Below are 141,251 nucleotides of genomic sequence, written 5' to 3'. Positions count from 1 at the left end.
TAACAACTGCTCATTTGTCAGCAGCAAAGTTCAGGAAAAATAACTAGACATTTGGTGCCAACTCAAGGGAGAAAGCACTTGAAAGAAACAGAACTGTTGTTTGCTTTTCTGGGCTGGCCACTTCATTAAACTTTGTCTATTAAACTTTATATAGGAGTAAGTGAATAATCGCTTAAATGGACTTTGTGTCAAGATAATTTTAACATGCTGTAGATGAAAATCAATCAGATAATTCAAGAAAAAGCCAAATGCAAACTGCAATTAGACATTATGTCTATACAATTCTCTTAAGCTAGAGCAATACGTGCCTTTGTGGCACCCTAGAAAAGAATGAAGTAAGAAAGGCTTTATTATGTGCATCAGAACCCTTTTGTGCTTTGCTTTGTTACAGCACGGATGTAAAATGAGCCAAATATTTCTGGAAAAGTTCTCCAACTATGCTGAAAGCAAGGGGTTTTTTAAAGTTTGCTAGACATTAACAAGTTTATCCTCAATTAAAAGGCAAATTTTCTCTAGCACAGCTTTATTTAGATGGGTTTTAGCTCCTGGGTTTTCAAAGAAATGGGAAGTTTAATTGTTGCATCCTTAACCTCATCTTTACTAGCACCATCACAAAACTCGTGTTGCTGTTTCCACAACTGCGTTTCTACAAAATGGAAAACATCTACATTTTGTCATGATTTTGTTTTTACTACCCCCACTTCAAAAGGGTGTGCAGAGAATTTGCAACATTTTTGCTATCCAGGATTAAAAAAAACCCACAGGAAAACCCATGGGCTAGATTCATTCTGAGAAGATAATCCATCTCTTATGTAAAACCACTAATCAGCCACAACAAAACTCGTAGACTGTCCCCCAGCAAGCACTCCTAACCAAATCCCCAGCAGCAGCAGGTACATTAACACAAAATGTGCAAGAAAAATAAAAAACATCCTATGATCACTGTAGCTCTCTACCCTGGAAAGAAGGATAGGCCATTGCTTCAGGCAATATCCTAGAGACTTGATTTCAATTCCTAGCTCCGTCCTAGAGTATCATTTTGGGCAAGCTACTCAGGACAGCTTTTCATGAGTGAAGAATTAACTCAGAGAGCTACACAGGATTTTTAGACACCTGAGTACTTTTAAATTGTGTTTTTCATTGCTCTCCACCTCAGTCCATAGACCACGACACGGGAATAACAGACCCCAGAGATAAACGCTGTTATGCTTCAATGCTACAAGCACCCAAATGGAAAAATCCAGAATAAATATTCCTGCCTCAGCAGCTCCATTACCTCTTTTGCCACAGTGTGCCAGTGCTGATGGCTTTTACACACATCCATCCGCTCCTTGTGGAAGAACCGGCACTTCTCTGGAACCAGCAGGACATCGCTTACAAACTCACCCACTGAAAAACAAGAAACATCCACTGTTCACACGTGTCCAACTTCCAACACACGACAAAGCCAGTATCAGAACTCCCCCAAAGCATAGGTCGTCGCAAGTGCCTTAAAGGGTTGATACATTCTTAGCAGAGACAGGCCGGATCAACAGCTACCTCTGCAAATTCACAGAAAAAGAGACACTCGGAGGCTCCAAGAGGAAAACAGAAATAGACGCTGATCGCTGAAACATTATGTGAACCCTAAGGCTGCAGCAAAGGCAAAGTTTACAATGCAAGTTAATAAATAGTTGTTCATGGAACGGACAGGATTAACTGAAGAGATTTCACAGGAATCTTTGGAAAGATTGCATCTGCACACAGAAGTTTTCAAACCACTTAATCACCAATTTCTACATGAGCTGCATCATACCAAAGCTAGTTCATGCTGTCTGGTGCTCTAACAGCCTGGAATTTTTTATATGCCACGAGTGTTATCTATGTTTTCAGTATCTGGGTATATGAGCAAGTCTTGTTTGTTTTTGTTTTGTTTTGTTTCCAGATGGTTTAATTCAGGATCAACTGCAGCACATTCCCTGACTCGGACAGTCCTAACCAAAACACAGAGGGCTGAAAAAATAAAAACTATACAACCCAAAAAACCAGAGCAGGACCAGAGTCAGCAAAAACACTGCATTCCAACATTTAGATAACCACAACCTCACCAGCATGATGAAATTTTGGCACAACATTAAAAACAGACTTTTGCTTTTGAGGAAGGCAGGAGGGAGAGACATAATCAAGTCTGCTCTACAAACTCTGTATTAGCTGGACTTAAAAGCTATTTAGCCTGAATTTCCACCACAACTCAGTTTGGCACCAACAATACATTAAATAAGTATCAGAACTACACAAACATTACTTTCTGTTCTCAGCCCAGAAGTCCTAAAAAGCACTGCCACTGGAATCCAAATGTGAAATTTCCTCAACATTGAGATTTTTCTTCCTTTCCTGCAGATTTAAATGCCACATCCAGTAATTTTAAAATAAGGAGATATCTAGAGAATCTGAGAAAACCAGAAATAGACCTTCAGCTCAAGTGTTTCAAAGCAACATGCCTCCCACACCTGACTAGCAGCTTTAGGAATCCTTTGTTAAAATTGGAGAAAAGTTCTTTTAAGCCAAAGGCCTTTTCTCATGGAGTCTCCAGGGACCAGCTGTCCAAACAACCTTCAACATTGTGATTTGAAAGTAAATTCTAATATTTCGCACGACTAATTTTTTTTGCAGCCCCTTAGTACTGATACTCAAGGCTCATGGACACTTCTCCAATGTGCTATGCACAAGTCAAGTAGAATTTAGGGACAGATTATCTGATGACAACTGCCAGGTAACGAAATCAGCTAGCATTCATAAAACCTTTTAAGTGAGTTAAATTTTCAAATAAAAGACACAACAGAGAAATGCTATTTTCCCCATTTTCTTCTCTCAAAACAGACCAGTCACAATTTTGAGTTAATAATCCTTCCTCCTTCGCTCTCAGGAGAGGTTTGTGTTCAAAAGTATCTGATAAGAAAGCTAAAACTGACCAAAAATTAAATCAAGAGACTGATTCCAGGGCCTGAAGGCAGAAGACTCAAACTGATCCAATAGAGTAATCAGTAACAAAACCCAGCCATTAAACAGCTACTCTGAAAACCACTGAATCCTAGCACCTTCACGCAGTGCAAGGTTCTCTCAATGCACCTAGGAACTGGAAAACCCCTACATCCTACAAATTAACGGGCACCTTCCCCATTCATGGCCACTGCTATCAAAAAAGAAAAATCCCCTTTTTTTCCAATCAGAGCAGGCCTAAGAGGTGTTTCCATGCCACCTAACAGCCTCGCCAGAACTGTCAGCAGGTCGTCTTTTCGCACCTCAGCCAGGCTCAGCCCTGCTCCCATCATCCTACTGTTCCCTTCATTCTGCAGTTCAGTGAGAGTGCTAATGGATTCTCCTCTTCTCCCCTCTCCACCTTTGAAATACAAAAGAACTTGCATTGGTGGGGGGAGGCAGGAGAAGGTTAAACAGGTATGACAGCAAGATCCTACCTCAAGATAGCCGGTGCATTAATGTACCAAGGAAGACAGAAGCACCAATAGGAAGAAAAAAACCCCATAGTTCGACTGTAAACAAAAAGTCATAGGCAACCCCAGAGAAACATATCACCCATTTACAACAAGCAATTTGTGGACTGCTAAAGACAACGACAACATTTTATACTCATATGGACTACTGACTTGCAACTCGGATCTGAAACCCAAAGCTGCTTTGCAGGCTGGGCTGTACAAGTCAGCAACACTGTGAAAGACACTAATTAAAAACCTCAACAGATACTTTAATGCTTACCAAATTTTATGGCACTATCACTAAAATCAGTTTATTTTTCATCTGGAGAACAGGCCTGGGGGAGGATTATTTCTAAAAAGAGATGACTCTGTATAAATCCAGAGATCACACTTTCATCCTTATTTCCATGAGAAATCCTCAGTATAATCAGCTGGGGTTGGTTACTTCTCAAACTTACACTTCCACATCTACAAAAAGATGCATCTTTCTCCCAGGATGTATCCACAGCAAATTTCATTTTTTGTACAGTGCTTGATGATCGTCTAGCGGGAGGAATTACATACAGAACAGCACCCACAGAGTGCTGCAGATTTGCTGGTGTTCTCCTATGTCAAACCACAGATACTGCTGCAGATTATGAAAACTGGTTCCCACCGAATGCTCCCCGCAATCAGACTCTTCAAGATCTCACAGGACTCCTTTCAAAACAAGTCTCTTCTAGTGGGTAACTGCAAAGAGATTCAGCCAGCTGAGACTAAGCTTAACACTAAGAACACACGCAGTGCAGCACAGCGTCAGGCACAACGCACAGGTCAAAAGTCACAAGGTAAACAAAATAAAGACATTGCCTGATTCAAGTGGGCGGATAGATTCTGGAAAGCACCATGAAATCCATCACAGCTTCTCTCATACTCTTTCACACTTCAAACTGGGGACATGGGATACAGCTGCAAGAAGCAGGGCCTCTTTGAAACAGCAAAGTTTAAATATAGTCATTGAAACAGAATAGAGATCTCTTGCCAAGACCAAAGCAGGAAGTCTGAGCACACTGAGCATTTAAGTCTCCAAGGCAACAAAATATTAAAGCTCCACAAAAATAGGATCAGAGTATTAAATCCCAATGTCTTTGTGATACTCAAATACAATAGCCTTCAGGTTTTATGGCAGTTGCAGAGAGAATGGGGATTTCTTTTTCACGCCAGGCACCATTATTCCACCACAGCTGTTATCAAGCTGTCGATCTGCTTGAGAAAGGCAGAGTTCCATCTTGTGGAAATAAAAACATTCAAGTGCAAGTTGGATGTGGAAACGGCAAGCTGGTATGAGAGAAGCCTTAGAAACTCAGTTGCTCTCTCTGTAAGAAGCCACAAGAACGCACCAAAACCCATCACACCATGCACTCACCCAGGCACTTGTAGGGCACGACAATGTGAGTGTGGTCCTTGCACTGCTTCTTCCCCCTCTTGCACCAGCTGTCGATGCTGACAGGTTGATTGGCTTCCACAACATTTGTGATCTGAAGCTCTGGATACATCTGTTTAACGAGACAGAGAGAGGTTTCTCTCCAGAAAGGCCAAAGGACATGCAAAGCGGCTCCTCAACAGAAGTAGCGAGGCTGATTCTCTACACAAAACCAAGTTCAAATTTGCAAGTGGACGCACATTCTCTTCTGGATCAAGCTTACGACAGCTGAAGACATAAAAAAGCCCCCAGCTGTCTGTCACACAAGGCTTGGGAGATGGAACGTGCCATCACTTCTTTGTGGCAGGAGAAAGGCACGTCAGGGGCAAGAGCCTTCATCGGTGCTAAGCTGAGGTGTGTGGTTTTGCGTGGTAGCAGAGAACAATTTATTTGTTCTACTCTGTCTGGTGCAGGATGATACCCCCTGGAAGAGGGCAAGCATAGGCTTTAGTAATATCTTCAGACTCTCTCATCATTTGTCAAGCTAATATGCACCTAGCTCCTCAGGTTTCCTGATGCCTGTGACATTTATGATGTATTAATATGATGCCTACATCCTGCTCAAGTTCTCAAGTCCAGACACTGACTTATATTTAGGCTTCTACTACATGAATGCAAATGTAGTCCCAGTTATATCAGCTTTGTAAAATAGTTTTTTAAAGTTTCCCAGTCCAGACACGGTGCATTCTATCACTTTCCCATTAAAAAAAAATTAGAAAATACATTCCCTGCAGTATTTTATGTGCCTGTCATCTCAGAGAAGCAATTAAAGACACTTATCAAGGCCAACACACTGCAGTATATCTGGAGCACACTGAAACACTACATCTTTTACAATGAAGCACAAAGAATCTAAAAATACTGTCAACATTTTGATGAAAATATTTTTCTAATATTCTGGCCAATTAGAACATGTCACTGAGAACATACAGCCACATTCTAACGACAATAGGTGACAGATTGCAGTTTGCACAACGTGGAGCAGATGCTGGTTAACCAGTCCAGAGGCAGAACATATGGTGAAACCCCTGCAAACACTGGCAGCAATACCTCTCTGATATACACACCGAGGACCCTCTGTGGCAGCGTAAACTGATCGAAATCAGAGGTAGCTCCTCAATCCCACTGCAGTGTGCTCCCTGCTCTTCCCGGGCAGTAACTCAGCAAGACAGTTCAGGGAACTGAGCTAGTCAAAAGCAAGTTAGTCTCCCACAGCGTTAATTTGCTACTGACCAGCTAAACTGGAATCCAATTCTTTAGCAGCAGCGAAGACTCGGGATCACAGAGAAAAACTCACCTCTTGGCAGTACTGCAGAATCTCTTCCTTTCTTCCAAAGCAGCTCTTGGTCCCCGAAGTGTCAGGTTCCCATTTCCCAGTCTGGATATTCACATGCATATTTAGCTTCCCACAGAACATGGCAATTTGAGGCTCTGCCACTGCAAACCCTGTCCCAGCATTGGCTGCGAGCGCCTGTGAAGACAAACAAAAACAAAACACGTTGATTGCATTATCTGATTTAAAGCAGAACAACTCAAGAGAGCCAGAAACCCTCTGGCATCTTCTCAGAGAGCTCCTGCTTAATCCAGAATATCAGTGGAGTCTTGTAAACTATTTCATAACGATGTTTCTTAAAGCTGGTGAGCCCACAGCAAGTTTTCACCAGCAACGTGTCTTGATTTTCCAAATGGTTTTTATTATTGCAACAACAGCTTACCAAAACCAAGAGTAATTCACACTTAAAGGCTGTGTCCACGAAGGCTAAAACACATGTCTGAAAGTTAAACTGGTATTTGAAGAGAATTAATTAGTTCTAATAACTTCTGGCAGAAATACCTCTGTGAAGTTATGGACAAAGCAGGTATAATAACTGCTTCTCCCTGCAAGAATCCTGCTCCAACTTTGAAGCTGCGTGTTTCTCCCAAAATCTTCAAATAATTGGGATAGGAATCCCTAAGCTTCTTGACCATAGAAGTAAAGACGACTTCTGCTGGATCAGAAAAGCATAGCTGTTGGAACCAGCTCCTGAAAGCCTGTCGTCTCTCCTTCAGTGCACGCGGGTTTGTAGGGCCTGGTTCCTGATGTGTATTCCGTGCACTTCCCACCCTGCACCAGCAGACAAAAACCCGACAGCCCAGACCCACATTTGGGTCAAACTGCAGACTGATCAATGAAAACAAGGTCAGGTTCCCTTTCTGAAATCTTGCCGGCCGACCAAAAGAAGAAAAAGGGGATTAAATTAAATTGTAGACTTAGTATTTTTTTCCTGAAAAGAATGGATGCTGGGAGCTGAACATCCTCTCCCTACATAACTACTAGCTGCTAAAAAAAAAAAGAAAAGGCATGAACTCGTAAATCAAAAGCTCTTTAAGGTGCTGAGGGGAATGAAATCCATTTCAACTTCTTCAGACAAGGCACATTAGAAACAGCAATACACAGAGGCTTCAGGGCACCACCGCCACTAAATTTCTTTTTTCCTGGCCGACAGCGCTACCCTCGGCCACCAGTCCTGCCTTCATATTTAGCTTTTCACGCACTCAAAAATGCATACATTACTGTAGGCACTGTTCACTCCCTACCGCCTGCAGATCCCCATCAACTGCTATCGATATGTGTATGCTTAAAGCAAATAACGGAGCAAAGAGAAGAATTCAACTGGACAACCCCTGTGTGCAGCTCCTAGTTGCTGGATATTAGGAAAAAATTAACTCCATGATAATTAGCTCATTTCTCCCCCTCCCCATTTACACACAGAATCACTGCCTGGAGGTAAGACATTTCAACACTCAGCATCAAGGACTGTTTAGTGCCAAACACAGGGCTAGTGCTTGGGGGATAAGGCCAACTTGAGGGGCAAATGCATAAATTCACGTCTTAACTTCAGGAAAGTTACATCTTGAATTTTAAGAACTATTCAACTGCACATTAATTGAGAGAAAGAGTCTTATACAAGTGGCCTCTGTTTACTCTAACCCCTTCACCCAACAGATGCTCATGAGAGCATGTTCTAGCACAGATCACAAAATCATGAAATACTGAACTATATAAATGAGAACAGATACCAGCATCGATGTCCCAGTAATAAAATGCTTCCAAATTCACATGTACTGTCAAGTTTAGTATAGGTACATTTGTTGTACTCTCTGTCCTAATGAAAATATGTACACTTCAGGTGTCAGAGGACTTGTGATGAATACACCGAGGCTGAATAACAGGGTGCAGTAACTTTGTTCCTTCAGAAATCAAACATTTAAACAACACGTGCTTTGTTCTACCAAGTGCCAACTCATACTGGTCACTCTGGTGACTGCAAAACCTCAGCTCTTGCACTGCCTTCCTCCCAGAGATATCATTTTTGAAGAAAAAGGCAAATGTAGAATGATCTTTCATAACTCTATAAACACCCAGAAACTTTTTAAGAGGGCCCTTTCATCTCTCTACAAACAACCACCACCTTGGTACCAACAAGCACTTTCCAGAGAGCACAAGACTTGACATGTTCAGAAAACAATCCACAACACAATTTTGTTTTATGACAACGCTACAACTACATCCAAGATTCAAGCTGAACTCTGAAAAGAACAAAAAGAAATGCAAGATCAAGGATGCATAAAGCATTAACCCTTGTAAGAAGAATACAGTACATCAAAAGAATAAAATGTGCGTGTTAGGAACGGTGTGGAGATCATTAGCACTGCCTATGCTGGAAATCTGTTTTCTTCAAAGCAAACTTAACACATATGCAGCAAGATAAGGTAACTGCATAAGCAGGAGAGCTGCAGGCTCCATCCCAGAGGCAGAAAGATCCATCAGTAATCCATTCATAATGGCTCTTGCACGAGCAAAACTCCTGTTCAAACACATACCAACCTCCTGAAATCATGACCACCCCCTAGTTACATACTGATGCGAGCTCCTGTTTATTTTTGCCTCTCTCCAGCCTGACACCTCGGCACTGTGGCAAAGGTATCATTCCTCCTCCGTGGATTGCTCAAATAGTTTGCATATCAGTCGAGTGCTGTTGCCGTAGCTACCAGAACATGCTAAGCCCCAATTCACAGCGGAACAAAGAGACTAATTACTTGCTTGATTTCATCACTTTTAATCAAATGGAAGAAATCTTTTCTTGAATTGCACTGTTGAGTAAGTTAATGAACTTTGATATACACAAGTTGAATCTTTAACCCCATGACCTGCAAGATAAGATTTTTGAATAATGGGCTTCAATTTTTCACCGCTGACAATCCACTCCAGACACCAAACACATCAGGTTTTTAGCATTTTTGTATCATTCTATCCATACTGAGAGAATACAGCACAGCAAAATTCATCTGTGCTGGTGGCGGCCGCACCTCTGGCAAAGAAAGTCACCTCCAAGAGTTTTTTGGACATTTTCTGTTGCTCCCCACAATTGCCTTCAGCGTACCAAAAAGAAAAGCCGATCATTCGGGCTGAGGTTAGCTAGTCTACATTCAAGCATTGCTCTGCAAAAGGAGGGTTGGGGAACATGTGAACCAGCACGAAGCTTGGGATAAAGCCATATCCTCAGTTAAGCTCTTCAGTTCTTCAGAGATTTTACCCGTTCCACATTGCAGAGGGATGAACAAACTGACAGCACATTTTTCTTCGGGAATTTCCCAGCCATAAATGGAAGCAGCCGCCTCTCCTAGTGCTGGGGAGCAACTATTCAATCTCTTAAATAAGCAGACTGACAGCTCGGGAGGGGCGACATACACGTAATGGCAGAGAGTTCATCCAGTTGTGTAAGTCCTGGGTGAACATTATTTTAGCAGCTATTATCCTGTTAATATTTATCCATAACACGAGAGCAAGATGAATGTTATTTGGGAGAAGATTGTTACATAAACCATTACTTCCCTCACCGGCACTTGCATTTAACAAGATGTTTCATGATAAATTCTACTCCGCCTTTTGGTATAATTCTGTAAACCAGTTTGCTTTCCAAGACCAAAGAAGTATTCGATTTCATAAACACATAAATCTCTGGCCAGTTAATGTCAGTTAAATTCCTCATCCTGTCATGCAGTGCCTGATTTACGGTCCCAAAACACTGGAATTCAAACCTCTAAATCTTCTTCTTCTCTGATGGAAATGTCTCTGCCCAAGTATCCTGTCTTTTATTTACTACTAGTCTCTTTAACTCGTGACAACAGGTTTTGATGGGTGAGCTTTACCCATCCAGAGGCCTTGGGCTCTATGCTCTAAAAAGGGTCATGCCTTTTCTTCCTATAAGTGCTTTCTCCTCCTTTCTCAAAAGAGGGGTACAAGGTTAGTGAGATGGTGGGCATGGCACAGCACGACAATGTTCTTTATGGCGGAATTTTTGTGAATTTAAACTGCTTCTGCTCTCTGCTGTGCCTCCACTTCAATGCTGGGAACAACAATGCACAGGAATTCCTACCAACTTACGTAAAATAAGGAATGTCTCACATCTACCCCTGAAATGCATGCATTGCATTGCAGTTCAGGTTCAAAAAGGCATGAACATGAAAAATATACCCATTTTCCTTGCCTTGGATTTCTAGGCTCTGTTAAACCTCATCACCACAGAGCTTATCGAGCATGCTGGGTTTTCAGCTCCCCTATCGAATGCTATTCAGGAAAGCCTTCTGGCATGCTGCTGGGGACTTGAGAAGGGTGATCAGAGCTTCTCTTTTGTCACGAGCTGTCGTTCATTATACTTCACAGAAATGAGTTCCTGAGAGCTTTTCTTTATTGCAGAAAGGTATCTGGCAAAACGTCAAATTTAACTACAAGCTGAATTTACAGCGAGGTCAAACATTACTGTAACCTTGCCTATTTGATCAGATAACCCAGAATATCACAGAATCATAAAATACCAGGCTGAAAGGGACCTCAAGGTGCACAAGCACGGCAAGAGATGCTGGCCCTGGTTGCAGGGCAGAAGAGCTGCAAGGCTTGAGAAGCATCGAGAGCCTGCTAAGAAAACTCCTACTGTCTGCACTTCCCATCAGGAATCCTCTGCAGCAATACATGGGCAGCCCCAGCCACATAAAACCACGGAAGATTAAGTTGCTTTAAAACTGAAACTCCAGCCTCTAGAATTTATAAACTGCTGAAAAAGGCCAGAAAACACAGATTAATAGCTGCTGAGGGCATTCGCTGCCTCAAAAGAAAATGCACAGCCTCTTGCAGGATTGTCTGCAGGTTGGATCAGATTTCCTGCTCTGAAGAGTTACAAGTATCCCACAACTATTTGCTGCTACACTGACAAAAAATGCCAGGCAGTACTTTGAAAGATTACTTGCGCTGTTTGTTTTTAATTAAGCAAAGCCCCTCGAAAGTAATACTGCTTATTAAATCAGAGCGCACATGAACCGCAACCTGAGGGACTTCAGAACATGCTGTTCAGCACAGTCCCTATCCAGATAAATTATGCTTCCCGCTTTTACTTAATTAAAGAAAAAAAGAAAAAAACAAAGAAGCTTCTCTATTTAAAAAAAAAATAAAAAATTTCTTACTCTATCTCTAGGGCAACACAGGGGTGTCAGCGCTGCAACTCCTTCTATGTCAGTGTAATATCCACAGACATGGAGAATATAAATTGAACTCTTTCAAGACCATTGAGGAATTCAAACAGTTCCTTTCATACAAAAATGAGCCTTGTTACCTTATCAGCTTTCCTGTGAGCATAACCCTTGATGGCTGCCACTTTTAAATGCATGAAGTTTCTAACTTTTCACCCTTTCCTTGGCTGAAAAATTGATACGCACATTTGTGTGGGGACTTGACTGCTTCCAAGCCCAGCTGCACATCCCGCATTACCGCTGTCTGCAGAGTTAATGTTCACGGGCATTGCTCCTTCCATAAATGAGGCCAGTCCTTGGCAAAATAACACCAAAAACCAAGGAGAGGTGTTGCAGTCACAAACTCTACCGCTGCCATCTGATGTGAAGCGTTCAGCTGAAGCTTTAGGAAGGAGAACAGCTGGGTTGGCATTGTAGAGCTGGGCCTTTCCAGGTCTCGACGTGCCGCACAGCCCTTAAACCCAGCGTTCATTGCCGTGAATCTCACCTGTGAAGTAACGGTTTATAGCAAACTAGTGTTCAGGAAACTTCATTTTTCAACACTTCATTTAAAAAATGAGGGAAGTTGGCAGAGAGGCTTTACCCAGAAGAACTTCTGAACAGAATACTTAAAATTCTCCTGTTCTTGGGTTTGTAACTTGTAAACATGAGCAGAGCTTTCAATTCGTGCTTCAAATTGTGTTTCACGCTTTGTTTTCCTTCGCTTCTCTTCCTGCTTTTATTCAGCAGATAGGTGGCTTGAACCCAGGAAGGCTAATGAATGCCTGACACAGCAGGCAGTAAATCTACAGACTAGCAGCTCATCCTAGCTTTATTGCTTTATTTTTTTTTAAATTGCTGATAATTACAATAATGCACATGGGCAGGGGTCCAAGACAGGAAGAATTATTGTCTGCAGGCAGATCTGGTGTGAGCTGATAATACCAGCCTGTGTTTGCTTTTGAATTTAAATGGCAGAAATCTCAGTAAAGCAGTCTTTGGCTTACTTTAACTTGCTGGAAGGGGTGGAGTTCTCATCTGCTTGTCCTTTATTGACTTCTGTGGTAGAGGATTCTGCACCAGCAGAAAACTGGAAACCAATGCAGGAGCTGCAGTGCTAGCTTGGGTGCGGTTTATATTTAGATCGCTGCTGTTTATGGCTAACATGCAGCCTCCAACGCTCAGAAGTTCGGTGACAATAATCTGTGTACTTTCATAAGGGCCAACAGCAACCATAGCATTACAAAGACCAAAACGCTGCTGAAGCCTGAAGCACTCCTTACTGCTTTTGCCTTTTCTTCTGCCTTTCTACAGAGAAAAAGGGAGATTTCCACGTACCTGTGACTCACGGGCAGCCTTTTTGCCCTTGGAATTTGTACTAATGAGGCAGCAGATTACTTCCCCCTCCTCCTCTAGTTTATCATGCTCCATAAACCAAGCCTACATGAGTCACTGGGCAGATAATCTGCCGGTCAGACATTCGCACTGGGGAACTGCCACACTCCGATAGGGAACGCAACACTGCGGGCAGCGCTGGGGCATCGCTACTCTCAGGGCGCAGAGATCAGATTCAGTAAAGCCACGATTCAGCGTGGTCTTGGCTTCCCGAAGTTAGTTGTGTAACATGGTTGCCTTTGGCATCCTCTTCTCTACCCCCAGAGAGACAAAGTTCAGAACAACTCAGTTGGAACATTCCCTGAACAAATGTTACTGTACCCAGAACAGTGTCCTTTAAAAAAAAGATTAATTAATAGGCCTCAAGCCTCCAAAACTTGGCTGGATCTGGAACAGTTTACCACAAAAGCCACCCTAAAAATATAAAGGCGAGAGAAGAGGTAGGCAGCACTATTATGCCATTAATAATCCTTACACAGTGCACAGGTAGGTCCAAACATGCTTAATCAGCCAGGCTGCCTTCCCCTCGTCACAAGGGCCTTGGGAACACTTGTCAGGCGAAGTATCAGACAGCTGCACTTATGGCCACTTCTTTCCCCTTTTCAGCAAAACACAGCAAGGCTGCTATTTAAAGTACCTTTTTCTATGGAGCGATTCTAAGTCATATTACAGCACATGGAGGCTAGACCTATTTATTATGGGGCTAAACTAAGGCACAAAGTCAAGTGACTTGCCTAAGGTCACCTGTCACTGGGCTCAGCCCAGTTTAATCCTCAACCCCTCATCGTTCCAATCTGTGTCATCATTGTTTTGCACAGCAAGACTAATTACTGCTTTCCCACATGAATTATTTGGGCATGTGAACCACAGAGACTCAAGATGTCTTGTTAGCTAGCCAGCATGTGAAAAATTTAGTGCAATTTAATGTTTTCATGTACACTAAAAAATCTACTGAAGAAAATGGCCACGGGGCAGTTCTGCCTTCCTGGACAACCAGGAGGGAGATCCAAAACACAAGGCAGGAAGAGCAGCTATGATCAGTAGTATTTCACTCCACGTAGGAAAAACATTTTAATCTCCTTTCAGATCTAACTTTCATTACTGAGCTGTTAATATGAACTATCACTGCTCACAGCATAAAGGCTTCACTTTCAGCACATGTATGGAGACGTACAGAGACATGCTATTTTGTAAGGAACTTCTCCACATGGTTCGATAACAAGTCCCTTCCATCTTAAGGCACTTTAGCTACACACGAGTTAGTGAATATAATCCCTGTGGTTACCAGGATACAGAGATTCCATAATACACAGGAAAGTACATTTACAAAATCTTTCATCACTTCAAAACAATTTGTTCGAAGCAAAAATAATTTCTGGACTAAAACTCATCACAACTCACATACATGCACAACTTGTTCACTAGCTCTGCTCGTGGACACAACTGGCAGAAAGAAGACCAAGAGAAGAATCTATTAATATCAGACAGGCAAACCCCAAACCTCTGCTATTGATTTAAAGTGATTTCACTTTTTTTTTTTTTTTGGGGGGGGGGGGGGGGGGATGACACACGACGGGGACCGACACAACACCAAAACAAAATAAACTGAAAAAACCTCCCCCCAAAAAGCATAAATATTTGTTTCAGAGAGCTTGTGATGTTCACTGGGAGCTGCACAAAAAAGCCTGCAATGGAGAGGCCAGGGTAGGAACCTGTGGTTACTCAGTCTAACCATGCATCTAACCACTCGAATGACTGGAGATAAAGGCTGCACAGATTGTGGTGTTATCTAACACACAACGACCCAAAAGGCAAGCAGGAAACCGAAGGGCAGATTTTAACAAAGCATGGAGAATTTGAAGCGTCACAGCAAAATACCTGGAAAAAAATTTGAGATAAATGAAAGATAAGAAGCAGGAATGCAGTTTGCAATGCAGTTTGGTTTTGGTTTCAACCATTCACAGGCTCAAGTCTCCCTCCCTTTGCAGATGCTGTTCAATATTAGATTGGGCATTTACGTGCACAGACTGCAATTGTTTCGGAACATGATAAAATACTCAGCTGGTATCTTAAAGTCCCGCAATTAGGCTACACACACACTTCCCCATAGCATACAGGAATTGAGTCAACAGGCTCTAACCCTGCTGAAGCTCTGCAGGTCATGCTAAGATTGTTTTCCACCTCCAAATTCACAATCTTCTGATAAAAAACCAAAAAAGGTAATTCTGCCCTCCAAATAGTCCAGATGAAACTTCAAATCTGGAAGAGGAAACCATGAGGTTTTTAAGTCCAGGCTTTCCAAACCATGCTAATGACTACTGTCTTTTGGAAATAGGAAACCCACAGCTAAAACGCAGGGCTTGCTTTCATCTCTGCTGCCACTCCCTGAGCTTTGCCAAGTGGATGCTGATCCAAACCAAAATTAACAAGTTACCAAAAAAAAAAAAAAAAAAAATGGAATCGCCTTGCTGTTTTCAGCATCCAAACTGAGGATCTATTTATGCTTAAAACTTTTAAAGCTCTGTAAAAAGCACAGGTTAATTCTATAAATTACAGGTCTATGAATAGTCAGCAGATATTACCAAGAATGAGTAACTTAACTCAAGCTTATATTAAATATATTTAGGAAGTAAGGCAAATTGGGATTTTAAACCAAAACCATCTCCCCACACACCTTCCCACACACCTCCTCCTGTTATTTATTCTGAGAATTGCTCATGGCTTGTTATGGAGTATCTTTCAGGCAGCACCTTGCATGACTACTCGCATACAAAACATCATCTTTAAGAACCTTTTAAAGCTGATTAAAGATTCCCATACTGATACTGTAAGTTTATTCAGCTATAGTAAATGATACTTTATTTCTTACATGGAAAACTTCAACACGACTATCACACCAAGAAAGTTTATTTTCAGTTAGCTGCTCGTTAGGATAAGCTCCTACCACTTATGACTAAAAAGTAGATGCAAGACAAATAACTTAGCAAAACCATCTCTAATCCTCACCAAAAAAAAAAAGTCGTTCATTTTCCTGACTGCAGCTATTTTTGATCCCAGTAAACAGCAATAAAAAAACGGATGAAAGGCTGCCAGTTTCCTTCCACTAACGCTGGCAATCTGGAGGTGGGCAAGCAAGCAAACAGGAGCAGGATAAGGAATGCCAAGCACTATTTTACTTCAGAAGCAACGAGGCTAAGTGCAGGAAGATAGCTTGGGGTTACGCTGTTTACTTCCAAGAATCGGAGAGCAAAAGGCTTGCTTGCTTATTTTTAAGCTTGTCACCCAACAGCCAGATGTCCCTCAGAAGGATCCCAGTATTAAGAGCAGAATTTAGGCTCAGATCTCACAGCTTGCTTCCTTCTTCCAAAGCAGAGAATAAAAGGTGGACTTCTATCTATTCCCTAGAGCTGAAACACCTAGATTTAGCAATCTGACACAAGAGAGAGGTCAAATGACAAAATGCCTTTTGAAGTACCCCTAAAGTTTTGTCAGCAGCAGGGTCACAGCCAGTGAAGAAAGGACTTCAGTAATGGCTTAATGGATTGCAAATTTTTTACTATTTAAAAGCAATCCTGACTAATTTAGTAGCATTTTATTTCTGAAGCATTAATTTATCAGCTGGGGTTTAATAGTCACAGCATCGTATCATAGCTCGGGTAGCATACTGAAACTCTTAATGGATGTATTAAACAGTTTCTTTAAGGGAAGCAACAGATATCTACTTAGAATAACTGCTTAATGCTATTAGAAAATTAAGTGGTAATTTATAGCACGGACTAAAGCTGGCTAGGTACTGATTTTGCTGATCCAGAAAGTAAAAACAATTCAAAAGAAGCTAGCCTAGAACCCCAAATATTTCAGGGCTATCATTGCATAACATTTGACTGGCTTTGGATGCTGTACAAACACAGCTGATCTTCATATGCTGCGTTTTATAGCTCCTCGGTCTATTGAGCTGTATCAGATCGTGCAGCATTGCATGGAAATAAAACAAAATGGGAGGACGGATTTTTATCTTTGATAACATGAGATTTCAACTTGTTAGCAATTTCTTCCGGGTTTCAGTGAGAAAAATGAACTCTGTGTACACCAATAACCTGTTTCCTTAAGCATTTTCTAGAATTTTCAAGGGAGAGGATAAAAAGCAGCGCTTTCTTCTTTTCTGTCTACTTAGTTGAACCGAACATTAAATTGGTGGAAGAAGTTATACACTGCAGCTGTATGCACCTGATGGTCAGTTCTTTGATGAGTTTTAAGAGATGTGACACTTCAGCAAGGGTTTCCAAGCACAAAACCATCATGAGCTGAAAGCTTTATTACAAATGTGGAAGCAAAACCTGCCTGTTCTGCAACAGTGAAGGAAAATGCTCTTTGAAAAAGAGCAGACAGAACAGATTTAGACAATCTAGTTATGCCTTAAAGAGGCAGCATACACTGAGAACTTCCATCACTTCAACAGAAATTCCCCTTCAAGGTCTCTTAAAGGTACTACTATTTTTCTTTTTATTTTTCTTTTTTTTTTTTTTTAAACCCTTTGTCCAGGCTGTCTACCTTAACAGCAGAACTGTTTTTCTTCCCCCCCTAAAGACTTAGAAATCTCCAGCTGGAGGAACAGTCAAGAAAAACTTCAAAATGTGTTATTGTTAACACAAGGATTCCAAACAATTCTTTATTTTCCTGTTTGGAAAAGTCTATCAGACATGAGAAGAGGGTGACTATTTATACTTTCTTTCTCAGAAAAGTTTTTTTTGCCTGTTCAGATGCTCATGTCCAATGTGATACAAGCTTGAGTGAGAAAGAAATAAATGGTCAGCCATAACAAACAAGCTTTCCTTTCCTTCACCCTCCAAGCAGATATGGACAGCAATGGAAATGCTGACTTAACATGTAAAACCCAGCGCTAGGACAGTGATGGGGGGGTTAGATTGATTTGTGTATTGATGCAATAGGCCACTCACCATTTTCCTAGCCATAGGCTGAGTAGTTTCAGTAGAGCTTTCTCAAAGTCAAAGGATGAATATGTTGCATAAAGTTCAAACCCCAGGGACTGGTGGTTTTGTTTTTCACTAGTTGACTTCAGATAGAGCCCACTAAGGGATTTTTTTAAATTCAGAAACACGGCTGTGTATGCATCTCAGCTGCAAACATTAACCTCACCAGAATCTGGCAAATCACTGTTATGGATTAGCCCTGTGGAATATATTCAGATGTCTCACAACATAACAAATCAGCGGCCAAGAAAGACATGTTGAAATTACAGCTTGATGATGCAATAGCACGAGACAGCTAGAAACGTACCTCATTCTCATAGCCTTATTTTGGACAACTTAAAAAAAAAAAAAAAAAATCATTGAGAGCTCAAACTAGCTCCTTAACAGATGATGTCTTAATTATCTTTGAGGCTGCCTCTCCCTGCACAATCCCCCAATTAGCCTAGACAGTAGCGATACCCGCACTAGATGAATTTGTGTTATAAGGCTTGGAACATTTAGCAGACTCCAAGAAAATTGCACTGAGAATTTCTGTATCTGATTGTAATACCAGTTCAAGGAGGAAGACAGGTTAGGTAACTGGCACAAAATGAATTTGTGTGTGTCAAGGCTGTGTGGTAATTCCCAAGCCTAGACAGCAAAGACAAATGGACTAACTATCCAGTCGCACGATTCCATTAGAGGTTGTGTGTATTTTCATAGTTATACCTATCAATAAAAGGGATGTGAATATTAGCCCAGAGAGGCAGGAATAATAGGAGTTCTCTGCTTCGGGGCTGATATTTGTTCCCCAAAGTTAATTCTCACCATTATGGGAGGTATCCTAACAAATATCACTAAGCATGTGATTTTAAGTTTCACTCAGGAGCCGAGGTGCTGCAGAGGGGACCAACTATCCATTCATACAGAGAGAATTTGAAAGGAAAAAAATGTGCCTGCAGACAACCACAGAGCAAGTGCTTCCATACGCAAACTCAGCCCCAGTTTCATCTTTCTGCAATATGAGCATTTGAAATTTGGCAGGAGTTAAAGATGTCCACATCCTGACGCATTCCAACAGACTGTACCACTCCAGCATGTTCAGCCTGTCTGGATCTTTATTTTGTACTTTACATGACATGTGGTGTATTTTGCAGCTTAATGACTATTTTAATCCTCTTCATCACCACAGAACGTCATGCTAGATGTGATGCAGATACACACTGGTAGATGGGTGCTGCTCAGAGATATTCCAAATCACGGAAGCCATTCCAAGGCAAATATTACAGAACAAAAACCTCTGCTTTACTTGATGTTGAGTATTTTAAGCTAGCTGCTATCAACAGTAAAAATCTACCAGCCCCCTGCTATGGCACGAGAGCAGCTTACAGGCAGGTCAGAAGCATCCTCTTAAAAACCCATAAATGAGTAACTGTAAGTCAACACCAGGGGAATCACTGCTGAAGGTTTAGCTACAAACAGCTGCACACATTAAGCCCATCTTAGACAGTTAACTTTGCTGCCAGCTGCGGCTAAATGTTTGTTATGCCCTCAGTTATGTGATCAAAATAAATTTAATAATCACAGACTATTAAATAAAATAACAGAACAGTATGAGTAAAGCTAGGAGCCACTTGCATAATGGGGAATAACGATTTAACTTTTCACAAAAATCTTTACAGATAGTGACAGGAAACATGAAAAGCCGAACTGAAACCAAGTACAGAAAAGCAGATGAAGTGATCTTTGCTTTCGCCTGAAGCAAAAGGCCATTTAGAGTCTTAGAAAACAGCACTCCTCACTTGTACAGTACGGATGAAGCTTCCAGCCCAAAGTTTCGTGGCTGTCTTCATAACATTCTCCTCTGGAGCAACCAGTTTAGCTGTTTGCATACACACGATAAAAAGTATGACACTGGCCGTTTCAGAACAGTAATGCTCTTGAAATACATCAGCAGCTATTACAAAAGGACTACAATGATGCATTCTAGTCAGTGCCCTGCAATGAAAGAGGGAATTAACATGCTATAGATGCTGTGTGGAAAACCTCCCATAGGGTTATACTTAGAAAAGTATTCTTCTCATCACGCTAATTCCCATGTGAAGCAAGTTGCAAAAGCTTGCTCAATATAATTGAGTGCAACAAATCCATCCAAACCTAGGAATTTTCAGCCTCAACCTCAAAACGCCTTTTGTCCGTATTGCAGATTTTACATTCAAGCAAATTTAAAAGATTTCTTGCCATCTTAACAGCCCTGCTACATTAGGAATCCAGCTCTTCTTGTTAGTCTTCCGTGGAGCCCCACTGCTGAGAGAAGGACCTGGTGAACAGGGAGAGAAGGCAAAAGGACTTCAAGGCCATCAGCTGGTTGATGTTTATTTCTTTGTCACTTAATCTGAGAAACAAAAGCATTCTGAAGCAAGATGCAAACCTTTAAAATGAAGTATTAATTTATATAGAACACTGTGCATAAGACACAGTATTACAGATTCAAACAGAGGCAAGAGACCTCAGGTCTTGTGATTAGCACAAGTTGTTGTTCACAAACACCAATGTATCTTGTACATGCATACAAGGAAAAGCACCGATAAAAACAAAAGCACAAACACATAGCCAGAAGGTGAGGGACCTAAGCAAATGACAAGCTGCGATTCAGACCATAAAGCCAGCTGCAAACAACGCAGGGATAGAGGCAGTGCAAAATATTACATTGCATCAAGCCTGGGCTCTGGCAGGCCATTCATCTCCTGCCTTTGTTATTGGTAAATTGCTTCCGAGAAAGCGGCTGTTGCCCTAAACAGAATATCCACATACTGACTAGCTTTGTTGCAGAGCAAGTATTGATGCAATTTGAACAAGAGAGCATTTATCAGGAGTGACAGGGGCAAGAACACTTAATTTTTTTCCTCCTGTTTTCAAAACCTCCAGCGAGTCTCTTCTGCTGTGACATGATGCTCTGTCCCAGGCCTAAGCTTCACACGCCCACAGGAGCACCCTAACTTCATCCTGTGACCCCGCTGAGAAGTCACTTGGCCTCTTCTGTGCTCTGGCTCTTGCCCAGGTAATTCCACAACACCATGTACATTTGTGTCCGAAGGCTGAGCTCTAACACACCAACATGTAGCAAACACAAAATCCCAACTTTCTTGGCTGGCTACCAAGAAAAAAAAACAACAACCAAACAACAAAACAATAACCTCCTCCACTGCTTGACGATTGCAGCGCTGAGGCTTCGAGGCTCTACTTAAAGACTGTGGAAATGAAGCAGTTAACTCGAAACCCTGCAACTCAAACTACTTGGAGGCACTTAATCTCATTCCAACAGTCCAAATGGGAGCTGTGAGCATCCTGCTCTATTCCAGAGTAATAGCTGGTTTCCAAGATGACGTGTACCCTCAACAATTTCTCAGTTTCCCTTTTTCCTGACAGGCAGCAGCATTTACGTACGTGCATGAGCACTGCCATACCCTACACTTGAGAATTAATTTTTGACCGAGACTGTTCCATAGGATAACGTGCTTAGCTTGGATCCTGACACTGCTTCATTCTTTAGGGTTTCTAAATGCGTATGTGATCTTGCTGTGTAAAATGAAACAGACATCAAATTCCATTTCTTTAGCAAGAGCTTTGATAAATTATGCAGAGACAGACTCACGTTCAAGTGCCGATATACTCGCTGGGAACGCAAACCACAGGTTTGAATCAACATTTTGCATTTAATCTTTTGAGAGGAACACACAGCAGATTAAAGCAGATCTGCCCCTCTCTATTTCAGGCCACCATTATTGTAAGACTACCAGCGTACAAAGTCAACCGGCGCTTGGTATTAGCGAATTACACTAATTCACACAGATTCCTCTAGGACTGTTTTTGGCAAGCTGCTAGTCCCAATATGAATGAGAAAAGATTAAACATCGATAAAAACCCCCACTACTTAACTTGGGCCTGGCACTGCGGCAGGCCAAGTCCAAAACCATACAGAGAATTTGGTGATTAAAAGCTTTACGCTGGAGGTTACCATACGTCTGAGCAGACCAGCTTCTGTTGTAAATATGTAATCTAGATCCACTTGAAATCTAACATGAGCACATAATGTTTCTTGTAACAGATGGTATCGGCAAGATTTTTCTTTTTGTTGCTGTCACTTCACGCCACGCAATGACATCACAGCTAGTGGGATTCATCAACCCAAAATCCAAAGGGAAAGGGACAAAGCTTTTGGCAAGGACCTGGAGCTAAAAATACTATAAGAGCCTTTAAAGAAAAGCCCAAAGATTAAAAATGCAAATGTTTGGCTTTTGAATTAAGCATCTCAGTACTGAAGTTAGCATAGGGCAACTCCTGGAAAATACCAAGTAGATTACCAAGCTTCTGTTTCATCTTTGCAACAACATCATCAGAAGATGATTTTTGAGGCCTCCTCACTGACTATTTTAGTGCTTTGAGGTGGCAGATTAAAGAACCCAAGCACAGCAGCCCTGTGAGAAAATGCAAGCTCCTGTTATAGTGGAGAGTTAACAGAATAATCAAACTCTAATGCAGGAATCCAAAAAAACCAAAACACTGACCAACACAGCAGAACATATCAGACATTTGGAAATATAACCCATGCAGAAAATGCTTGTTGGAGGAAAAAAGAGCTAAGTTATTAAGGGAATTTTCAAGGTTAGACACTACTTCTATTTAAACATGAAGTCATCAGTAAGGAGATGGTAATTAGCTATTCTTAAATGGAAACTTCCCTAAGTATCCACCTACTGTTACAGTAAGGAAGAACCACGGCCCAGACATCTCTGTGTGTGCCTGTCTCTGCCCTTGACCTGAATCAAAATACACTTTTGACTGTTGTAATTTTGTTAGAGAAGCTTATTGTATGGAATTACTTAAATGCATCCCTGTCACTGAGCCAAAGCCTGGAATCCTAGTGCTGAAGCATAGTTATCATCCACGCCACACCTCTGCATGATACCACCTATTAGTCACACTGACAAGAGTCGAGGTGAACCGTATCACTACCGATGACTCAGTGCCTTGCCCCGGAGCTAAGACACACTTTATCGAGACAACCTGGAAAGAAGAGTCAGCTCCCACTTTCTGTGGTTTTGTTTTGTTTTTTTCAGGTTGCATCTAAATTATGCTGGTAATTTCCAAGCCCTTCATATCTGGAACTCAAAGTCATCATTTCATAATGATTTGCAGTTAGTCTCAAAACACAGAAAAGCCATCAGAGCCAAACAATTATCGATTTTGTCTCCTCTGTAAACTTCTCTGCAGCTCACACACTACATGGAATAACAACTTCAGAGCCCGCTTCATCAACCGAAGGGCTTGTTTAGCCACAGCAACCTGCCCTACTGCTCACCTGGGCAGGAAATCCCACTAGTTGAAATAAACAGTGAAACTTTCAAAGGTTCACATGAGGAATCCCCCAGACAGGCACCCACAAAGATTAAACTCTGTAGCCACACACCATTCAGCAGACTCGAGAGCTAGGACTTCCCCCAAACTATTGCTGCAAGGCCTAACATAGTCATCTTGAGAAAAAATCTGCAAGGAAAAAAAAAAAAATCTCATTGCAGTCCGCACATCAACATCGTGGCAGCCCAAAAAGAGCAGCAACAGCCCTCACAGACTGCTGAGCCAGGTTGGCCAGGAGAGATCAAGTCTTGATCTCTAAAAGAGATGAAGAAATACGTATGTACACGGTCAGGAACCAGGTCTGCCTGCAGCAGAAAACAAAAGACTTTCTGGACCATGCCTCATCCATCAGTTCTCTCCCTTACGAAACACAGAGAAGCGACACGTGACCCGACTTTCCACTGTCACCGATGAAAATGGAAAGTGAAATAAAACATCAAATGCCACCAGAGAGCAACAACAGTTGTCTCTGCACACTAGTTAAGAGTGGCTAGCACACCGCTAAAGACAGAAATCAAAACTAAGGTCTGCGACATATAAATCTGTACAGTAACGTCATCATGGCTGACAGCACGAAATATGACAACAAAACGTTATAACTAAATTTAATGCATATATGGGTCAATCTCTCAAAAATAACGAATGCGTTCTTTTCCCCACTGGCTATATACAAAGAGTCCACTGTAATACTTTAAAATGAAGTGCTGGTAAGCAGCTTAGCCGCATGCATTTCTGATCAGGTGGACACCTGATTACATAAAGCCAAGCAGGCTATTTTTTGCTGCTAGAAAGATTAGTTTAGCACCACTTTCAGAACATCAGTATTTTGATCATTCACCTCAAGCCACAACTTAAACTTTTATATATGCACATAAAGACAAAATTTTGCATTTCAAACACCAACCCAATCAGGCTGTGGAGCAAGCATTAGAACTTAACAACCATTTAAAAGCCACGTTAGAAGGCAAATTTGACTTGCATCTTTTTTTTTGTATGTGGATTTTCCATGTTTTCATGTGAGGTAGTACAGTCAGAAATATATATTTAATTCCAACTGAGGAGGCAGATGGGGGTGAAGGTAGTAAATCTAGTACTGAACAAGTTAAAAAAAAGCGTTATCCATGTGCAAGATCTACATGCGGAGTATATCCCTGCTTACAGTTGCAGGGATTCATAAATTAAAAGTAGTGCAGATCTAACATTAAGAAATTACTCTCAAAAAAAGAAAACGAACTAAAACCAACCCAACCAAATGCACATTTCTGTATGTTTCCTTCCCCTATGGCACCCAACCTGAAGTACAACCTGCCCTACTTTCGTAACAGTAGTAACATGCTGAAGTTACCTTTTAGCCTACTGTATGCAAGGAGGAGCCATCAGCCCTCCCGAGCCAGAGGAAAGAAAGAAATATGTTGTTTTGGTCAAACCACGATAAAGAGAAACCTGACAATTTACTCCGCTCACATCTTCCTTCTTACCGCTTTACAATTCACACTAGTAAGTACAGAATAAGTGTGTATATATATATATATGGAAGAGTTACCTTGAAACTTTGCACAACATTGTCAACCCATTATTTCTCCACGTCCCCACAAACCCAAGACTTATTGGCACCTACAGCAAAAAGCTGAAAATGAAAATATCCGAATGGAAAGTATAAAAGTAATATAGTCAAAGTGCCCTAAGGACTCCTACTGTTTAAGGTAAACAGTAAAGGTAAAACCTGTGATAGGAGATGCCATTTGCCCATGACAAACTCGCTGCTAGTACAGAAAGCAGAGCATGCCCATTATGGGTGTAGACAACACTTCTGGAGAAAAAAAAAAAAAAAAAAAAAGGGCAATCCTGCAAGTTCAAGTAGAGTTCCAAGTTAGAAGCCTCACCAGAATGGTTTCTGGGCCATTGCAAGTATTGGAATCACTCCAATTAAAAGCAAGCATCATCTTAAAATTAAGAACATGATTCAGAGGTGCTGACCGCATGAACTAAAAAAATCAATGACACGAAGTTTTACTACACATAAGTAGCATGAGAGCAAGCACCTGAAGGATTACATCAATTTAGAAAACTTAAGTAGTTAAGAAGAAGAGTCTGAAATGTCAAGCTGCAGAAAAGGAGGTATAGGTTTTGTTGTTCTAACAAGATAGTTGGGGATAGTGTTTTTCTTCTATTTTCAACTGAAGAACAAGGTTATGGTTTAAGTATGTTTGTAGAAGCAGATGCTACAGTCAAAATAACTTATGTTTACAAGATTGAGCCCATATGCCTCCAAAAGGCACATACACAGGAAAAAAGCAAAAGCAGAATTTTTACAAGCAACATCCAGGAAGAAAACTAACTGGTATATGGAACACAGACGCTGCATGAATCCTTTCTCACACTATAAGGTGCTGAAGGAGTAGCAGTATGTAATTATAATAAAGCTCACATCCACCTAAAGCCACCTGCAGAATAGGTTTTGAGTAACTCTCTGGCGATGCAACAAACGTAGTAAGAAAAAAAATCATTTAATCCCTAGTAGAGATATTAACGCCTAAGTAACATTTAAGAGAGATCATAAATATTTCACGTGTGAAACAAGGAGAGCTGAAGGCCTTCTCCAAAGAGCAGAGCTTACCTTCATGTGGCATCCTAAAACGCCGCAGAAATTCCAGAGCCTCTCTGCAACATCAGATGTCCACCTGATTTACTTTATTTCCTTACACGTATCTGTGCTTCAGAGAAGCTTTTATTGAGGCTTAGAGGAGGCATCACGTATAATCCTTTTCATATGAAAGTGTATTTCCTAACACTTACTGAGAAGCGAAGTTTTCGGAACTGAAAGCAAACTGAAGGCCACACGCTCAAGACTGGAATTTTACTGAGCTGTTTCTACTCAGCACTACAACATAGAAGTGGAAATTTCCCCTAGGTGGAGTTCTTTGTTCAATGCAGCAGGCAATTAGAAGTCCCCAAGGTCTGCAGAAATGGCACAAGACTGGTATTTTTGTCAGTGAGAATTTAAGCACTCAAGACAAAAATAATGACGTGAAAGGCACAATGCTGCTGTAAAACCCTTGATTTTTTTTCTCACCCCAAATCCTGGTAATTTGAAACAGGCAGGTAACAGACGTAAGCATTCAATATAGCTTTGGAAAAAAAAAAGCCAAACGCGACTAAAAAAAGCATTATCAGGTCTGCATCACTTCAGATTTAATTATATGAAAAGGTCAAGTGATAAAAAAGAAACTTTGCATCTTTAAAGGCCTTGAGGGCACAGCAGAAGTAATTTATCATTGGAATACAGATCAAATTAGAATAGATTTATTTTATTTTTCCAGTTGGCATCAGCGTCCTAGCTGAAGTTCTCAGGGACTTCACAAGCAAATACAGCAGTCACTGAATTCAGACACAACCCTAGGACACTACTACTATGGAAAGAAAAACATTAATTGCTGGGTATCAATGATTTCTCTAAGCTCTTCTATTCAAATTCATTTGGAAGAGAGATTGTCACAGGTTATCTGCCCTGAACAGAGGATGATCTGAAAGGGAGACTGACTGTCACTAAAGGCAAACCCTTGGGAACGCCCTATTCAAAGGTTCACATACCGATAATTTAAAAAAAATACAAAAACCAAAACCCAACAAAAACTGCCACTCCCCTTCCTCTGTGCAGGAATAAAGAAAAACAATTTGTAGTCGATAAGAAGATTACTGGGTGTTCTAAGGACAGGGACTGGTAGCTAAGATAATCAAGGGAAAGAAAATCCACCTAATGGGACCATGCCAACCCAACTGAACTAATAACTGCAAGACATTTCTATGCATTTCCCTGAACTCCAGCACACGTCCAAACGTCACCTTTATTATTAAAAAAAAAATAGAAATCAATCTCTCGCATATTTTTCATCACGTTACCTGACAGCAACCAGTAAGGATCGCAGTATAAAAACCAAGAACAGTAACCATTTCGCTCCCTAAACTCTGCACCGAGATTCCCATTCCTGAGAAAATCTGGCAGCAACGAGGACTCGAGAGCCGCAATCCCCCCCAGACAAGACAATGGGAGAGGATGCAGCAAAAATATGAATTAAAATGTCACAGTTGACATCTTGTGTCAGCAGATTAAGGCGGCTGTCGTGCCTTCAGCGGACGCGAATTCTGCTGCAGGAATGGCTGAAGAGATTGAGGAGGCACCGAGGACGGGCCGGGGCGCGAACATAACCCCACGCTCGTACCCACGCGTGTCGGCGGAGACGGGGCTGCTGCAGGTTGCGAGTGACCCCACAGCCCGTGAACCAAGCCTGTTACAGGCACCGCAGCCCTCAGAAAATGAATGAGGCGGGCTCGGTTTCATTTTAATCCTTTCCAAAGAGGTTAACACCCCCAGCCTGTGGGGCTGCCAGCTCCTCGGGGGGGCTGAGGTGTGCTGCTGCTGCTCTCCCTGCTGTGCCAATCCCTGTCGTCCCGGTGACCAGCAAAGCCCGGGATCCGCGTCTTCAGATGGACACGAGGTTTCAGAATAAAACGACAGCTAGATTTATTTTCCAGCTTGGCATTTTGTAACCCATGTCCATAAGAAGCAGCAGCTTCCAGAAGGGATGTGCATAGCAGCTGAATTTGTCTCGGATATGACAGAGGAAGTGACCTACAGCTGGAGGAGTTTCCAAACAGGTGCAAGAGATCAGATTTAACCCGGCCACCGCGGAGCAGCCAGGACAGGCCCCCACCACCAAGGCAAGGCCAAGTAACCTGATCTTGGCATGAGCCAGACTCCCTCAGAGCAGCCCTACTCGGCCTTAAGTCATCCTTCCTCCAATATACCCCCCCCCAAGTTTTTCCAAAGACAATTATCGACACGTTCCATGGATTTACAGAAATTTTACAGCAGGAGATTGGTACCAAGTAGGAGGAAAACTATTCCTCAATAGCAGCTGAATAAGCAAAAGTCATTGACTAGACTAATTTCGCACAACGCACATTAAAAATATTGCAGAACCGTGCTTATTGCCAGTTAGTAATTACTGCCAGCTTAGGACTTCAGATTTTTGCATCGCACCAAGGTAGATGTTCTGCTTAACCAAGCTTGTTAAATCTTACTGTAAACTGTCAAATCAAGCTATTCACAAGTAGCCACAAGCCCTTTCTTTATCCATCCTTAAATAACCCAAAATCTATACAAGACAGATGTAGCTGTTTCGCATTTCCAGGCATAGATTATTAAACTCTATTTATGTGCCATGCTTGAAGCTCAGCACGTACTTTGCTCCTTGTTTTGCTGTTTCACTCTAATAGGTTACAGTGTGAAGTTTTTAGACTGACAAGATTTTTTTCCTATCTATCTTGCTATTCAGATAGCTAAATTGCACAAAGTTTTTGGTTTTAGGGATAAAGTTCGACTTTCATATATATACAAATGCAATATATATTCATATGTATATACATCATATAGATGTATGTGTGTGTATATTGAAACGAATAGTGGCACTTAAGCCGTTTCTTTATTAAACGAACACCCTTTACACTTGGCTGAAGCAGCCCCTCCAAAAGATCAGGTAACAGCTCAAAGATTTACTCAAGGTCTATCAAGCAGATAGCGACCAAATGGATTCGTTTAACCGAGGCTTTTCTCAACGAAATTGCCCTCTAATACTCTTCTAAGCTTCTAGACCAATCTGAAGCTCACAGCTCTTGCTACCGTGCCAAGAATGCAGAGGTCACTTCTCGAAAAAAAACCCTCCAAACCCCCCCAAGCATCCCAGTGACACGAAGCTGTTAAACCATGCGATCCCTGGCCAGAGAAGAGGCCTGCGGTACCTGGCGGGAGCGCTGGCCTCGAGACAAGGGGAAATCAGGAACCCACCACCGCCTGCCCCTAGAAGGTCTGGCAGGAGCTGGTCAACCTCCAGGTCCTTCCACGCCAGCAGGGACACCTTGAACACGCCGCTTCTCTTCCGCCTTCACAACCGCAGCCCAGCCGCGGGCTGAGCCCAGGCGATAACGCAGCCCCCACCCCCCCCAGCGCGAACTCGCCGCCCGGAGCGGGGGGAAACACCCCGATAAGATGGCGAGAAAGTTCCCCCCACGGCCGCGCCCCCGCTCTCCCCACGGCCTCTCCTCCACCTTCAGCCGCCGCCAGAAAATGCCCGGCCCCGCCACCGGGTACCCCCCGGGGGGAGCCCGCTCGCAGCGGCGCCGCACCCGCTGCCCCCGCCGCCTCAGGGGAAGGGCAGCGGCGCGGAGCCGCCAGTGACCTAAACCCGGCCGCCACCCCCTCCCCTGCTCCCGGCCCCGCCGCACCTCGATGTAGCCGGCGAGCGTGGCCGCGGGGCCGGCGAGCCCCAGGAGGAGCAGGAGGGGGAAGCGCAGCGCGGAGCCCATCGCCGCCGTCGTCCGCCGCCGCCGCCCAAGCGCTACTGCGGCCTCAGCGCCCCCCGCGGCGGCGCGGCGGGAACCGCCTCGCCAGGCCCCGCCCCCCCCGCCGCCCGGCCCAATGGCGGAGACGCGGGGGAGGGACGTCACGCGGCTCCAGCCTGGCGACCAATCACCGCGCCGCCCGGGAAGACCGCCCCCTCCCGCGGGTGAGGAGAGGACGTCTGGGGGGCCACGCCCCCTTCCCCGCTCCCAGCCAATAGGAGGAGGCGCGGGGGCAGGCTGGCCCGCCCCCGGGGAGCTCCCGCCCCGCCGAAAAATGGCGGCTAACGCTGAGGGCTGAGCCCGCGGGGCGGCCTGGAGGGGAAACACCCCGGGGGGGTTTCACCCCCTTTTTATTTTTAGGCTGCCAGAGAAATTACCCGCCCACGTGAAATTGCTTACGTCGAGGAGCCTAGAAGGCCGTGGGCTTTCTGGGGGTCTGTGGACTAAAAGCTTTCAGAGCGCCATGCTGCTCCCTGCCACAGCGCTGAGGGGGGGTTTCCTGGGGTAATAAAAGGAGAATGAGACGGTTTTCTCATCTAAAAAGAAAACAGTGAGGTTTCTCACTCTGAAAAGAAAGCCATCTCTACATCTACCCCCAATCTCTTAAAACCCACAACTGATGGTGCTACCAGCAAGCTCCAAGTCCTTCTGCAATAAAAAACAACACAGTTGTGCTTTTGCTTTTTCTCTTTTTTTTTTTTTTTTTCCTTAAAATACACCTATTGAATAATAATCATAGGTTGCTTCATCCTGCCACCAACACTGAGGGCAGGTGCTCACCGGGCACCACCTGTGAGAGAAGACATCACACACGCTGCCAACCTCTTCAAGCATAGCAAAGCTCTCCGTGAACTTTAATTAAAACCAGCACACATCATCATCACCACCACCTTCTCCAGTTTGTGCTCTGGTCGGTGTGAAACAGCCGTGCCTCTGATTTCTTTGAACAACTGGAGCATGGCACCAGTTTCTTTCAGTGCTGATGTTCTGCCGCAGCTGGTGCCACTATTTAAAGACACATTTCTGGCTTTAAAATCAATTGCACCAAATTTGCATTGACGCTATTTTAATTTCACCATGTTACTTATAAAAAGAAAGAAAAAAAAAATTCATCTTTGTACAAAACGTTGCATAGTTATAAAACATTTCCGTTCCCAACTTTCATATTCTTTAGTGTCTCTTACAAGCACTATTTTCTGAAGTGGTTGAAGGGAATATTGCTGAAATGTTGCAGATGGGGGTAAATCTGTACGATAGATCAATAAGCAGCCCAGTTTTAATTAAAGCAGCTGACTGGTCCACTAGTCACTTATTATAGTCTCTTTTTTACAGTATTTGAAAATCCCTAAATCTCTTTTACTGCAGTCCTCTAGCATATATAATTTTCTTTTCAACTTGGCCAAATTCAGTTGGAAAATGGAGTTAACAAGTTCTTTTTGAAAACGGATACATTTTTATGTAAATATTTTATTGTGCAATGTGAATACATGAGTAATTAACAGGACATTCTGAGTTAAGCTTTTCCCTTTTCTTAAAATAGGAGGCATTTTTCTTTCTTCCCAGGCCAAAATGTACAAGCTCTTTATAAATCTCTGGATAGGGGCTTTCATTTCAGGTTGAATTTATATAGCATTTAAAGTGCTATATAAATTAATATACTTTTATTACTTAATATTTACATAGTGCTTGGTGAGAATTAATGGTTGCAAGGCCTCTTAGCTAACACATTTTGAGGGTGGTGAAACAGCTGCAAAAAAAGAAGGGCTTGTTAGTTTGGGGGACGTGAAGACCTGATCTTTGGGGCAGAGCAGAAACTGAAGTAATCGGCTGCAGGTTACTGAGCACCACTTGCAATCCAGTCACAAATGGTGTAAGTACAGCGGCATGCAAAGCATGAAGGCCTCATGAGAGTCTGAATTTCCACTGCCACGTGGTGCCTCTGTCAGAGGTCAGAGCAACAGCACAGCCAGAATACACCTACCCCTCTGCCTCATCCTGTGCAGACAAAATAGGTTATGGGAGGACACTGTTAACACAAAAGAAAGCACCATCCCCATACGCAAGCACGGCATACCAGAGACTTGATTCATTTTGGAAGTATTTTTACTGAGACAGCTCCAATTACAACAGTCTTACCCTCATTTTTCCAAAAAGCTGTTTCGATCTGGTTACTTTTGAGGAAACCTCACAGATAAGCACGAGGTACGACCTCAGCTGCATTCTCACCTCCAGTAGCGTAGCCCTGCTCCTAGTACTACACCGCAGACACACCAGCGTGTAAGAGCTGAAGTCCTGCCGCGAGGCTGCAACACAGTATATTCTGCTTCAAAAGCGAGGCAATCAGTGCTCAGGTGCACCACCTAAAAAAAAAGCAGCAAGAAGTCCTAGGATAACAGATTCCCCTTCATATAGAGATCAGTCCTCCCCAGGCAGAACAGTTCTAAATCACCAGATCTTGTTCTTTCCTTGGTGGTCATCGAGAGCTTTATGTGCAATTAATTCATATGACTGTTAGGTGGCAGGGAGGAAGGGAGATTGAGAAAGTCTCCAGCAAAACATAAATGTGATGCTAGCAGCTGAAAAAAACTAAATGCTTTCAGCTGGGAAAGGCTTTGGAAACGGCTGCTCTCAGATGAGTCCTAGTCAACTACTGCAGGTATGTTGACACTCGCAATGGTCATGGTTAATTTACCGTGTAGATATATTCCAGATGAGAACTGGTACTTACCTGCTGTCTGTGACAACAGTACCACTTCGATGAAGGCTGCAAGGCTGCGGCATTCCCTAGAACACCTTTCCTGTTAACCCTGTTAGGTAGGTGGCATCTTACATTTCCTTCCAAGAATCCCATTTTATATGCTTGTTTCCAAGGCTTTTAGTGCCCTTTTCCCAGCCCATCTGTGCTAACAAAGCGCTGAGAATCTCATCCTCACACCTTTGGCTGCTACTGTTTATTCTGTAAAACATGTTTCAGGTGAACATCTCTGCCCATTATCACTTGCAAGACCACAGCTATGTAAACAAGAACATATTTATGCAAAGAAGTGCCCTGAAAGGGCGATGTTAAACTCTTGATAAAAAGGGCAAACAAGTCAAGCACGGAATGTGTCTGGTACCATTAAAATCACTGGGAGCAGCAACTTCAGCAAACCGCTATGCTGAGATCCTGCCAGTACCTGGAGAATGAGTTCACAGAAGTGAGAAAGTCTTTGAATATTCTCTCACCATTCTCTTAAAATCCACAAATTAAAGCAAAAAATTGATCTAGCCTGTGAATGGTAAAGTTATACAGCTTTTCAATTAAAAACCTTGATTGAAGCTTTAAATGGTGGATCATATCATTCGTACTAGCTCTACGTAATAGATATGTGCACGTTAGAGGTTGCAGAGGTAGAGCTGAGTCATCCTTGGTTTTAGGAGCTAGAATACAAACTGAATTTAGAAAGTGACTACAGCATGTGGTGGGCTTGAGTAAAGAGAACACCGTAAGTGCCTTTGGGAAATAATACTTCTCCAAACCCCACAAATAACATTAGAAAGCTGCCAACCTGCTATGGAATTGGACATCTATATTTGGCTACAAAATTTCTCTGTGGAAGTCAAGGGTTCCTGCAGATTTGCAACTCAGTCTTCCACCTGTAACTCAAAAGGACAACACATTTGCAGACAAGGTGTAGAAAGTCCAGCAGCAATGAGATGAAGGAAACCGCTGAAGAAACTGGGCTTAAGATAGAAGGTCTACACAGAGGATGAAGACGTTCCATAGAAAGAGGGTAACAAAAAAGATGCAGAGACCTTCTAAGGCCTTGAAAGATAATGCAAGGCAGACAGGAGTTGGAAAAAAAAAAAAAAAAAAAAAAAAGCAAGCTCATTTCTATGGAAATGCAATGAAGTTTAGAAGAGCGAAAGGATGGAGAATAAGAACAGATGCACTGAAGTGGAGTCATACCTTAAAAACGGGGATAAAGACGGAAATTGCAGGCAAGAGGGAAACCAGCGCAGGAAGCTGTGAAGAGGAGATGACACAGTAGATAGTGCTGGACAACAAGCCCTTCTGTTTCTGCTTGAAGACATTTTTAAAAGGACTTGGCAGGAAAGGTAGGAAAAGTCTACCCTTTATTGAAACCTTATTTCCTGATGGCCATTTTTCTACTGCTCTGTTCTGTGCCTGACACAGTGCCATTAATCTGGCTTTCACACAGGTATTCTGAGATTTTTCTCGGGGCAGATTTAAACAGCAGTTTCTGATATGTTAATCTCAACCAGCACAATCCTGGCCTACAGCATGTAACAGACTGCTAAGGGAACAATCATAACATTAATACTCTCCCATAACTGCAAACTTCAAAATAAGCGCTTCTTCTAGGTTAAGAAATATTACTGCTTTGGTGAAGCACATCAGCACAGAAAAGGTGGCAATGCATTGGAAAATGAAAAATACATCAACTGAGGGTGCTTAAGGCTAACACAAGAGTGTGGCTGCTCAAGGAAGCCGCTGCTCCTTCAATACTCTTGAATCTTAGCATCTGGAAAATGTGCTAAGTCTGTGATCTCCTCTCATTTTCTAGATGGAGGGCAAAACCAATGATTGCGGTGAATTTCAATGGACAATTTGTTTTTCTGAAGAGGAAGATTACCCAAGATGAAAGCAGTGTGTCAAACACACAAGCAATCCTTTTTTGGAATAGATTTGCACAACTGTAGGATTCACTATCCAGGAAAAGAAATTACCTCTGATACATAATTCAATAGAGTAATGAGCCCGCACTCAGATTTAGGATCCCAAATGCAAAAATAGAAGAGAGCCTAACCACCTTTTGAGCTAACAATCAGCTTTCAGAACATACAGACTGGGTATTTATGCTGCTTATTTTCTCTCTCCAGATGGATCCGAGGCTTTGGGCACTGGCAGGATCTCAAAGCAGAATAATGCCTGATGCTTCTTCAAAGAGCTGTAGCAAACGCTTACACCTGAGATAAGGAACTCAAAAGGCAGCGGGGTCTAGAGGTCTATAAATGAAGGCACAGTCAAGACACTGGAGGGGAGAGAGGAAGGAGAGGCTGCACTGCAGAAAACATTGAGTGAACTCTCACCCTCTTGCATTGTAATATCTTCCTTCAGTGGGCTGAAAGTGTCCTGTCATCTTTGACTCTTCTAGTCCACCTGGGAAGACAGAAATGTCGTTTAGTCTCCAAAGATGGCAGGATCAGTCATTCACATATCAAGGCAACCAAACCATTCCAACTTAAATAAGCTGAGTGGTGCAGTTTGTGGCAGAGAAGCCATTTGAGAGCTTAAAGATCAAAAAACCACCCTACAATTAAAAAGAATCCACCAACAACCGATCATATTTTCCACAGATACCGGCTCATTATGATGCTGAGATTTCTCCTGTTGTCCTTGGACAATGTTTCTTTCCCCTTCTCTGCTTGCTGGTCTCAGTCAGTCTCACTGCAATGCTGTGAAAGGTTGTTCATTTTGTAGAGGTCTTACAGGAAAGATGAAAATTCAAATATGTTATAATTAGCTGCAGTTCCACATAACTCAGTATTATTGCAGCTTTTATATTGGATCTGAATTTGTCCCACGAACGTGTGTGTCAAATATTACAGTAGAATGATTAATGATATCACACATAATGGAAGGATTAAGCCTTGATGCAGGAGAGTTGCTCTAGAGGAACAATTTTAACTTCTTTCCACTCATAATTTATTTTTGTCCTGTACTGTAAAAGAAACCTGAAATTTAAAATAAAAATGGCTTGTGTTACTGGCAAGCAAGAGAAGAGATCGGATTCATGACTGAATTCTTCATTCAGTATTCATTGGCGGATTAAAAGCCAAATCATCTTAACAAATGGCACAGCAATGAACAACATCAAATCTAAAAACCTCAGGACTTGTCCTGCTGAATAAACGTAGGATCATTTGCAGCAGCTTTGAAGATAAGTGCAATTCAACAACAAAAAAGTCTACCCCTCCCTCCACAATCAGGTCTGATTCAGTGCCTGTTACATCAGGCACCACGGAATAACCTGTGTTAACAAGCTCTTCCACTGAAGTTGCCTTTTATTCCTGCCCCTCCATCACTTGTTTGTGCAGTTACTCAGTTTGCAAGCAACGGGGTGTGTTAGGAAGTAACTTATGACACAGGAACAGACAATAAGGAATTTTAAAATGTCCAGGAGATGTGTCATGTCCGATAGCGCAACACTTTCTTACTGGGAACTGCTGTTCTCCATCAGTCATGTGATACTTTTAAGTGCTTATTTTTCTGGTGCACTTAAAAGCAAAATAACTCCACCAAAAATTCCCTCCTTACTCACTTTAATTTGATACCAGCGTAGACATCTGCAGTTTGCATCATTCTATTTAAACAAACATTACGATACGTTTCGTGTTACAATCAGCATTAGAAGCTTCACGGCTCCCAACCACCTGGTCATTCTTCTTATGTCAACACAGGAATATTTATTTTAGTTTCTTGAAATGTGCACCCTGGAGACAAGGGAGTAGTGCCCCAGGTTCTGCAGGGAGCTGCAGCTTTGCCCTCCTGTGTCTGTCACTGGACCGGACCACACTTCAGGAAGGAGCTGGAAGGTCTCGTGCCGATTAGCAGCCTAGGCTTCAACTAAGAGTTAGGGGGAAAAACAGTGGGATTTCGGAATTCCCAGGCACAGCAATTCATATTTGCAGACCTTGCTCTGTAACTTTTTTTTTTTTTAAATGCCCCAGATACAGGCCGTGCTCTCTAGTACCACTTATTTATAAACTCATTTAAGAGTGGCTTCATATTCTACACTGGGTTTTTTATAAGCTTTGAAAAGTACAGTTCTTTGGAGGGCCACAAGAAAATAAGCATCAGTACTTTTGCACTTTCAAGCTCCTACGACAGCAAGAAGTTAGAATATAGGTTCTCTTGGCAATAAGAAATAAAGAACTACACGCATTTGAAGTCTGTTTCAGTTGAATAAAGGCATACAGCAAGACAGGGCTGAAAGGAACTGGGACATCTGCGTAGAAGATGAATCCCAATGTCTCCAAGGGAAGGAGTGGACCGCCTACAACTTCCACCCCTAAACCCATGGCCCGAGGGGGAGAACAACCCCCTCGATTCCTCCCCTGAATCACATTTTCTCAGAAGATGAGTCAGCCCCAGCGAGATCTTTGTTTTAACAAAAATCATGTTGCTTCTCCTGTAACTTTCCAATCACCATTTCCCACGTCTTGCAAAGGGCTGAATTAAAAGTTGCTGGTTTTAGTTTACAACTTCTTTCACTATGAACTCCCCTCACTCACAGGAAGAGAGAGTGGCCTGTGCTCTGGCTGTCCCAGTTTGCCCAAGGTTGAAGGTCCTTTTTTCACACCCATTTTGACCCACAGTAATGAAAACACCAGTTCGCAGGAGAGCTTCACACTGATACCAGCCTGTTCTGCATTTCATGAAGCAAATTACAAGGCTTCTTCGAAGTCTAGGTTTTCCTGCCCTGTCTCAGTCGTTTGGTTGACTCCCTAAGGTCTCTACCAAGATGTAGCTCATTGGCTAAGTTATATAAAAGGAGTCTTAAGTAGAGCACTCTATTGAGGTTTGAGTTTTCCCTTTAAAATGCAAATGGATGGTAGTTAATTCCCTTTTGGGATTTAAGAGCTGAATTTAAAATGGGAAATGATGATACGAAAATATACTTCAGAAAGCATTGCAGTATGAGTAATGAAAGACTCGCCATCTGAATACAGATTCTTCTGGTCAGCCAGACATCTTCATTTATCTGCGTTTTAATCGTTTCCCTCAAAACTGCTTTTGGCTAAATTTTTCCTCGACATATTACCTGGTGCAGTCTCAGCGGACTACAACGAGGGCAAAATTTGACCACGTTTTCTATTTTTTTAAATCTCATATATCAGCACAGTTAAATGTATCAATATCCTCTCAGGTATTATAAATATCTCCCTCTTTTTTTTTTTTTTTTAACAGAAAACTCTAATGAGACCTTCTCCATACTTCCTGAAAATATAGCTGGATGACAGATCTGTTTGCCAGCTCCTTTGTTAACTGGAAAGGGTAAAAAGCTATCCAAAAAAGTGTCTACTTAGCAAAGATGTTAAATCAATACTTAAAGGAATATCTTCCATCTTACGTGCTTTTTCATAATTACCAGTTTACTTCTAAGAGGGAAAAAATAAGCATGCATAATTATGTCTTGAGCTCAATTTATGCGTAAATACATCCATATACATGTGTGTACACAGACACACCTCTGCAAGCTTACATGGACCTGGGGGATGCTAACTGCTCCAACCTGCATTTAAAATTCAGAGCACTGCACTGCATGCATGATCAGGCCTTAAGTAACTCAACTGGATCCCTTGTATTTGTTCCATCTTCTGGAAAATATACCTTTATATAATCCTTCAAAAGAATTCAATTCTATGTACCTGGACACTGGCACAAACACATACACCAGTTTTAATAAACCTTGTACTTGCAAAGGATGGAATTGTGTCATCGTGATATGAAACCCACAGATCACATGCCTAAAAGGGAACTGTGGAGTTTCTAGCCTACGTTTAGAAGGGCCTAACCCTGTGAGCTAGTTGAAGAACTAGAAATTATTTGTTTGGATTTGCCTCAGCGCGTGGGTGCGGAGCCAGGGCTGTGGCCAGGGAGCACATGCAGAGGTGTGGAAGAGGAGCCGACCCCAAAGTAGGTTCCCCCCGCCTCATCGAATGCTACCTGCTGATCCAGCATCAGCTGCAGCAGCCCAGCACACGGGTAGATCCCTTGGGAGGGTCAGCAATTAAATACGTACACCATCTCAAAACCTGAAAAACAGTAAGTGAAGTCTTACTTCAAGCTTTTCCTCTGTCTGCACAAGAAGGGATAGCCTATATCAAATATTCAAACTTTTCCTCTTTGCCCTTCTTTTGTTTCCGTGTTTTTCTGCAAATTGCAGACTGTCCAAGTTCTCTGAGCTCTGTTCTTTCTTTTTTGTTACAGACTGACTTCAATCAAACCCTAGATCTAAAAGTCCCCAAACAACCAACAAAGAATGTATTTCAGTACGTTAAATTTGAGAAGTCACAATAAGGGCCGTGGTATAATACTGTGATATCACTCACAAAGGACTATTACTTCATTGTGAATGAAAACAGCATCTGGCACAGGGCAGGAAATAATCTACCAAAAAGCATCTGAGAAGTACAGCAATGGAAAATAATAATCAAATGAGTTTGTGGCTATGTGGCGTTGTTCTCTTCGCTAAAGGTTCTTGCATTGTGAAAACGTTTCTTTAAAGTAAGGGAAGGAAAAATACCACAGACATTAAGTCTTTTTTCTGCCTTTGACTCAAATGCTTGCCAATAGCTTTTCAACAATTGCGTGATTCACTATTGAGTATTTCATCGTGAAAGAAGCCTGCATTCTGTACGGTAGAGGGCTCTTTCATTCATTTTTATTTTGTATTTATATTATCAACCAACATGTCAGCTGTTAAAGAAAACCTGGTGAAAGACTACAAAAGGAGATAAGCTCTCAGCAGGTGTTACAGAAATACCAAATTGTCTTTTAGTCTTAATTATACCTTTAAGGTGTTTTTGCTGTGCTGCAGCTGCTCTAAATTAAATGAAATAGTATTTTGTGAAATATTTTTTCTACAGTTTCTACAATCTCTATAAGTCAATGGGTCAAAACAAAACTAGTTAAGGGCCAAACTGGGGGAAGGAAAAAAATGAAAACAGGCATCACCAGCACGTTTCCTAGAAGTCCTGCAGGGAATTAGTGAGGAGGGTGCAGAGAAGGAGAGCCAGGCTCTGTAATTCATTACAAAGATCAACATAGAAGGAGATGTCTTACTACAACCTCTTGCATTTGCCGAGGACTGTGAGGATGCAAAGTGACTCATTCAAGTTATTAGGGTATTCTTGGATGAAACAGAACTCACTAGGGAGATGAATTCAGCCTTATCAGACTGATCCATGAAGTGTAAAATGACCCAGGCATCTTAGGTGTATTCTTCTCCTTTGCCTTCTGAAACATCTCAGCAACTAAAATCGTAACTTTCAAGACAACGTTACCCCAGTGGCAAAAAAGACATTTCAGTGGAAAAATTGGCTACTGATTGAATGGGCCTGCAGCTGGTAAGTCTTAAAGTGATTCCAAATTTACTTTAAGAAATACCCAAGCTATTACTGTGGTACTCTATTATTCAGACAAATTCATTAAGCAGCAAGTTTCAGTAGATTTTGAAAATCAGAGGTCAAATTCTGGGATCCTTTGATAAAACTTACAGCCCAAATCCTACCTGAGCTCCCACTGTAGTGTATTAAAGACAGTCTTCCCAAGCGAATGGATTTTAGAGCACTGGGAAATACCAATTCTACTCTGGCAGCAGAACTCTTGAAACAAATATCCAGAAGCGTCCCTGCAAAATTAAGGCAGAGCAAACCTAACATGACACAGGACATGCAAGCACTCTCAGCTGGAACTGCAGCAAATATTTTATTGTGAACTGCAGCCTCATGCTCAGGCAAGCAAATCCTGAATTTTTCCACTGTATGCAGGCTGAGGTTACAAGAGTTCAAAGCAACAGTTGAACAATTCTGTAATAACAGAGAAATTAAGTACTGTCATAACTGTGTTTGAAAGAATGCTCTCACCTTACCGTGTAAATCTGCTGGTTTGAAAAAAACCCCAAACAAAACACCTCTGTTGTGAGTCGAGCTGGCCAGGTGCCTGGGCACACCTGGAATACATAACATTTGGGTGCACCTGAATGACATCACATGAACTTTGACAAGAATGATTTCCTGAAAAAAAAAAAAAAAAAAAAAAGAGACTGGCTCAAAATAATGGGTCTACGTTCTGTTCTCTGAAAGATTTTGGAGAAGCAGATTGATGCGTTATTTCTTCATAGCCTACAGTATCTGCATCCCTCCTCCAGCACCGTTTGTCTGAAACACAGAGGAGGATCTGCCAGAATTCCCTGCTCCCGGCAGCTCTGCGCTTTTCCTCTGTGCAGCAAATTTTCACGTTTTTCCTGTCTGGCTGGCAGCAGAAGTTTTTCATTTGCAGCCATCTGCACCAGGGCAGAGGCTGCGGCTTCAATCTTAATGGCTGTCTCGGATGATACCATTTTCTTTTTGTCAGCTTTCAAGATAAGGCAGCATTGAACTCACTGACAAACCTCGGCGTTTGCTATACGTTTGCTCTATGATACCTACTGCTCTCCTAAGACACTTGCTTTCAAAGGCGCTCAGGTATTCTGGCTATAGCGTGGGTGGAATATACTTACCTTTCAAACTCAGTTTAGTTTCAAAACATCCCCTCCTTTAAACTAATCAGTCACTAAAGTAAACATTTCTCATACACTGAGACAACTACCCTCTTGAAGGACACATCCAACTGCAAAGAATCCCTCTGCAAAAATATTTTGAACGCAATCCAAAGTGACATCTAAATCAATACAGCTCCACGCTGCTGCCCGTGTTTGCTCGTACAGCTCCTGCTGCAGGGTCAGGTTCTCAAACAGGACACCGCAGTCCGCTGTGCCAGAGGTGTTGATAGCAGTGCAACACCACCAACATCGCAAAAGTTGTTTTTCTTCCACTTAGCCATAAAATCCCAGAACCCCGTGGGAAAATTTCAACAGTGTTTTTCTTCTCAGAGGTCTAACTCTCAAGTTGTTATGATAGAAAATTGAAGAAAAACTTGAAAATGCAGTAAGCAAAGACTCAAAACCTCAGGGGAGAAAAAAAAAAGTGAAGCATACAACCACCTCCAAAATTGCTTTTTTACACCAAACCCACAAGCTCTTAATAAATAGAGTAACAGTACAAACATTACATTTAAGACAGAATCTAAAGCAAACCTAAGAGACAAAAAAGCCCAAACCACAAATACTTTGACAAAAATCAAGACTGCTGCAGTGACAAAGCCCTACCAAGGTAGCACCCTGCCAGGGGCCTGAGGCCACTAACAAATCTTAGTGATCCTGAGCAGCTTCACCTGGGGCCTCCACCCACAGGCCCAGGAGCTCTATTTAAGCCAAGCCCAGGGACCTCTTTGTTTCCCTGAATGATTCTAGAGAAGTGTTGGGCTTCAGCTTGAAGATAGTTGTGCCTAGATACAGATCTCCAATCTTCAGTTCTAGTTTGATCTTGAATCTGTCTTATTGCTCTGGATTTGGGAAGTACCTCCTGGATTGTATCTAATCCTGATTATCCTCACCACCCTATATCATGACCTATAGGTTTAATTCCTGTCTGGACATCAGACCTGCCTCATTCTCTTGGACTTGCCTGATGACCTGGATTCTTAAATGACCTGACTGCCATCTCCAGATAAGCCTTACTCATCTTGTTCAGGTGCTGAAGGGTGAGACTGTATCTGATGAGTACTTTTACAAGCTTGGAGATCCAGACTTTTGGATAATAGCTCAAAACCTCCCAGGGGAGGGGGTTTTTTTTACTCTTAGAAATCATTAAGGGTTTCTAAAACTGTTTTGGAAAATGTATCATGTGAGATGAAAAATTCTTTTTAAAAGCTCTGTTGCCCCACTATAGCAGAGGGGCTAGCAAGACAGATGGGGGAATGAGGAATGTGTTATACAGGAGAAGATGAAAGAAATGTGGCCTGTGTAGTCTAGCGAAATAAACTTCAGGAGAGGCTATGACTGCTGCCTATAAATACATCAGGAGAGTAAACACAGGGGAAAGAAAAAAGTCCCCTATTTAAACTGCATAAAAATGTTGGCAGAAGAACAAATAAGTAAAAATGGGCCTTGTCTTCAGTGATGTTTTTAGTCTCTTGTTCAAGGCTGCAAGAACAAGAGTCTCGGTTTCTCTCTAAGAGGAAGCCTGCCCAGGCTATATAGTGTTATCACGGAGGGGACTGGGTGGCGTGGAAGCTCCCCTGCCAACTCCTACATCCATGTGAAGGTCAGATTTCTTAATTTCTAAATTCTGGGGAAGGAGGAAGACTTACCATCTGACAGATAAATATCTTCTATCTTTATACATATTGAAAAATAATACCAAGTCTTTCCAGCTAGGGGATTTACTTTTTGCCATTATATAAAAAGCCCAGATAAACAGAGTGTATGATTTGCACATATATTAAATTATATAATAAAATGTGGGTTTTTTTTTTAAAAAAAAGTAGCTGCTGTCTAAACATCTACCATAAGTTATCACTGCACTTTTTTCTGTGTTGCCTCTCTTTATCTACTAAGCATATCCAGAAGCAGGAGGAATATCTCTGAAGATCTCTTCTTCCCCAGCAGAGGCTGGGGAAGACTGACTGTATGATCTCATCATCACTTTTTTGAAAACAGCTACCAAAGGGACATGTATTAACAAGTCCTTTTCCAGTGTGAGAGATGAGGCAACCTTCTAGAAAAGTTAAAAATCCTTTAAGTATTTATGAATTTTTTTTTTAGGCCTAAATACAGGACTAATAGAGAATATTCAACCTTTATTCAACTTCTGAGCAAATTTGGAAATATCAAAAAGCATTGTCAATAGTTTTGAGTCATTCCAGCTTGCTTAATGGAGAGGAAACCCAAACAGCCTCTGTGTTTACTTTGCAGTTGATGCACAAATGATTTCCTACTAATGACAATGCTCCTACATAACCAGAACTGGATAGTGGTGACACCTGAGCTTGAGTTAAAAATCAGCTACTGAAGTTGGGTACTTTCAATTAAGGATTGTAACACTAATTGTGGTTGAAGGTCTTTCCCAGAGAAGAAATGCATGTACTAAATAAACAGTAATCCCAAATGAAGAAGTAGATGACCTGGATTTGAAGTTGAACTACATCTGTCCAGCGCAGATTTCTGGGAAATGTTCCAGTAATTAGGAATTCTCGCAACGCAAAGAACAACTCTGCTGCGTTGGTTCCTGTACTCGCCGTTGCCTGTGAGCTGGGGCATTTACTGGTACCACAACCACCTCGCTGCCTTGCTTAAGGACCAGGACTCCACGGTAGCAGCTGTGCACAAGAATGAAAAGTATTTTTCTCACCCTGTAAAAAGCTTGCAAACAGGCAGTTTACATCAAAACTTTTGAAACACTAAACTCTCTTGGCTGATTTCTATCTTCCCCTAAACCCAGAGATCTCAAGACACCCTCAGAAGCAACAGCCTTAGTAAATATGGGTATAATGGGCAGATATTGGTGTGTGAGTGGCAAAGTATTTTCCCTGCAGGTGTTTTTGCGGCAAGAACTGGCTTTTCCCATCCCTACACCACAGCATGGCTTTGCTAGGTAGGTTTTCACAGTGAACTGAAAAGCTCCTTTTTCCCCAAGACTTGAGGCACCTCTTACCAAATGCACCGCAAAGATATTGGGGGAGGGGGGGCTGTGTGAGTTGTTTCCTCCCTTATTACTGTGCCTGTTGCCTACATTTCTCATGAATATTGGGGGATAAATGCCATTTGGGTGGGTACAGATCAGGCAAAAGGGTGGCCAATAAAGAATGTATGTGATGAAATGCTTTCTCCAATGGTATGTTTATAATTTAAAGTTAAATAATTTTAAAATTTTTGAGATTATTAGGTAGATGCTATTAAAGCACACTTAAACCTCCCAACTTCATTTAGTCAAACCTTTTCTTGCAGTATAAGGGGATTAACTCAGCTTGTTCAAATAAACTAGTTAAACTTTTTTTTTTTTTTCGGGGGGAAATGACCCTGAGAGTTAAAATAGGATAACTTTGTTGTATTTGTGTTTTACATGAGGTCAATTTAATTAAATTTATTGTGGCTTGCTCTAAACCAGTAAACTCATATTTCTACCTTCACCATGGTCTGTATTCTCTGTGCAGGATGTAAAATAATTACATTTCACTTGCATTATAATTTAGCAGGTTTTAAGAGAAACATGGAGAGCCGAAGTTTTTCCATCTTCTAGACTGGTGTTTTAAATCACAGCCAGCTGCTGACTTGCACACGGGAAGTTAGATGGGTACCACAATACGTAGCCCGATCTGTGCACAGTTTAATTTGGAAATCTAGGCACAAGTACCTACTTATCATGCACAGATGTAGTCCGGGAGGTCAACAGGGCCAGCGAGGCATCGTCTGCTGCTCTAATAACTCAAATGAGTTTACAGCATTTTTCTTTGTCATGTTTAAATCTATGTGCTTCTCAAAATGGGATAATGTCATAAAAAAAATATCAGGTAACCTCAACAAAACCAGAAACAAGGAGGTATAGACAGGAAAAGAACAGACAAGCTTTCTAGGAGGGCTGAAAGAGTGCTGGTGAGCAGCTTTAGGGGACTGTGGTCCGGGTGTGGTAGGTTTGTTTTTAAGGCAAAGACCTGTGAAAGTGGTTTTACTAGGTGAAGGGCATAGCTGAAGAGCTTCAAGGGAAAGAGTTGGGTCAAAAAGATATTCAGAAGTAAATGAAATGGGCTTGGGTTAAAGTATGCTCTTCCACCTGGAGCCTGAAATGAAGGAGAAAACGGCCCTTGCTGGGAGGATGTCAGCACACACGCTTCGATGTGGGAGACGGGGCTGTGGCCCAGAAAAATGAGCCTTGTAGTGGCCACAGGCAAGAGACAGAACAGGCAGGACAGGACACATGCAGCAGAGGCCGTGCTGAAACAGCAGTATCCAAATGAGGTGATGCAGAGGCGGAGATACAGATCCGATGACCCAGAAGACAAGGGGGGAAAAGGAGGATCTGGTGAAGGGTTGCAGCACTGTTCCAGACAATATAGGTGGACGTGGAAATGATTTTACATAGCCTATTTAAACTATGAAGATTAGAAATAAAAGAACCTAATGTGATGGCTTCTCTCCCTCCAACAGCATTAAGCTATTGGAAAAACAAAGCCCATGCTGGAGCATCAGAAACAACACATAAAATGTGGGCAACACAATAGGCTTTACATCAGATTCCAGATCCTGCAGATGATGAATTGGACCAGCATGCTTTGGCTTCATCTGGCAGCTTGTTGCAGCCCCTGTGTACTTGCACTGAATCAGCCTTTCCAAGCTAAGAGGGGGTAAAAAAAAAACCAACTGTGGAATAACTTTCAGAATATGACCCACGTACCGGGAAAGGACAGCCCAGAGGTCCCACGCTGTTTTGTGCACGATTGTAGAACTATATGCATGAAAACGTGGCACAATACTGTGTCTTGGAGCCAGTAAATCTTCAAAATGTAAGGGAGACTCTTGGAAATCTCAAATAAAAATGCAACACTGAAAACACTTTGATTTTTCAGAAGTAATACATGTAGTTGTTAAGACTTACGAGGAAATAAAGCAGTTTTGTTGGGTCTTATGTATTTCCTCGTGCTATTTGTTATCCGAGTGTTTCAGCATGGTATATAATGAAATTAGAACTGTTTTTATAGGATAGAGGAATAAATTGACTTCGTGACTCACTTCAGTTTTAAAATCATTTCTTACCTAATATTTTAAGGTCAAGTTCCTAAGTACAAGTTAGAAAATTTGCGTATCTGCTTTTTTTTTTTTTTTTTTTTTCACTCTTGATTGCTCATGGAAGTGATGGGTCAGTACAACAGGGGATGATTTCAATATATACCTGCACTTCTTAATTTAAAAGAGTAGCTCTGGTTTTCAAAAGACAGACCTACTAGAGAAGCATGCTTAACTGCACCAAGGTCTGACCCTCTCACTATTCTCCTGGGCAAAGAATGAGCAGAACCGGTTTTTTAAAAGCAGTGACTCATCTTTAACCAAAATTTACCCATCCTATCTTAGTGGATTTTGGGCCAATTAGCCACAATGGCCCCTTGCAGGATCTGTAGCTGCCCACGCTTCAGTGGAACAGTGTTTATTATGAATGTGCACACACGCAGTTCACGAAACCATTTGGAATAAAGTTAAAAGGTACAAAACACAGAGATTGTCTTATTTAAGAAATATCTACTGAGCTACTAGATCAAATGGCTTTCTGAGCACATGCTAACGTCAAATAAGGAACAAGAAAAGCAGTATTTTTCCATGCCACCATAATACAAACACCTCTCTAAGACAAGCAGAAACAAAACTATGGCGATAACCCCATTGGAATGACCAATTAGTTAAATAGCTGAACAACAGTAATTATTATCCTTCTCTGAGCTGACATTTAGGATTTCAACACATATACCATGAAAAAAAGAAACACCAGCGCCAGCTGGGGTCCTCTTAGGCAGAAGGAGCCCTTTTGGGGGCAGTTCCCTCACTGGCTGACCCTCGACAGATATTAATAGCTCTTGCTTCAGCTTTTAATTTGTAAGTATATAAATAAAATCACAGCGAATCCCTCCAGACCGCTATTTTTTGACACAATTTCAGAGAATTATACCCCGAGGGGCTGCGAGATGAGGCACAAGGGGCTGTGGAGATTTTGTGCTCGTCTCTTCATCTAGCGGGGAGGGGCAGGTGGACCCGGCCCTCCCTCCCGTGTAAAAGGGGGGGGCCGGCCGCCCCCCCCCCATAAATAAATCCCCGCCCGTCACTCGAGAGCGCCCCACCCCCGCCAGCAGGGGGCGCCCCGCCCCGCCCTCCCAGCAGGGGGCGCTGCTCGCGTTCCCCACACCTCCTCCCCCAGCAGGGGGCGGAGCGCCAAGATAAGAGGCGCGCTCTGATTGGTGGCGAGGCTCCCAGCGGAGCGGTGCGGGGATGAGAGCGGCGCTCTGATTGGTCGCGGGCATTCGAGGGGGGGGAGTAAAGGCCCGAGCAGGGGTTCCCCCCCCCTCCCCTCCCCGTGGATCGGGGTCCCCCCCTTGCTCCCCGGCCCCGTGACCTGGCCGCCTCCGAGTCTTTTCTCGAGGACTTTTGTGCCCCATCTTCGCGGGCGGAGGCGTTTCAGCCAATCAGCGTGCGGCGCCGCGGCCTGTTGCCAGGCAGATTATGGTAATGAGGCCTGGGCGGCCGCCCCCCCTCCCGCTCTGCAGCTACCATTGTGAGGTGAGGACAGGTGGGGGGGTTTGGGGCCGCAGCGGGGCCGGCGCCGGCGGCCGGGACGCGGCACCCGCACGGGACCCCCTCAGGTAACGCGATGGGACGGTCCGGGAGGGAAGCCCGATCCGGGGGCGCCGCGGGGACCCGCCGGGGGTTTTGGACTTGTTGTTTTAGTCGCACCCAAGATGGCGCCCGGAGCTGGCGGCTCCTTAGCGCTGGGAACGGGATAAACCGTTGGCTCCCGCGAGTGGGGGGGGGGGAGCAGGGCGCAGTCATTCCCCTTCCCCCCCCGCGGGAGAGGTACAGTCCGCTTCCCCCCCCTCCCCGCTCCAGCCGGGATCCCCCACCCGCCCCGGACAGAGGGAGAAGGGGCTGCCCCCACCCCTGCTTCCCCCCTCCCTGCTTGGTACAGTCCGGACCCCGGCACCTCAGTGGCGGGGGGGTGCCGGAGCCATCTTGTTACCCCCCTCCCCCAGCACTGTAGGCACCTCACACCCCCCCGCCCCCCCCCATTACTCCGGGCTGCTCGCTCCCCTCGCCCCGCAGTCAGACCAGCTCCCCCCCAGTATCGCCTGCCCGGCCGGCCCCTCTCCTCTGCCCGCCCGGCGCAACCTCTCACCGCCAGCTCCCGTCCCCCCCTCCCCGGGCCACAGTGGTTGGGGCTGACTGACCGCCGGGCGCCCTCGCGGGGGGCTGGTGGCGCCTCGCGCGTTCTCGGGGGTGTGGGGGGGCGCGGTGGTTTCTCACACTGGGGAGCGGCGGTGGCGGGAAGCGGGAGGGCGGGCGGGCGGGGGGCACCTGCGCCTCCTGATTGGCCGCGTGCCTCGCGCCCCTGCCTCCCATTGGCCTAGTTAGGGGAGGGGGGCGTCGCACCCCCCTCCCCGGATTGGCTGGCGGTGGTGGGGCGCGGGGGTATATAAAGGGAGGGGGGGGTAGTAGCAATCTGGCCTGAGAGGTGCTGGGGGGCTTGGGGGCTGTTTTGCTCCAGCAGGGAAAAACCTTCGCCTGGGTGGCCTCCTGGTGTGGAGGGCTGGTAGCCCATTCCCCTCCACCCTGAGGTGCCAGGATGGGGCCTGCGTCCATGGTCTCATCCAGGGCAGAGCAGGACCAGGCAGCGGGTTCGGGCCTTCTGCTCCTTCCCGGTGTTTGAGGTGTTTCCATCCACCGAGGGCCCCAGGGAAAGGGCAAGGCCTGTGCGTGAGCAGAAGCGGCTTCTGCGAGTGGTGTTTGCCCCTGCTCTGCTAACGTTGGTCTTTGGGGTGGTGGTTGCCTCTGCCAAATGTGCCAGTTCTTGGCCTGAGAGACGGTTATAGCATGTGGCTGATCTTGTGGAACTCTTGCTACTTAGGTTTTGGTGTTGAGTTGCTGAGTCCCCCCTCCTGTGCCACAGTCTTTCAGACCTGCCACCCTACAGGAGCAGTTCACCTGTTAATAGGGTTATTTTCCCCTGTACAAGACATCTCAAGCTATGCATGGTCATCTCTTGCCTCTCAGCTGCTCATTGCAGGTCCTCAAAAGGGGCCTTGCAGGGCTCTGTAAATCAGAGTTAAAAACCTGATTTAGGCTACTGAGGTTCATAGTCCTGAGAGTGAAATGGTATATGTTATGTGCTTTTTGGTATCTGTGCACCGGCCAATAGTCTATTACTGATGCATTCATGGTTCTTGCAGGCCTTGAATGAACAAGCACAAAGCTGAGTGTAAGATGCAAATCAGTGTTTCAGAGTTTCAGTGGGAATAGAGACTATACTGAACTTTAGCTTCTATTTTTAATAATTCAGTTTCTTTTTTTTCTTTCTGTTGGTTAAGTTAGAAGATGAAATGTGAATGAATCATCAGCTGATTTTACAAGAGGGTTCTTTGCGTCTTTTGCGGAAATATAATAATGGGCAGTCTCAAATCTTCTAATGCCTTCGTTTCTAGAAAAAAAAAATGTAAGGGGGAGTATTTCTTTAGTCCTTAAAGGGAAAACTTCTCTCCTGAATTGTCATGCTTTTTGGTATTTTGCTATATGCGTGCTTCTCTTGTGCGTTAGGCATTTGAAATGAAGACGGCTTTATTACCTTGGTTATAGGATGAGATGTTGTTATCTGATGGAATAATTGATGATTTGTTTTTAGAGAGAAATGGACATGTGATGTTGCTTGGCTCTCCTCTGGCACCCTCACTACTAACCTGCAAAGAAAATCCCTGGATGAGCTCTCTGATGGTAATTTGCTCTGCAGTCAGCAGCTACTTTGAGTGTGTTTCTGACCACCTGCAGCTGCTGTCAGCTGTGCAAACAGAATTTTAAGTGACTTATAAGTGTAGCTAATTACAGGGGCTGTCTTACTATTGTGAATTTTGTTTTGACTTAAACATGAGATCGGGTCTATTTGTCACTTTTATTTCATGCTAGTAAAACACGCAGAAATAGAAGTTGTGTTGCAGCCCATGGCTGGCGTTACATATTAAGTTCCCACCTGTTTTAATGGACAGATAGCCTGATTTGTTCTCTGTGGTACCTGAGCTACTTCAGAGATTCGGCTGTTCTGAAAGAGAGAGGTTTGATTATCTCCTGTGTTTTATGGTAGAAACAGTTTCAGCTATTTATCTGGTACTTTGTGACATAATACTTGCAACAAGTTGTCGCTCTCTCACCTTCAGTGCTTGCTCACTGTCCCTGGGGGAAAAGCACAGTGACATGCGGAGGACTGGCCTTGAAGATCTAAGAGATCGTTCCCAGCTCCCTGTTGCTTTGATGGGCGTGCCATAAGGATACAGATCGATTCATTATGCGCAGTTTGAGTAAAAAGTGATTTTGTGTTTGACTGAGTATACAATTAAATAAATTGAAGGCATTTTTCCTTTCGTGGAAATAATCTGTGCTGCCCCAGCCCTATGTGTGATTTCCGTTTCTAACTCACCAAACATAAATATTGTGGTTATGTATTACCTGATTATTAGCAGTCAGCCAAAATGCGCCAGAGCCAGGGTTCCTTGAAACAATATGTGCTTTTGATGGATGGGAATGCAGAGGAGGAGACGGCAGTCGTGACTCAGTCCTCAATGAGGTTAGAAACCTTCTTGCTGCAATGAAAGCGTATTCCTGCCAAGGGATCTCAGGAAATGCACCGACTCTGCCTTCTAGGCAAGCTGGGGTAATTAACTTAAGTGTGGGATATAGCTTTTTGCAGACACATGTGATGTTCCTTTTGAGCATAATAAATCATTTTCGTATTAAAAGCTGGAGGAAGACCTGTAGTCGTAAAACCCCCTTTCGTAACAATCTTGCTGTCCTTGCATATGGTTGGCGGGGGAGAAGAGTGGTCAGTGAGCTCAGTACTTAAAGGATTAAGCTAATAGCCCCTGCTATTATTGCTGCAGGGAACCCCAATCTATATGCAAGCCTCTCTTACACCAGGGAGTAAATCACATTAGCCGTTTCATGCACCATTATTGCAAAGTGGATTCAGCAGTGGCTTTATGGCTCCCTGAGCAGGGAGGTGGACTTCTCCCCTTGCCCAGCTTTAATATTCCCCCGTTCTTATCCCAGGGAAGGGACAAAAATGAATGTTTGGCAGCTACTGGCTCAGCTGCTTTCTCAGCAGAATGTCCTTAATGAGACTTGGAGATGTTGCTGCAGATGAAGTCCCCAGAGTTTTTGTCTGTCTATCTTCTTGTGTAGTCGCAGCACTGAAAGAAATGGCCATTCCTTAACAGCAGGTGTGCCAAGAAAATATGGCTACTGCTGATCTTTTTAATTTTTTTTCTATGAGTTTCAGAGCTGAGCTTTCCTTTGAAGCACCATAAGAATTCACTGTATTCGACTGGTGTCAAACTTTTACACGGCAAATGCAAAATAACAGTGACTTTGCTGTTAGTGGAGGTTTTCCTCTTAAAGCACCATGGGCTCCCATTCCCTAGGTGTTAGGGGTCAGAGGGGCGCCTACGAGGTGACGTGGCACGGGTGCTGTGGTGGCTGAGGGCGACGTGTCTTCTGCTGAGGACAGCAAGGCTAATGAGGGCTTTGCTGTTGGGTAGAGGTGTTTTTCCCCTGAGCAGTGCTTTCTCATCCTCTGGAGCGGTGTGCAGCGAGTGGGGAAAGCTGCTGATTTAATAATACAACTTCAGAGAAAACAACACACTGCAGGAACAGGAGAGAGGGGTTAGAGAGTATTGCGGTGGTCAAAAGGAGTTTTCAAGTACCATTTCCAAAAAGATGAAGAACTGGTCAGGCAGTGACACAAAGGCACTTTGCAGGCATGAGGAGAAGCTTCACCGTTAATGAGATTTTTTAGATTGGATGTAAAAGGCAAGAACTAAAGAGGAAGGCATAGGTCTCTGACACCAGCAGGTCCCCAGAGAGTGTTGAGAAAAGGAAGGTAAATGTGAATGGCAGACCGAAATGAACCTGTTTTGTTTGGAAGAGGTGGTTGATTTACTTGCACTTACATGATGAGGCAGACAGCTGGATATTATGAGTGCATGGACACGTAGGAGAATGCTTATCCTGCCCTCCAACTCTAAATCCTCCTAGTTGTGGTTAGCACCAGGTTTTCCTAAGCCTCACTGAGAGATAAGCACAGCGGCACGCTCATGTTGCTTCCGAACTCCGAGCGTGCTTCTACCAGTGGAAAACGTGGGCACGTCTGAGGGAGCTGAAGGGCAGCACCTATGGGTGCTGTCTCAGAGCTCCAGTAGACCCGAGTCAGAATGAGTTCTCTTCCGCTGGAGTGGATATTTTAAAGTAACTGGAGCTGCGTGGGTTCTTGATCCGCGTTGTATCTTATATATAGTGACACGCTGCGTCCTGCCACTGACGTACAGGAGTGGTGCTGGGTTATATTTATACCTGTTACTGTTTCAGCTTGTGTCATCACCCAGCATGGACTGGGTGAGGCATGCCTGCTATTTTGGGGGGGAAAAGGCTGTCTTCACAATTACTGTAAATGCTTGAGCATCTCATGCATTGGCATCGCTTCTCGCTCGTGCCCGCGACACTTATCCGGTTGTACACAAACACGGGGGCGGTGACGCAACCGCAGCCGATAGTTTGGGTGATAGGTCTCAGAACGCGTGTGCATCCCCCTTGGGCGTTGAGGTGCTTGCCTCGGCATTTACCTTGTCTGAAAATATCGGATGTGTGTGAGATATGGGGGGGGAAACCAACAATTGCAAGGGATAATCCGTGGGCAAGCAGAGACAAGCAGAGTGTTCCCTTGCATGCCAGCTGTTTGGCAATGCTTATGTCCAGAATTTCACATTTATTTCTGCTAAAGAAAACAACAAAGCTTCCAGCCAGACCCTTTGAGAAAATAAGTATTTTCTTTTACCTGTATCTCCCAAACTGGCTTCACTAACAGGCTTAGTGTGGAGGCCACACACCCTAACATACTCATCATGATTCTTCTGCAGCTAACTTGAAAAAATATTGTGGCTACGTGCTGAGGTGGACATCTGCCTCTTCCTCGTGCAGTGAGAGATCTCTGCTGAGAGAAGAACATAGGGAGATCATTAAAGTCTTGAGGCACCTTGGCTGTCAGCATCACAGCTGTAAAAGATATTGAGGGGGGGATTTAAAGAAAATAAGATCATACAGGATTAATGAGGGAGAGCATCCTATGGAGGACTACTGAGCAAAGTTATTTCAGTCTTCTCTGTCATCAGTGATAGAAAACTTACTCAGGTGTTTGTGTTTCCTGGCAGTTTTGCTGTCAGTGACGCTGGACCAGATCTTGCCTTCCAGCTCCTGACCATAACTGCAGGTTTTGTTTCACTATTGGCTTTTGTACCAGCTGAATTTCGATGCTTGCTCCTGCCTCGGGCCCTCTTCATTGCCTGGCCCTGGGACCTCGCTGGGATGTGGCCCATCTGCTCTTGCACTGCCGTCTCCCTCAGCACATCCCTGTTTCCAGGGAGACGTGCTTTTCTGTGTATTTTGGTGATGATAGAAGTGATGAGAATTCACGGAGCTCTGGTCTTTGATAGGAATGTGTACCAGAGGGGCAGATCCTGGGGTGTATTTTGAAGTACAGAAGTTGAAAGCATCAGCAAATCCTGCAGCTCCTAATATTGTCTGATTGTTATTGCTACACAATTGGCTGGGCTGAGCAGTATATTTTTTTAATTTCCGTGAAGAACAGCAGTAACAGTACCATTTATAGAAACTGCACCACCGAGCCACTGAATTTGGCTCAACCTTGCTTTTTTCCCTGAGGTTTGAGATAAGCGCTAACCTTTAGAACCATGGCAAAACTTAGAATTACTGTCTTCTGCTTTCTTTACAACTTTTTGGTACTATTTTGTTGCAGATATGACCCTTAATGCCCAGTTTTGTCTATTAAAAACCTGTCTGAACCCTTCGGTCTCCTTTCCACTCAAATTCTAAGTTATTCATGCCAAAATGAGTCTGCAGGAGTGAGTCAGCATCTTCCTTCAGACCTTCAGTATCTGCTTGTGGGGAAGGTCAGCCAAAAATTATGCGACTTGTTGCACCACGTGGCATTAGCCGGAGCCGTGCCTTTCTCAATTCAATTACTAGTTAATTTAATTCCATTCTTATTAACAGTATAATTAAAAAACCCAAACCACCCAAATTTGAAACCTCGAGCATTTATATTTATTTTCTAAGCAATTAGGTCATTGATTAAACTACTGGCTATTGTTAGTGCAATTACCTGAATTGGCTCTTGATTAATAGTGACAATCAAAAAGAGCTGTTTGGGATAAACCAGCCAAAGAATACCAACAGGGATAGGCATTTAATTTTACATAAAAGTTGTTGTTCAGATTATGTTACTGACATAAATGCTATCACATTTCACACAAGCAGTTCTAGATGTCTTGGTGATCACATCCTTGATAAAATGAGCGATGGAATTCAGAGAAGGTGGTTGGATTATGTCAGAGAAAAATCCCTCAATTAATCCTTAATAACATGGCAAGTAACTTTGAGATAGCTGGATGAAAGATATTATGGGGGGATGGATGATATTTATTTATCTATCAGCTTGTGTGTGCTGTGATTTATAAATAAATAATATTTGTTCATAAATGGCCCTGGTTTTCAGCACTTGGAGAGTAAGGCTGGTGTTTATCAGTCCCAATTGTTTGCTGCAGTTCATTTTTTCCTACTAATGAGATCCCCTAGCTAAAGCATTGCCTGCAGGTACATGTATTTCTTTTTCCCTTTCCTCCTCAGGGCTTTTTCTGGATGTTTTGTATCAAGTAATACTAATGGAAGTAGGATTTTTATTCCTTTATTCCCATAACCTAACGGTGTATGGGTCTCAGAGGAAGGCAGAACGGCTCCTCAGTCTCTGCTTGTGTGGGGGACCGTGTGGCACACGTGTACTGTGTGGCTCGGTATGAGACAGCAAATGTTAGGCTCTAGTCACCAACAGCGGCGTGAGTTACCGTCTAGCGATGCCCCAAAATATCTTTCCCACAGTTTTTCTTTGTATATGTGGAAGGAATATGATTTTTTTTTTCCCCCACCGCGCAGTTCGGTGATGTTAGCCTGAGACTTCTCAGTAGTATTGATTTATATGTTCTGGCCAGGACCAGCAGTACAGTCAGTGCTCGGGTCTGCAAAGCTTATTCCTCGCTGGCAAAATTGGCAGAAGGCAGAAAGTGCCTGCTGCTTCCCCCCCCCCCCCCCATCTTTTTTTAGTTTGTCAATGACAAGCCAACTGCTAGCATTTATGGGAATAAATTATGACTAAAATAATTTGCATTTAAAATGCAAATGAATGAAAGCGTCAGCAAGGAGCCTTCTGCTTTCTTCCTAGTGCACAGACAGGGTACTGGCTTTGGATCAGCCCAGCGAGGCACTCGGTATAAAATAAAGTTAATTGGACTAGCTGAAAAATGGAATGGGCTCAGCCTCATGCTAATTCCTGGGCCTGTGATTTAATATGGCATTAGAGACGAAGGACTGGGAAGGTGCTGAACCACTGACTAAACCAATCACTGGAACTGTAAATTACGCTTCTGAGATTCCCAATGGCAGATTGAGAGGCCCCAGTAAAATTGCAAGAGGTGAATAAAACCTAGCTTGGAAGCAATTTGTCAGGATCTTTGGGCTCGCATGAATTAGAGTTTTAAGTTTCATTGTTCTTTTTCTAAAAGCTGGCTATTATAACACTGCCTGAATACCAACTGGGACTGCAGTTTTGCACAAGGTAAAAGCTGCCTGTAGATGTAAAGCCAGTTGGTTCTCAAACAAAACCTCGTTTGGAACAACTGAGAAACTGGTGGTGCATCTCTGAAGGTACCATTGGCTTGCTGGAATCTTAAAGCCAATTTTCTGCATCGTTTATTGATTTCTGGGCCTGGAGGTGCTAGAAGGACAATTGGAAGAATATTTTGTGAACTGCCTGTGTCCAGGGAAAGCAGTGCAGGAGGAATTAATTGCTACAATTGCACTGAAAGATGACAATGGTTGACTTGTTTCCCCCTTAATAGGACATGGAAAGTGTTATATAGCAGAACTCGAGTATGGTAAATGAGAATGCACATGTTCATAACGCCAAGCCTGCTTTACGTTGGCAATGTGTTCCTGTAGAGCTGTGTCTGATGATAGTACCTCATACCTCCATTCTACGTGTCACACTTGTTTTAGTATCTCCTCTTTTTTTTTTTTTTTCTTTATAGTCATGTTACTGAAGATCACCTTGTTTCCTGGAAGTAGAAGCACAGTGAACAGATGAATCTATTCAGCCAGACGTTCCTCCAGTAGATCCCTGTCCTCATGGAGCACCACAGCAGGGAGGAGATGGACTCCAAAGAGGAAAGTCCTCAGGTGTGGGCTGACTCTGCTGAGCCGGAGCAGAATAGCACGCAGGTGACTAGTGCCTTCCAGAGCTCTCGGGTTCCGCTCAGACTGACCTGGCTGGGTGCAGTGGCTTAGCAAGCAGGCATTCACATTCGACCCTTTCTTAGAGTCTGGAAACTCAGCTTTCATTTGAGGGGCATACAAACATGTCTGTGGTGATTTCTGATTGAAGCTTCCAAAAGTGAGCCGTGCAAACCGCAGCAGTGAATACGCAGACATCTGAAATGCTAAACGAAACCAGGCAGTGGCTATAGAAATTTCCGTGTCCAAATATATGTATAGCCATGTGGGAAAGTGAAAGGGTATTCAGATTAATGACTATTAACAAAATCTGTGGTCTCTGGAGGCCCGTTTTGATGGCATCAGTCGAATCAGTTGGAACTGTGGGTGGACCTTGGAGAAAGTAATATGAATAATTTTTTCCAGTCCCGACATCTGGGTAGTGGTGAAGGGAGAAATGTTAATCGTTAGTGACTAATACAGTCAGATTCTGATCTACGCAGCCAGTCCCTCTGTCTCTGAGACAATGCAGCTGAGAATTTCTCGAAGACTGTAAACTGATTTACTTTTGACTATGTTACGAAGAGGGTGCTGCATGTCATTTGACCCACAAGCCGAGAAATTCTGATGCTCCTGGTAATTTCCAGCTTTAAAATTTGCAAAGAAAGGCACTTTTCAATGCCCTGTGTTCTGTTATCTGTACAATGGGATAACCATACTCTTGTTTGCGCATGGCAGTTATAAGGCTTAAATAGTGTTTGCAGAGTGCTCTCCAAATGTGAAACACTGCATGTATCCTTACTGTAGTGTTTGCATGAGGATTTATGGTACAGAATCAGCACTTGGCATCCATGGGGGAGTACCAGGTGTCTTCTGAAACATAAGCTAAAAGGTGAAACAAGGTAAATAACATATGTAACTGTGGGATCGCTTATGTGGAAATATTTTATATGAATATGGATCTTAAAACTAGGTTTCCATGGTTTTCCAAATGGTTTTCAGCACATAAAGGGTGTCAGAAGGTGAACGTGTTCCTATTGCCACTGGAATTAAGTATTCTAGCTTGTTGAAGGTAGGCCACCGTTCATCATTTATGATCATAATGTTCTGTCAAAATCAACTTGTTTGGATTTAAACTGTGGCCCTAGACATAGCTTGTTCCAGTAGTTCTTGGAATCATTGCTTAATGTTTTCAGTTACATGTTTCTCTGTTTAAATAGTTGGATTTTCTACTGATACTGCAACTACATACTACAGAGAAGCAATCTAACATACACTATTGCTTCCTTGTGATAGGTGCAATGCTATTACTTGAAGCAGTATCAAAGTTAATAGGTTTTGTTAGTCCCTCATCGAACAGACAAAATTACCCCCAACTACAGAACTAGCTGAATGAAGTAATTACCGTAAATCCAGAAAGGAATATGAGAATAAAGGGAAACAATATACCAATAAATCCCATAGATACACTAGTTCATATCTGAGCTTCCTTTCTGTTACGATTTTTCAAAGGATGATCCAAGAAGGTGCCTTTTATACCGGTTAGGTCTTGAGTTAAAATGCAGAGTAAAACCAGAACCCGATGGTAGTTCTTATGTCCAGATTTCTATGTTGCTGACGTAATTCAGATGCAATTTTAAATGTGTGTTTTCAAAACAATTGGCTAGGTAGTTTGGGCACAAGGTACTCTGCCTGCCAAGGCGCCTCCGCAACCAACAAGTTTTGCGGCGTTTCCCATAGGTGTTATGACTGCAGAAGATCAGTCCAGGATCTGTTCTTTTCTTCCAGGTGCACTTTGTCCCTGAGGGGGGGACGGTGGCACAGATTGTCTACAGTGATGAGCAGGACCGTCCCTCGCAGCAGGTGGTCTACACGGCCGATGGCACCTCCTACACCTCGGTGGACACCTCGGAGCACACGCTCGTTTACATCCATCCCGTGGAAGCTACGCAGGCATGTGTGGTCCTGAGCCCGCCCCTTTTTGGCACCTAGAAAACAAAACAATCTTGTTTGAGATGAAAGCCAGTTACCAGCCAAGTGATATGACTGGAAAATAGCAGGCAGTTGCTCTTAACACTTTTCTCTGCCCGTTGCCCAACAGGGACTTCATGCTGTTCATTTGTCTGATGTGTAAATGTGGTAATCGAAGGATGTCGAGGCTGTGAATTATAAAATGCTGGTTATTTCGCTGAAGGTGGATGAGATTATAATTAAATCAAAGGTGTTTTCCAAAACACAGATAATCTCTCCAGAAAATCTGCCTCTGTTGTATTCAGTAAAAAGCGAAGACTGATCTATATGTCTTGTGGAAGAGTCCTTGTTTTGCATAGTGCAGTTTTCATAATTGATAGTTACAATAACAGTCGTGTCTTTTTGCAGAGGATCTCGGTGTATTCAATCTAATTTGGTAGTCTTCAGAGAAGTTGTTGATTTTATAGACCTAACTTCTTTCTCTTCTTCATAATTATATCAAATAACTTTTATTCCCTGACAGCATGTGTTTATATGGGGTTAATATAGTATGCATCTCTACCTCTGTGTGGACAGATAACAAAAAGGAACAGGCATGCTTTGTTGTGACTGTTTTATGATGTCTTTGCTGACAGGACAGATTAGCAATGCTACAAAGTGCATGTACTTGACACCCGCAGCAACGCTGGCACAGCCTCGTGCAGCGTGGTCTCTCTCTTAGCTGTTATGTAAAAACAATTCCTGTGTGGTGGGATGTTCTGAGAGAATAAGATATTTTGAGAGGATATCTCCCAGGAAGTTACTGGCCAAGTAACTCTACAACTCTGAATACTACCATTTTGTAAAAAAAGAGGTGTAGTATTAAGACACTCTCATGCAACTGAGATGAAATTATCGAAGCACTAGTGGAATTTGTATTACGCCATGCTTTATTTTGTTGGAGCCAGACTGTTACAAGCTCAGATATTTCAAGTTTTGGCTAAGTAAGCAAGGCTGACCTCACTCAGTACTTAGTTTTTATCTGACTCTTGCCTTTCCAAAGGGGAAGCCCTCCCATCAGGGGTGTTCTTGCAGGCTACTGTAAGAATATTGGAGTTGGCATGTCTTCTATGAAATTAAAAAAACAACATCCTTGCCTTATCAAATTTACATGTAGGATATGCCTGATATCTGCATGCTTTCTTTTGAGGAACTCTCCTGTGATTTTGCAGAAATATAAAGTTAATAGTCATCTTCTGTCCTGCCCTCAAGTATTATTTGGCTTTCATCCAGCTACTGAATTTTATTCTGAAGAATTTATTAAATCAGCAATTGACAAAGTAATTTCTGTATTTAAAAAAAAAAATATTCCTATGAAGCACTTTAAGTATGTAGATAAAAAAAGTGCCACATAAATATGATACTATCTTTTTATGGAATACTACCTAATTTTAGTTTAACCTCTCTGCTTGTAGGTTCACATGGGTAAGTTGAATTAGTCTGCTGTGGTAGTAGGCACATTCCAAGTTACCAAAGGATCCAGTATGCATTTCGTGGTGGCAGGGTAATTTTTGTGTGAGTTGGGAATAAACAACCCCAAGGCCGGTTTGATAAGCCTTTTTCACTTTGTCTAGACTCTGTTTACAGATCCGTCCCAAGTGGCTTACGTCCAACAGGATGCCACCACCCAGCAGGTAAGAAAAAGACATTATTTTCCTTGGGCCTGAAACTGTAAGGAAACTGTTACCAAAGGTAAAGGGCCTTTTTTGTGGTGCTAGAGCGTAATAAGCTGTCTCTGAACTTGTCAAACTGCAGTCTTCAGCTATGTACTGTCATCCCAGGGATCAAGGGCAAAACACTTATGATAACAAGCCACTGTTATCTTGGCTAGCTTGTACATGAATGACAATAAGAGAGCTTGAGTTTATTCTTTTTAGTTCACATTCAACAAAAATATTAACTTACTGCCCCAGGTATATTGAAAAATCTTTCAACAGTGTCCCTTCAAGTCAGCAAGCTGATGTGGCTGACTTCATTTTAACATGTCATTCTGGAAAGACTGGGTTTGCAGTTGTCCTCATACAGATTCTGATTCAAATGCCTTTAAGTCCATAAAAGACTCTTGAGAGATACAAACTTTGGATCAAATTCTATGTTTACTAGAAACTTCACAGGAAATTAATTGTAAAACCTAAAGAAATTCAATTACTGGCTCCCTTGTCTTACCAGGGCATCCCAGGTCTGGTGTGCTTGCCAGTGTGAAGTGGGCTAGAAACAGAATAAAATGGGAGCCCGTGTTTATAAACTTCTGATGATTTTTCTTTTTTCCATCTGCCATGGATGAGGTGGTTTTGTTGTTAACTTTTATTAGTATCTTTGGGGACTGCACTGTGGTAGTCGGGTATAGGTGCTTTCAGATCTAGAGCTCTAGTTCAAATTCTCTGCTTGTCATAGAGGCTTAAAATCATTACTGCTTGGTGAGTCTTTAATGGCATGTGTGAATGGACGTGTTAGACCTGAATCGTTACTAATGCCATCATTAAAATGCGTATTTATTGACAGTCTTGGGGCAGAGCGAAGGGTTGAATGTGCACTGAAAATAAATTTTCTTCTTGCTAAAAGCAGACCTAAACTGTTGAGGCACAGGCAGGAAATGATATGACTGACACAGTAAAGGTGTTACCTGTTTTCTTTCAGCTCACTGGAGGTGTTTGGAGTGTCATTCTGGAATTTTTTGCCACATTGGTTTCCTTGTGTTGAGAAACTGAAAAGTCTATTTAACTGCCTTAAAGCTCACTTAACAAATAAATATATCATCTAATTAAAAGTAGAGATCACTTACATGTGCAGTGCAAAAGACACTGACAGCAGAGGTGGCCTGCTGTACTATCCCATGTCAAGTATCAGGGTCATGAGCACTTGTCTGTGTGTCCTCAGCCCATCCTTCCTTCCAGCACTGTCCGACAGCCATCCCAGCAGAGATGTTCATTTGCTCGTGAAGGGTTAGTCCCTCATTGTGGCAGCTCCTGCCTTTGCAGGTGGTTTTATGTCAGCATTTCACGTGGGACATCCCTGAACTGACAACAAATATTAAAATAATAATCAAAACTCCTGTTGTCTTTCAGCAGAAACTTTATTTTAAAAAGAAATTGAAATGTTTTTAAAAATAAGGCCTGTATTCCTTGCAGTGTCTGACGTGGAAGTGAAAGCAAGGATATGTTTGAAGTGTGATTAGTAGTAGGAAATGCTAATATGAGGTACAAATAGACACAAGCTTGTGTGAACCTCTCATTGCTGGCAGACCTGGAGGTGTGCCATTGAATAATGATGCCTTTTCTGTTGCCACTTGGCATCAGAAATGTCAATACCAGACAGCTTGGTTCAGCTGTTGTCTTGGCAGTTTCCTGCTCACTGTCACATGGTCCCCTGAAGTCTTTTTGCTGTAGTTTCAAAGCAGTTTCATAAATTACTCTTAATGCCTCTTTAAACAGCACAGCTAGATTTGAAGTTCTAAGACTATGTGCTTATGTTAGGGATTTTCTTGCCTGCTCCTTCACTGTTGGGACAAGTAGCTGTTCTCAGATTTATCTGATATTTTTCGGCACTCCATAGAGGGGCGGGGGCTTTAATTTTTGCATAAAAGCTGCTTAACAGTCAGAGGCACAAACTAAAGCCACATGATGTCAGCTGTCGAGAAGGATGAAAAATCATGTGGGATAATGGTGCAAATTCCTGTATAGATAAGCAGGAAGCAAAAGACAGGAAAGGTGATTCCTAGGATCTTAATTCTGCTTTGTTTTATTGCTGAATGGATAGGAGTAGTATGGTAATATGCATTCATTTTCCTGTTACTACACAAAAAAAGGAGTACAAAAATGAAAATGTATAGCGTGACCAAATAATGTAAAGAAAAAAATAATAGCTGGAGTCCTCTCATTTGAGTGCTTGATCTTCCAATGAGGTCAATACACCATTTTGTTTTTATAATGGATCTTGGTTTGCTTCAGAAAAAGAAAGATAGGCAAAAAGAGGAGATGCTTCTTCTTCCTTTACCTTTTCCCTAAAAAACCCCACAAATTTGGGCATAGAAGAGAAAAAGACCCCAAATCATTGGTTGTACCAAGAGATAAAGTGCTCCTCACATCTGTTTTTAGTGCAGTTTGAACCCAGGCTGGATAGGACCCTAATTTAAAGCCAAAAGTGGGAGAGACGGGTAAATTCAGAAGTTGCAAAATCTAGACGGAGTTTTGAAGCTTTTTCCTTTGTCCCCGGATCTACAGGTTTTGTCCAAGTCCATCATCCTTACCAAAAAAAAAAGAGTAAAATTAAAATGCTGCAATTTTTGACCTAGCATAGGACTCCAGGGAGCTTTGCATGCAGGGCACTGCCCGTATGTGACTGATGGAAATGCCGCAGTGCTAAAATGAGTGCCTATAATTTTAGGTAACTGTGCTCTTGCCTGCTGCTGCTCAGAGCATGAATCCCACCAACCTGTCCGTGCTCGGCAACGTTGCCGAATCCCCCCAGCAAATGGCTCTGGAGCAGGGTCCGCAAGCAGATAGAGTAAGTTGCCAGGCACCCTTTTCTTTTAACTGTACGAGTACACTGATTTCATTGCTCCATTGTCTCGGGTGATGAAACGCGTCTGAGCGGTACGGGAGGAGATGTGAGAAAGCTGTAGTGCAGATTTGTACCATCTTTCGTAGTCTCGCCATGGAATGTGTGGGTTTTTTAGGAGAGATCGTGTATTTAATATACAGAGAAACCTGTTCTGCAGATAGTTCTGTCTTGAGCAGCCGCCTTAAAATACTCTTCTCAGCTTTGAAAAGCAAAGTTAACAGAAGGTGTAATGCTGACTGTCACGTAGGACCAACATCCACTGGGTCTCTTTGCCAGTCTTCTCAGACAGCTTTACTGTGGGTAATATTTCTTGTTCTCTACCTGAGAAACCTGTGTGGGTGATGCAATATTATGTCAATTATTTTTTTCTTTTTTCTTTTTTTTTTTTTGTAGGGAAAGGGATAAACTTTAAAATTAGCAAAAGAATACAATGTCCTCAACTGTCCTCCGTGTCCCATAGTTTATATCTGGTCCCCGTGTTATCTCATCCCTTATTGATCTCTACATGTGTGCTCTGGGGATTGTGTTTGATTGTATGATAGGAGAGGAAAGATCACGTGCCGAAGTGCCGGATTCTCTCACTTGTATGGAAGTTGTTAAAATACAGCCTTAGGCTCTGGATAATTTCCACAGAGCCTGGATTTTGTTTCAGCCCTTCTGTGACAGTCCAGAACTACTCTGATACCGTTTTTTTCTCCCGAGAAGTCAGCCCTTGAGAGTGACACAGAGCTGTCCTGAGTGAGGCTGTCAGCAGCAGCCATGCAAAACATCCCTCAGCAATCGTTTATCATGTCGCTTCACTTTCCCTTGTCCTTCTTTCCATTACCAAAGGAAGCAGAAAGGGTAGACTAGCACAAACCTTCATTGCTCATCTTTAAGAGTGTTTTTCTTCCTGAATCCATTTTGATTGTTCATTTGTGATTTCTTTCCTCAGGCATCGTTACCGGTGCATAACCAGGTGTTACCTCCTATGGAGGCAGTGGATGGTTCTGACCCTTTAGCACCTCTGCAGAATCAAATGGGAAGGATGGAAACAAAAGAGGAAGATGATGAGGATGAAGATGAGGATGAAGATGGGGAAGACACTGACATGGATGAATGGGATCCAGATCCACCTCGACCCTTTGATCCCAATGATTTGTGTAAGCATACAACATAGCATGTAGTGTAGCTGCCCTGCTCTTTTTTATTCCCCCTCTATCAGCCCTCTAGTAAATGGAGCCAAAAACCATTCAGATTTGAGCAGTAATAAGTAAACCCCTTTACACCCAGGAACATAGACTGATATTGAGCTGCCTTACTGAAAAGACAAACTTCTGTCTTAGGTGGAGTCTCAGAGCTGTTTTGCAGGAGGCTGCCCTGTCTACTGTTTTAAAATGTAGACAGACTATTGGAATAAATGTTCCCACAGCTGAGCCAAAGATGTTTAGAGAGAGATAAGGCTGTCTCTTCCAAGCTGGTGCGTGAGTGTCTGCCTGACAGTCATGTCCTCTCTGACTTTGTGTTGTAGGGTGTGAAGAGTGTAATAACGCACATCCCTCTGTGTGTCCAAAACACGGACCTTTGCATCCAATCCCCAACCGGCCTGTGCTGACCAGGGCGAGAGCCAGCCTCCCCTTGGTGCTCTATATAGACAGGTTTTTGGGAGGTGTGTTCTCCAAAAGGCGTATCCCCAAACGCACACAGTTTGGACCTGTGGAAGGACCCCTGGTTAGACAAACCGAACTCAAAGACTGCTATATCCATTTGAAGGTAAGGATGTGCATGCGAGAGAAGAGGAGGGATCAATTTGTGCTTAAGCTTTGATTTTTCATGAGTGTGTCGCTCTGCCTCAGTCAGTTCACTGGAGATGTTCTTTTGTTACTTCCATCTCTGAATGTAACTCGGAAATACCCAGATTGAAATCTACTGTTATTCAGGGAGACACAATAATGGTGGTGAATATTCTGGCATTATGGTGTGATGTATAGGACTCATAACATGGAATGCTGTGAATCACTCTCACATGGGCTGAAGCAGCATCTGGACATAAATATAGCAGCCTCATCTGAGGATGTTTTGCAACCGTTATTTTGTGTCATGCTGTAACTTAAGTTAAAAAATATTTTTCTTCCCCTTTCCCTCCTCTCCCCCACAAGATGTAGGGGAGAGGAGAGATTTTTTTCTCCCCTTCCGCATGCCAAGTCATTGGCAGGAGGTATACTGGATTTGACTGACCTTTACCCATTTATTTACTGGTTTCATTACAGAAATTGGTCCTTTATTTGCTGGAGATTAGGTCCACAGTCTTAGGAGCACTGGGTTCTGATGGTCAGTGTCTGACAAGGAAGTTGTGACCACAGACAGATTCAGTAACCCAAGAGAAGTTCAGCTAAAGAAGGGCTGCTTCCAGCTTGAGGCAGTGTCATGAGTCAAGAAAGAAAAGAAGTGGGTCTGCCAGTTAGAAACATCTGACAGCTGATGCCCTATAGGTGACTAAAGCTGCAGCTTCTTGGGCCTCATTTATAGTCACATGTCAAGGACTTTGCCTGAGCCTTTTAATGAATGCTTCTTGCCCTTGAAAACCATGGAAGGGTCCATCCTTAAATGGAGTTTAATTTCACTCCATAGTTAAATCTCTGCCTGTTTTTAAATATTTTTTTAAGTGCTGCCTGTTTCTGGATCCCTATTAGCAAAGAGAAAATTAATTATGCCTTTATTGCTTTCCTAATTCATTGGTTTCCTAAAAGTTGTGTGGGCACAGTAGTTGGTTTGGGGTTTTTTTTCAGAAACTCAAATTCTTTTGAACCTGCTGCCAGGCAGTTACAGTCGCATGTAATTGGATTTTTCTACAGGTTTCTCTTGATAAGGGTGACAGAAAAGACAGAGATTTGCAAGAGGACCTGTGGTTTGAGCTTTCTAGTGAGGCTCTTTGTAACTGGATGATGTTTGTGCGTCCAGCTCAAAACCATTTGGAGCAGAACCTGGTAGCGTATCAGTACGGCCACCATATTTATTACACAACCATTAAAAACGTGGAGCCCAAGCAGGAACTCAAGGTATGGCATTGTTTGTGTTTTGTGACTCATTTTTCTGCTGATTAAATCAAATCTTAGAGTTGCTACCTAATAAGTGCATCTCGCCAGAAATGATTGTTGTAAATAATTTTAAGAGGGTTTTTTGTCTGATAAAGCACATGATGGCCTGAATCAAATGTCACTGAAGTCAGTAAGTAGTTAGCCAGCAACTTAGAGATTTTAAATGAGCTTTGGCTCAGGTATAAAATGCGGAAGTTTAGAATAAGAGTGTGTAAATTATTTGTCTGTCACTGTCATGCTTTACACTGCATATATTTTGCTGATGCAATCTAATTTTTATTGCAGCAGTCTTATTCTTTTTAGTTCTGGATGCCCTTTCCAGTTAGTCCTGTGTGCCCTTGACTTGTTTTCTGGTGCCTTAAGTGAATATGGTCTCTCACTTTACCTGGCTTTCCTGGAACTTTTGAAACTTTGCATGTGGAAAATGATAAAGGATATTGTGGCTTCCCTGTGAGTTACTTTTTGTTCCCTCTCAAAATGTGTTGATTACTTTGAGCTCAAAGCAGCATGGCTGGCTGAGATGGCCTTCATTTTTCAACATCCTTTGGGGAACTGGGGGTAACCAAGAAACTTTGCTATCAGGAAATTGTTTGTTCTTCTTCAAATCTTTTCTTGCACATAAACTTCAATGATTTAACCCCCAAAAAAGGGTTTTAAACACACTTAGCTAAACCAGAGCAAAAGCCTGCTGATACTCTTATTGCTGATTTTTAAGAGTCGGATTCTTTTTGGTTTCTTTGATTTGTTTAAGCTGAATCACTAGAAACCTTGTTAATCCATTTTAAGTGTATCCAAACATCATTTTCTCAACAGTTTTTAAATCAATCTGAAATCAGACTTTAATTAAATCTGTACAGACCTGCCTGCAGAAGCACCATTTTTCTGGCTTTATGTATTAGCAGCATCTTTTGGGGTAAAGTTGATTTGATAATTGAAAGCAGATTACCTAGGCTCTGTAATGTGTTTTCCTCCCCGAGTGGATGTAGGGCATTCATATGAGTTTTATCCAAAGTTTGAACTAGGAGGATCAATCAAAGTTGAGAGCTTCATACTGTGTGACAGGTGAGTAGTCTGGGAGCTCCAGGCTTTCTTCTTTGTCCAGCCAGGGAAATTCCTGCAAAGTAACACGTACCTGCTGGGGAGTCTTTGCAGGAAGTAGAAATCCCACTCACCACTGCTACAAAAACGCTTGTGGCCCAGTACAAGTTTAAACTTGCCCAGATTTTTCATGCTGAAAATCTGTTCAGCCTTCTTTGAGAAATCTCTTCTAAAACCGAACCTTTTTAATCAAACAGATAAAATGAGAAATGATACCAGAATTCTCAGCTAAATGTGAGCATCTGATTTTAGGCTCTTATAAATTTTGTCTTTCTTCCTCCTGTGGTTCTCTCTGCTGAAGGCTTCCTAAGTCCTTTGTGTAATGAAAGTGGATCCATCATGCTGCAGCCTAGCAGATCTTTCTTTTGGGAAGCAGGACCATATTGCTTCAATCCTTCAGAAGTTCAGAAACACTTAAAATGAGTCTCTGTGGACAGTGCTGCCTATTGTCTACATAAAGAAATCAGGAAAAAATGGGAAACCCCCCGAGTTAACTACTTTTCCATTCCTCTTGGTACAACCAGTAACAGTACTCTGCTGACACTCATCCTTTACCATCATACAGTCAGGTCTAAAGAGATTAATCTTACTTCCTTCAGAGCTACTGGTAGCCATGTGTGAGATTAACATTCATATTAGGAGGCTGTGCCTTAAAATTAAACGGATATGCTTTCTGAGCAAAGCTCTTTTATTCCTCAGTGGGGGCATATTGATCTCAACAGGCTTTATTATTGAGGATGAAAGGAGCAATAAGAGTTAGTGGTTGAGGCAAGTGAAGTAAATCTATTGCTTAAAACCCATTTTCAAATGAATTCCCTCTAGTTTTGGTTCCATCTCAGTGTTCTGTTAATGTTGTATTCTTGTTGCAGGTGTGGTATGCTGCCTCTTATGCAGAGTTTGTGAACCAGAAGATCCATGACATATCTGAGGAGGAAAGGAAGGGTAACTTGGGGTCTTCTGCTCTCAGTTTTTGCTGCATGATGGTGCTGGGTGTTGTACTTAGTTTCAAGTATATGGCCTGTATAGTGCGCCCAAGTTTCTGCTAGGTTAAGAAAAGTAAAACCAGATCTAGATTTTATTATTGGGACTTACTTCTACTAACTTCTCATGCTAATATCGCACTAATTTAACCTTTTGCCTCAGTTTCTGGGGAAGCATTAAGTTGTTGCTGGAAAGAGGTATGTTTCTGTACTTGATGTCTAATGCCTGTGTCATAAACCAATGTGCTACTGCTTTAGATAGAGAAATTTCTCTTGACCTCCCCTAACTCATGCCAGAGACAGAATCCTGCAAGTGCTCTTCCATAGAAGGGTAAATTTCCCAAACTCCCTGAATTTTAAGCCATGTTTATAGTCCCCAGTGACCTTTTTGTCTTTTTGTGAAGAGCTCTAGTCATGCCACGGTGCAGAGGGGATAAAAGCAAAGCTAAATGGAGCAGTGCTGGGTATTTGCAGTCTGCCTAACCTTCAGGAAAGAAATATGGTCCACAGAGGACAGAAAGGCTTGGGGAAGAAAAATGAGGCATTTAATTGGTGGTGACTGAAATGCTGTTATTGACATTTCCAACTGAACATAGTTCTCAGAGAGCAAGAGAAGAACTGGCCGTGTTACGAGTGTAATCGTCGTTTCATGAGCTCAGAGCAACTCCAGCAGCATCTCAACTCCCACGATGAGAAGCTGGACTTCTTCAGCAGGTACTGAAAGCTTTAGCTGTGTCTGTGTGTCACTGTGGCTCTTCCCCAAACTTGCAGAAAGGAGGGTCTTTGCCCCACAGATCTTATTGACCAACTTGGGTACCCACGAGAGAAAGGCTCAGCACCTCAAGGTAAGAATGTGGCACCAGGAAGCTGCTTGGCCTAAGGGACTTTGCAAAAGAAATAGCTTGAGGGAAATAAAAACCCCATTGAAACTGGTGAGATTTTTTTTTTGGTTTGCGTTTGGTTTTTTGCCCTTGACTTAAAAAATTACGATATTTAGGTACCACGATACTGAAATACTGGTGCTTCTCAGATGTGTGCAGAAACAGAGCTTGGAGAACAAGACTTCCAGTGCTTTGGCTCCTCAGTGGGCTGGCAAGATAGTTTATTCTGACCCATTAAAAGCTGAATCTACAAACATCTATCAGAGAGCAGAAGACATTGGTGCCTTCTTTTTTTCTGAAATTTAGCAAGTGGCTGCATTTTGTTTGTTTTTTGACACAGAAAAATTGTTCCTTTCAGTTTACTGCTGACATCAATGGCTAAGTGCCTTTTTGGGGAGGGATGCTATGGCTTTGGGTTTTAAATTGTTTTCCTTGTGCACTGTTCCATCTAGCTGAAAATGCTTTCCAGCACACCATAGACTGGGGTGTTGGAAGTAGAGTTGCCGTGGCAGAGGGCTTGCTAGAATCCAGTAGTCCTCTTGGTCCCACAGTTACCAAAATAAATATTAATGTGTTGTGGACTTTAATTTTTCATAGAGCACAAAATAAATAGATACTAGCCAGTACCCTATTTTTTTTTGGCCAGAATTTATTCAGGTTTTATTATTTACAGCAGAGCATTGTTACTGAGCTGAATGGGTGAATAGTGGTGCTGAGAAAGAATGCATAAAATCAGTGGAGATTCCAAATCCATTTTTTTTTTTGTCTCTAACCTGGAGCACTATGTATTCTGCAGAGCCAGAGGCCGAGGTCGTGGGCGTGGAAAGAGGAGGTTTGGACCAGGCAGACGCCCGGGGCGCCCTCCCAAATTCATGCGTATGGAAGTAACCAGTGAAAATGGGGAAAAGTGCGAAGAAGGGACACAGGTATATTTTGGGGGATGGAGGAAAGGGGAAAAAAAAAAAAAATCACGTGGGATGTAAACTCTTGCCTAAAAGAATTTTGGGGCATCAGTGCAAATTGTGGGTGTGCTTTGGACTTATACCCAAGTAATTTTTGGTTTTCTAGCTGGGATTCTCTGCCAGGGGAGCACACTACTTTCCTTCTAGGAAAACTCTAAAATCTCTTGCATTTCTACAGCAACTTTCATCCCAAAGCACTTAGCTGTGAGACAGGTTATTGCGGCAGTTTAGCAGCATCACAAAAGTAATATAGACAGTAAAACTGTAATGGGAATTTAGGTTCATATTTGTCCTTTCTGGAATGTGAGGTCAGAGCCTGCTCTTATAACTTGCTGGTAGAATTAAATCAGTTTGAGCTATGATTCTTTATGATGTTTTAATATTAACAAAAGAGCCTCTTGTAGGCATACTCACTGCAAAATGTTCTTTTGCTTGTGGCTGTTGGTTATATTCTACAGGGACCTAATATGATGCATTTAAGTAAAATGCTAAATTCTCTCTGATGCTGACCATGCTTAGGTTACCACCAAATCCTTTTATGAAAGGTGTCAGAAGGGATCAGTGCCTCTGTTTTATGACTTAGCTGAAAGCTGATACCTGGGGTGGTAATTTTCCTCTGCCATCTCCCTGGGTCATGGTTCAGTGCTGACTCAGAGGGAGGAATGTATATGTTGCCTACAAGTGTCTGTGCTTGTTTTCTGAGCCTGCAGGATTGTCCTAAATGTTGCATTAAGCGCAGGCAGTTGCGAGATCACCCTCATTTCAAGCTGACGTGACACAAGTCAGCTCCATTTAGACAAGTAAGCATAATGCTGTTCCCAAACTCTGAACTCCAGAGAGACAGGACTTACTGGGCGCAGTCCCATGCTGATGTGTCTGGTCTCTGATGGGAGGTGGCTCGCATCCTGCCCACCTGGAGCACAGCCCACAGCTAGCTCCCTTGTGTCTCTAATGTTGAGCAGGGCCAGGGTTATGTCCCAGGCCTTTGGAGACCTGCCTGCCTTGCCAAAGGCTAGACGTGAGTTCATTGGCCTGAGAACATGAGACTCCGGGTGCTGTGAGCACAGTTTAGTGTCAGCAAGTGTGGAAACTCACTACTTAGACCAGGATGGGACATTTGGCTGGTAGATGGCTCTGCTAAGTGTCTGTGGTAAACATTCATGGTTTGCACTCCTGTTGGCACCTCAGTTTTTCTTCTCCCACACCTGCTTTTGCACTTTGACAGTACCAGACTGATAAGAGTTTTGGCACTCTGTTTCCTAGCTTGTACTTTACAGAATTCCAGAATCATGTAGGTTGGAAAAGCCCTTGAAGCTCCTCCAGTCCAGCCATTAACCTTACACTGACTGTTCCCAACTCCCCCAGATCCCTCAGCGCTGGCTCAGCCCGACTCTTCAACCCCTCCAGGGATCCCGGGGACTCCCCCCCTGCCCTGGGCAGCCCATTCCAACGCCCAACAGCCCCTTCTGCACAGAAATCCTTCCTCAGAGCCAGCCTGACCCTGCCCTGGGCAGCTTGAGGCCATTCCCTCGGGGCCTGGCGCTGGGGCCTTGGCTCCAGAGACTCATCCCCCCTCTCTGCCCCCTCCTGGCAGGGAGTTGCAGAGGGCCAGGAGGTCTCCCCTCAGCCTCCTCTTCTCCAGACTGAACCCCCCCAGTTCCCCCAGCCGCTCCCCAGCAGACCTGTGCTCCAGACCCTGCCCCAGCTCCGTTGCCCTTCTCTGGACACACCTGAGTAATTAAGTTTCCTTAGCTGTGTTAAGTGATACTAAGTAAGGATCTGTGTGTTGTTTTTTTTGTAATACAAGAGGATTCCATCCCAGAGGAGTTATTGCAACTTTCACAAAAAGAATGTAGCTGTTTGGCACGTGCTTCCTGCTCCCAACACCTTCCCTTTTATGCTAATGCAAAAAAGGAGGAAACCAGCTTTGTGTGAGAAATGTAAGTGATGTATGCAGCTGGGTAGATGAGAGTACACAGAGCTTGGAAACTGGGTAGCAAAACACACAGTGCAGTGTATAATCATCTCGTTTGTCACTCTCCAGTTCAGCACTCCAGCTAGTTTGTCAGAAAGGAGAAGACGCTGCATAACAATACATGATAATGTTTCAAAGTGACAACAATTTCAACGAGACAGGAATTCTCTGCCCCCCCTGGTCTGTGCTAGTCACTTTGGATGTATAATTTCTCACAGGTCACCCTACATCACATTTGGTTAAAGCAGTTGTAGTCATGAGTGCAGAAGAAGTTGCTCGGCTGTTAACAGCTGGGTCACTTGGATTGTCCGTGTCCGATGTGACAATCTGGTGGCCACGAGAGTCGCTCACCTGCAGCGCTTCCTCCCTGGCGCTCTGGATGCTGTTGCTGTAGGTGATCTGCTGTGAGCATCAGTGGAACGCAGCAGGAAAGTGTTAGCGTAGACACATTTTGTTTATAGCTTGTGATTTAAGTATGTAGAAATCTTGTTTTCTGCTGAGTATTATCAAAGCATTTTTCAGTGGGTGGGGGGAATAATCACTGGTTGTATGATTTGCGATTTCAGGACTTGCTGCATTTTTCCAGCAAGGGGCAGTTTGATGAGGCCGGCCAAGCCACACTGAATGGGTTGGAGCAGCAGGAGCAGACTCCAGTGCCATCAGAGACGCAGTCGGCACTGGAGCAGCAGTCAGACAGCCACCCGCTACAGCTCCAGCCGCAGCACGATGAGAGCGCGGTGCCTACGCAGAGCACCATGACAGCAGATGACATGAGGCGAGCCAAGCGTATCAGGGTAAGCAAAGAGGACAGCAGATCACGTCTTCTCTCACCCTCTCCATTTGCTGTAACCCAGAGAACGCCGGACCTGCCTGCCAGGACCAGCTGGTCTCTTTCTCTCACTGTCGTATCCGTTTCCAAATCCTGAATAAAGCATCTCACTCCTAACAATTTTATTTGCACTGAAAGGAAGACAAATCTCGTGTAAAGCACTAGTATCTCGTGAGGTGCTAGTGAGAACTGGTCACCAATTGGAGCAGATTCAATTCCAGAACAGTAATTCTTTCATAGAAACACAGTCCATCCAAGCTGGCAAGCAGGAGTGCTTCAGACAGCCGGCTGAACGTGGTACTGTGGCACAGACTAATGACTTGTTCACAGCACCATCTGTGTCTCTCAGAACTCTTCTCTCGCAAACAGTTGCCAAAGAGGAACCACGACCTCAGTTTAGATCCACTTTGATGATATTTAGTGATAAAATCCTTTCTTGGGGTAGAAAAACCTGCCTGTCTTTGTGAGATTAAAACCTGTGCTAAGAGCTTTGTGTACCGACAGCAAACACTTTGAGCCTGAGCTTTGTGTCAACTGGGTGAGCTGTTTTTTCTCTACTACGTGTGGGAGGGAAATGATTCAAGCAAATAATCCTTCAAGCCGTGTAACCGTGAGATTGGTTTATTTAGTCTAAAATCTTTTTCTTTTTCTTCCATGTGTAAAATTTTGATTACAGAAAGGAACAGCTGCAATTGGGGTAAGACTTCATTTTTAGGGGATGAGAAAGGATTAGAAAAGGGTTGAGTAACTGTTCTGTATAGGGTGATGCTGAGCCAAATTGTGCTCTCAGTTTATAGCAATATATATACAAGACCAGTAGTGGTGTTACCCCATAAATGCAGCGGCATATCTGGAAGGAAGAATTTGTCTCAGGCACATTAAGACTGCAGAATTTTTAACCATATAAAATGCTTGCACTCTGAATGACAAGTAATTTGATTTTTCGTTAAAAGCTTGGGGGATTTTTCCTGGATGTGTTGAAGGGTGGATAACAGAGTCCAAAGACAGATGCTGAGTTTTTGACAGTAAAGAACATGGGTATTTACTGCTTACGATATACCACAGCTTCCTTGCTAGAAAGTTGAGGCCTGAGTGTGATGGGAAGAGGTGGTGTAGCCTGTTTCCTGAACTTTTGAACCCAAGATGTGAACTTAAGATCATCTTAAGGAGTAAATGTGGGAAGAAAGGGACAGAAATTCTGAAGTTACTTCTTCATCTTGCGACTTAGCTTTTGTTCCATGGAAATTCGTCACAAATGGATGACAACTAGGAGGGGTGCAGTGGTGGTTTAGTCCTTGGCGACACGTTTGTCTCTCCAAATCTCCCCAACTTCCTGAACGTCTGGCAGCTCGCGTTCAGCAGAGTCCTGGAGATGTTTCAAGATAGGGGCAGAATGGCAGATGGATGGTTGCACAGCACCTTTCCATACTGCGTCAGACTGTGAGCAATGAGGGCTTGAGATAAGAGTGAACTCGCAAGCGTTAATTTTTTTTTTTTTAAGCACTGAAAATCACAGCAAGCTCTAGCACCCTATGAGCACTCATTCAGTTCAGCTATTCACAGCACCTTCTTAACAATAAGATGCACTTAATATTATAAGCAAGCAAACATTTGGTTTTAAGATGTGCAGTACATCGTTCACTTCCAAAGAACAGGTGGAAAGTCTTGACTTGTGATGATCTGGAGACCTGTGTAGCTCTAGTTCATTATTACTCATGTAGGATTTAATTTTCAAAACTAGTAATTGTGTGTGAGTGGCTTCAACTTTTTCTAAGGTTTAAGGCAGTGATGCTCTGAGTGCTTTCATTCTCGGTGGAAGCACTGATCTCTGGTGACCTGGGGTTCAAGTCCTGATAGGATCAGTTCGTTTTTCAGCCTCTGCTTTAGAGCCTGTGGAGTTTCCTTGGAGATTATACTTTAAATACGGCAGTCATGTCCTTAGTACTGGAAAGAGATACACCCACCCCTCAAGATACTCTTGTAACAAGTTAGAGGACTGTTTGGTCCACAGCCAAAATGAATATTTGTTTTCAGTTCAGTTCTGGGCAGTGTCCAGAGCATCTATGGGCTGATCCCAGAAACATCTACATTTCCAAATTGCTTGTTGTTGGTTTTTTTTTTTTTTTACATACAGACCTGATCCTAAAATGTCCTTTGTGTAGGTGACTGCTTTACTCAGCGGAAGGAACTGGCAGGGACAGGGATATGATTTGGAAAGCAGAGTCGCTTCATGCTGAAAGAAATGCAACTGGCTGTATAACAGAGTACAAACAGTACAATGAGGTTAAAAAAGTCCCTACTCTTTAACTTTTTCACTCTTCTAATCCTTGCCCTGTTGTCATCCTGCCCTAATTATTCCCTTCTGCTAAAAGCATTTCATTCTCACTGTGGCTCTGCAGTACGCATTACATCATTATTAATCAACTCTGAGAAAACATGAAAGGTCGCAAAACACCTTCAAGATTATCTGTGGTTTTTATCTTTGCCCTTTAACTCCCCTTGGGCAGTTATTAACTACAGGGTAAACCTTGAAGATCTGCTTAGTGTTTCCTGAGGCAAAAACCTCAAAGGAGTTTTGCCTAAGTAAAGAGTAAACTCTAGCTAGAAGAGCTGACCCTTGTAGTGACCCGCAGAAGCGTGACTATTGCAGAAGTCAAGGCTTCTGTTTTAAAGTCCATTGCATAACATAAGTATTTTTCTCTCCCTCAATGCTGCCTGCTCAGCTGGAGCTGCAGGTAGGTTTGGTTTGGTTTTTTGTTTCGTTGGGTTTTTGCTGTATCTGATCGAATGGTACGTAACAACATCGCCTTCTGTGTTGTTTTGTCCAACTTCTGTTTAGTGTTTCCTGATTGAGCCCGCCTTGTAAATTGTCACACTTGTTCTTCTTTAAGCAACCAATGTCCAGAATGGAGTGTTATCTGAATAACAATTTGCATTCCTCTAGTTCTTTTCATACTAATTAATTGCAAATTGAATTGAATAGTGAATATTACAGGGGTAATCTGCTTGGATGAAATGTGTAATAACCATCTTAAAGCTTTGGAGGATTTGTTTGTGCAATTGTTTGCACCGGATCGATGTTATCAGTTAACGAGACAACAGTTCTCTTTTTCTGTTTTTATAGTTGATAGCTTATCTAACCAAAGAGTAGTAAAACGTTTCACCCTTCTGTAGCCTTTGAGATAGCAACGGGACTATGTAGATTTACATGGTATAGAAGTCTGGCCTGCTATCCTACCAGTCCTGGTATCTTACCAGTGATCAAATAGCAAAGTACAGCAATAGTGGAGTTAAGAACTTGAAGTGCATCTCTTCAACTATTTGGTTTATTAGTGTATACCTGTAGTTAGGGGGAAAATGATATACTTCTGACTCCAAGCAACACATTAATTTTCATACAGCACATGTCTGTCTTTCCAACCAACAGTGTGACTTAACAGCAGATCCGTGTTATTTCCCATTGTCTCCACTTGAAAATGGGGAATGGAGATGACAATTCATGGGAGGGCTCATTTGGGGCTCCTTTATTAAAGTGTTAGCTTTTTTCCTAGCAAAACAGTTGCTTTCATGTTCCTTTCTCTGGAATGAAAGTATAGGTTTCCCTCTGCAGTTCACACAGTGAAAAGGATCATTCAGGTTCACTAATTTAATCTCTAGCATAGCATTTCACAGTATTCCCAAGCTGTTCCCTCAGTGCAGCAGAAGAGCTCCTAACTTTACTTTCTCAGTGTCAGCTGTTGGCACACACTTAAGGGACACAGCAAATGTCAGCCCAGACATTCCCACAGGAAAAGGAGAGAGGAAACCAGGGAAATCTGTTTGCAGAAGTCTTGAACATATCTCGTGGAGAAGTATGTAATACTGAATGTATGCAAGCATAGGTGCCAGCAATGTTCTAGTGCTATTTTTCTAACTGTCATGATGTAGAATCTGTGTGTAACATCTGAAAAGAGAAGACATCAATAAACGACAGTGCATAGATCTTACTTTGGAGAAGAGTTAGTATTCCTTAGGCTTCTTGTGGAGATACGGTAGTATTGCAGTGTGCTTTCAGCACAGTATGGGTGATAGTGTGCTGTAGAATTTCATGCTTGCAGAGATATGTCTGACTTCCAGCTTTGCAGCTGTCCAACATAAAAGTTCTCATCCACTATTGAAATGCAGGCGCAGGGGACACTTGCCTGTTTCTACAGGCAACACATCCAGCAGCATCTGTTCCTCCAGCAGACAGTGCCGGTATCAGGACTGGGATGGCTCTGTAACACTTATCTGAAGGGGAGAAAGGGAAGAGGTATCAGTCATGAAATGTTACAGAAAAGGTAGACTGAAGGAAAGCACTCATCAAAACAAAGCAGGGGCTGAGAAGAGAAATTGTGCACAGTAGGCATGAAGAAAAATAGAGAAGAGCCCAGTATATTAAATTTTAAAATTAATATTTGCACAACACGTGTTCAATTCACAATATTCTTGGTGCCTTGTAATACCTAGAAAAGCAATTTCAAGTTTGACTGTGTGTAACCAACAACCCTTTGAGCAGACAACAATCTATCAGGGTTCCTCCTGGTTTAGCACTGGTGTGTTTGTCTTCCATCTATCTTCTTCATTTTCAGGCTCTCACGCATGATATATGCTAAATGGCACAGACAGGTGAATTGCTCACAAGTTCTTACCTGCCATTCTGCCCCTGCTGTAATGTTTTGAAAATAATCTTTTTGAAAATAACAAAAAGGTTTAGGCCAGCATCTCCTGAATGTGTGTTCTGCTGGAAGTTTTCCAGGCAATGCTAAACCACCGCTGCACACCTCTGTGGTGATCTTTGGTGCAGAAGCTGATTTTTTTGTAAAGGGCTGTTGAATTTCATAAGCCCTGCTCCTGCGTGAAAGATGTTCCTTTGTATGGTGGTTGAACTGGTGACCCAGTCCCCAAAAATCAGCGGGAATTGCAGCTCTTCTCAGGCCCAGGTCTGTACTTCAGAGAGTAAAAAAAAGTTAGCTAAACTGACAGAAAACGGGGACTGGAAGGGAAACTCCTGCATTGTGTTCTCCTAACTTGGTGTGTAGCTGCAGGTATATCCCTTACTTCAGCCTCCTCTTCTGTAAAATGGAGACATAAGAATCTAGAACGCAAAAGCATTTTTTTGAAGTTTAGCTTCAGGGATCATCTGGTATATTTGATCTTGAAAATATTTGTATGTGGAATCGATACGTCCTAATGAAAGGTAACGGTCTCTTCGATGTTTCTCTCAGAATGCCGCTCTTCAGCACCTGTTCATACGGAAATCCTTCCGCCCGTTCAAATGCCTGCAGTGTGGGAAGGCCTTCCGCGAGAAGGACAAACTGGATCAGCACTTGCGGTTTCACGGACGGGAAGGGAACTGCCCTCTGACTTGTGACATCTGCAACAAGGGCTTCATCAACAGTGGTGCTCTGGAGAGTCACATGAAGTTCCACATGGACCAGAAAACATACTCCTGCATTTTCTGTCCCGAGTCCTTTGACCGCTTGGATCTGCTCAAAGATCATGTGGCCATCCATGTCAATGATGGCTACTTCACCTGCCCTACCTGCAAAAAACGTTTCCCAGATTTTATCCAGGTGAGATGCCATACTGATTTGAAGCACTGCCTTCTGGGTCTCTTGCAAGCACTCTGTGAATTTTTCAGTACTGTTTTCATGTGATGCTGCATGTCAGTTCATTCTCACAAGATAAAGGAGTCCATGGCTGTCAGAAATTAAAAAGGAGGAGTGACCAAGCATTGCTAGATGTTGTCTTATGCCACTGCAGTGCTCTTTCCCCTAAATCATCAGATGTGGTACTTCAATCTGGCGTTAGAAAGCACCATACTGCAGGAGGGGTGGTCCCTTATCCCTAGAAAACGCCTAAAGCAGAGGTCCCTTTTGGTCAGTACAGATCCATGGTGCAAAAAGGAATTGTCTTTTGCTTGTACTTGAATACACCTTGTCCTTTGTCATTAAAACTCTGGAACCAGAGTGGGTTTACATCTTTATTCCCTTGACTGATTTTTGTCAGGGTAATTCATTTAAACACCTTGCAGAAATGCCAGAACAGATCAGGATACTCTGCTTCCTGACTTCCCCCCTGGGCTTCAGCTTCGGAGAGGTTGCACTGGAGTACTGAGTAATGTAACTACTTTGTGTGGTGTGCAGAGCTGTTGGAGAAGATTGTTAATAGAATTTAAGGATGCTATTTCGATCTTCAGTAAGAAAAAACTGAGATGTACCATGCACATACTCATTATCCTTCATTGGGACAAAGAGGTTGATACGTCTTGCTGAGTTGCCTGTCTTAAATTGAAATGTAGAAATCCAGTTTAAGTCAAGTAATAGGAACTGATAGACTATCCAATAGGCTAAAGAGGAAAGGATGGGGAAAAGTGATTTACTAATATAATTCCCCCTGTGCAAAAACCTTTGTCTTCTGTAGATGTTGAACAAGGAAAAATTATGATGATTCAGAAATGCTGTACTGCAGCCTACTTCCCCATAAACTCTCCCGTGAAACCGATCAAGTCAGAAGAAGGTCCCATGGCTTTTTTCTAGCTATTCAGCTCTATTTTGAAATTTAAAGAAGATTTTTTTCATTTGGTGCTATGTGAATAATTAAGTCTAGTCACCATAGATTGCTGCCTACTTAAACATTTTGATGTGGAACAGATAAAGATATCAAGTTGTTCCACATATAATCAGTATTAGAAGATGGTAAAGATTTAGAGATTCATTTCTTGAGCTTGCATTTTAAATGTCAAAGCTCATTAGTTACTTTATTAGGGGGGAAAAAATAACCAAAACACTAGATTCTTGAAGAGGTTAAGGATAGTCCCAAATTATGCAAAAGTATTTGCCCTTCAGGAATGGCTTGCAAATGCTTTTCTGTCACAATTTTTTTTTTTACCAGTTATAATTGCAAGCTTGTTCTCTCTGATTGAAAGGAATTAGTCCCTTGTTTTGATTTCTTATAGATGAAGTAAAGATAATGGACCTCAGATGAACATGTTAACTCAAGGATGATTCAGTAAAGCTGGTATGTTGTGGGCTTTTGCTGCCCATTAAGCACCCAACTGTGCAATAGCTGATGCCTTCAAGAATCAGTCTTTAGGAAACCAAATTGTCCATCCAGATGCATAATAAAGATGTTATGGCTTTATTGTCAAGATAGCAATTGTTCTGATAAAATACTTTTTAAACCAAAGCAGATTAGAGACCTCTTAAAATGTTCTTCCTCTCTTTTTCCTTTTTTGTGACGAATTTCCTAGACTGTTGTACCACACACTCTTCTTTTGAATAAATTCAATTTTTCTATGATCTGCAATTCTAGGTCAAGAAACACGTACGCAGTTTCCATTCAGAAAAGATTTACCAGTGTACAGAATGTGACAAGGCTTTCTGCCGTCCTGACAAGCTGCGACTCCATATGTTGCGACACTCAGACCGCAAAGACTTCCTGTGCTCCACGTGTGGCAAGCAGTTCAAGGTGAGGTGACTCTCGACTGGATCGTTCCCCGTACAGGTAGAGAACACCACTCTTTACCCTCCTTCAAGTCGATAAGCTCACGTTCTCCAAGGTGGAAGAAACTAATGTGTAAACATGCTGGACTTGTCTGCAAGTCGCATGCGCTGCTTTGTATGTGAGCTACAACGTTCATTCCTGAGGGACAAAGGGGAAGATCCGCCCCAGCATGCTCTGCTGTAGCAGGGTGTCTCGTCTATCAGATCTTATTTCTAATAATTTACTATTAAAGGAAGTTTCCATCTTCTCATTAAGAACTGGGTCATTATACGGCTCAATTGCCAGGTTCTTGGGTTGTATTGCTCATATCAGTTAAGAAAACTTCTCGCTGATATCAGCGGATTAATAATATTCCTGGCCAAGGTGCCTGTGTCCGTGGCATCCATCTTGTCAGCACATGACATGCAGATGCCTTTCCAGATCCCACCAGAACAGATGGAGCAGACGGGGAGCCAGGTAGACTGTGGTGGCACAGCCTGCTCCTTGTCGCTTAGCTTCTTACGGGATACTGAGGGACTGGATACTTTGGGGTGAAGAAGCACATTCTAGACAGTGTGTGTCCAGAGAGAGGCTGGATTGCATCTGGGCAGTAGGTTCCTCCTCAGTCAAGAGCATTATTTGATGCAAGTTTCCAGCTGTACAGAGTTGAGCACCAATATTTTAGATAAATTCAAAGAAAAAAAACAGAGTGGCAGGGTTCATTCTCATGGATGCTGCTAAATTAGCATTAGTTAGGCTCCTGCTTTCGTGGCTGAGCAACCTCACCTTGGTCTGAAGGATAAACCTAAGCCCAAAGGGTTCTTGCTGAGCTGTCCAATGCTGAGCATGCAACTGTATCTCACGGCAGCACTGGAGAGGAAAAGCCAAAGAGAGATCTTTGAGCAACTTACATGGTGGTTCTTCCTTGTAACGGGTAGTAAGGCAATAAGTGGTGATGATATTTTTCTCCTCGATTGCTCTTTCCCTAGAGGAAAGACAAACTGCGAGAGCACATGCAGAGGATGCACAACCCGGAGAGAGAGGCCAAGAAAGCTGATCGAATCAGCCGCTCCAAAACGTTCAAGCCTCGGATAGCTTCCACCGACTACGAAAGCTTCATGTTCAAGTGCCGACTCTGTATGATGGGTTTCCGCCGGAGGGGGATGTTGGTGAGTGTCTGTGTGCTCTAGCTTCTCTTGCAACTTCCCTACTCAGTTTTGAAGAGTAGTTGAGGAATAAAGATGGAATCCCAATGGCTGGAACACAAGGATGCTGTGAAACTGGGAGAATTTTACAGCTGACTTATGTGTGGTTTTTTAACCCACGTGTCTTATCTCTTCAGCAGATGTGTGCCTTTACATATTTCACTGCCTGCGTTGTCTGTCTGGTTGTCACGACCATATTTCAATGCTAAGTAATGCTGATTAATGTGTAAAGTATTTAACAGAACATGAGATTAATACATAGCCTAGTTCAGCCTTACTGCCTCAGTTTTCCTGGCTGTGTTTCCTATTTTTTTTCTCTCCCTTCTTGAGGGGCCTCTCCTGGCCATGCCTGGTAACTGCCACCGTGTAAAGGGTGTTATGCGGCAGGAAATCTCCTTTGCAAATATTTCGTGAGGGTTGTGATCTCTGCTAGCGAAGGCCTCCCTGGGCAGAGGCCCTTTACTTCACTCTCAGCTGCAAGAGTGTTCTGGCAAGCTATTTTACCTCTTCCCATCTTATTTTGATTAGAGAAACTCTAAATGAGATCTAGCAAGACCATGTTTACCTTCAGCAGCTGACTGCAAGCACGCACTAACCCTTGCAGCAGCAAATGCTCCCAGTGCTGCTGGCAAGTTTTGGTTTGATTGTTACCCGTCTCTAGGAGAAAAAGCAATTTCTTGGCTTCCAGCTGTAATATGCTCTCTTGTTCTCTGTGTTTCTTTCTCCTAAGGTGAATCATTTATCAAAGAGACATCCAGACATGAAAATAGAAGAGGTGCCAGAGCTCACGTTGCCCATCATCAAACCCAACAGAGATTACTTCTGTCAGTACTGTGATAAGGTATGTAGGGAAGTCACTCCTTGGAGGGTAGCTCAGTCCTAGACCTGTATGCAACCCATTTGTCTCCGCAATGAAATATCTGGCAGCGTTTGTAGCTTTTTTTTATTATGAGGTGCTTGCCAGCAACATTCCTGCAGTCCAAAAAAAATTAAGACAAAATGCACTTAGGTCAAGGCAGATGAATGCTAATTGAAAACTGCAGTTCTCCTTTTCTGCTATTTTTGGAGTTGGGAAACTTAAATACTGTGATCCAGCAAGCAGTCACTCACCCTTAGTCCTGTATCACTTTTTGCAGCCCAGGACTAAGTATCCTATCTGTCTGTAATTCCTGAACACTAATTTCTTTTGGTTTCTGTATCACTTCTAAACATTAGCTTCTAACCCTTTTATTTTAAGCTGCTTGCTTAGTCACATGCCAATAATTCCCAGTGTTCAGTGGAGCCTGAAGCTGCTTCTGCACTGCTTTTGGGTTCCTGTTCTTATTCCCTGGCCTTTGCTTTTTATGCATTTTGGCCTTTATTTACCAGGGAGTGTATTCTGACTGTCCTTATCCTCCATGTATTCTTCTGTGATGTCTCCTTCCTTTTGTTTAAAGGGGAAAAAGGAAATGGATGTTTTTAAATAATATCACAGAATATTCATTTGTTGGTATCCCTAAATAGAATTTAAAAATATGTTGGTCGCTGAAGACCCTTAAAACAGTTTGATGCTCTGTTCAAGAGTGGAGGCATCAACCCTCATGTCAAATTAACACTGGACAAATTACATCTTCGGTGATCAGTAGCTTCTCTGACATTTGGCCTCCAAGGATTAGGCAAAAAAGGTTTTCCTCTTCCTGTCCCGCTTTGATGTTTTGTTGTGGCATACAACATGTTCCCAAATGGCTTCTGCATGCTACACAAGAAGGAATTGCTTTTACAGGTTGATTATAAACACTGGAAGGTGTAGGTATATTCATGCATTGCACTTATTTGGGGATTTAACTAAAGATGTTGTCTAAAGCAACCTGCAGACCTTCCAGATAAAGATAACTGCTAACTGTTTTCTTCACATACTTCAGGATTACTCAGTTTTCCTTTCAAATCTCTACCCTGCAGGTGTACAAGAGTGCCAGTAAACGCAAAGCACACATCCTGAAGAACCATCCTGGTGCTGAGCTACCCCCCAGCATCCGGAAACTGCGCCCTGCGGGCCCCGGAGAGCCAGATCCCATGCTGAGCACCCACACCCAGCTGACAGGCACCATAGCCACCCCTCCGGTCTGCTGCCCTCACTGTTCCAAGCAGTACAGCAGTAAGGTAGGGGGGTTGTCTCCTAGATTCAGAAAACAGCCTCTCCCTGGTAATGCTTTTTCACCACTGTCTCTGTCATCGGTCGGTCTGCAAGCAGAGCTCTTTTATTCTGAGTCAGAGTGCTGGTTCCATGCTGCATGTTGACAGTACAGGCAGAGCCCACTTGTTTTATAGTAAAAAAGTTCCCTAACAGAGAGTGTGAGCTTGAAAGAAGAAATGGAGGTGTTACCCGAGTTTGGTCACAAATGGAAAAGCTTGGAAACTGCTCACTGACAGTTACAAGGGAGAGGAGTAGGGAAACAAAATGCAAAAAAGGTGATCTCTGGAAGAGGTCCCCAAAATATTTGGCTGTGTTGGGGCAAAAAGCTTACAGGCTGTGATGTTCGGGGCAATATTTCGGTATCACATAGCTCTAATCAGCAGCAACTTTGTGGTCCTTGTTACCTTCTTGCTGAGCAGAGCATCCCATAGTGTGAATCTTGATGCCACCTTACTGAGGAAAACATAAAAGCTGCAGTCCAGAGGGCTGCTAGATTTCAGCTTGGGTTACTGACCATGTTTCTAATGCTCTTTTGCATCTCTCTGTAGACAAAGATGGTACAACACATTCGCAAGAAGCACCCGGAGTTTGCTCAGCTCCCTAACACGATACATGCTCCGCTGGCGACGGCTGTCATCAGCTCCACTCCTGCCGTTCTAACCACCGACAGCACCACCGGCGAGACTGTTGTGGTAAGGATTCAAGATGTCTTAGATCAGGCCAATGGAGGGAAACAAACAGAACAGAAGCCCTCTGGTATAGCAGTCTTAGTGTTTATTTGGCAGACATCGCTTTAAAGCGTCTGTTAGGATGTTATTTGAGATCACTTCTGTTCCTGAATCTGTGTTGTAGTTTTGCTTTGCCAGGCATTATGTATTTCTTTCTGGAGTTCTAAGGATTTGTCTCTTTTCCCTGCTCCATTCCCTTCTTTCACTCAGACCCATATGCTACTGACTCCACATGGTACTTTCACACCTGCCTAATTAATACACATCTTGAGGATTTTCACTGGGACTGTTCTCCTGAGGTGCCTGCAGTTCTTGGGATCAAGAGGACACGTCCAACGATGACTGGGGACTGGATCAAATTCTGTTCAGAGAAGACAAGATCTCTCTGTAATCCTTTGGACAGTGCAGCACTGAGTGATACGAACCTCCAGTGGCTGATCTCTCACTGTTATTAATCACTGCTAATACCTCAGCTGCTACAGAAGTGAAAGCTGAGACTAGAAAATCAGTCTTGTGTCCTTTAGCTGTGCTGGGATGGTGCATAGTTTTAAAAATCTTATTAACCACAGTTTAAAACTTGCTATTTGAAGACTGTAACTGGATAGAAGACTGTTTTGCTTGAAAATGGGCAGAGTTGGCCAGGATGCTGACACCGCTTTGTTCGGTGCTAAATGTCTTTACACACTTCAGAAATACAGTTGCTAAGAAAATTATCCCTCTGGCAGATGAGGAGAAAAGGTGGAATACATCCGAGAAGCACTTTTTTGACTTGGAAATTAAGTCAACCCTTCACAAAGGCAGGATTTTTGTTATCTAACAAAATACTGTTAAGTCAGAAGATGAAAATAATTTTTTTATTGTATGTTGTTAGCCCTTAATGGTCCTGACCAGCATTTAGACAGAAGAGAGCAGTCCTAGTGGATGATCCATGTGGTTGCTTATGACCCCATCTTCTGTACACATGAAGCTTTTGTAAATAAATGACTAGGCCAATGGTGTAAGTGTAGATTCAGCATGATGAAAGAACTACAGCCCTGCAAAAGCATTCAATCCAGTAGACAATATGGGATGACAGTCTGTATCTCTCCTTCTCTACCTGCTCAGACAACAGATTTACTGACACAGGCGATGACGGAGATCTCCCAGACCCTCACGACAGACTATCGAACTCCCCAGGGAGACTACCAACGAATCCAGTACATCCCTGTCTCTCAGTCCACAACTGGCTTGCAGCAGCCTCAGCACATACAGTTGCAGGTTGTTCAAGTGGCCCAAGTGAGTAACCTGTTGGGTTTTCACCCCCTCCATATCAAGCCTGTGGTTTCTTGAGGCTGTAAGCACTTGGAAGTTTGTTAAGGAGTAGTGTTGCAGACTATTTTTTGCAGATAAATTGCTAATGCGTAGGGTTGCTGTGGGAAGCATCATTTACTGGACATAAATAGTCCTGCCAGTCTCACCCAGCTTGCTGGAGACATATCAACACAGTCCTAACTTTATTCTACCCATCTGGGCACCTTGGCTCGTCTGCTCTAGGAAGGTTTTGCAGCAACTGGAAAAGTGGGTCAGTGGGTGACCCATTTTTGCAGTTGAAGACTCATTTGTACTTCCTTGTTCTCAGTGAGCCAGAGCCAAAATTTGGAAGTACAGAAAAGTGTTTGCTTTTTCCCTTCATATCATCTAATGGAGTAGTCACTCTCTGTGATGCTCAACAGCCTCCTAAAAATAAAAGCAAAATGTAACTAGAGTAACTGAACTGAGGAAAATAACTCAGGCAGCTGTAAGAAATTGCTGTAGCCTTCAAATCTCTCATCCACAGGGTGAAGCTAAAACTACCACGTGTTTGTATTTGAATCTGAAACTCAGTGTTGTCTGCCCCCTCATTACAAATTAAGTTATGAATTTGGTTAGTAAAGGCCTAAAAAACGGCCCCAGTTAATATTGACTGTGGCTGTTTTAACAATGCAAGAGCATGAAAACTGATTCCTGCAGCTAATATTATCAAGGACTCAGGCTTGTAATTAAACTACTCCAATTGGCATCATAAGCAGGTGTTGCTCAAAAAAACCTCTTTAATCAATAAGACTCTGAGTACTTGTCTTGATACAGAGCTGTGTCAAACTGCAGTATTGGATGTGCAGCTCTCGAGTGTGTACACGTTTTATAGAAAGATGCTTACAAAGGAGGATGGTTCAGTGGTTGACACTAATCCTGTTTTTCAGACCCTTTGATTTGAGTCCAGCTGCTGCCCAGACAGCTTGTATGACCTTAGGGAAGTCCTTTCCACTGAGATCACAGAGATGTAACCATCTCAGTGCCATACATCTGTTAGATGTGCTGCTTTATCTCCCAGGAGTGTGAAAAGGGTAAACAGAGGCTTGAACAAGGCATGCTGCATGGCCTCACTAAGGCTCACATCTTGTTGTTCCAAACCTTGTAACACAGAAGAGGTTTATGTGGCTGCTTCTGCAAAGAATTTGAAGTATACGCCTCTGCTTTGTATTTTTTTTTAAATTATTTTTCCAGGCTACCTCACCTCACCAGTCCCAGCACTCCACGGTGGACGTTGGGCAGCTTCATGACCCCCAGACGTACACCCAGCACGCTATCCAGGTGCAGCACATCCAGGTCACAGAGCCATCGCCAGCAACTCAGTCATCGTCACAGGTATTTCACTCTTCTCTTGCAGGAAATGCTCTCCCTCCCAGCCTGCTCAGGTGCTGATGCAGGAGACAGTCTTTCCTGTGTCATTTAAAGGACCAAGCATGAAATGACTCTCACATGAAATCATCAAGTAGTTCCCAGACGTTCCTGGGGTGTGTGGGGGTGTTCTGTTGGGGTTTTGTTGGGGTTTTTTTGGTTTGGTTTGTCTTTTTCCTAACAGTGTATACAAGGTAGAGATAAATGACTGGGAACAGACAAATTTTCAGCTTAAATAAAATCAGCCAGTTGAAAGATGTAAATGGAAACTGGCATTCCTCAAATATTTGAAGTTCAGCTCCTCATGCTGTTGGGTAGTATTTAGCCTCTAATGTCAGTTCTCTGTCACAGACTCTCTATGTAACCTTTAGCAAGCAACATCTCTATTTCAGTTTCCTGATCACTGCTTCCTAACCATAGAGTGAAGCAACTTGGAGGAGAGGGAGGGGAGCTTTGCAGTTCTTGTGCTCGATATGCTATAGAACCCCGCCCTGTGTTTTCCATTAATAAGAAGGATAAGTTTGTAACAGCACAGAGGTATGCAATCCTTAGTACACTGAGAACACTTACACCTTTTTTTTTTTTTTTTCTTCCTAGGTTGGGGGTCAGCCTTTGAGTCCTTCCTCACAACAGTCTCAGCAGGAACTCAGCCCCTCACAGATGCAGACAACTCCATCGACACCAAACCAAGCCCTCCAGCAGCAGCAAGGATCTTCAGTCCAGCACACGTATCTTCCCAGCACGTGGAACTCATTTCGGAGCTACTGTAAGTGTCAGCAGGAGCTCTCACTAGTAGTCTGGCTAGTCTGTGGGACTAATGTGCTCCATTTCTCCAGTTACCAAATGGGATAGTATTTTCAGAGCTCATTAAGCTTTGTGATTAATATTCATAGAGATCTAAGACAATAAACTGTTTCAGACGAATGAAAATGGTTGTACTAGCTTTTCTGCTGTAGGTCCATAATGATCTGATGTGTGGTTTGGGCAGGTAGACTGGGCTCCTTTACTCCAAGGGACTTGCATTCAGCAAGAATCCATGTGCTGGAGAGCAACTTGTTCAAATTTGGATGGGTGCTTGAAAGAATCACACAGAAGATATGGGTACTACGACAGACATGAAATGACTTCTCATGTTCATGCAACTCTGGATGGTGATTCTATGATTTCTTGGGCAAGAACAGGATGTGTTGTCTGTGCATGAATTACTATATCTGCAGCTGATGTTAGCTGGTATAATTCTGCTGAGGCCTGTAGAGTTTTCCAAGGGTTTACAGTACCTGAATTTCTATTAAACAGCCACTCTTTCAGGCTTGAAATCTGAATGACATAAAATACTCTCTTTCAAGATGGTTTTTGAGTTTGACTGAAGGTCTTGATTCTCCAGTTTCCTTTTTTTTTTTTTTTTTTTTTTTTTAGCATCTGAGATTCAGATGATGACCATTCCCCAAGGCCAGTACGTGATCACAGAGACTGCTGTAGGTACACCAGTCACCACTGTCAACACAGGCCAAGTGAAAGCAGTTACTCAGGTAAGGAAAACGTTAATGGCCTTTTGTTTTTTTGGTTTTTGTTTTTTTTTTTTTCCCATCCAGAACAATGTATCAGGCTTTAAAGCCTTTAGTTTGAATGATGACTGGGGCACAGAGACTTGAGAATAATGGTGCACTTAAAGAGGTCCAGACTGGTAGAGTCCAAAAGGGCGTTGGCTTTCTGTAACCGTGGTGGTGAGATCCATGCTGTGTAGAATCTATAGGCAAACCAGCTAAGAAATTACATGTGTTGTGTCCTAAGCTAAGGAGAAAAGTGCTACTGGTCAAACCTCATAATGTTCTAAGCTTCAGGTTATAAAAGGCAAAAAATAATCCCTAGAGCCTCAAGAAAAAGATGATTTTTTTTTTAAACTGAAATAGCATCAAATTTCTTTGTGTTGATTACAAACAATTTTCTGCATCTTGCCATTTACAAAGCCCACGCTGTCTGGTCCTTATACGTATGACTCCTTCAAATTTAACGTCTTTGCTTAATCACATTTGCAGGACAAGGCATGATTTAGTGGATTGTCTTAAATATTTATGACTAAGCTGTATCCATTAAAACAAATTTCAGAATACTTTCTAGAAATATTTTGATAGCTTTCTGTTATCTGTAGGATGACAAAACAAGAAGTTACCTCTATCTCACCTTGTAAGTGATCCAGCGTAAGGAAGCAGGCTGTTGTACTGTGATACTGCACACTGGAACTGCAACTTCTGCTAGAACATGTGGAAAATGGAAAAAACTTTCAGATTTGTTGTATTTAAAATTGCTGTTTTAATTTGTAGTGATGAGTTAATTGTGTAATTAGCTTGATCGTTTGTAAGTTAACCAAATCCAAAGTAGTCCAACGTGCTTCAAAATAAAGTACAAGGGTTATGTTGCTCTCAAACACGTTTAAATGAAATACAACTTCATTTCAGTTCCTTGTTCATACCAGAATATCTTCCAGCACAGCAACAGGAAAGTTACAGGCTATTAGAGCAGAAAAGTTACAGAAGATGCAATAATTATTACTTATTTTTTATATTTCCCATGCAGACTCACTATGTGATATCTGAAGGCCAGCCTGATCTGGATGGCAAACAGAACTCTTCGCTCTCCAGCGAGGTACAGGTCGGCGTTTCCCAGCCGCCAGCCCACACGGATGCCCTGGAGTCACAAACAAGCAGTCAGCAGCAAACCACCCAGTACATAATCACTACAACCACCAACGGGAACGGCGGCAGTGAAGTGCACATCACTAAGCCAAGAACTTTCTCAGCAGAACATGAATGAAGAAGCCTCAGGGTGTCACTTGCTTGTGCTTGTCACCACCCCCGAAAGCCCAATCTATGGGTATCCTGGGGCTCAGTATGTTTTAAAGTATATGCTCACTTAACTTCAACTAAAATCTTGGAGCTCTTGTTAATGCTTTAAGAGGGTTTAAGTCCCCGGTGATCATGAAGCACCCTCAAAATCCTTCTGGGATGCTATTTTATGCAGCTTTTAACAAAAAGGACAAAAGAAGTGAAACCTCTGCTTGCTCTGGACTTGATTTTTGGCATGTCTGCTGACCCTTATTTTTCTTCTTTGGAAGTGTCTCCAGTAAACAACTTTTTATTTCAATTGTATGGGAAAAAGCTTGCCTAACTGAAGGCTAACTGGCAGGTTGTTGTATGTATATATCTTTTAACAGGAGCCGTTAGAGGAGGACATCATGTAAACTGCCAGACTATGGCAGAACTTCTTCCTCTGTATCAGCAGCCAAGGTGAAAGGGAACGTCCCAGCTCAATGCGAGCAGACTGCCTGGAGAAAAAGAGCAGCAGCAGCAAAGCAGTGGCTCCTTGCGTACATGTGCAGGGATGGATATAACAATGAAGCTGTGAAGATGTGCCGAAGCAGTCCGTTAAATTATTATTTTTCCAGCCCTTGAGAACTGTTTACATGCTGTCTGTCCTGCCCTATTTGACCAAGCAGTTCCAGAAAGAACTTAAACCTGTATCATGTGGAACAAACTGATTGAAATCAGAGTAGCCCATAAGGGTAGTACAGAGCCACTATTATCTCTCTTCCCTTCTGGTATTTGCAGGGAAAATTGCCTTTTGCCTGTAAACAAAAAAGGCTCAGCTTATCCTGCATAGCAGCTTCTGCTGTGACCTGAAGATAGTTGTGCCAGGAAAAAAAAGAGGGTAGAGGAGCACACCTCTGAAGAGGCAGGGTAGCTATCTCTGTTGCCACCTTGAAGAGGACCTACTTTTCCCCTTGAAGACTAGATGAAGAGCTGATTACTTTGATTTTCCAAATACCTTATTAACAGTGCACTGTAATTCCTTTGGACAGTTCTGTAAAATGACCAGCCCTGGACTCAGGAAAAATACAGGAAACATGCTAGTGGACCACTGTTTATGGGACACAGAAAGCCATCTGTGAGAGTTGCCTGCTTTGGTAGACCTGGTCTATGTACAGAATTCTCATTACATTTAGGGACCAGGAGAAAGGGAAGGAGAAAGTTTATCTTTTTAAGGCAGTGTATTTTTTTTTTTTTCTTACATAAGTCTCCTGCCCAGGTCTTGTTGGTTGATTATTTAGTGCATTCTGGTATTTGCAAGAACATGACTACAACTCCACTGAGTCCCAATGGGATATACTGTGTATGTCTAAACTTCCCTTCACTGCTTGAAAACTCATCCCAGAATGTCTGTGCATAATAAGATACATTTATTTATAAAACAGAAGCAAAGAAGGATGTTTTGTCTTAACAGCCCTTGAGACTGAAGGACTGATTTTTTAATTTTTTTTTTATTTGTTTTCTCTTGTGCTGCACTGACTGTGAATGCAGGACTCTTGCATAAGAACTCCCACAGATTTAGGCGAGGGTGACCGGTGTGAGTAAGCGGTACAGGTGATCACAGGTTTTGGGATCAGGCCTTGTGGAGTTAAAGTTCTTAGATGAGAGAGAACTTCACACTCAGACTCAGACAAGAGGAAGTCTGGTTCCCTGTGGGCAAAGCCTTGTAGCAGGTGTTGCTTTGGTAATTAACAGATCTGTTAATGTAGCATGGAAATAGCGGCCATGCGTGATGAGATAAATCGGATCGAAAATACTGGCAAGCTCAAAACTGGTTTTTGAGGTAGCTTTGAAGGGACTGGCTAAAATGTGGATTAATTTGTTCCTGGGATTTTGTTTTACTTTGCTGTACCACCCTACTAGGGGCATTAATGAGATTGGTGAAGTTAACGAGGACCAGAGCTCCCAATTAGTCAAGTGCAGTGATGAATGTCTTTAATTTCACTGGATTTAGGAGCCCATCAACTTTTAACAGCGTGGCCAAGCGACTGCAGTTCCCACTAATACAGTTGGAGTCGTGTTGCTGAGGGCTTCTGACTTACAGTGTTGGGCACTGCGATGTTGTTTGTGTGGGAGAAGAGAAGGGAGGTTTTGTCCTGGCTTGCTTCAGGCTGCTAGGTGATGTAATAACGAGTCAACAATGCGATGACTCGGAGGAAAACAGGAGGCTTGGAAATAGGATATTCCAGGTGGATACTGCCCTACGGGAGAAATTTTAAAGTCTTGAAAGGTCTATAGTCTATAGATGAACATCAGACTGGTTCCCCTCAATGATATTGCAGATGTGGGGTTTAAAAAATATTTTGCTCTGTTCACCTTTGGAAAGGCTGACAGAATGAGGACAACTGGACCAGTTATTTAAAACTGAGAACTACAAAGTGTTCCAGAAAACAATTGTAAAACAGCCTCTTTGAACTCCGATCTTCCTTATCAGAGTTTCTGTTCTGTCCCACGGCAACAGCAACGTGCTCAGAACCTGCATTAAGTGATTCACAAGTTAAACCTCGTTGCAAAAGAAGCATCCCTGGAAATGGAAGTGTCATAAATTACCCTTCCACAGTGAGGAACTAGAGATACTGCACAGATGGCAGGGGCCTGCTTTTAGGAAGACAAACTATCAAAAAGACCCCAAGTTTGCATGGATTTTTTTTCCGATTTCTGCAGTGCAGAAGGTATAGGATTTATTATTTTTTAAACCAGAGCAACCCAAAGATTTATCTCTTGAGTAACGTCCCACAGGAGCTTAAGTCTGGGTTGCTGGCCAGGGCTACGCTTTGCTTGAAGATGGGCACCGCTGCAGGCTCCTTGGAAGCGTAATGCTGTTCCTTGTAGGCATTTTGGGTCTGGTTCCGTATTTTCCTGGAGGAAAGGAAGAAATAAATAAAAAACACACAACAAAAACCCCCAGTACTCTGAATTTGCACCTCTTGGACTGCTCGGGCTGTTTTGCTCTGCCCCGTCTGTTATTTAACTGTGTATGTTTGTTGTACATTCAGTGACTGTTATTGTGTTCATAGTCTTGTGCAACCCTGCAGGTGTAAAAAAAAAAAAAAACAAAACAAACAACCCCAAAATTAATAAAGCTTTTTCTTTTTTTAAAAAAAAACCCAAACCAACAACAAACCACTGGCGCTGACCCGTCTGTTCACTGGGGCCACGCGGGCTGGCGAATGAGCCTTCGCCGCTCCCAGCTCACCAACGCCGCTCGCGGCGGCGGGCTCTGTCGCGACAGATCGCGACGGGCGGGCGGGGCCGCGCCGCCCCCTGGGGGCGGGGCCGCGCCGCGAGCACTGCGCAGGCGCGGCGCCATCGCGCAGGCGCGGAGAGCGGCCGCCGCCTTCCGCCTTCCGGTGCGGGCCGCGTGTGGGGGCTCCCCCCCCCCCCCCCCCCCCCCCCCCCGGCGCAGCCGTCGCCGCGGGGCCGGGGGTGCCCGTGCCCTCGCAGCCGGCGGCGGAGCTCCGGGGCGGCCTGGCCGGGGGGTCTCGGGTGCCTCCGCGGAGGGGGAAGCCCAGAGCCAGCGTAGCAGGTATGAAACGAGGCGTTTTCTGTGGTTTCTTACCGTCCGGCCCTGCCTTTAAGTGGTTTTGTTTGTTCGTTTGCTTGTTTGTTTTCCCCCGTTAATTTATTCCGCGTGGTTCGTGCGTTTTCCTCAGAGCCTGGAGCTGCACGGTTGTGTCGGGCTCTTGGCCCGCTCACGGCTGCAGATCCAACCGGGGAGAAATCCTGCCTTAGACCTGCCGTTCGGTTTTGTGCGTTAAACCCCCTTCAGGCTTTAGATACGGTTTTTCACGGTATTTACTTCCATGGGTCACAGCTCCCGCAGGTGAGAAGCGAGGTGAAATCGGCCACCTGTACCCTCCAGTCTGCCTGTACCGGGGCACGGCGCACGCTGTCTGGGAACACATTTTGTTGGCGTGACCCGTGTTGCCGTGGAAGAGCACATTAACGCCGTAACGTCTCGCCTGCCCCACAGCCCCGTTCTGTAGCTTTTGCCGCTTCATCCAGCGCGGCGTCGCGGCCATTCCTCAGCTGGGCACTACCGGGGTTTGGGGGTTTTGGTGGTTGAGTGTTTTGCCGCTCTTCAGGGGCGGGAGAGGGTGAAGGATGGACTCGCTGGACCATATGCTGACGGACCCCCTGGAGCTGGGACCCTGCGGAGAGGGACATGGCACACGCATCATGGAGGACTGCATGCTGGGCACCACCAGAGTCAGCCTGCCTGAGGACCTTCTGGAGGACGTGAGTTGTGCGGAGATTACTTCTTCAGAGCCTTGATAAACTGTGTTTAACTCCCTTTGCGAGGCTTGTAGAGCAAACTGAAACGAGGGGGAAATGTTTCTGACTGTCCTGGAAAAGTTTTCAAAAAGAGCTTTGGTTAGTATCAGGAAAATATCTTTTGAAACCATTCTTTTATATTCTTAAATAATAATAGAATGGTTTGTGTTGGAAGGGACCTTAAAGATCACATAGTTCCAACCCCTGTGCCATGGGCTGGGACACCTTCCACTAGTTCTACCCGATTTTAAAATTGCCTTTGAGAAAGTTTTGTTTGTGACAAGCTTTGAATTTATTTTCTTGCTAGTAGTATCATTCGCTTCCTCACCTTTCCTCTTGTTTTCTGTATTCGATGAGACGCTGTCTCATGACTTGTGTTACTTAACCACAGAAAGCGTTAAGGCCTAGAAAATTGTCAAGGACGTGGATGCGTTTTCTTTGCTATTATTTTTTGCTTTCTTTAGCCTGAGATCTTCTTTGAAGTTGTCAGCTTGTCTACGTGGCAGGAGGTGCTAACAGATGCGCAGCAAGACCACCTAAAAAAATTCCTGCCTCACTTTCCTGAAAACAACCGAGAACATCAAAACAAACTCATCTCTGCGCTGTTCAGTGGCGAAAACTTCCGTTTTGGAAATCCTCTGCACATCGCCCAGAAACTCTTCCGGGGTCAGTGAGCGTAATAAACTTTTGTGTGTCTTTAGGGTGAAGTTTTCAACTGGTAATTGACAAAAACCGAAGCGTGGTTTACCTCTTCCTTACAGATGGACACTTTAACCCTGAAGTTGTGAAGTACCGGCAGCTCTGTTTCAAGTCCCAGTACAAACGCTACCTGAGCTCCCAGCAGCAATACTTCTACCGCCTGCTCAAGCAGATCCTCGCTTCCCGCAACGTGAGTGTCTTTGGGGCATGGTCATCGCTTCCCTGTGCTCTCTAGAGATTAACTTGTCAGCAAACTGCCTTGGTATTTGTGCATCCACAGTTCTCAGGAGTCTTTCCTTTAATGAATGCTGCCTTTCTGGTTTTCTAGTGGCCTTTTTAATATGAGAACACTAGAAACATTGTGACGTTGGCAAATATCAGGCTTTGAAACTCTCATAACTCTCGCTTGTGTCCTTTTTCCATGCCCACCTTGTCCCCTACTTCCTGCATTTGCCCCTTTACCCCTTACTGTCCTATTAAAGAGTCATTCTTCCTTCATTTTCTACCATTTCTGTCATTCTGAAACAAGTAAGGTTGCTAAATACATAGTCGTCTGAGTTCCCAGCTTCACCGGGAGTGGTATAGAATAGATACAAATAGATACTCTGATTTTGATGCCTGTAAACCCCTGAGGAAATCTTCTGCGGATGCTGTTGTCAGCTAATTGCTGCCAACTGAAATGTCTTGTAAATATTTGCTTGATTATTGTTTCATTATGCTAAGATGTTGAAAGAGGTATGGGATGGATGGATGGGGATGGAAGCCTGTCTTTATAAAACACTCCACAGTGATATGAGAAAAAAAACACTGAAGTGTGTAGGAAGCTGTTTCCTCTGTAGCTATAAGGAGTAAAACGTTTTCTTCCAAAGAGGCAACATTCCATGTCTGTATTATGGAAGCTGCAGGGGTGGGTCTCAGACCAATAGTCAGGTGGTTCTTAACAGTCCACATAAAATGACAGTGGGGTTACTGCGTGCATGGGTGAAGGTGCAGAAATTTTGCCTTGCTTTTTACCCCTTGAAGTGGTGGGCTAAATTGCTGGTTTTAAAATCCTGTGTGTGACAGATACTGTCAGGGTTACCTTACAAAGTACCGAGGTGCTCGCTGCACCAACTCCACCTGTTAAACTTGCTGGAAGCATGTGAGTCGAGTTTATCTGTTCTAGCTTACGGTGCCTTAGCTGAGATCGTAGCTGTTGTCACACTTATCTCCTCTTCCAGTACTTGCTGGATTTAGCTAGGAAAGGAGGCCCTGATATGACCCTAAGGAGAAAGCACTTCTCACCAACGTACGACACGGAAGAACGAGACAGACGGACGCATCGGCGCTACTTGAAGATTCTGAGGGAAGTGAAGGAGGAGTGTGGAGACACCACCTTGTCTTCTGATGAAGAAGGTAATGCCCTGCCCTGCACTGAAGACTTGTCAGTGTGAATGGAGAAAGGCAAATTTTTGATGTGGAGACAATGTCTTTGATAGAAGAATGAAAACTGCAGTTTTATTGTCTGTGATCTAATCAGCATGGGGTAAATGAATGACGTAGATTGGTGCTAGGTCTTACAGAAATAAATTTCTTTATTTTAGATCTGAGCTCTTGGCCTCCAAGTTCTCCAGCACGTTGTCCAAGTCCACCAGTTCCCCTGAGAGTGATCCCTACATTATCAACCTTGGACATGAAAACAGCAGGTGAGAACCGAACTAGGGGTGATATGGGTTTGGGGGTGAGAATTACTTTGAGACTCTGCAAGAAATCAGTTTTGAAAATCTGTTGTGCGATGGGAAATCCTGTCATGCTTCATTTTTGCAGTCTCCCAAACAGTTGGGTCTTCTCCCAGTTGATTTAAATCTTTTTCTCCTTGGAAGGCTAGTGTTTTAACACAAGGGTCTACAGTTTGTGTAATACTACTGATTTCTCTGTTATATTTTGCCTTTAATGGTTGAAGCATTATCATAGTCCAGTTTGAAATACTTGGTGTATGTGCTGAGGGAATTCTTCCTAAGATGACTGTCATCAAGTCTGCAAACCCTTCATGCAGCACAGCTGGTTCTTGCTGCTTTTCACTTCCATACGTGCATCAGCAGTGAAGTCTGATGACCCGGGGAAGAAAGGGCTAAATAAGTAGGTTGATTAAAAAAATGAAATTTAAATAAGGAAAAATCAGTTATTGAGATGTGGAGATTGTTGAAAGTGGGAATGGATAGAAAATGGTGTTCTGAGAAGTCTTGCAACAATAATGGAAAACTGTGCAAATAATCTCGGAATGTTTTTTTGTTGCAGACAAGATAGAACTTGGGGAAAGTGATTTGAAGATGATGTTGAGGAAGCACCACGAGAAACGGAAACGTCAACCTGTAAGATGTCAAGAAGCCTGGGGGGTGGGACTACCTTTTGTCTGTTAGCTGTGAAGTTCAGGGTGCTTCTGGGTGACAGAACGATTGCTGTTTCTTGCGTGTGCAACCACCCCTCAGCCCTTTTTGTAACCTGTATTTAATTGTCAGTGTCTATATGCAACTCCTGCTTATCTTTTCAGAAGGATTTTGTAATTTCAGTGATTTGGAGAGACAACATTTTGATTTCAGGGTTAGACTTCCCGATTTCTACTCTGGCGGATAACTTTATAAGCTGATCCCAGATGAGTTTGGGGCATTTCACCGCTTGGGCTATCCTCTGTACCCTTGTTGCTATCTTAACACTTTGTCCTTTCCCAATTTTGATTTCTGTCCTGTTGTCCTGTGTAGGACCACCCGGATCTCGTGACAACAGACCTGACTCTCGAGGACATTATGACTCGAGTAAATGCTGGCAGGAAAGGTTCATTAGCAGGTCAGTGGCCTGGCCACGGTACTGGTGTGCTGTGTGAATACAGGGGATCCTGTGCGTGTGAGAACCTGAGGAGGAGGAGGGTGGTCTCTTTGCCTTTCTAATTTCATACGCATTGGTTTAAAAACTAAGGGTTTTCTATTCAAACAGTGTGTTGAGGGGGGAAAAATAAAGGTTCGCGGAAATGACCGAGAGGATGGAATGAACTGGTGGTGAATGAGTGCACACTACATACATTTCTAAATACGTGTTTATATGTATAGTTTGTGATTCTCAATAAAATATGGTAAGAAACTTGTTCTTCTTACCTTTTATCATATCTGAAGCCTTATTCGACCTTGCAACCCTCAAGAAAAAGGTGAAGGAAAAGGAAGATAAGAAGAAAAAAAAGCTGAAGATTATTAAATCCGAAGTGGAAGATTTGGCTGATTCTCTCAGCAATGCGGATGGAATCCCACCGATGTCTCAGGATCCTTCCCCCCTCCCCCTGTCATCTGTCAAAGAGGAGTAAGTGCTTCAGAGGGCCCTGAAGGCCTTGCGAGGATGGAGAGAGCAGCAGATGTTGAGGCTCAGATTTTTGTGGGACTGTTGCAGGCTTTGGTTTTGTGCAGCTTGGGGTGTGTGAAGTGTGTGGTGTTCACCTTTATATATAAAGGTGAATATTTACTCAGGGAGCTTACTCTGCTTTGTGTTCTCTTTCATTTGAAGACCCCTTGAAGAGATGAAGCCATGCCTTGGAATAAATGAAATATCTTCCAGCTTCTTTTTCCTCCTTTTGGAGATACTGTTTCTGGAAGGACCTGCTACTCTCTCTGTGGTAAAGAACCACCCTCTTACCTAAGAGTCTTTGCAGAAAGCAAAATTGGGGGATAGAGGGTTTTACAGCTATGTAATGGTAATTTTCTCCAGTGTTGTCCTGCTGTAAATTATATTAAGATGTAGATCCCATATTAAAGAAAAGAAACCCTTTGGTTTAAGAACTTTCTGTTCTTAACATGTTTTGTAAATTGGTCAGTCATATCTGTCTTTCCATACCCATTCCTTAGATCATGGTTAGATATATTCTATGTATTAAGAGCAGAGATGAGGAAGTTTTTTTCCCCTTTTTGGTGTCTGTTTCCTGAATTACCATGTTATGGTTACTTGAAAAAGTCAGGTGATATTTTTATATACATAAAAATCTTTTTGTCCTCTGGGTATGTTTAGCTGGTTTGTTTTCTATTGAAACAGTCATAGTTTGAAGTGTGAGATCTTTTAATAGAAGGTTTCTTTTTCCTCTTCAGCTTGAAGATAAAGTTCTAGATTGGCAATCTTCTCCTGCCAGCGCACTAAATAACTGGTTCTCCTTTGCCTCTAACTGGTCTGAACTGGTTTTACCCGCCTTGCAATACTTGACAGGTGACAGCAGAGGTAAGGATGGCTGTTAAAAACGCTGATGATGCTGGTACCTCAGTTCTAATCAGTGCTGGTTTATGTTATAGCTCCAATCAGCTTTGAATTCATCACTGCAATAAATCATTATATTGTTGACAGCGTTCCCAGTTTAGGTTTATGGCTTACATTTCTCGATTGCAGTAGACTTGTTTTGCATGTGGATAGTAGATAAGATCCATCTTGATTCCTGAGGATGTGAAAATGTGTGAAATTTCCTCTGGACAGGCAGATTCTCGTCTTTAGATCTTTTAGAGGCGAGATGTTTGAAGCAGGAAGAAATTAGTCTTTTCTTGGTGCAAAGACATCTTAGTTGTCTTTGGAGATAATAAACTAGAGGATGCCCTGAGCAATCCACTGGAAACATGAAGGCCCAGCTTTGACCTGGGGCTTAGACTAGCTAAGCTTCAGAGATTGCTTTCAAACTGGATTATTCTGCGGTTCTCACTTGTGTAGTGGGAAGTTTTAAAGAAAGGGTCAGTGTAGATTGTAGCAGCCTTTGCCACACAGATACTTAATGTTCTCCATAATGCTGGTGAATACTGTACGTCCCGAGTTCACTTCCCATGAGCCCAGGAATAGTCACCGTGCAGTAACAGCTCCTGGTGCCTCGCAGCACGAACAGGATCTCGTCTGACAGCCTGTAGATGAAAGACTCGTTATCCCGGTCTTTCCTTGGGCTCACGCTGTTTTTCTGAGTGCTTACCTTCCCTTTGGGCAAGTGTAAATTTAGAGATGCACTTACATAATCACTTAAAACGCTTTATCTGTCGTTACGACTCTAACTCAACAGCTTGTGTTACAGCAGTAGGACCCGGGTGTTTGGGATCCAAGGGAGTTGGATGATTGTGCCATGTCTGACATGCACATTTTTCATTGTAGATGTTCCTTCCAGCTTCTCACCTTTTGTTGAATTCAAGGAAAAAACTCAGCAGTGGAAATTGCTTGGTGAGTGTCTTGTGCTTTTCTGTCATTTCTACTTTAGCAAGCGTTTGTTGTTTTCTCCAGGACTTCACTTTTCAGCTTGCTGCAGCCCAGACAAAAAGACCAGCAGAGATGTTAATTCATTGGTTAGGCCTCCTCTTTGCTTTTAGCTGAGTGAGGCTGTTTTGGATTCGAGGTTTTCACAAGACATTAGTATCAGCAGCAGACAGAGAATGAGTGAGCAAAGGCACTGGGCAGTATTTCTTTATCTTGCAGACCTAACCATGTTTACATCACCCTTCCTATCTGTCTGCACACCTTCCTATTTCCCCTTCTGTAGAGCATACCTTCCGATTATTCAGAGTAATTATTAGTTATTACAATTATAAATGATTTAAGCAGCTCTGTGAAGCAAACTGACACTGTTCTCATTTTTATAAGTGGGAACCAAAAAGGAAATTGATAATCAGTGTGCCCAGGCTCATACAGATTGAACTACAGATGTCTTGTGTTTATGTTCATTCATCGGCTGCGAGGCAGAATTTTCTGTTCTTACCTATAGTGATTCTAGTGATCATATTTGCAGGCTTAAAATGGCAGAGCTTTGGAGTCAAGAAGCCGTTCCTCTGGTCCCTTTCACAGCTTGTGGTGGAGGTTATGTAGGCACGTGTTTCTGCTCACAGACTCAGCCAGTGGGATTACTTTGGGGAGTAGGAACCATCTGCAGATACCAGGTGTCTGCGCCTCAGACAGTATCTTGCCTGCTATGGCAGGAGTTGAAGCACTGTCCTTTATACCAGCGTAGCAGAATAACCAGATTTTAGCACTTTCCTAAGTCGGTGTGTGTTGAAGTATTGAAATTGGAGCATCTGTGAAGCGTGGAAGATGCCTTGTGACGGGTGGTGCATGGAGGGGTGAAGGCAGTAGGAGATGACTGGGAGGTACAAGCAACCAGCTTCATAACAAATAAAGGACTTCTGCTTCCGATTTTCCCTGATTTCTTGGACTAGGTTCTTGCCAAGATCATGAGAAGGAATTGGCAGGACTGTTTCAGCTCTGGTTGGAGACCAAAGACCAGACGTTTTTCAAAGTGAGTCAGAAAAAAATCACCTTCTAGCAGAACAAAACCTGACTGAGTTATATCGAACACTGACATTTCTCTGGTTTTCGACAGGAAAATGAAGACAGCTCAGATGCCACAACACCAGTTCCCAGAGTGTAAGTAGATAATATTGCTTGAAAGCTTTTGCAGCACGTGCTAAAGCTATGGAGTTTGGTCCTTGTGCCTCTGGATGTCGATGGCTGGTTGCTTAAAATTATTTTACATCGTGGGGCAGGAGGGAACCTGGTAGCCTGACTTTATAAATGCAGTAACTAGACTTCACAAAGGCAACTGATTTTCTCCAATTTTGCGTATATTATCAGAGCAAACCTGTAATCTAATTTATGTCTGGATAACTAGATTATTTGCAATCCTAGCTTATCTTCAGGCAGTGTGCAGAGAGCGTTTTAAGATCTCTGCAGGACTCATTTATGTTAAGTGCTTTCAGAATTTGCTAAGAAGAATTTGCAGAAAGGGTGTGGGACTAATCCTTGGGGATGTTCATTGGGACTGTTGTGGGCTGGTGGTTGTTCAGAACTGATGGTGACCTTTGTTTCAGAAGGACTGACTATGTAGTCCGACCTAGCACCGGAGAGGAGAAACGCGTGTTCCAGGAGCAGGTAAGAAGAGAATCTTAATTGTAAATACACGTGTTGAAACAGCTGGCCACTAAGACAAGAGAATTTGCATGGGATGGCGGTTTTATACTCTAGAAACTTCAATTTAAAGAATGAGTATGTTTTTTCTGCCCTGAAGTAGGTATCTTGACCTTACATAAAACTTGCTCACAATATATCCTAGTTGCTGACTTCAAAAGCACTTGTATTTCCAATGGGTATTGGGCAAAATTAATTGAAATTGGTAGTGCCAACCTTTCTATCTCCTCTGTCATCCCCCAGCATATGAGGGTGACTTCTCCCTATATTTTTGGGCATGTATGAGTACAAGCAGAGGAGGAGTGGCAATAAGTGCACCCCTACTCTTAGTTATCTTGTCTGTAGTAGATGCCAGTGTGCATTATAAGGGAAACACATGATGATGACTCTTCTCCCTGGGTACGTGTGTTGAGTGTGTTGTAGAATATCCTGGTTAAATTTTGGAAATCTCTCTTTCACCATATTCAAGGAGGAGAAGAAAGGGTTGCTTGTCTTGTTGCAAAATAAGTTTATACAGCAGTATTTGAGCCTTTTAATTTCAAAAACCCCTTTCCTTGGAGAATGATAATAACTTATAATATAAACGTAGCATAAATCTGAAAACTTTTCACTATATATTTCCTGCTAAATTCAGTCCTCTTTGTTTCTGCATACAGGAACGTTACCGCTACAGCCAGCCCCACAAAGCTTTCACCTTCCGTATGCATGGCTTTGAGTCAGTTGTTGGGCCTGTGAAGGGGGTGTTTGACAAGGAAACCTCATTAAACAAAGCCCGAGAGCATTCTCTCCTGCGCTCAGACAGACCAGCCTATGTCACCATCTTGTCCCTTGGTAAGGTGATGGCCAAAAGATTATTTATTTTTGAAAAAGGGCTCTGTTGACCCCTCAAACTTTAGGAATCGACATTATAAAGGGAAAACGTGGGCAGACTGGGATGACATAAGCAAAGAAGAAATAAATTAAATGGAATAGAGGTGATGAAATGCTAGAAGCAGCAATACCTAGAAAAGAAGGCATCTCTGTGTTGATTTTGATCTGAAAGAAAATGGGAAATACAGAGGAGAGTCCATGGGGCTGCCTGAACCCAAGACTTGGGTAACTGGAAAGCAAAGAGTGGTGGTTTCAGCACATTGTTGTGAAGTTGAGGCGTTGCAGAAGTCATTCTGGGGTGCAGTGCTGTTCCCCCAGTTCATGGCTCCTAGCACAAACTGGCACAGTCAATGTGCTTTAAAATGGCCCTTTATAATCTCTGCTCGTATCTCTGAGGGATCGTGGGGGCTCGATTTTAGTGACAGGTAGGTGCTAGGAGAGCGGGGGGACGACAGCAATACCAGAATGTGTCTGCTGCAGGACTCAAACGTAGCTGCCTCGTAACCCCTGGAAGTTTAAGCTCCGATTTTGTATTTCAGTTCGTGATGCTGCTGCTCGCCTTCCCAATGGAGAAGGAACTCGTGCTGAAATCTGTGAGCTGCTTAAGGATTCCCAGTTCTTAGCTCCTGATGTCACAAGTGCTCAAGTAAGTCTGGCCTCAAACAGATTCTCCTAAAAATACACTGGGCAGTTTTCAGTGGCCCCAGTAATTTTTATGCTGCTTTGATCAGCAGAAGAGACCTGTGTACTGCTCTGAGCTGCTGCAGATCTGCTCCTCACTCTGGGTGATGACCAGCCAGCTAGAAAAGCCACAGAATGAACACTGTGTCATACAGCTGCTCGCATTTTAGATTAAAAAATATAGTTTTCAGAGTTCTGAGCTTTGCTGGAAGCTCCATTTAATCCAAAGTGGCAAACAGCATCCTGTGCTGCAATATCTGCTCTAAGTCAGTTCTTATCAAAGGAAGATTCCTAGCAGCTTACTCGGGTTTTATGCCAAATAGGATTACTTTTTGATGGATGACATTTGGCTGGCTGAACCAGAGACATCTTGTAACTCCATGAATTCTGAACTTCCAGGTTAATACTGTTGTGAGTGGTGCTTTGGATCGATTACATTATGAGAAAGATCCTTGTGTGAAATACGATATTGGACGCAAGCTGTGGATCTACCTGCACCGGGACAGGAGCGAGGAAGAGTTTGGTAAGCCTGGCTCAGTGATATATTAAGAAATTAAAATGTGTATAAATCTCTTGAGCTGCTTCAGTCCAGCTGGATAGTGAACATTTAATTTATCAGTCTATTTTTTTTCTCTAATCAGTTTGCTAATATTAGTCTGTGAGCACTTAAATCCAGTCTTGCAGAGCAGCGTGTCAATCTGAAGTATTTGAAAAATAACATCCCGTGTGCAAGAACTGCAGATGCACATGTACATCCACAACTTCTTATGCCCCTTTGTTTCAACCTTTTTGGCTAATTTTACTTGGTATTTTTCTTTGTATTTTACCTGACTTGTGTGGTTGATTTCTTGCCTGAAGATGAATTTACAATTCTTGGTAGGCCTCTTAACTCGTGTTTCCTCATGTTCAGGAGCTCTAACCATTAATTTGTATTTGCAGAACGGATTCACCAGGCTCAGGCTGCTGCAGCAAAGGCCAAGAAAGCTCTTCAGCAGAAGCCAAAACCTCCGGCTAAAATGGTAAATTTCTTTGCACGGGTTTGCACAGATGTTTTAGGGACTAGGAAGGAGATAGGGGCTTAATTTAATCTGTAAATTCTGCACCCACAGATCACCGCGTATTTGAGTTATTCATTAGGTATATGAATATCAGTCTGGCCTAGCGCCAGTACACAAAATGAAGAAGGAAAGAGGGAACTTTTGCTCCCCCCAGTTTCCACTGTTATCCTTGTTGATCTTGGCTGAAAGATCACTAGAATTAATTCAGGATCCCTATCTTAGGGAGGGTCTTACAGATCTAGTTTTGAGGTTAATCTGTAGCAGAGCGTGTGGAACACATCTTGTGCTCTCCCCCTTGCTGTGCTGAAGCTGTCAAGGTTTCGATGTGTTTGGTTTTTTTTTTTTATTAATATCAGATATCTCTAATAGTTGCTGTTGGCAAATGACCCAAGGTGGAAATCTGCACATCATGAATGTTTGTCACAGCTGAGTTTTCCTGAGAACAGGAGCAGCCAAATGCACCAGCCCACCCATGGCTGCAGCTGAGGAAGGCAGTCAGTCATCTGTGATTTCAGGATTTAGCACCGGGGCATCACTCATAACCATAGAGAAGTCAGCTTAAAGTGCTCAGCCCACTCTAAAGCGCAGCAATCAAACTCAGTTTTTGTAAAGACCTTCATGCTTGACGTGTTTGCTTTGCAGAAGTCCAGTAACAAGGAGAGTTCTGTGAAAGCACTCCCCAGCAGCACAACAGAGCCCAGTCAGTTGAGCCTCAGTGACTCCAGCATGCCACCAACCCCCGTGACGCCCGTGACACCAACTGCACCAGCATTACCAGCAACACCCATCTCACCGCCGCCAGTGTCTGTGGTCAGCAAGAGTGTATCTAGTGCTGGGTCGGAGCCAGCAAAACCCAGCCAAAGGTATTTCTTCTGTCTCACACATCGCTTCTGGAAGTTGCTGGTTCTTTCTTAGTCATTTCTTGCATCGTTGCTGACCTTCTGGCTTTTATCTTTGCTGTAGTGTTCTTCTGGTATCATCCCCTACCATGCCACAGCTCGGGACATTGCTTTCCACAGCCCAGAGTTCCCCGGCACAGCCAGGGCCTCAGCCACCCCCGCCCCGGGTGGTAAGTCACACCACCTCCTCGGGCCTGCCGCAGGTCCGCGTGGTCACAGCCCAGTCCAGCCTCACAGCTGCCTCTCCGCAAGCCCCGGTGGTAACCCAGCAGCAGCAACCTGCATCCGTGCCTCAGATCCGCGTTCCAGCTACGGCCACACAAACCAAAGTGCTCCCTCAGGTGGGTCTGGCTGCGTGGGAGTGGTGGAGTGATTCCCGATTTCTAATCTGGCTGCTTCTTCAGTTTTGGGCCCCTCACTACAAAAAGGGCAATGAGTTACATTGTCCAGAGAAGGGCAACGGAGCTGGGGCAGGGTCTGGAGCACAGATCTGCTGGGGAGCGGCTGGGGGAACTGGGGGGGTTCAGTCTGGAGAAGAGGAGGCTGAGGGGAGACCTCCTGGCCCTCTGCAACTCCCTGCCAGGAGGGTGCAGAGAGGGGGGATGAGTCTCTGGAGCCAAGGAGCCAGCGCCAGACCCCGAGGGAATGGCCTCAAGCTGCCCAGGGCAGGGTCAGGCTGGCTCTGAGGAAGGATTTCTGTGCAGAAGGGGCTGTTGGGCGTTGGAATGGGCTGCCCAGGGCAGGGGGGAGTCCCCGGGATCCCTGGAGGGGTTGAAGAGTCGGGCTGAGCCAGCGCTGAGGGATCTGGGGGAGTTGGGAACAGTCAGGGTGAGGGTCATGGTTGGACTGGAGGAGCTTCAAGGGCTTTTCCAACTGAAATGATTCTGTGATTCTTTCAGCATGTTGGTATGGTGCATGGAATATGCAGTAACTGCAGGGCAGTAACGTAGAAACATTGAATAATACCGTCAGTGCTTTTTTCCTCCCTGTTGCCTATTTATATGGCACTGTTAAATTGTGCATTACAGTAAAAAGTCCCTATAACTAGCAAGCTGTAAGGCACGAGACAAAAAGACCAAATTATTAGCCCGTTAGTGTTGTGTTGGCTCACTCACAGGCTGTCTCTCTGCCTTCCTGTAGGCTGTGATGACTCTGCCGGTAAAAGCTCAAACCAGCCCGGTGCAGGTGCAAAGACCAGGAAGCTCCGTGTCGGGACAGACGGGAATCACCGTGACGGGGCTGTCGGCAGCGCCCAGTCCTGCTGTAAAGCCACCAGCCAGCTCTCCAGGCAGTTCTGCTACGAGCACCTCCTCTACCACTGTCATCCAGAACGTGGCTGGGCAGAATATCATCAAGCAGGTGGGGGGAGAGGGAGAAACCAGGGGCTGGGCTCCACCTCTCTGTTGTTTCCTCTTTGTTGTGACAGATGTGATACGCAGATATGAAAAGGTGGTGAAAACTGTAGTGAGCCCTAGTGCCATGTGAGTTCTTGACCATGCAGATTTAGGCAGATGCTGGTTTTGGTGTATTTGAGCCCTGTTTTCCTCTGCAGGTAAAGGATGTGTTAGTCCAAGGTTAACCACCTTCAGATGTTGATCTCCTTTTCATTCACCTTGTTTGAAAAGGCAGCTCTGCAGTATTTCATATTGTATGTGGTTTGGGCAATGCCATCTGACACGTCACCAAAACTATTTTCATTAGTGTAGCGCGTGCTGGCATTGTGCCTCTTCAGTTCTGATGGGAGCAAACGTCCTGTTGGGGAGTTTGTGCCTCGGACCGTGTCCTGGCTTGATGCACCCTGATCTCTTCCAGGTGGCTATCACAGGACAACTTGGCATGAAGACCCAGCCCGGCAGTGGCATCCCCCTCACAGCGACCAACTTCCGGATCCAAGGAAAGGATGTGTTGCGCCTGCCCCCCTCCTCCATCACCACAGATGCGAAGGGACAGACTGTGCTGCGCATTACCCCGGACATGATGGCCACCCTGGCCAAATCTCAAGTCACTACTGTCAAACTGACTCAGGACCTCTTCACAGCCGCTGCGGGGAGCAGTGCTGGTGGGAAAGGCATCTCTGCCACTTTGCACGTGACATCCAATCCTGTCCAGAATGCTGATTCTCCAGCCAAGACCAGCACAGCCACTTCTGCTTCTTCCAGCCCAGCTGGAAGCACGGTGGTTAAAGTAACTCCTGACTTAAAGACAGCAGAGCCCACAAGCTCTGCTTTCCGCCTGATGCCTGCCCTGGGCATGACTGTGGCAGATCAGAAGAGCAAAACCATAACGACGGCGGCATCCAGCGAGGCCAAGCCGGCTGCTACCATCCGAATCGTGCAGGGGCTCGGGGTGATGCCGCCCAAAGCTGGGCAGACTATTACTGTCGCCACTCACGCTAAGCAGGTGCCCTCTTCCTCCACGGTGAGCGTGCCCGGCTCGGGCCATACCTCAGCTGTCTCTTTACCAACCGTGAGTGCCACCGTCTCCAAAGCGGTGGCAGTGGCCTCGGGAGCTGCTGGCACTCCCATAACGCTGGGCACAGGAGCCACGGCCGTGCGGCAGGTACCCGTCAGCACCACGGTAGTATCGACATCCCAGGCAGTAAGTATCACTCACCTCCTTCTGGTGGGGGGGGTGAGAAAGGGGAACGCTGAAATACACTGATGCTTTACATCTGAAAACTCCTCTTTACATCTGCTCCAGTTAAATACTGTAGAACGTGGGTCTGTGACTAATTTCATGGTGTCAGGATTGGAGCGAAATGCTAAGTGACCAGAAAACAGAGAATGCCTTCCCCTACCTCCTCTTGCGAGTCAATGAAATAAACTTTGCTTACCTAAAGTCCTGCCTCGTGCAGCTCAGCGTCTTGCCCCACACCTCTGAAATAATTCCCCTTGGAATGGTGTCAGAACTTAGAATTGCTTGTAACTTGTATTAACCTTTTCACCGATTTCCCAGTTTAACACAATTTTAATGCCTAAAACTGAAGGCACTGTAAACCGTATGGTGAAAGTTGCATTAAGCTAATCGACGCTATGATAGTTCCCTAAGGATAAAGATCACAGATGGATACACTGATCCTTCCCAGAGAAGCACTGTGGTGCAAAGATGATGGGGGTTTTCGGGGCTGAGGCAGCTGTGAAGTGAATGAGATGGAGGTGAATTTTCATGAGCCTGAAATGGAGCAGAGATTTCATCAGCAAAGCTGCTGTTGGTTTTTGCTCCCAGGACTCCTAAAAAGCAAGCGGAGTGGTAATTGCATGTTGTCAAGCAGTTTCTCTGCTGAACTCCCCGCAGATCCTCATGTGTTCTCCAACTTCTCTAGGGTAAACTACCAGCACGGATAACAGTGCCTCTGTCAGTGATCAGCCAGCCCGTGAAAGGCAAGAGCGTGGTGACTGCCCCCATCATCAAGGGCAACCTCGGGGCCAAGTGAGTATTTTGCCTCTTAGTTTTGTTGCAGAAATAGGCTGAGGCAGGTCTGTTCAGAAGGTTCCTGGGGAGCTAACAAGCAGGGGGTGGAAGAGACCTGCAGTCTGTTCAGGAGTCTGTTAGCAGCAAGAAATGGAGTGAATGTGGCAGTGAGAACATAGTCTTTGTTTACATGCCCTGAGATTTGGGTACTAGCAAACACACTGAAAAAAAAAAAAACCAAACCCAAAACTTTCTGCCTTGAAACCATCTATTAGGTTCACTGTGTGTGTTTGAGCAAGAATTAACCTGGTGACATACCCAAAACTGTCTGTAATCTGAAGCCATCTCCCCATTAAACTAGGGAAGCGTTAACTGCCTCAGTGAAAACTCCTCTGGCGTTCAGATATTGAAGTCTCTTTGTTTATTCTCCCATGAATTCTGGTAGTGTCTCCCCTAGTTAATACTTCAAGGCAGAACACTGTATGCTTGGCAATTTTCTGCATTCCTCAAGAAGTGCTCAAGTCTGCTCAGACTAACCCAGTGATGTACATGGCCTGGAGTCCCAGAATGGCTTTAATTTGTGTGATAAAATAATGCTCTGTGTAGGGATAAATGTTGACATAAACCTGTTGCTTGTGTATTTGCCAGTTTTGTGAGGAAAAAAACCCCACTACGTAAAATCATCAGTAAATTAGATAAGTAAATCTCATCTCCTAGCAACTGAAGAGCAATTTGTGAAAGACCCAGCCTGCCGTGCTGTTCACTAACGTTTCAACAACTCCCTTTCGTTAGCATCAGTGGGTTAGGCCGAAATATCATCCTGACTACGATGCCGGCAGGGACAAAACTGATCGCTGGGAACAAGCCAGTGAGTTTTCTGACTGCCCAGCAACTACAGCAGCTGCAGCAGCAAGGCCAGGCCACGCAGGTAATGGCACCTAGAATGGTGATATTATTTGCTTTTTTATGACTTAACATCTCCATGAGGATTCTGTAAAGTTCCATAAAAAGTAGAGGTACGCAGCTTGGCGGTAGTGTCTGTGTTAAACACGTGCAACACGTCACCTCCTTCACGTTCCCTCCATCCCCACACAGTTTTTAAATGTTTTTGAAGCAGTGTTTTGAATGTAAACCCAAAAATCCTGTCAGGAAAAGCTCTCGACTGCTTAAAGGTTTGTTTCTATACACATGGCTTTTTTTGTAGTGCTTTGTACTTCAGCTTCTGCTTTCTCAAAGAAGTCATGTGGCTGCTTTGCGTATCCATCTTTCTGTCCGGAAACTTAGTGTTCTGTAATTCCAAACAATCCTGATTGACGGCTTCTAGTAACAAGTCTGTAGAAGTGGGTCCGAATCCTCCTTCTGAAAACTTGTAAAAGCAGCTGACGTGTAGGTTTTTATTCAAACTAGTTTTTACATCTTCCTTTGTAATCTTGACATCTCTTGCCACCATCCCACGTGAACAGTGGACTGAGTGATCTTCCTGTGACACATTCTCTTCTTGACGTGTTTTGCTGCTTGCTCTTGTTCATATAATTGAATTTTTGTTGGCAGCAGAAGCCTCAGAGTGTGATGCAGGTGCAATGCGTCACCGGGTTGTTCTTGACGTGAGTTATTTTTCCTTCCGTTTCTCTCAGGTGCGGATTCAAACAGTACCGGCCTCTCATCTCCAGCAAGGAACCGTGTCTGGCTCTACGAAGGCAGTTTCCACTGTGGTTGTGACAACAGCTCCATCTCCAAAACAGACCCAAGATCAGCTCTGAGCACTGGTTTGAAAATGGACCGTTTCCCAAGGACTTCCCCAAGTCCGTGGTCATCCTCCACCCAAGACCCCCCTAACCACAGTCATGGCTTGGGGTTGGACTGGATTCTGTCAAGCCGCTTGTCTGGAGTCAGCATTGTGATGTCTAGGTAGAAACTCCACAGCAAAAGATGCCACGAAACAAAACGTTTCGGTCTGGATGCGTAAAGCCAAGTTCTGTGGCATTGCTCATTTGAGAAATGTGTTTCTTTTGTTTCTTCTCTTCCCACCTGAAGGGTTTTTTTGCAAATATCGTTTCCGTGCATTTCGGGTTGTAGACAAAGCAGCTGATCTTGGTTCTTCCTTAACCAGGGAAACTGCTGTGGAAGGGGTAATTCAGACTTTTCAAAGTCATGAAGAAGATGCCTCCTTTTGCTGGAGTCTAGCTGTCACTGCTTTTATATAGATGACTTAGGATGGTGGCTTGGACACCAGTTTGTGTGTAACATAGCCTGGAAGTAGGTCCCTAACACATTCAGTGTACTATTTATAGACTTTTTAAATACCTCTCCCCCATCTCTGAGCTCAAACTGTTGAACAGGTACCACTTCCATGTCAAATTTCTGTCAAAGGCAGGATGAGAGTCAAGATGGTTTTTTGCTGTAAAAAAGCAAGTAACCATGGGGAGGAGTGAGAAGTGGAGGAGATAAAGTCCTTGTGTGAACAAGTCTGTCAGCAAATGGGAATATACTGGGAAGGCAGAAGAAGGTGTTCACCAGAAGGATCCTCTTTTAGTTGTCCTCAACAAATAAACCTTTTTATCAGGCAAAAAAGACTGTAGCATGTTTTAAAAGTTTGCAGTATGTTTTCAAGTAGACCCAAACTGTAGTCTCTTGGACCGAGAAGAAATATTTTAACCCGTGATCCTGGCCTTTAGTTTTGTTTTTATGTTTGCAATTTTATCTCTCTCTGTACAATTGTTTGGATTTTGCACATACCGGAGATGAATTCGTGGCTGTTCTGACATGACCTCGAAGCTTTCTCGGAATGAGATCAGAAGACGTGTTGGGCCAGGAGAAGAATAAAAGTGCAGAAAGCCTTACAAATATCTCTGCCATCTCCTTTTGGTTTTGTACAGCTTGTTCTGTGTACAGTGATTGTCTAGCTTGTCAAGGGCTAATAGATTGTCCATCTTCTTTGTAAGATGGTTCTTTTTAACTTGGTTTCTCTTGTAGTCTTTTTTTAACTCCATGGTTGCTCCAAGTTATATGTTACTGAATATAATCTATTTAAAGAACCAGGCCGTTCAGTTGAGAGGGGTGCAGCTGAGCAGAGCAAGCAGTTTTGCCAGGCTTCAGTCTTCCTGTACAATGGCTAACCTGCTTCAGGGGTGGGTTGGGGAAAATCGGGTATTTCAGTAAAAATAAAAAAAAAAGAAATGGCTGGCTGCAAGTATTTGAATAAGCAGGGCGCATCAGTACACTGTTTTAAAGCAAGCACTTGAGTTCTGGTTTATATGCCTCAGGAACAGAATTTGGAGTGATAAAGAGTTTCTGAGCACCTGTCCTACCTCCTCAGTTTTTGCCCCTTTTTTGTACATTTAACTATTGACTAAGGAGGCGGCAGAAAGGCTGTGCGTGGCAGAGGGGTAAGGACCTTCTTAAGTTTGTGAAGTTAAAATAAGAGACGACAAGCAACTTCCTAGTATTGCCTGTGTGAAAGAGCCTCTGAATTCAAAAAATGATCGTCAAGATCATCCTGCTCTGTTAGTTCTACTCATAAAGTTTCAAAACCTACAGTCAAGTGCTGAAAGATTATTAACAGTGTGAAGCCCCCTTACGTTTCTGTCAATCCTTTTGCAAGTAACTTGGTTATGTCCCTGGACACAGGAAGCTTTGGCTGTATTATGTTAAAACAAGAAACCTGCATCTAATCCCAGGAGTTGAGCGTGTCTCACATTGCTGCTGCTTTTAAGAGTCATCTCCATCCCAATATTCGCATTCGTTGCTGCTTCACTCGGCCCCCCTTTTTTTTTTTTTTGCTTTTGAAGTCTGAATTTTGGGGGAAGAGCACCAGTCCCTACGTGGGCTTCTCCTTTCAGATGGCAGTGTGCTGGATTAGGTAGTCTGTGTTTACTCCCAGTTTTCAGGAACAAAGTACAGCCTGTTCTGTGGTTCAGCTGCCACCTCTGAGTTGCTTCCACTCTGGTTGAAAAATAACCCTTAAACTACTGCAGATTTTTAATAAGTAACCTTTAACTTCCACACAGCAGGCTGTGGGGTTTTTTGGTCATTTTTTGGCGTGTGCTGGGCCTGGATGAGGGTATATTTAAGCTAGACTGTTCCAGGTGGTGGTTGCTCCTGTGTCCCCTTGGTCGGGGGGCTGACGCCTGTTCCGGGCAGGTACTGCAGCAAGAGCTGCAGAGGGGAGCAGGCCTGGAGGAATTAATACACTGACATTACCCATTTTCCATCTGTTTGTCTTGCCTAAAACTCAAGGGCCTTGCAGCCGTCTGCATCTTTGCCATTACCTTTTTTAATTAAAAAAATAGAAGTACAGCCTGTTTTCATCACAGTTATCCAAGAGCGTTGATTATTTCTTAAAAACTGTGGATTAGATGTTTATTTCCAGCAAAAGAATATCATGTGATCGTTGCTTACAGGGACCGAGCATGCTACACAAACTGCCCAAGGCCATTTAAAGCCTTTCTAACCTTTAACAACTGCCCTGTTTTATTTAAATCATGGGGAGAACCTTTATTTATATACCTCAGTCAGATGCCCTCATTACCCAATGAACTCACCTTGAGGTTACTACAAGTGTTCCTTTTCAAAAGCAAATAGTTAATTAGACTTCAACCTGCGTATTTTTAACAGCTGGTCTTCCTTTTCCAAATGCCTTGCAGTCACTGGCACAGTTTTTAGGTAAATAGAAAAAACCTTGTTACTTGTTTTTCACATGCCAAACCCAAACCACAGAAACTAGAGCAAAGTCACAATAGACTCAGCTCCTCTCCCCATCTGCAACGAGTTTGGTACGTGGTGCCTGACCTCAGACCCTCCTGGCTGAGTTCACGTAAAACTATAGGCTGGCAGTCTAAAATGGAAGATTTTTGCCCCGCAACCTTAAACACAGCGACTTGTTGCAGATTGGGTAGAGATGTGGGGCAAGGAGAACGTGCTGCTGTGTCCTAGGTGGAAACTGGCTCCGACAGAAACATGATTTCATGCTGTAGTTGCCCTGTAGCAACCAACTTAGTGGGCAACCTACTCGAATCGTAGTTCTGTGGGTAGATCGGGTGTGTTGTACATCAAAGGGTGCTACACTGGACCATTCAACGGTAGCCTAATGTATTTATTGTTCACTCATTTGATAAAAGCTTCAGGGTAGCATCGTTCTAGCTGATAAAATTCTCCAATCCAAACTTAAGATCATCATTTAATGGGAGTTTTATAAACGTGTATTGACACGGGATCATTTTCACCAACCGTGGATACCATTTCTCCCACCCTGCCTCTTGCTGTCCAACCCTCATACCTGCCAGTAAGTGATAACAAGGAATAAAATAACCATATAGTTTTCAAAAGGGAGATTATGGTGCCCAGAGATGGTTGGATTCATCTTTTTTAATTTGTGCATTGAACTTCCAGACAGGTAAATCTGAATTGCTCACCCCAGGCTTCATTGGCAGCCACCAATGCCTTGAGAGCGATTCATTTGACCTCCCTCTGGTTCTTTGTGTAGGATGAATCACTCTGGATATAACCATTTCTTTGATAAAAATATGAAAAAATTCTGGGCGAGTAGCTCAAATTCGGGTTTTTAATAATTTAGGGATGATGCATCTTATGTAAAGTGACCCATTCAATGTGGGTTAATCCATTTGAGCACGGATTAATCTTGTATGCAGCATCGTGCGTTGAGGCTCGAAAACTGCTAAATCGGGTAAATACTTTATGAACCAGTTTGTTTCCTTTTGTCTAGAAGTATTCACCAAACCAAATTGGTAAACCTGACATCTGTATCTTCTAATGTTACTTTTTCTCACTGTCCTCCAGTTTGCAAGACCTGGAGCAAAATAACGTACCTGCCAGAACCAAGATTCTTGAAGCAGAAACGTCTTGGTCTGTCAGAGCTCTAGGATCAGGTGGTTTCGCAACAACACTTAAAGAAAGAGCAGAAGGTCCCAGCCAAGTACAGGAGGGAGCATCCATGTGCTGACCCAGAGCAAGGTCATCATGGCCTGGAAAATAGAGCAAACCTGCCAAAGGTCAGGCTATCGTAATCGTTTTGATGCTGCTTGAGGAGTTAGCGAGGACTTGCCAAGATGCTGGTGGTGGTTGAAACTCACTAAGTGACTTTAACGTGGTTTATTGTCATTCTGAATGAATTCTTGGCAACAAGGGGAAATTTTTCAGTTTGTGCTTGGCTACTTGTTATGCTTGATGGTTCAAAAATGTATTTGTGCTGAGGACTTTGCAGCTGCTTAAGCAAGTTGCTGGAAAGTCAGCCTATGGTGTCTGAAGCCCTTGAGTCACTGCAGCTTCATGAATTACTGATCTCCCTTGGCACTGCTTTGCTCCTGGAAGGACATAAATTCTGTTCCATAGCTGGGGTGGCCTGACAAGTGGTAAGGGTAAGCCATTGCATCGAGGTTTGTTTTTAACAGAGCTCCTGTGCTGAAAGGGCACTTCAACTTTGGTTGGCCCCTGTAATGGCTCGGAAGGGGTCTTAAAGCTGGTGCTGGTGCAACGCAGAGATGGGGGCTGTTGTCTTTTCTGTCAGTTTTATAGTCACAGTGTCATCTGCAGGCTCTGTAGCGTTAAAGGATTTCTCCAGACTGTGGGTATCTCTAGCCTGGCTTTATTCACAGCTCAGCAGTGGGCCATCACCTTGGTGAATGGCAAGGACTAACAGAGTGCCTTCTATATATACAGTTTTATATGACATTATGCAATACAAAAGTGGCTGGTGTTTTTCCACAAACTCTCAGTCCCCAATTTTTCATCAATTTCAAAAGTCCATTATATTCCTCAGCTTCAGCTCATTCTCATAGTTCCATTCCAGTCTCTCTTTTGAAGTTGCTGCTCATTGGTGCCATCTTTGGTCGTCACAGTTACTTATCATCTTAAGCAGTCTTCATCATAGTTCACCTTTAGACTTCTGAGAAAAAAACTCAAGATGTTCTATTTAACATATACTTAATCTGTGTCTAACTTTAAATACCTAGCATTTATCATTTGCTTGCTTTAAATTAATCACTTATTTCTTATCTTTTGTAATGTGTAAAACTTAATACCTAAGATTAATTTCTGTTAATTCAGCTTGACTGGGTTTTAAGACAGCCATTGAGAGGGCTGCACTGGGGGCAAATGAGCACTGTTGGCATTGGACTGTCAGTATTGTTCTTCAAACACCTGTATTCTAGCAATTAAACCTATAAGACTCTATTTATCAATTATTAACAATATCTTAACAAAGAGAGGTCTAAGAGCTTTCTCCTTTTACAGTAGGAAGCTGGTGTCTTACCAAAAATCATACACTTAGCTGGGTGGTGGTTCCAAACATGCACTAGGACAGCTGGCCAGGCGGGAAAGAGTTAATGTGCAAAGCTGAGGTTTTCCCCAAAAGCCCCAAGTGCTTCATTGTCACAAAAATAGCACCTGTTCCTTTGAAGGGCAAGAGGAAAGGTTCCTCTGTGTTTTCAGGTAGCTGTGAGCAAGAGAGAGAGCCCCCACTTAGAGGGATGAGTCCTTTGTAATTAGAAATTTGGGGTTGTGCCTGGTTGATGGGATTTATTCTATTTTTATTTTTCGGCTTGTGTTGTGGAGGTGATTCGAGGTTGAAAGGGTGCTGTATCCCTTCAGAGTTAGCAAGTCCAGCAGCTGCTTCCGGTAGGAAGAAAGTTTTCATCGACTGCATCCACGTGCCCGGATCTTAAAAATTTTGGCATGAAGGATCAGGCTTTGCATTAGGGCTGGATTTAATCCCTGCTTCTGTTTTTCCTGATTTTTTTATGATAGAAGTCAAGCATCACAGGGAGCAACACCTATTTGGGAACCAGCATTCCCAGCTTGTGGATTCTGCAAGAAAAGTACTCCCCTCACCCCAAAAAGGCCACTGAATGACTCGAGCGTGTCCAGAGAAGGGCAACGGAGCTGGGGCAGGGTCTGGAGCACAGGTCTGCTGGGGAGCGGCTGGGGGAACTGGGGGGGTTCAGTCTGGAGAAGAGGAGGCTGAGGGGAGACCTCCTGGCCCTCTGCAACTCCCTGCCAGGAGGGGGCAGAGAGGGGGGATGAGTCTCTGGAGCCAAGGAGCCAGCGCCAGGCCCCGAGGGAATGGCCTCAAGCTGCCCAGGGCAGGGTCAGGCTGGCTCTGAGGAAGGATTTCTGTGCAGAAGGGGCTGTTGGGCGTTGGAATGGGCTGCCCAGGGCAGGGGGGGAGTCCCCGGGATCCCTGGAGGGGTTGAAGAGTCGGGCTGAGCCAGCGCTGAGGGATCTGGGGGAGTTGGGAACGGTCAGGGTGAGGGTCATGGTTGGACTGGAGGAGCTGCAAGGGCTTTTCCAACCCAGATGATTCTGGGATTCTCAGCAGAGGTGGGTGCAAGGTGAGGCAGGTTTCCCAGCATCTCCCTGCCATCTGGTGGAAGGAATCTGAGGGCTTTCCTTCAGCCCACGGACAACCCTTACTCCACAAGTACTTGTGAGCCAGCCACAATCGTCTGGGCTGCAGAGGATTGCTGTAAGAGCCATGGGGAAGCAAGGCAGAGCTTAACCAATTTTTAATGCAGTGAGGGAGATCTGGTTGGATGTTATGAAAGCTCCCAGGAAGTAAGGACACCTTAATGCTAAAACAGATTGTCCTGGGAGGAGGTGAGTTACCAAACATTAACGATCCTGCTTTTGGGGTGGAGGATGGACTAGAGCAGGTCTGCAAGCCTGATGCTTCACTCAGCTTCTGCCACCTCATCCCAGAGAGGATTAACATCATCTAGGAGAGCACGTATCGCTTCTCATCTCTTGACAGGCTGAACTCTGCAGGGGAGTTTGCAGCCAGTTTTCCTCCTTTTTTTTCACGTTAACAGATCGTGCGCCCCACCAGAGGGATAGCTCTGGTAACAGACAGATAGATAACATCAGGCAGTTAGTTGTTGGAAAGACAGTAGGAGTTTGACCATAAACCAGCAAAAAACCCTTTGACTTCTGCACAGACAACATGAGGGAAATGAGGGGAATAAGTGAAAAGTTAAAAGCTGCCTCTTTTTTTGTTGTTCTGCTTGTAAACAGCTGAGGTAACACCAACACAAAGTCTGAACTTCTGTTTTCTGTGGATAAGAAGGTGGCAAGGCCAGCCCTACTTGTTTGTAATAACTGAAGAGAAATGGGTAATTCCAGCGCATTGTCTGCATCTCCCCAGCTGAGCCAGGGCCTCAGCTTACACATTTGCAGCTCGTTAGTCAGGCGGGACCTTAACTGACTGAATCTTGGGCGTGCCCCAGTGTGCAGCCAGGTTTCAAAGTACCCAGTGCCAGAAACCAGGCCGTCAAGCCTGTCCACTCTGTGCTTACAGTTGGGCTGGCAAACAGGGCTGTTGCTGATTCAGAGCTCACGAAAAGGGGTTCTCTGCTTTCACGAGCCGCAGAAGAGTTCAAGAAAAAACCCCAGCCAGCAGTATAGTCCCGGGAGCAAGCTTACAGCCTGTGCTGGTGTTTCCTAGTGCTTTGGGATGCCTTTGGAGTCCCACGACTGTTAGGGGCTGGCACCTTTAGCAACAGAGGCACGAGAGACCATCCCCCTTAATTGAGAAAGCGGGTCTTGGGGCTGTCTGGGGCGTGTTGGAGGGCTGAGGGTGCATTTTCTCGTTTCAAGCTTGTTGCACACTCTCACATCCTTTGCTTGCTCCCACACCCGTATCATCCACGGGATGGAGCCGGTCACTAATGCCCTTTGTTCTGGCCAGCTTTCATCATCTCAGGAGGGCAGAGCTGCTTGTGATCCCTGCCAAAGTCATGTTTTGGGAGCAGGACTCTCACTCCAGAGCTCCTGAGAGGAGCAGGTGAGATCAAAGGGTAAGTTCCCATCCAAATTACACACTAACCCTCGAACAGCTTTGGGAAAAGTAGCACCACCTCCCTGCTCTGCCTCAAAGCAGCATGTGGCCAGCTGAGGGCAACTCGCCGCACTTCTACAGGTCCCACTCTCCAAAGTCAGTAATTATCCTCCTTGCATTACAGGTGGAGAGGCTGAATCATACCAAGCCAGTTTGCCTCGGGCCTGAAAGCAGGAAGAGCTGTCCCTGTGCAGAGCCCAGCGGGACCCAGTGCCCACCTTTTGCTCTCCAGCCGGTTCGCCTGGAAACCACAGAGCTGCCGCATGACGTTCTCCTCTCCTCCCACTGAATCAGCCCTTTTATTTACCCATTGGAATGCAAAGTAACAGGACACCCTGTGAGTTTTATCTCTCCCCCGTATCTTTTGTATCGCTGTCGAAGTGGTCGGACCGGATTGAGCGTTTTAGCTGCGGAGATGGGGTGGTTTCGGGGTTGTCTGGCAGGAAACTGGGTGGGAGGGCACTGTCGGTGAAATTTGAATTTAGGAGTCACGCTGAGAACAGAATCCGTGGGCCACACTGCAGGGAAGGAAGTCCTTCGCCTCTGAATCCTTTCGCGGGTGCTCCTCAGGGGAGCTGGTTTTCCTGGGAACTGCCTCCCCCAGAAGACTCGTCCCCTGGTGCAAGCAGCGGCGTGGTCCCTCCTTGCACATGGACGGCATTCCCAGGGCCGGGAGCTGAACTCTCCTGCCTGTTCAGCCAGGGTTTGCTGCTCCAGCAGCGAATCCCCGGCTCAGCTGGGACTCCCCCGGGGGCCGAGCTCACGGCGGTTTTAGCTCTTGCAACTTGCCTGCAGTGCTGACAAAGACGGGCTCGGTTCTCCTAAAGCCGGGTGCTCTCCTTCCTCCTAAAGGCGTGTTAAAACCTCGACTTGCTGCTCTCACGATGCTGTTGTGGCCACGCTGAGACAACCTGAGGAGGAGTAACAGCTTTTATTGAATGAACTGATCGAAGCGGGAGGAAACAGAGGCTTTGCTGCTGACTGCACGTGGGTAAGTGGCTTGCTCTTTCTGCTTCAGTTACACCGTCGTGGTGGCTTGCCTGGGCTCAGTAGCCTTCCATCAGACTCGAGACACACGTGGAAATGTTTTGCCACAAAAACCTGTGGCCGGCTGCTTGCTGGGAACTGCTGCTTGGTGTGTCAGGACCGTACAGCGCCCAGGCAGAGACGGGCCCTTGTCAATCCCGGCGGCTGCAGCACAACCGCAGAATAAATCACTCTCCTTCGGCACCAGAGAAACGGGAACCTGCCGTTTCAGGCTCTACGCCAGCTGCCTCCCAGCTATACGGTATTTTATATTTAGCACGTGCATTGCTTTTTTCCCCCCACGGTGATTACATCCCCTTGTTCAAAGGGCCACTTGGGCTAATGAATTGGGCTGTAAAACACCGGTGGCTTGAACACCAGGAAACACGGGGCGTTCGCAGCTCTCTGTGAAACCAAGAGATCTTTGCAAGAGGCACCTGAGCCTCCAGGAGTGAGTCTGTGTCTTGCCCCCATTAGCCACATCCCAGGGTGTTTGCCTGGAGGAGAGTAGTTGATCTGCTGAAGAGGAGAAATTTGCACTAACAAAGATTCAGCTCGGACTAGCTGCTTTATACCTAAACCGGGCTGTTTGCAGCGGGTATGCAGTCAGGCTGGAGCTCCAGCACTCAGCCAGGTGGGGAGTGGCTGTAAAACCAGAGCTCTGGGCTGGGCATCGGCAGGAGAGCTGGGAGCAGCTCCTGCCATCAGCCAGGGGGGGAGGTTGAGCAGGCGGACTAACAAAACCACGCCTGGCAGGGGAATGCCTTAAATCCAGAGAGAGTGCCTGCCACGCAGGGCCCAGCCAGCGGCTGGGATTCAGACGAGGGAGCTGGGAAGGCAGTTCCAGTAATATTTCTGTAAGAGAACACAAGTTCTGTTACATTTTCCACCTAAAGAAAACAGATCTGAGGCCTGGCACCACCTCTTTTTTTATTTCCCCCCCCCCCAGAGACACACCTGCAAAAGGGAGGAAAACTTGCGCTCAGCAGGAGACATTTTAAAGCAAGGGGGGAAACAAAGGTAACCCAGTATCTCCCTGTGGCATGCGAAGCGGTGGGCAGCTCCTCTTACACCAAAACCAGCTTTCTGGGAAGTTTTAATGTTCAGATGTGGCAAAATAAAATCACTTTCAGGGCTGGATGCAGTTGGTGGAAAGGGGTGTGCAGGTCAGCGGCGTATGTGTTGGTATAGACTGTCACATGTAAGAGGGAGAAGGGAAGAATCTTTCAAGAAAGATGCTGGGGTTCAGCTGTCTTTAATCCTGACTTACTATTGAATGTGAGAAATTTTAAATATTGAAGGGAGGCGGGGGGGAATCATCCTACGAGAAGGGAAAAATGATGGATTAAAACTGTGTGGGGAATGTAGATTTCGGCGTTAAAATGTGGCACAGAACAGGCTTTGGAGGTGCGACCCACAAACACCAGTCCCTGCCCACCCCTCTGCCAGGACGACAAAAAGCCAAGACCACGGCTTAAGCTCGCTCAAGTTTCAAAGCAGACTGGTAACGCATCAGTTAATGAACAAAGCCCTCGGTTAAAGTCAGACCTGACGGCTTGAACAGGTTTAGAGTGTTCTCCAAACCCAGGGCTTCGCCGCCGGCCCATATTTTTATTTTTTTTTTTTTTTTTTTTTCCGGGGGCATTGTTCAGTATCAGACCACGCATTCCCCGGGAGCTGGGGCTGATGGGCGAGTGCCAGATCCGGATACAAGTGCGATTTTTGCTGTACTTCACAGCTGCTCAGTGTGCTAAGAGGTGGCTCCTTCCTGAAGGGCTGTAGCCGAGCTGAGAGCAGGTTCCAGGCTGGGATAAAGGGGAATATTTTCCTTTGGCAGCCCCTGAGCCTGCCAGGTGTTTGTGGGAACCGCGGGCTTGTCCCTGGGGCTGCCGTGCCGGTGCTGGCTGTTGGGTGCCCTCTTGCCAGGGGGGGTCTCACAGCTGCGGTCACTCGAGAAGGGGTAAGCCCTTGGGTGCATAAAGCTTCACCCTAGAAGCTGCAGTGTAGGTGAGTGTAGCGAGCCTGCCTGCTGACTGTGGGGCGGCTGGTGTTGGCAAAAGACAGATTTTTCTGGTTTACTGAAGCAAAGCACGTGGCAGAAGGGGCTCCGCGGATGACGCGGGGTGTTCTGCCCGTGACGTTTCCCCGTCCTCCCCGCGGCCGGCTGTGAGGTGGGAGAGGCCGGCGGACTCGGGGGACCCGCGGGGTGTTTCCGTGTTCCCGCACCTGCCGGGAGCGCGGAGAGGAGGGGCCGGGCACCGCGCCGAGCCGCGCCGAGCCGAGGAGCAGCCGCGCCATGGCGGCCTGAGCCCTCGCCATGGAGCTGGGCCCCACGGCCGCCGGGGTGGGCATGAGGTACAGCGCCCAACCGCAGGTGAGAGCGGCCCCCCCGGGCCGGGGGGCCGGCGGGGCGCTGCCAGCACCCTTCAGCCTTTGGCCGAGCTGCCTCCGCTCGCTCCGGTTCCTCAGCGAGGTCAGGAGCAGCCGGTGGCTCCGGATCCCTCGGGAAGTGGGGGAGATTCCTGCCCCCCCCTCCGCCATCTGGGCGCCGCCGCCGAGCCCAGCGGAGCAGGAAAATTAAAACCAACTTTGGGAAAGTGGAAATCCCTGCCCGTGGCCAGGCGGCAGTCTGGGCCGGCGTTGGACTGCCTCGATGTCAGCGCCCGGCATCGCTCTGACCGTTTGGATTTCGGCTTAAACTAGGCACGGGGATGCGAGTAAAGATCAGCTACGTGGAGGTGAACTGTTTGCAGCGCATGGGTCTGGGTTGTTTAGCAACAGATCTAACTAAACCTGTTCAGGAGGTCTTGACTTTAACCGAGGGCTTTGGGGCTTTGTTAATTAGCTGATGCATTATCAGGCTGCTTGGAAAGTTTGAGCGAGCTTAAGCCATGGTCTTGGCTTTTTGTGTAGGTCGTCGTGGCAGAGGGGTGGGCAGGGACTGGTGTTTGTGGGTCGCACCTCCAGAGCCTGTTCTGTGCCACATTGCTGTTTCAAATCCGGGCTTTTAGGTTAAAGCAGGGCAGCAGTGCTTTCCAGCTGACCCGCGGGCTGTCTGGCGTGGGGCTCTGAGGCCTGGCTTTAGCGGTTGTTATCGGGCGGTGGCGAAGGAGCTGGGCTCCAGCGTCCATCAGAAAGCTGGCCTACAGCAAGGAAAAGTTCTCCTTGCCTCCAGCCCCACTGTCCTGCGTGTCGGGGCCACGGTGACTGCTGGGAGTGGGAAGGAGATGCTCTCACTGATACTGCGCAGCTCGAGCTCCCTGTTCCCTGGCCGGGTCAGGGTGACACCGCTGTGTGCGGGTGATCTTCCCTTGGGATTAAAAAAGAAAAAAAAGGTAGGTTTGAGGTGCATCTTTATAGCAGGGCTGAGCGCCCGAGCGAGTCCCCTCACACTGGGGCAGCGGTGTGCCAGGGTTTTTCCCCTGGTTCTGCATCACTTTTCCCCCTGCATCAGTTCAGGAGGAGCTGATTTGCTTTGGGGGGACTTCCTCGAAAGTGGTCCCTGCCCTCCTGGCAGTTAACAGCCTGAGGAATTTGTCCCTCACGGACCCACTGTCATTGGACTTGGCTCCCTGTAAATATGACAGAGGAGCAAATGTGAGTTGTTTTGTGGCGACTGCATCTCCTCCTGGGGCAGAGCGTGACAGCTCTTGGGTGCACAATGAGGAGAGGCTGTTCCTCTTTTCTCGGAAACGCTTTTCTCTGGGGTAGTGGCTGGTGGGTGAGCTGCTGCTCGGGCCAGTTCTGCTGCTGTTGGTGCCAGAGGCAAACAGGGATAAGGAAGGCACGATGAGAAAAAGGCTGAGGCCAATCGAGTGTGCCAGACCTTTGCTCAGCAAACAAAAGATCATTTTGTAGAACTACTGAGGGAGCAGCGAGAGAGGTTTTGAGGGCCTGGCTGTGGGGAAGGGATCAGGGCAAAGGTTCTCACCTTGCCAGGAGTAGCGATGCCGTGTCCACGCAAAGGCCACCGGGGCCAGCCTGGCAGATAACTGTGACCCCCGGGCAATAGGCTGGGGAGAAGGAGGGAGCAGCTGTTTGCAGACAAAGGCTTTGCCTGGTGGGAGATGTTGGTGTTTGGCTCCAAACCGTCAAATGTTGTGGGCCAGATCCACCTCAGAATCGTAAGAATCAGTGAAGAGTGCGGGTGAAATGTCGTGATGAGCGTGGAGTGTTGCACTGAGGTCTGGAGCGCAGCTGGTTTTGTTAGGCTGCTGGAGGGTGTTTTTGTTGCTCAGACAGTCCTGTCTGTACCAGGAAAGATGTAAGAGTGTTTTCAGTAAGCAATTTGCATCTGCAGCGCGTCTCTCTTCTGCTCTTGGGATATAACTGTGTTGTAGGGAGGAATTTCATGGCTCGTGGCTACATGTATCAGGCCTGGAAGGTAGCTTTATTTCCCACTTCTCCCCCAGAATTGCTCAGACTTAGATGTAAAAGTCTCTGCTCCACTACAAACGCAGTCAAAAGCGTAGTTGCTTTTTCTGAGCTGCTGTGTTCCATGACACTGCCCTGATAAGCCTGGTGTGGGGCAGCAAGCCCAGCCCATGCTGTCCTGGGCAAACATTAACTTTAGTTTCTTCTGTAATAAACCTAAAGGAATTTGGTTTCTTGTGTGACTCAGGATGGTCACAAGACAACTGAATACTGTAGAGGATTGAGCTTGGAATTGGTGTGTGAAATAGGTGTGTGACTTGTGACTTGTATCTTTCACTATTGCACTTGCCCTCTGTGCCTGGAAGGTAAAGAGTCAGGAGGACTCTGTGGCCCTTATTTCCTGCTCCATACTCCCTCGTTGGTTCTGATGTCATCATTTTATAGTGTCATTGCCATTAATAAGGAACTGAAGATGAAGAATAACACACTGACAGTTTCTTCACTCCTTTACTGCCTGTGTTGAGGCAACACAGCATGAATATGCTTTACGGGAACTTAGCTCTGATGCGTGCTGTTTCCGTGTGTTTCGTACCAAGAATAAGAAGAGAATTGAGATTATTCTTATCAGATCTCTTCCTGGTGGAGTGTTGGGGTTTGTAGCAAGAGTCAGTGCAGAGTTGGTCTCAAGAGTTATGTAGCTGCACTTGAGCTACTTGGGTGAAGCAAGTTGTACGCTGTGCACGCCATGTGTCAGCAGCTTTTAGATTTAATTTCTTTTTCTTATGGAAAAGAGGATGTTTCCCCTCGTGCCAGCACCACAAAGCTGGTATTGGCTTTCAGGATGATCTAGGAAGCCTCAGGTTTTGAAAACAGAACTGTCTTGACTCTTTCTGTGCTCCACAAGCCCACCCTGTTGATCTCAAAGGCTGGGGCATCCCAAGCTGAGCCTGGCTTGCTGGCGGTGTCCTGAGCTGGTTGATGAGTCAATGGATTTCATTCCTCTCATTGCTCCTGGGATATTTGTTTTAGTTTTTGTTGAACGCCACCTGAGGCAGGTGTGGCTGGAAAAGGGGAGGTGGGAATTGCCTCTTGGATACACAGGCTGGGATCTGCAGGGTGTCATTAACCAGCAAGACTGTAACCGTGTAGTCCGATGACTGCTTCACCTGAGACCTCCCCAGGCCACCTCCGACTTGGCATTTTGCAGGTTCCATTTCTTGGCTCTGTACATTCGCGCCAGACTGTGGGTCTTTTGCGGTGAGGCTGCCTTGGTTACACACCTGCTCTTATTTCTGCTTTGAGCAGCTGAGTCTGGAGCGTTGAGAAAGGCCGAGGGAAGCAGGTCAGTCTCCCGGCTGCCTTGTGCTGGATGAGCAGATTAACCAGCGGTGGTAAGGGGTGGGTGAAACTAATGGCCAAGCCCCCACTCCGCATGGGTCAGGGTCCAGTGAACCAGCCCCAGCCGAGTGGGAGATGGAGCGTTTATCTGGGCAGAGAGGGAGCAGTGAGGGCTTCTGCTGCCCGGAACATGTCATGCTGTCTCTCATTGGGAGATGCTGACCCCAGACAGACCCTCTTTGTACACATCTGTGGCACGTCCCAGCCTTTCTGCCACCCCCTGTTGCGGGAGGATATCTCCACTTTTGGGTTGGCACCCCCAGTTCAGAGTTGACTGTGACAGGTCCCACCATCCCCGGGCACCTGCTGAATTTCCTGCTGACAGACTTAGTCACTTCTGCATCTGGTTTGTCCAGTCTGGCAGAGTAGGGTTGGCTGTCTAAAAATACACCGTGTGGCTGGCTTACGGAGGAGGAGCAGAGAGGTTTGCGTACGCTCAGGACTCCGACCTCTCTGCACGGAGGAGTTGTGTGTAGGAGACCTCCAAGTGCTTTATAAATATGTCTGTGCTGCACTCCTTTTCCAAATTTCCTCGTGGAGATGGTACTCTGAGGTGTGGAAGAAATGGGGCATCGTCTGTCTGGCCCTTTCACTTGACTGGCGTGCGGCTTCCCTGCTGACGCTGCGACCAGGAGCCTCCGTGACGCTGCCTCGGTGACGGCGAGGAGGAGCAAGAGGAAGTACCTGAACCTGTGACTAAGGCGGAGAGAATATCAAGGAAGGTTTTCTGTTAATGATGTTTATTGGAGTAGTTTCCTCGAGAAGGGTGAGAGAGTCAGACCTTGAGTCACTTCGGGCTAGAGACAGTTTCTCGGGGAAATCACGGACAAGGTGAGAGCAGGACGTGTGTTCAGATCCTCTCTGGTTCCCATCTGCTGGTGCAATGGGCTGTGCAGTACCTGCGAGGGGGACATGCAGAACCGTTAGCTAAAGGAGATTAAAATCACAGTCGTCTTTTGCTTGATTTAACTATGATCTTTTGAGCCTGTCTTGCTTTTGATGCCGCCTGGTTTCTGCCCAGCTTAGAGGTTGGTGACCAGCACCCAGAGGAGGTATTTTTCCCCAATGGGCATGAGCGGGATGTGCAGCAGAGTGGAGGCTGAGCCACATTCTTTGGGTGCAGACGACTCTGGTCTTAAGGTCAAACGGGTGCTTTCCGTGCTGACTGTGGGCCGGGAAGATTCAGCCTCTTACTCAGAGGTCAGGACATGGGGCCCCATCTGAAATCTTCCTGGCACGGCCTGATTCAGCATTCCTGTAGTGCTTGGGGGATGCTTCAGATCCTTCGCCTTTTCTCGAGAAGAGAGTTGGCAGGGATTGCTGTGGCTGACCCAGGCTGCGACACGCGGCAGCTCTGCAGAGCAGCTTCACGCCAGCGTTGGGGCTGGCTGGGGAACGTAACGGTGCGTGTAAGGCGTGAGGGTGGAGGGGGTGAGATCTGGAATATAAAGCAGAGGGCAGGGACGGGAACCTCTTTGGATCCAGTCTTGTATCTGCCTCTAATCACTGGGTAACTTCCGGCGAGTAGCAGTGTCAGCGGCTGCTTACGCAGCTTGTACAGGAGTAGTAACAAAAATACCCTTCCTCGGAGTCCCCACGCTCCTTGAATTTCAGTGCTGTGGGGGGTCACAGCCATCTCCGCTTTGGAGAAAGAACAGACTGACAAAGGCGTGCTGTAAGCTCTCTCAGGTTTAAGATCTTTCATCCTTTTTTCCAAGGAGAGCAGAGAAATTGTCCAAAGAAAGATCAGATGGTGAGTTTTCCTGCCTAACTTCTCTGGTCACGCTGCAGCCACAGGAAATGTGTTTGCATGTGTTGGAGGTGGAGGGGAGCTGTGTTTTCCTTCTGATTTAATCACACCGATTAGTTGTTCCCCTCTAAGAGCTTTCTCTCTGCAAAGACACCATCTTTAGCTCGAGGAGGATGTTAAAATGTGTCAGCCACGGTCTTGTGCAGGATGGCCTTGTACAGCAGCAGTATCTCCTGCTTGCGGCTGAGCCTCATGTTTTTTTTCTGGCAGTTTGATGAAACCGAATTTTGGGGAGTTTTGCAGAGGGCTGAAGGTACCCGCAGCCGGAGGGTGCACTGTTTGAAAACAGGGTTTTCTTTGCTCTAGCCAGAGGAGCCCTGATTTCATTGTGCTGTTTTGCTGCTGCTACCACCCTGTAACGTTACGGTGTGATCCCTCTTTCAGGGAAAAAAATGTCATCTGGATGAATTCAGCCTGCCAGGGGAGTTATGAAGGCCAAGATTCAACAGCTTGTCCCCAAAAATTGTTACTCGGAGCATACAGAGGCACCGTCATCCCCCTGCGAGCTCCCTGACCCCGAGCAGTCTGGGAAAGCTGCTGCTGTGGGAACAGATTCATCATTTAAGCCCCGGAGGTGTTTTCTTGCCACAGGCTCCTGCAGATGTTAGAAGAGAATTAAATACTTTCTTTCTGCTAACAGCAGCAACGTATTGGAGGTCCTGGGAGGACTTGGCACTGCAAGCAGCCCCATGGTGGGAGAAGGGAGATGCTTGTGAGATTTGAAGCTGATTTCTTCTCTTTACCTGGTTTGGGGGTATTTCTTGCATGATTTGGAAACCAATGGCTGTTTCAAAGACGGTGCGTCAAACTCCAGGCAATCATGACTTGGATTGATTTAGGATGTTTGTATGTATTTAAGCTTTATTTTGTGTGCTTCTGCTTTGAAGTTTCCTTGGGGTTATGTTTTCAAGTTGTTCCTGCCTGATCGTAGAAGCTTGAAGGGGAATCAGAGCGTTCCCCCATGGGATTGTCCTCTGTGGCTCTGCTTGGCCTTTTATTTCTTCTAGGGGGGGCTGGGTGTTGGTGGCAGAAACAGCCTGGCACCTCAGAGTTGGTTTCTTTCTGCTGGCCCTTAGGCTGTAAATCTCACAAGTGGGTGAAAACTTTCCTCCCCGTGCTGTAGTGGAATGCTGCCAAATGATAAACTCGGATTATTCTGAGAGAAGATGGTGCAAAAGCTGGTAGGTGCTCTGGTCACGGTGGCCTTTTAGTAAGTGTTTGCAGAGGATTAAATTTAGTCCTTTACAAAAATGTAGGGTAAGGTGCCTGCCGTGTCCCTTTCTTTTGTAAAGGGCCTCAGGCAAATACCACAGGGAGGAGAGGCTTGGGTGAGGAGTGGAGGGTGGGAGGAGAGGAGGGACCGAGTGAAGAAAAGGGCAAAAGGAGCAGAGGAATGATGCAAGTGGGAGCTGGGCTTCTTTGCCTGGGTCTGTTGAGAGCGCAGGGGGCTCCAAGGGCCCCCTGTCGACAGGATCCCCTTCGCTGGATGTCTTTCCTGGCTTTTGGGGGCTTGTGACATTCTCATCAAATGAAGCCGAGCCAGTTATAGGGTCTGTTTGTGTCAGCCCTGGGCTGAGAGAGGACAGGCAGCATCTGACCCGGCGTCGTGTTTGTGGGGACGAGGTTCCCGTATGCGGAGCGCAGGGGTTGAACGCAGCGAATTTGTGCTCGTCGGCACTTTGCGTTGTGGTGGCCTTGCTGGCATCCAGAGCCCCGTGCTGCTGCCCGGGAAGCTGCCAGATGCTCGGGAGAAGGGAAAACGGGCAGACGGTGAGCGGGGAAGGTCGAGGCATCCTTACGGTTTGGGCAGTTTGCAGCAGACAGGGAGCCCTCCCTACGTAGGGGGGCACAGGGAGAAAGCGGTGCGGTCTGCTCTGGGGAGGAGAGGAACTGCCGGGGTAGTGGGTGCAGATCCGGGTCCCCCCCAATGTCCGCCTGGACCGAGGATGCTCTGGGCTGCGTGGCAGCCTCTGAAAACATCTGGGGCTGCAGCCATTTCCCCCCAGGGTGGAGGTGCAGGGCCGTGAGCAGGGCAAGGACGGCGGGCAGGTAGGCCGGAGGCGTGAGAAAGCGAAACCCCGGGGCACCAAGGGTTCTGCAGCTGCTGCAGGGCTCTGCTCTGCGACAGAGACCTTCCTCTTCATCACCCAGCCCGGTGCGGGGAGGTGATGGCACTACGGGTATCGATCCTCCTTCCTGCTCTTCCTTCGCCTTGTCCTGAGAGTCTGGCTGTTCGTGGGCTGTGGGGGGTGTCTTGTGTGTTCGTCTTGATTTTTTTTTAGTTTCTTTTAATCGGTATTTGCGCTGAATGGGAAATGCCAGCAGGAACACTGTGTTGGCCCAGGAGATGTACAGAGAGACACACAGATACAAAGGGGGGAAGTAGCTTGGTTTTTCCTTTTACAGGAATACTGTTCATAGCGTGCTGTGCCCCGCCAGCTGCGGGTGACACACCTGCCACACGGCGGGCGCTTTGTAGGGGCGGATTTTTGTCTGCAGCTTCATCTGCCGGCAGGCAGAGATTTTGGAGGTTGTGGGCTTGTGACCTGCCGTGGTCACGGGGGGGTGTGTGGACTCGCCCCTGTGTTTGCTTGAGCTGATGACCTTATATTAGGTCTAAAAAGGAATTAGGTGTGTGCAGAAAAGCAAAGCAAAAGCTGTCAGGGTTTGTCTGGCCGTGGGGTGGCTGCAGAGCTGTCGAGGCATGCCATGTGCTCTCGGTTTTGGGGAGCTGCCGTGGACAGGGAGCTCTGCTCTAGACTTTTTTTGTGGTTGGACCTTTCCAAACCAGGCTTTGGGAATGGCCTTTCCACCATCCTGCCTTCTCTCCCCCTCCTAGGAGATGAACAACCTGGAGGAAGGGGTGGAGTTCCTCCCTGCCATGAACTCCAAAAAGATGGAGAAGCGTGGCCCGAAGCGGCAGGTGGTCGTCACCGTCATGATCGTTGTTTTCTTCCTCATCTCCCTCGTCACCGGCCTCCTGGTTTGGCACTTCAGATGTGAGTATGAGGGCTGGTGGGCTCGTAGGGTGATACCCGGGGAGCACATCCACAGGGAGAAGCTTCGTCATCCCGTCTTGCTCACATGTGCCCTCTCTAGCTCGGGGGAGGCTCCAGGAAGTGGGGGGACACCATTTCCACCCCCCTGCTGTGTCTGGGACCTGCTGTGCCACCATCCCAGCCCTGCCTGACCTTCCTAACTCTGACCTGTTGCCTTCCAGACAGGAACGTGGCTGTCCAGAAGTTTTTCAATGGCCACTTGCGGGTCCTGAACTGGGACTTCCTTGACGCCTACGAGAACTCCAGCTCGCCCGAGTTCATCATGCTGGCCAAGAAGGTGAAGAGCACGGTAAGACGCTTCTTGCATCCCTCCTCCTGCAAGCAGGACGTTTTTCCTCTTGCCACAGGGATCTTGCATGTAAGGCTGCTTGGAGCTTTCTTGCTCCTCTCAGCTCTCCCCGCTTGCCGTGACACCCTGGGCTGGGCACAAGGAGCCTGCCTTTAAGCTGGGTCTTGGCGTCATGGCTCCAGCCTAGTGCCACGGCGTCTCTCTGCCTCTGCAAGCCAGCATGTGCTGCAGGAGGCCACCGGCGCAAACTCCAGGGTCGGTGGCTGAGTCGGGGCCAGGAGCTGAGGCAGGAGGGTGTCTGCCCTCTGTGCCGAAGCCGCGGCTGGTCTTGCCTTTCCTCTCAGACTCAGGTATTCGTTGTGCTTCCCCCGGGGAAGAGCGGGGCGAGCTGAGTCAGAGCAGGCTGTGGTGTGCAGGTCTGGGCACTTCTGGGACTCTCAGCTCTCCCTCTTCCTCTCTTTGGGCCCTGTAGACTCCTGCAGCCAGGGATGCCGGGTATGTGCCCTGATTTTCCTTAGCAGGCTTGAAGCTCTGTCTGTGTTTAGCCTTTCCCTGCTCCTCACTTCCAGAGGTGCTGAACATCTTCCTCAAACCTTTCAGGTGGGGGAGATCTACAGGAATCACGCAGATATTGGCCCTTACCACAAAGAGACAGTGATAACTGCCTTCAGGTGAGTGTTAGGTGCTGTATAGCCCCATTCCCGGGCTGCTGGGTATGGGGGCACCTCGGTAGTCACTCTGAGTGACACAGGAAAGGGTGGGCAGTGACAAGTGACCTGAAAATGTGTAGTGTTTTCTGTCAGTCTTCATCACTGAGAGAGATGTCTTGGAAAAATCAAGATATGGTGCAGTAGAGCCCTATGAACCGCAGCAGGTGGTGCCTGGCAGCTTCAGAAGGGCTGAAGGGGGCTTTTGCTGGGCACAGTTTGCTTAATTTATCCCTGAGACTCTCCCTTCCCCACGGTCACCCTCCAAAAATGGCTCATCAAGTAGCCTGGCCCCTTCTTCCACTGATACTCGAGCCCTCCCATGCCTGTCCTCGTCCTAACCCCATAACCTTGCCCTCCCCTGCAGCGAGGGCAGTGTCATTGCCTACTACTTGTCAGAGTTCCTCGTCCCCAAGTACCGGGAGGAGAGTCTGGACAGGGCGATGGCAGACAAGCAGAGCCTGGTCCAGAGGTGGAACCCCCGCCTGCGAAACCCCATGCTGAAGGTGGAGTCGGTCATCGCTTTCCGTGAGTGCTGGCTCTGCCGTCCCTGGGCCTCTGCGGTGGGGCTGGGTGGGACACAGCCCTCCCTTGGGTGCCTTTGGCAGCGGGGATGGCTTTAAGGGCAAGCAGAAGGACCTGGCTTTCCCAGAGCTGCCTTGAGCGGGGAGGCTGTGTTGGGCCCACTCTGTGTTCTCCCCTGAGCCCATCTGGGGAGGGACAGGGATGAATCCTCCCTCCTGCAGAGGAAAAGCTCGATCTCCTGGCTCTGGGGAGCCTCCCCCTGGACAGCTTTTGGTGGGGAGAAACCCCACCAGCACAGCCAAATCCCAGGGACTCCCTCAGCTTTGTGCCCAGGGACTTTCTGCAGCCCAAAGATGACACCTCCTCTGTTTTTTTTCCTGCAGCTGCTGACCCCAGCATAGCTTACTCCGCTCGGGACAGTAAGTACAGTTGTTCTTCAGCCTCTGTGCTCTTCTTCAGACCTCTTTGGGGTGGCAGTTTCCTTTGCGGGTTGAGGAAGAGCCCAAGTGTCACAGAATCTCAGAACCTTCAAGGTTGGAAAAGCCCTCGAAGCTCCTCCAGTCCAACCATGAACCTCCCCCTGACCGTTCCCAGCTCCACCAGACCCCTCAGTTCTGGGTTAGCCTGACTCTTCAACCCCTCCAGGGATGAGTAGAGGTGCTGTGTGTGCACCTCCATGTGCTGTTGAGCTGGTTTGGGGTTGGCCAGACTGGCACTGACCTAGCAGTGGTGGGTGGCCTTGGCTTCCCCGCCTTGGAGGCAGGGGGAGATAAGCAAGGATGCTCCCTCGAGGGGTGTGAACTCCCCATCCCAGGGAAAGGCAGGGCAGAACCTCCTCGTTTGCCTTGTTAACTCTTCCCTGCTCTCCTGGGCAGATAGCTGTGTGTTTGCCCTCCACGCCAAGGAAGGGGAGATCACCAGTTTCACCACGCCGGGCTTCCCCAACAGCCCGTACCCCAACAACGCGCTCTGCTACTGGACGCTGAGGGCAGACGCCAACTCCATCATCAGCCTGACCTTCAAGACCCTGGAGCTGGAGCAGTGCACAGACGACAGCGACTACATTAAGGTGTACAACTCCCTGAGCCCTGTGGAGCCCCACGCTTTGGTCAGGTGAGTGTCCCCGTTAGGTTCCTGGACACCGAGTCCTGGCTTGAGGTGGCAGGGTGACACTAAGAAGTCCTGAAGGTAACTGAGCTGCTGTCCCTGCTCAGAGGTGATCTGTGCTGCTGGAGGCTCTCTGTGGCTAACGGATTTTGTCCTTTACTTCCTAGGCTCTGTGGGAATTACGCCCCTTCCTACAACCTGACCTTCCTGTCCTCCCAGAACGTCATGCTCGTCACGCTGGTTACCAACAAGGAGGGGAGATTCCCCGGCTTTAAGGCTGAGTTCTTCCAGCTCCCCAAGATGAAAGGTGAGCTGAGGCCTTGTCCCGCTTCCCCCCACCTCTTCCTGCCACGGGCAGTTTGCCAGGGCTGTTTCCAGGGCCGGGAGATGTGGAAGCAGGTCCCATCACGGCTCTTGGAGCTTGCCTTGCCCACGGTGCTCTTGGCTGCTGTAATGATGTCCCCTGAGGAGGGCAAAGAAAGAATGATGGTGGATTAAACATGCAGATTGATGTATGCGGGAAGCACCTAATTGATCTCCTGGGTTCTCTCCAAGCCTTGGAGCAGAGCTGCTCTCTCCAGAGATCAACTTAGCTTTGTTAGAGATGGTTTCATCTGCCTCCCTTCCTGCCTCGGGTGGTAGCCAGCTGAGGCTTGGGCAAACCACGTCTCTTTGGATCTCTAACCAGTTTTCGTCTTCCTGCTTATCTTCTAGTCTGCGGTGGGACTCTGAAAGCAGAGAGTGGCACCTTCACGACTCCCTATTACCCAGCACACTACCCCCCAGCCACGGACTGTGTCTGGAACATAGAGGTGAGACGGGGACCTCTCTTTGCCTTAATTAATCCCTCAAATGCACTTCGTTATGTGGGACAGTCTGACGTGGCTGGAGGGAGGCTTTAGGAGCTGGTGCCAGAGGCAGAAGAGGCTGCGAGAGGCCTGAACCCCACGTGACATTTATCGTAGCCCCCGTTATCTGTAGCTTTACACAAAAAGCAAGTGGGCTTTGGGACAGGCCAGTCACTTACTGGCAAAACTGGTGGCAGGGGAAAGAGTCTGCGCTGGGAGAACAGGCACAGCTGATGTGTCTGGCTTCAGGCTGTGCTCCGTGTGCTCGTTTGGGCTGGGACTCTGGGCTCAGCAAGCCATGCGACTCTAAATGACGGCGTGAAGCACGACGGCTTTCCAGGAGGGTGTTTCTTTTTCCACTGGATTTCCTTCTTCAGTTACCTTCTATCCTCCTCCCAACCCCTTTTCCCACAAAACTTCTTCCCATTTTCTGTGCTCCAGTAAACAACATGCCACTGACTCCGCTTCCTTTTGCAGGTCCCCTCGAAGAAGAACGTGAAGGTGCGTTTCAACATGTTCTTTGTGCTGGAGCCGGGGATCCCGGTGAGCTCCTGCACCAAGGACTACGTGGAGATCAACAGCACGAGGTGGGTGTCGGGCGCTGTCTGACCCACGGCTTCAGCCCTGCAGAGGCCACGGTCAGGGGAATTGTGTGGCGTCCTGTGATGTGTTTTAAGTTACATTCACCATTTGCTATTACACAACGTAATGGCAGCTGAGCCAAAAAGACAACTTGGTGCTGCGCAGGGGAAGTGGGTAGTGTTGTTTCACAATGTTTTGGGCAAGGAGCTGACTCTTCCTCAAAGAGAGAGGGTTTCAAAGTCAGCACAGTCACATCTCTGGCCCTGGCTAGTTCCCGCAGTGGTCCTTGGGCAAGTGATTCACAGAATCATCCAGGTTGGAGAAGCCCTTGAAGCTCCAAACATGACCCTCCCCCTGACCGTTCCCAACTCCCCCAGATCCCTCAGCGCTGGCTCAGCCCGACTCTTCAACCCCTCCAGGGATCCCGGGAACTCCCCCCCTGCCCTGGGCAGCCCATTCCAACGCCCAACAGCCCCTTCTGGAAGGAAACTTCCTTCCAGCCCAGGGTGGGACAGGATCCTGCGGCTTTAGAGGCTCCACAGATCCAGAGACACGGTGGATCTGAGATCAGGTGGCACTGTGTCGGGCAGGGATCTGACAAACTCACTCCCAGTTGTTTCCAGGGTCACAACTTGGGTGTGTGCAGCTGGCCCAAACCTTCTGCCAACAGCAGCAAAATTCATCTTCCGTGTGCAGTCCTTGAGGTCCATCAGTTTGTGGCCTCTCTCTGTTCTCCTGCACCCTGAGCTCTCCGGGGGTGTGAAGGGACCGTGATGGGGAGCTCAGGGATGGAGGAAGGTCTGCTCAGTGCTGCTCTCCCTTCATCTTTGCTCTCTCTCCCTGCAGGTACTGCGGGGAGCGTCCCCAGTTTGTGGTGGCCAGCACTACCAACAAAATAGAGGTCCGGTTCCACTCAGACCAGTCCTACACAGACACTGGCTTCTTGGCTGAGTACCTGTCCTATGACTCCAGCGATCGTGAGTTGAAACCCTGAAGCTGTGGGGGGAATTGATCTGCCCGAGGGCTGGAGGCTGTCCCTCCTCTGCGCTTACGCTGCCCTGTAAATTGGGAAGCTGTGTTTCTGGGGGACAGGAGTGTGTCTTTTTATTTTCCTGCAAACCTCCTTGTATTCCTGCTCTGTTCTGAGGAAGAGGGTGTTTCTAGTGCTGGACAGGCCCAGGGGACATTGAATGCTTTGGGGAAGAAGAGACATAGAGGGGACAGCAGGCAGGCTGACAACGTCGTTTGATCCCCTTTCTCCCCTCTCAGCCTGCCCTGGCAAATTTACCTGCAACACGGGCCGCTGCATCGACAGAAGCATGCGCTGCGACGGGTGGCTGGACTGCGTAGATGGCAGCGACGAGAGATCCTGCAGTGAGTCTTGTCCTCCCGCTCACCCCAGTCTGCCTCGCTCCTCCGGGCTGCAGTGAGAGGTGCTCGGGGTGGGCATCGGTTTGGGATCCTTTCCCAGCGTAGGAGCCAGGAGTTCCTGCTAATCCAGCTCTCTCCCAGTGGGATCTCCCTCCTTTTCCAGTCTCTCCCAGCTGGGAATGTGTTTTTTCGTTTAATCCTCCTGATCGGACTGAGCTGGGTGGTGTATAGAGTCTGGAGCACAGGTCTGCTGGGGAGCGGCTGGGGGAACTGGGGGGGTTCAGTCTGGAGAAGAGGAGGCTGAGGGGAGACCTCCTGGCCCTCTGCAACTCCCTGCCAGGAGGGGGCAGAGAGGGGGGATGAGTCTCTGGAGCCAAGGCCCCAGCGCCAGGCCCCGAGGGAATGGCCTCAAGCTGCCCAGGGCAGGGTCAGGCTGGCTCTGAGGAAGGATTTCTGTGCAGAAGGGGCTGTTGGGCGTTGGAATGGGCTGCCCAGGGCAGGGGGGGAGTCCCCGGGATCCCTGGAGGGGTTGAAGAGTCGGGCTGAGCCAGCGCTGAGGGATCTGGTGGAGTTGGGAACGGTCAGGGGGAGGTTCACGGTTGGACTGGAGGAGCTTCAAGGGCTTTCCAACTGAGATGAGTCTGGGATTCTGTGAAAGAGATGTGTTTTGCTACCAAACTGGGCAGGCATTGCAGAGGAGGCCCAGAGAGATACACAGGAGTTGCTTCTTTGTACAACAGGTTTCCTTCTTGGATTAGCAGAGCGCTCTCATCGATAACATCATTGTTCAGCATCTGAAATTAATTAGAGAGGATGGGATCCCCTGGTTTGGGATCTCATTTGCAGATAAGGGGCTGCTTTCTGAGGATTCGTGTGCTGCTGGCCTGGCTGCCAGCGCCGTGATCGGGGTATCTCAGGTGCTTTCCCACAGGCTGTAGCAATTTTCCTCGGGTGGTTGCCCCTGGCTGTAATATCAGCCTCAGCCTTAACGCCCTCGGAGATTACAGCACTCCAGATAGTTGGTTTTTCTCCAGAACAGTGGAAATACTGTTCTATAGCCTGAGTGCGTTAGGTATTTGTGTACGTGGCCCCAGGCTGTTGTGGTGTTTCCTGGTGCCCTTGCACGCCCGCCGGGAGAGCTGCCCAGCGGCGGACGGGTCGCTGGTGACTCCACCAGTGCCTTTGGACCCTGATTTGTGGCGCTCTCTTTTCAGCCTGTACGGACCAGCAGTTCAGGTGCCAGAACGGCTGGTGCAAGCCCAAGTTCTGGGTCTGCGACAATGTCAACGACTGTGGTGACAACAGCGACGAGCTGCAGTGCAGTAAGTCACTGGCTCCGAGGTGAAGGGGGCAAAGGGGGCAACTGAGGCGCGGAGGGAGGCGAGTGCCAGGCTGGAAACACGGGGGCAAGGACCCCAAAAGGCCTCGCCTGGTGCAGCTTCCTTGAGTCCACATGGGAGCTGGGAGGAGAGGAACGAGGGTGAGCAGAGGTGCAGGAAATGTGGGGTTGGGGGAGAGAAAGATAGGGAAGGTAGGGAGTCTCTGCAGAGAGACCTGGATCGATTGGATCAGTGGCCAACGTTAACGGGATGAGCTTCAACAAGGGCAAGTGTCAGGTCCTGCCCTTGGGCCACAACCACCCCCTGCATGGCTACAGGCTCGGGGAGTGTGGCTGGAGCTGTCTGGGAGAGAAGGATCTGGGGGTTCTCATTGACAAGCAGCTGAACGGGAGCCAGCAGTGTGCCCGGGTGGCCAAGAAAGCCAACGGCATCCTGGCTTGGGTCAGCACTAGTGTGGCCAGCAGGAGCAGGGAGGTGACAGTCCCCCTGTGCTCTGCACTGGTGAGGCCACACCTGGAGGTTGTGTCCAGGTTTGGGCACCTCAATCCGAGAGAGATCTGGAGGGGCTGGAGCGAGGGCAGAGGAGGGCAACGAGGCTGGGGAAGGGCTGGAGAATCAATGCTGTGAGGAGCCAGGGAAGGAGCTGGGAGTGTTCAGTGTGAGGAGGAGGAGGCTGAGGGGAGCCCTCATCCCTCTCTGCAGCTCCTGACAGGACATTGCAGAGAGGCTGGGGCTGGGCTCTGCTCCCAGGGGATCAGGGACAGGACAAGAGGGAACGGCTGGAAACTGCCACAGGGGAGGGTCAGGCTGGGCGGGAGGAGAAAATGTTTCCCAGACAGAGTGGTCAGAGAGTGGAACAGGCTGCCCAGGGAGGGGGGAGTCCCCATCCCTGGGGGTGTTTAAGGGCCGTTGGGATGAGCTGTGGGGGGATGTGGGGTAGGGGAGAACTTTGTAGAGTGGGGCTGAGGGTTGGACTCGATGATCCCGAGGGGCTTTTCCAACCTGAGTGACTCTGTGAAAGGGCGGCATCAATCCGTGGTGGTGGGCAGGTTGGAGAAGAGCGGGGATGCAGAAATGGGTGTTGGTGTGTTGTAGCTTTGTCTCGGGGGGAAGGGAGGGGGTCGGAGCCGTGTGTCGGGGGACGGCTCAGGAGCTGCTCCCTTCCCCAGGCTGCGCAGCCGACAGCTTCAAGTGTGACAGCGGGAAGTGTGTCCCCAACGCGCACAAGTGTGACGGGAAGGACGACTGCGGCGACGGCAGCGACGAGGGCGGCTGCGGTGAGGACGGGCTGCAGGGGGGCTCCTCCCTCTTGGGGAATCTCCTGGGGAGGGGTAGAAGAGGGGAAGGGCGCGATCTCCCCCGAAATGGGGCTGACCCCCGTCTCCTTTCTGCCCGCAGCAACCCGCACAACCGTCCCCTGCAAGGAGTACACGTACAAGTGCCGCAGCGGGCACTGCGTCAGCAAACAGAACCCGGAGTGCGACGGGGAGCAGGACTGTGAGGACAATTCAGATGAGGAGAACTGCAGTGAGTACCCTGGGGAAGGAGGGACGCGGGTTTCCCGGATGGGCCTCGGAGAGAAACACCTGAGTGTGGTGGAGGGTTTTTCTGCGCCATAGCTTGATCTGAAAATAGCCAAGGTGTGTTCTTCAGCAGTTTGCAGCACATCTGTGTTGCTCAAGAGGGCTCACACAGAGAATACAGGGCTTTGTCTGCATCTTTATGGACTGGGCTGGTAAATATTTTAGCATATTTCACATTTTTGCTATCCCTGACATGGGTAATGGGGCGCTTGTGCTGTAGGAGACATCCCAGAGGAACACAAGGGAGGTGGTGAGCGGGACCGGGAGTAATCAAGTGCCCCTTCCCCTTCCCCCCCAGACTGCGGGATCCGCTCCTACACGAGGAAGTCGCGGATCGTTGGCGGGCAGGACTCGGACGTGGGAGAGTGGCCGTGGCAGGTCAGCCTCCACGTCAAGGGCCAGGGCCACATCTGCGGGGCCTCGCTGATCTCAAGCAGCTGGCTGGTGTCAGCGGCGCACTGCTTCCTGCAGCTGCAGGGCATCAGGTGGGTGGGAGCTGCCTCAGGGACAGCCCCATGGTGGTGCTTCTGTTGTCACAGAATCCCAGAATCATCCGGATTGGAAAAGCCCTTGCAGCTCCTCCAGTCCAACCATGACCCTCACCCTGACCATTCCCAACTCCCCCAGATCCCTCAGCGCTGGCTCAGCCCGACTCTTCAACCCCCCCAGGGATCCCGGGGACTCCCCCCTGCCCTGGGCAGCCCATTCCAACGCCCAACAGCCCCTTCTGCACAGAAATCCTTCCTCAGAGCCAGCCTGACCCTGCCCTGGGCAGCTTGAGGCCATTCCCTCGGGGCCTGGCGCTGGGGCCTTGGCTCCAGAGACTCATCCCCCCTCTCTGCCCCCTCCTGGCAGGGAGTTGCAGAGGGCCAGGAGGTCTCCCCTCAGCCTCCTCTTCTCCAGACTGAACCCCCCCAGTTCCCCCAGCCGCTCCCCAGCAGACCTGTGCTCCAGACCCTGCCCCAGCTCCGTTGCCCTTCTCTGGACACGCTCGAGTCATTCAATGGCCTTTTTGGGGTGAGGGGCCCAAAACTGAACCCAGTCACTGATGTGCAGCCTAAATTTTCCAGCATTTGAATAGGAACCCCCCAATTTTTTCAGTCATTTCTCAAGGGAACTGTTTAAGATCGTGAGGTACCTAGTCTGTGGGACGTGGGCTCACCCTGCCCTGTGTTTTGTGCCCTGTGCAGGTACTCAGACCCCAGCCTCTGGACAGCCTACCTGGGCCTGACCAACCAGGGCAACCGCAACGGCGACAACGTGCAGTCCCGGAAAGTCAAGCGCATCATCTCCCACCCCTACTTCAACGACTACACCTACGACTACGACATCGCCGTGATGGAGCTGCAGAGCCCGGTCACCTTCTCCTCTGTCGTCCAGCCCATCTGCCTGCCCGACGCCACCCATAACTTCCCTGTGGGCAAGGACCTGTGGGTGACGGGGTGGGGAGCGACTGCAGAAGGAGGTGAGCACTGCCATTGCCTTGTGAATTTGGGGCTGTGTGTGGCTTTAGGGAAAACAGAGGCTTTCTGGACACAATTTTAATGTACAGGCTTGCCTCGAGACTGGAATCAAGTGAGATTTCTTTGGGAACGAACAAAGTTGGTGCCTTAGTCCTGCTGGAAAACATTAGGAAAAAGCGACATGGATTTATGTACTAGTGGGTTGTTCGGAGCCCGAGTGAAGCGCAATGCTGCTCAAAAAAGCTGCCCCCCCCTCCCTCCCTCCCTCCTCGCAGGCAGCGGTGCCTCCATCTTGCAGAAGGCAGAAATCCGGCTCATCAACCAGAGCATCTGCAACGAGCTGCTGACGGACCAGCTCACGCCACGCATGATGTGTGTGGGGATCCTGACGGGCGGCGTGGACGCCTGCCAGGTAGGCCAGTGCTCGGGTTTAGTGCTGGGAGGAGGAGCCTTAGGTAGGAAGACAGGCCCTTTGCTCAGCCCTTTTTATTCTGGCACTTCCACTCGCCTTTCCATGAGTGAATATACTGCAAATAGGAAGTGGAGATGCTCTAATAAACTGGGATATTTTCTAATACTCTGCCTGGGTGGTTCTTCACGAGCTTCCGCACATGTTCCTGACCTGGGAAACCTGCAGCACAGATCCCCAGGTCTAAGGGGGAAGCTGAGCTCCCCAAAGTAAAACCCTTTCATCCCGTGCACAGCAGCTCCACCGTGCTCTTTTGGGCAGCCTAAAGAAAAGCGCCAAGCTCCAGTGTTTTCAGAGTCTGGACAAACTGGAATGGGCATGAGCATCAAATTGTGGTAATGTCTGACTTTTTAGTAACAAAAGTATCTCACGAGGTCGGAGAACAGTGCAACCGCACTCCAGGCCACTTGTTTAGCTCCTTATTCTGGGGCTTTCACTCTTATGGCCATGCTTAAATATTTCTTTCCACTTTTTCTTGATTCAGGGGCTTGTACTGACAGCTGACCTAGTCTCCAGCCCAGTTCAGTGGAGTTAGTAATTAATGTTTGTGATTTGCTCTGTTTATCACTTTGCGTTAGGGCGATGTCCTAATGCTAGTGTGTGTTTGTGGGCAGGGAGACTCCGGGGGCCCCCTGGTCAGCGTGGAGCCCAGCAGTCGGATGTTCCTGGCCGGCGTGG

General features: G+C 45.6%; 4 protein-coding genes across 14 annotated transcripts in view; 3 read left to right on the top strand and 1 right to left on the bottom strand.

Annotated features, from left to right (window-relative positions):
- APLP2 (amyloid beta precursor like protein 2) overlaps positions 1 to 29,683 on the bottom strand; it is a 47,649-nt gene extending 17,966 nt beyond the window's left edge. For both annotated transcript variants that reach the window (XM_074927584.1, XM_074927585.1), the window contains exons 1-4: positions 29,547 to 29,683; positions 6,233 to 6,406; positions 4,879 to 5,008; positions 1,277 to 1,389 (exon numbers count right to left, since the gene is read on the bottom strand). In XM_074927584.1, coding sequence (XP_074783685.1) covers positions 1,277 to 1,389; positions 4,879 to 5,008; positions 6,233 to 6,406; positions 29,547 to 29,627 — 498 coding nt within the window. In that variant the 5' untranslated portion in view covers positions 29,628 to 29,683. The remainder of the gene's footprint in view (positions 1 to 1,276; positions 1,390 to 4,878; positions 5,009 to 6,232; positions 6,407 to 29,546) is intronic.
- A 17,802-nt stretch (positions 29,684 to 47,485) lies between these two features.
- PRDM10 (PR/SET domain 10) lies at positions 47,486 to 93,055 on the top strand. Of its 8 annotated transcripts, none has more exons than XM_074927592.1 (24): positions 47,486 to 47,676; positions 56,224 to 56,413; positions 58,193 to 58,357; positions 59,989 to 60,048; positions 62,798 to 62,917; positions 63,909 to 64,116; positions 64,485 to 64,726; positions 65,809 to 66,012; positions 68,019 to 68,091; positions 68,726 to 68,843; positions 69,807 to 69,936; positions 72,514 to 72,741; positions 75,500 to 75,511; positions 78,023 to 78,370; positions 80,112 to 80,267; positions 81,272 to 81,451; positions 82,218 to 82,328; positions 83,426 to 83,626; positions 84,209 to 84,352; positions 85,493 to 85,663; positions 86,912 to 87,052; positions 87,683 to 87,851; positions 88,502 to 88,614; positions 89,660 to 93,055. In XM_074927592.1, exons 2-24 carry the CDS (start codon positions 56,321 to 56,323, stop codon positions 89,894 to 89,896), a joined length of 3,624 nt encoding a protein of 1,207 aa, XP_074783693.1. In that variant the 5' UTR covers positions 47,486 to 47,676; positions 56,224 to 56,320; the 3' UTR covers positions 89,897 to 93,055. The 8 variants fall into 8 exon arrangements, with proteins under 8 accessions (XP_074783693.1, XP_074783688.1, XP_074783689.1 ...); XM_074927587.1 differs by lacking the exon at positions 75,500 to 75,511 and adding an exon at positions 49,707 to 49,795; XM_074927588.1 differs by lacking the exon at positions 75,500 to 75,511 and having other exon boundaries at positions 47,486 to 47,593.
- Positions 93,056 to 93,351: 296 nt separating this feature from the next.
- NFRKB (nuclear factor related to kappaB binding protein) lies at positions 93,352 to 111,731 on the top strand. Of its 2 annotated transcripts, none has more exons than XM_074927474.1 (26): positions 93,352 to 93,475; positions 94,035 to 94,188; positions 94,689 to 94,890; positions 94,986 to 95,113; positions 96,144 to 96,318; positions 96,507 to 96,608; positions 97,201 to 97,274; positions 97,662 to 97,746; positions 98,070 to 98,250; positions 98,452 to 98,560; positions 99,027 to 99,153; positions 100,057 to 100,122; positions 101,109 to 101,188; positions 101,273 to 101,316; positions 101,763 to 101,820; positions 102,513 to 102,687; positions 103,266 to 103,372; positions 103,807 to 103,930; positions 104,347 to 104,426; positions 105,108 to 105,328; positions 105,429 to 105,705; positions 106,505 to 106,723; positions 107,177 to 107,962; positions 108,687 to 108,793; positions 109,568 to 109,703; positions 110,410 to 111,731. In XM_074927474.1, the coding sequence occupies exons 2-26, from the start codon at positions 94,054 to 94,056 to the stop codon at positions 110,533 to 110,535; spliced, it is 3,924 nt and encodes a 1,307-aa protein (XP_074783575.1). In that variant the 5' UTR covers positions 93,352 to 93,475; positions 94,035 to 94,053; the 3' UTR covers positions 110,536 to 111,731. The 2 variants fall into 2 exon arrangements, with proteins under 2 accessions (XP_074783575.1, XP_074783574.1); XM_074927473.1 differs by having other exon boundaries at positions 101,760 to 101,820.
- Positions 111,732 to 119,156: 7,425 nt separating this feature from the next.
- Positions 119,157 to 141,251, top strand: part of ST14 (ST14 transmembrane serine protease matriptase) — a 23,384-nt gene continuing 1,289 nt past the window's right edge. Inside the window, exons 1-19 of one of the 2 annotated variants that reach the window (XM_074927370.1) lie at positions 119,157 to 119,613; positions 130,070 to 130,229; positions 130,451 to 130,578; positions 131,179 to 131,249; positions 131,653 to 131,813; positions 132,194 to 132,229; positions 132,686 to 132,923; positions 133,085 to 133,224; positions 133,632 to 133,729; positions 134,243 to 134,352; positions 135,194 to 135,324; positions 135,617 to 135,721; positions 136,933 to 137,040; positions 138,228 to 138,335; positions 138,457 to 138,585; positions 138,940 to 139,126; positions 139,832 to 140,106; positions 140,380 to 140,516; positions 141,188 to 141,251. The exon at positions 141,188 to 141,251 is cut by the window's right edge and continues 1,289 nt beyond it. In XM_074927370.1, coding sequence (XP_074783471.1) covers positions 130,073 to 130,229; positions 130,451 to 130,578; positions 131,179 to 131,249; positions 131,653 to 131,813; positions 132,194 to 132,229; positions 132,686 to 132,923; positions 133,085 to 133,224; positions 133,632 to 133,729; positions 134,243 to 134,352; positions 135,194 to 135,324; positions 135,617 to 135,721; positions 136,933 to 137,040; positions 138,228 to 138,335; positions 138,457 to 138,585; positions 138,940 to 139,126; positions 139,832 to 140,106; positions 140,380 to 140,516; positions 141,188 to 141,251 — 2,383 coding nt within the window. In that variant the 5' untranslated portion in view covers positions 119,157 to 119,613; positions 130,070 to 130,072. Of the gene's footprint in view, positions 119,614 to 121,926; positions 122,023 to 130,069; positions 130,230 to 130,450; positions 130,579 to 131,178; positions 131,250 to 131,652; positions 131,814 to 132,193; positions 132,230 to 132,685; positions 132,924 to 133,084; positions 133,225 to 133,631; positions 133,730 to 134,242; positions 134,353 to 135,193; positions 135,325 to 135,616; positions 135,722 to 136,932; positions 137,041 to 138,227; positions 138,336 to 138,456; positions 138,586 to 138,939; positions 139,127 to 139,831; positions 140,107 to 140,379; positions 140,517 to 141,187 lie in introns of those variants that run through there. The other variant, XM_074927369.1, reaches the window with a different exon arrangement.

Source organism: Athene noctua, chromosome 26, assembly GCF_965140245.1.
Source record: "Athene noctua chromosome 26, bAthNoc1.hap1.1, whole genome shotgun sequence".
In the NCBI taxonomy this organism is placed as follows: Eukaryota; Metazoa; Chordata; class Aves; order Strigiformes; family Strigidae; genus Athene; species Athene noctua.
This window is presented reverse-complemented; position numbering and strand designations above follow the sequence as displayed.

Bases quoted from the DNA above. Each gene is read 5' to 3' on its own strand.
- PRDM10 (XM_074927592.1), top strand. From the start codon at position 56,321: ATGGAGCACCACAGCAGGGAGGAGATGGACTCCAAAGAGGAAAGTCCT. The intron at 84,353-85,492 runs GTAAGGATTCAA...CTACCTGCTCAG, and splicing joins CCACCGGCGAGACTGTTGTG to ACAACAGATTTACTGACACA. The intron at 88,615-89,659 runs GTAAGGAAAACG...TTTCCCATGCAG, and splicing joins AAGTGAAAGCAGTTACTCAG to ACTCACTATGTGATATCTGA.
- NFRKB (XM_074927473.1), top strand. From the start codon at position 94,054: ATGGACTCGCTGGACCATATGCTGACGGACCCCCTGGAGCTGGGACCC. The intron at 96,319-96,506 runs GTAATGCCCTGC...TCTTTATTTTAG, and splicing joins CTTGTCTTCTGATGAAGAAG to ATCTGAGCTCTTGGCCTCCA. The intron at 107,963-108,686 runs GTAAGTATCACT...CAACTTCTCTAG, and splicing joins TAGTATCGACATCCCAGGCA to GGTAAACTACCAGCACGGAT.